This window comes from Scyliorhinus torazame, chromosome 2 (genome assembly GCF_047496885.1).
Source record: "Scyliorhinus torazame isolate Kashiwa2021f chromosome 2, sScyTor2.1, whole genome shotgun sequence".
NCBI classification, from domain to species: domain Eukaryota; kingdom Metazoa; phylum Chordata; class Chondrichthyes; order Carcharhiniformes; family Scyliorhinidae; genus Scyliorhinus; species Scyliorhinus torazame.
In genome coordinates, this window is record NC_092708.1 from 160,320,533 (window position 1) to 160,441,536 (window position 121,004).

The following is a 121,004-nucleotide window of genomic DNA, read 5'->3' on the forward strand; positions in this document are numbered from 1 at the left end:
CTATTTTTCAATATTCCATCCAACAACTGATGATGCACAACCAACAATTGCATGATTTTTCTTCACTACACAACAAACCGTGAGCTTCCTGTTTATGCTACTGCATGTTCTGCACAAGTGAACAGAAGTCACGGCCCTGAAATTCCCTACCCAAAATGGAACACTCACAAGCAAATAGGAATTCAAAAACTGGGTTCAAATCTGTATTTTTGATGAGAACTCAGTATAACAATTTTCCCACTTAAAATGAATTAGATACACCTGAAAAATTAATTTACTGGGGTTTTCTCAACATTCTCATACTGTTGGGTTATCTCAATTTTAAAGTTATCTACTACAGGGAGAACCACAAAAAAATCACAAGAACGATCCAATTGAAAATGGTACAAGTGGAGCCCACCCCCTCCCTCCATCAGTAAGCCAATGCGCTATGTACTTATTCATCTTCCTCAATTTAGACCTCCATGAAAATGTTGGTGGTAAAATGCTACAATTGGCTTTAATGTTCCAACCAAATGGGTTAAGACAAGTGTGTCAGGATTTTCATTCCAGGTGAAATTGTACATCAACAGCACCCATGATTCACTCAATTGTGCTGTCCTCCAATGTCACTCATGTTCATAAAAGCAAAACAGCCTCAATCATGAGAGACTTCGCAGATACTATATGTGAGGAAGATTAAAAGATTAGAATAAAAACGTGAGCAATTAGTTTTTGCCTATCTAGAATAACAGAGGAACTGACATGAGAAAATAAAAATGCATTAAATATTGATAAAATCTGTATTGATGTTTTTCAAAAAAATGTTTATTCCCATATTCTGACCGAAAACCTCTACAATATTTGTTCCAATAAAAAAAAAGCACCAGGAGGCACCAATACAGAGAGATGCATTTATTAAAACACCAAGTTTATCTGCACTAAATTATTTAAACGAAACAGAAGATACAAGCCGGATAGTTGTGGATATCATATGTGAACCTGACCACATAACTAACGAGTGACGAGTTAATCGTGTTGGCTGGATTCACAAATTGTCAAATTTAGATTTCAGTCAAATTTCGATATGCCAGAGTGGGATCACACCTTTAATCCTGAAGTTCATACTGTGATAGCTTTATGCTACTAGATGAAACCGAAGGATTTATAAATATTACACAGTACTGAATGTAAAGTATTTACAACATAAGCTCGAGCGATTTAACGGCAGTGAAACAGTACTTCATAAATTTATGTCCATATGCCTGGAGGAATTAGCCAACACTTAATGTCACTGCTAACAAGTTGTTACGAAAAATGCAGAGATGATCCTAAAATACCTGGACAAAAAATTTCAAACACATTTTTATCCTTCGTGCAGTTTTTTTATAGTTGGTAACCATTTGCTTTTCCACTTACTTTTTAACTGCATGGAGCAGGAACCACAGTGTAAGTCTCCTTATTGTTCATTAACAGTGACAGTTTTCACAGAAGGCTTTTCACAAGCTTTGGACACTAATGTTCCACTGGGGTAAATTGCCATTTTTTAAAGCTTGCAATGAGACGGATTTCAGAAATTGATTAGATCACTCTTCAATTTGATTGCAGAGGGTTTACTTTGGGGTAGGTATCTTTATTTGCCCCGATTAGGACTGTTCTTGCACAAGTAATAATCTTAGTATTTTCTCATAAGTTAGCTCTGAAGATCTTTGTCACAACTGCAGAAAAAGTTGTGCAAAGTGAAGCATTATACTTTAGCAAAAGTAGAAAAGATGCATTTGGTCATGTAAAGAAAGTGGGAAATGAAACCACCATACAAAAATTAATGAATATAATGTGATCCTTGTTTGAAAACCAGCTGATTTGAAACTTACTTAAAAAAACCTCAAAAATAACTTGAGAAATATAAACTGGACTTTAGACTTTTATGTTTATTGTTTTTGTTAGAAACAACCCCTTAACACAAGGAATTTAACCTAAATCTCAATAAAGACAAATTTAAATGAATTGTAAATTGAGTATTCGTCATCCTGTTGGTCACTGTAAGATTTAGTTACTTTAACATCAAGAACAAGTTACGAGACAAGAAGACCAAGTCCCATTTAAAATAAAATAGTGCTACTAGCCCTATCCACTTACTACTTTACAATCTGCACCAATAAGATGATAATGTTGTATTTCAAACTCTCATCACATCACATCCGAAGCACAGCATAAGATTGGGCAATAACAATGCAGCAAATAGCAGACAACAAAGACTATGCAGTGAATTTTAACCTCGTTTTATAAGATATAGTCAAGTTCATAACGGACATGTGTATTCTTCTCATCATTGAAGATCTTTGGATAATGTGCAATTAGGGCATCCTGCGAGCCTATGTAGATGGAGTTGTAGATCTTCCAGTACACATCCCGTACTTTCCTAGCTGGATGGAACAAGCCCTATCAAGAAAGGAGGAAAATATTAGAATTCTGCTGTTGGACTAGCAGAGATATCAGCTGTTATAATTATGAGGTTTATAAGATAATTATATTTTGGGACCACAGCGTTAAAATTATGGTTAATGAAGGAGTCATGTGACCCGTCCTGCAGTCTGCCTGACAGTAAGTCTGTGTAGTGTGATTGCTGGAAAGAAAAGGAAGGCATTGATTGTTTTACTGAGAAGGTGTAACATACTTATGCTTGGAGACAATGGCAGCAGTCTCTGAGTTTCCTATGAGTAACTCTAAGTCTCCCAAAGCCCCAGACAGATGTTGTTGGTTTCGGGTTTTAAACAGCTGTACTGTACACCACCCATTTACTTCTAAAATGAAAGGAAGTTGGGATTAAAGATTGCTAATCTGCACTTTTAGCTTGATGCAAGATTAATGTGTTTCACGTTGCCATGAGGAAGAGGGTAGAGGATCAGGTTACAGACTTCCTTACAAATCAATGCATATCTCAGACAGCAAAGATTCTGTGTGGTCAGTAGAGAGAAGAGTTTGCTTGGCTTTCCAAGCTACCAGAGCCGGATGCAGGAGGGGCAAAATCTCCGTTTGAAGAGACACATCCGACAGCATTTTACAGATTCTGAGAGATTTGGTCTAGTATGGTTGGTGGAAGAAGAATCATCAGAGCAGACTTTCTTGCTGATAGTGGATTTAAAACACGCTCAGAAAATGGAGGAAAGTGCCTGGAGATGGTAATTTGCAGTTACTACTCAGCAAAGTGGGGATACAGAACCCACTGTAAACTAGGAGCAACTGTGAACTGTTTGCTAAAAGGGCTGTAATTCTGGAGATAGCGATGAGTGTTAAGCATGAAGGGGAAATGTTCCTCTCTATGATTTAGAGTAGAAGTTGCCGACAAAAATAAGCGTTTAGTCAATTGGACTTGTCGTCATTTGTTACACTAAGTTTTAAAATATAAAACCTTGACCTGTCATTCTTTCGGCTATTAACTGGAAGTTCAAATTGATTTTTAAATGTTAGCTGTTTCTATGGAAATTGCAAGTTCCAGAAATTTTTTTCTGGGAGTATATTTCTATCTGCTCAATAATGCTAACAATGTTCATTCCAACAATAAAGTGGATTTATTGTTGTGTTTAAAAAGGGAAGCTAAGTGGATCAAATCAGATTGGGAGTGTGTGTGGCAGGACTTCAATTTTTCACACTTTGGTTCTCTAAAATAGTGGTGCTTCTCTCAGGAAGACACTACCCAACAGTTATAAAGGCAGGGTTAGTAAACCTGGACTACTTTTGTATAGAATTATAGAATCCCTGCAGATTAGGATGCCATTCGGCCCATCTGCACCAACCCTCTGAAAGAGCACCTTACCTCACCCCACGCCCCCACTCTGTCCCTGTAAACCAGTAAGCCCACCTAACATTCTGGACACTAAGGGGCAATTTAGCATGGTCAATCCACCTAACCTGCATATCTTTGGACAGTGGGCGGAAACCAGAGCACTTTGGAAGAAACCCACGCAGACACGGGGAGAACGTGCAAACTCCACACAGACAGTCACCCAAGGCCAGAACTGAACCCGGGTTCCTGGCGCTATGAGGGAGCAGTGCTAACCACAGTTTTCCAATTTACTCTGACATTAGTTTCAAAACAAATACATTTGTAACTTCGAGCCAGGATTGCAGTACTTTACAAAAAATTAGGATGTGGGCTTCATCCAAGAAAAACTGTTAATCTTAGCTTTGCTACTTTGAGAAGGCTGGGCAGCTCCCAAGAGAGTAAGGGCAAAATACAGCAATTTGGCCACTCATTGCATCTTTCTATTAAGTCATTCGCACAATGATTTTGAGACTACCTAGGAGAAAGCATGAACTCCCATGCTTTCAACAAGAGAAGCTGCAGATCATTACATCAAAGTCATGGGAAAACAGACTACAGGTATTTGTATGTAGAACTAATCCAATTCAAGTACAAGGTTAAAAGCAATGTGTTGAACTTGCCTGTAAACAATACTGTAGCATTCTGCAAGGACCTAATGCAACCCTTAAACCTTCCAATGCTCCCATAACTGCCTGGATAACATGTGGTGATGTCTCAAAAACATTGGGCCACACATAGTTTAACAAGTGATTCAGTGCATCTTCACAGCCAAATCCATATACGCCCAGGGACATGTGCTGCACAACTGCACTCGCTGTCTGTCTGTGAACCAGGTCTCTATAGCGAGAAAAACAACAAATTGGTTATTAAAATATTACCTGTTTTAAATTTCTTAGCTATGTATATTATAACAAAAACATTTAAAATTTATGCTTCAACATCTAAGATACCGTTAAAAAATCTTGCATTGAAACTGCTCGTTTGTTTGAAACCCTGTTTTCCATGAACAACTTTGGAAGGTGAAAGAGAATTAACAAAATGATTCAATGAGCTAATTAAAGAGCCAGTAAATCTTCTTCTAAACAAATAGTGAGGGGAGGAATTTGAAGTTAACAATGAAGATTTACAAGGGGAAGTTGGGGGCAGGGGAAATCAGCTAATAAAGGTCAGTAGATCTGGCTGATCTGTGAATGGGCAAGAAAATAAGTGGTGGAATTCTGCACGAGTTGGAGTTTAAGCAAGTTAGAGCTTGTGGAGCTTGCAAAGTTTCAGCTACAGCGGGACTGAGATGGATGATGCTTCAGAGATAGAGTAACATTCCTTTTAATGAATGGTGGATGTGGCTCAGGGCAGGACATGGAGGTGGTGTAAACGGTTAAACTTGAGTCGGAAGAGTGGTGAATAAGTAAGTAAGGAAATGAGTTACTGGCAACGGCCAAAAAAAGATGTTGGCAATCTTCCCAAAGTCAAACTCCGAGAAATAGTGGTTCATGCACAAGTTGATGGTTGGCAGACAGTCCGACAAGTACAGTAACTGTCATGACATCGATGGCGGTAGTGAGGTAAAACTGGACATTATTTGTGCATATATAAAATTTCTCCCCTTGCTGGATGATAACGTCACCAAGAAGCAACATATGGATGAAGAATAAAATAGGGCACCAAAGATGGAAATTTGTCACATCCAAGGCAGCCTTGCACAATTGAGGGGAAACGGATATACGTGCTATGTTGGGGCAGTGTGACTGAAATAATGAGATTGCAGTGTTAGAGGAAGGGAATGTTATGTATCTTTTTTTTAAATCTTAGGATGTGGGGATCAATGGCAAGGCTAATGTTAAGCATCCATCCCATGTTAATTATATCAAGGAGCATCAAGGGATCCTGCACCATGTGCACAGAATGCTGTTTCGCTTAAAAGCACATTGTCAATTCTAGTGCCCCAGTGCTGCCTTAGATAGAATCAGGTATCTCAGCAGAAACTTTTCAGTAATGCATTGACATTTTTGATAGACAAGGGATTCAAAGGTTATTGGGGCAGATGACAAAGTAAAGTTGAGCCCACAACCAGATCAGCCACGATGTAATTGAATGGCAGAGCAGGTTCAAAATGCTCAATGGTATTCTCCTACACCCAAATCCTATGTCTCAATAGACATGCACGATTTAAAAAAAATTATATCCATCCACTTAAAAAAAAAATCCAAACACAATATTTACTTGCATGTATACAGCTATATTTTGTGATCAAATGTTTCATTTAACTGCAGAGTAGGACACAGGTGGCTAATCAATGCCTATGCTTCCTCTTTTTATGCATATTACATAAGTAACTAGTCTGGCTCCAAAGCCAATAAAGTTAGCTCAGTGCACTACTGTTGGTTGTACTAAGTCAGAGATCAGCGAAGTTCAATTTTAGTCACATGCAGAGTTAGTCAGCTTTGGCTGGGTCAGTGGTATGAAACAACAACTAGTCTCAGTCCCTCCAGGCTAGGGAATAGAAGAATAAAACTGTCAGGCCTTTCACTCTAGTGCCCCCCGATGGAAGTATAAGTTAATGTCTAGCTCAAGTCAGGACAAAATTAGACTGTTGTCACTATCACTGAATAGTCCAACACTCCCTAGCCAGAATGACAAAGAATGGATAGTTGCCTGAAACATCAAAAAGCTGCTATCATCTGTGAAGTGACATCCTGGCATTTGTCCATCTCAAGGAGAATGGTGGTAAGGAGATTTTCTTTGAAATATTAGCGGTGGCAAATCAACAATTCACAAGAATTGCTCCTAGCCTGTTTGCTTTCAAATGAAATACAATAATTTACAGGATATCACAAAAGGCTTGGCAAAAATTCACTAACAGCTATTGAGACGACTTGTAGGTGTTCATGGATTAAACCGGAATATAATCCTTCCCCAGAATGTTAGTTATTTTAAAATAAAGATATTACATTAAAAAAATATTTACACATTTTGCATTCATTAACAAATTCAACTTCAAAATGAGAGATCTATATAGGTAACACAAACTTCCATTCTGAATTAAGAAGTTTACTCTTTCGGAGTAAGTGGTCACTGACCATACTTGGATGTCTGTTGTTATCAACATCCAAAACTGAACTCACCTGTCCATTAAAGCATCTTCAAGTAATGGCGTAACTGCATAGATGTAATCTTTTCCCATTTCTCCGATGTACTCAAATAAGAACGAAAGAGACTTAAGCACACCATTCTGGACATTCAGTTCAGGAACTCTGTACTCATTCATCAAGGCAGGTAACACAGTGAATGGAGAGCACGTTTCTGCCACAATAGCAATAGCTACTGTGGTACAGACTCTGTTCTGACGTTCTTGAACCTTCAGGTTATTTAGCAGTGTGGCCAATACATCATGTGGACTGAAAGAAAGTTAAACAGCAAGTTGAGAGATCCCACCTGAAAGTGCCACTTATATAGGTGGCAAATCATTGTCAAAACAATACCAGAAGTATCAATAATACCATTTCTGCACATCATTACAGAAATCAAACATTTTCCTTCAAATACCAACTAAATGTATTTCAGTTACTGAACAACGTAAGGCAAGAAAAACAAAATTAGGTCCTCTATAGTGAATCAGGTTTGCTAGATGCACTCATGTGCATAATGATCTTGTATCACTAATTTCAGCTTTTATACAATTGCATCTAGTAATCTTAGCTGATGTGAAACAGCTGATAACTATTGTTGCATAGAAAACACAACAAAAAAAGGATGAGAATAGAGACTTATGCTCCACTGTTTGGCATAACAAATTCAAACGTAACTTACCCAATAGCTTTTGCAATGTAGCCAAAAGTGTTTACTGTTGCCCTCCTGATGGCTTTTTTGTGTGCCTTCAAAAGTTCTAATAATTCAAAGCAGATCCTCATCCATTCACGAGCAGATACATACTCTGCACCGCTGAAGAAAAGACCAACTGATGTTTAGAAACAAGTGAAATGACATCACTACACAATTTCTGATCAGTATTAAAAAATTACAATCTCTAACCAGTTTGAATTCCATCTCAACTTTTCAAGGCATTGCAGACTCTAACTGGTTGGATTTTCTTTTAAGCCTACCTAGATATAAAATACATTCTTGTATGGTGGCATCTCATATTTGATCAGATAAGAACAGAAACAAGGTACAGTTTGGTACTTACACTATTCCTTGACAAGACAAAAAAGTAACAATGCAGTTTACTATTATTTAGACAAGTTGTAATAATGACAATTACCGATCTGCAATTCGTCCAACCAGGTCAATGCAATTCTCCTGAACTTTCTCATGCCTGTTCTTTAGGATTGGAGTGAGACGTGGAAGCAGATCCTTAATAGGTGGAGTCATCTTATGCATACCTGTATATTAAAATTGAGGAAAAAATATTTTGCAATGGACCTTTTTTTCCAATAAGAAGCTGAAACTATCTTCAGGAAAAATGTAATTTAAAAATATTAATAATGTTGAATATTTTCAATCTTCCTAAATATTATTTACTACATATAATGTATATTTACTAATGTAATATACATACCTATAACATTTACAATAGCTTTAAGTGCTCCCAAGATGCTACCCAGAACCTCAGGGTACTCTTCACCAAGGTATTCATACAGCACAACACCCAAGTGACCCATCAGTTTTTCCTACAAATAAAAAGACTGTATTAATTCACATGATTTGGATTTGAAAAAGGCAAAATATACCCGAAATTCAATTCATTGGAGTGGCCAGATAAGTCAAATATCACACTGAAAAGTTTACATACCTCTTGACACGTCTTCATCACAACTGCAATTCGAGAGATTAGATCGGCAGCTTGCTGTCGCACTTTGGCTGATTTGTTGTTTAGACGCCACAATACTGTACCACAAATCTGGGGTAAATAGGGCTTCACCCGCTTACCTAATGCATTTACCACTGTACCAAAGCCATTCAACATTACAGAATCCTAGAAAAACACAAGGGTCATGAATACTATGGCAAATGTATGAAAGAAAATAATACACAAAAAGATCTAAGAACATACATGTTAGGAGCAGGAATAGGCCACTCGACCCCTGGAGCCTGCTACACCGTTTAATAAGATCATGGCAGATCTTATTGAGCATGCACAATGGTTCACTGGAAGAAAGCTCAACCAAAATGAGACATTGTTGCAAAATTAAACTTGCAGCCAGCATAATTTTGGAATGCATGGCTGTCTGAAAGAAACAAATTTTCCATTCAATCAATCAAAATATGCAAAACGTTTCAATTTAATCTGATCATAGATACATACCTCAGTCGTCTGTTCCTGGAAGGCATAGAGGATACCATCAATAAGCTGTTCTTCCAGTTTGTGGTCAATATCGGCAGCTCCTAGGTTACCCATAATCTTTTCAATGGTTTCCATCACCATTTTTCTGTATTGCTCAGCTTCATCTTTTAAATCATCAACTATTCTGGAGATTATTTCAGCTGCTCCAACTTTGTTTGCAAGTTCCACTGTGGTGTCTACTAACTGTAAAGAAATATAAAAAAATGTTATTGCAACAAATATAATAATAATAATCTTTATTGTCACAAGTTGCAGCTGTACAGAACTCTGGTACAGCCGCATTTGGAGTATTGCGTACAGTTCTGGTCACCGCATTATAGGAAGGACGTGGAGGCTTTGGAGCGGGTGCAGAGGAAATTTACCAGGATGTTGCCTGGTATGGAGGGAAAATCTTATGAGGAAAGGCTGATGGACTTGAGGTTGTTTTCGTTGGAGAGAAGGTTAAGAGGAGACTTAATAGAGGCATACAAAATGATCAGGGGGTTGGATAGGGTGGACAGTGAGAGCCTTCTCCCGCGGATGGAAATGGCTGGCACGAGGGGACATAACTTTAAACTGAGGGGTAATAGATATAGGACAGAGGTCAGAGGTAGGTTCTTTACGCAAAGAGTAGTGAGGCCGTGGAATGCCCTACCTGCTACAGTAGTGAACTCGCCAACATTGAAGGCATTTAAAAGTTTATTGGATAAACATATGGATGATAATGGTATAGTGTAGGTTAGATGGCTTTTGTTTCGGTGCAACATCGTGGGCTGAAGGGCCTGTACTGCGCTGTATTGTTCTATGTTCTATGTAAGTAGGCTTATATTAATGCTGCAATGAAGTTACCGTGAAAAGCCCCCTCAGTCACCACATTCCAGCACTTGTTCGGGTACAGAGGGAGAATGCAAAATGTCCAAATTACTGAACAGCACGTCTTTCAGGACTTGTGGGAGGAAACCGGAGCACCCGGAGGAAACCCACGCAGACACGGGGAGAACGTGCAGACTCCGCACAGACAGTGACCCAAGCCAGGAATCGAACCTGGGACCCTGGAGCTGTGAAGCAACGGTGCTACCCACTGACCTAAAACATGACTGCTGTACTTACTCGAACCACTCAACAGATGATCTTAAACAGCTGATCACTGTTAGATCCTTTCAACAATATATAAACAAACAAGCTACCACCTGAAAGGTTAAATGTAGGTTACCAAAGATTTCCTCTCAACCTATATCTTCCCACAGCCTTCTGAAGCAATGAATCTTGCTCAGTTACAATTGCACTGGCAATATCATTACAAGGTCAGTCTTCACACATTAACACAAATAATAAGTGTTGACATACTCTCCAGCAGGAAAAGCATGAAAACACGTTCAATCCATGTCTCATCTGATATCCAAACATACACAATCCCCCATAGACAATCCCAGGAAGTCGTGAAAAAGCAATCCTGGCTGAATTTACTCTCCTTTTCACAGGCCTTTGAGGTCACCGAGCAATATTTCTGCAGTGACCAGTTGACTCACGGTAGCACAGTGGTTAGCACAGTTGCTTCACAGCTCCAGGGTCCCAGGTTCGATTCCCGACTTGGGTCACTGTCTGTGCAGAGTCTGCACGTTCTCCCCGTGTCTGCATGGGTTTCCTCCGGGTGCTCCGGATTCCTCCCACAGTCCAAAGATGTGCAGGTTAGGTGGATTGGCCACACTAAATTGCCCTTAGTGTCCAAAAAGGTTAGGTGGAGTTACTGGGGTAGGGTGGAGGTGTGCGGTGTTCTTTCCAAGGGTTGGTGCAGACTCGATGGGCTGAATGGCCTCCTTCTCCACTGTAAATTCTATGACTCAGTCTTTAAGTTCTACGATTGATTTTTTTCAGTCAAAATATTGCTGAATGCAAATTATAAATATTGCGAGCAATAGTATGCATACTTAATAATTTAATAACATGGTAATGGATAAGATAATGGGGTTTAAGGCAAACAAATTGTAGATCCTGGTGATTTCCATCCTAGAATATTAAAAGACACAGATGGGAAAATGGCAGCCGTAAACTTTTTGATGCTCTCAATTCAGGATGCGTGCCTTTGGAGTGATAAACTGAGTGTCACTTCATTATTTAAGAGTAGGAGAGAGAAACCAGGTTACTTCACGGTTGTCATACTTGAGGAAGTATGAACTAATCAAAGAGTAGCACGGATTTGTAAATAGTAGATCATATCTGACTAATCCTGTTGAATTTTCTACGTTCACAAACATGCTGGACAGAAAAACATTCGTGAATGTTGGTTATATGGACTGGCAGGTGTAATTGATGAGGTTCTGCAAAAGAGATTACAGGCACGATTCTCCGGAAAACTTTCTAAGTCTTCCAAGCGGGAATTGCCGCGAGCTTTCCGGCACTCGGCCCAGCGAGGCCGGCAACACAATTCAACATTAATTGGTCCACTTAATGAGGGCTCATTGACCTCTTGCCAAAAATAACGGCTCGCCAGTGCTTCGCCAGGACCGTGCTCACCAGCCCCCCGCTAACAAGGTCGAGCATCACTTAAGCTACACTTGGCTCAACCAACACAAGCCAGCTCGCAACAATGGTGCCAAGGAGACCAGCCCCAAGATTCGGGGACACTGACCTGGGGAGGGTCCTGTTCGCGATGGAGACCAGGGGGATGTCCTGTTCCCTCGAGGGTTCTCCCGGAGGGTGAGCCACAAGGCAACCAGTGCTGCCTGGGACAAGGTGGCGGCAGCAGTGTTTTTTTCCAATTAAGGGGCAATTGTATTGTGGCCAATCTACCTAACCTGCACATCTTTGGGTTGTGGGGGTGAAACCCACGCAGTCATGGGGGGATTGTGCAAACTCCACAGTGACCTGGGACCGAACCCGGGTCCTCAGCGCCGTAGGCAGCACTGCTAACCACTGTGCCCCCGTGTTACATTCAGCTCGGGGAGTGTTACTAAGAGGACTGGCCTCCAGTGCCGGTGGAAGGTCAACGACCTACACCAGATGGCACAAGTGAGCAGACACCAACCGCGCTCCCCCGTGCCACCGCCCCCCCCCCCGTGCCACCGCCACCCCCCCCCCCACCCCCGTGCCACCGCCCCCCCCCCCCCCCCCCCCCCCCCCCCCCATCCCCACACAGCTGTAAACCATGCATGTGGCTAACGATGCCCCCTGCTGTATCTTCAGGAAACGTTCTCCCATAATCGGCGGGAGAGGGCCCAGACTAGCAGTGGGATGCCGGACATCAGATTCCTCACCTCCTTCGAGGAGTGGGCCCTGGAATGACCGGGTGGCCAAGGACAGGGTGGTCACCAACATGGAGCTGGCAGGCGCCGCAGAGGTGAGGAACCACTGGGCTCCACCCGGAGGACCTGTCAAACATGAGTACTGATTACCTTACTGACTGACCCAACCCTCACTGACCACATGTCCATTCTCCTGCAGGTCCTCCAGCCGATGGCGAAGGGCCACCACGGGCAGCACCCTCTCCTGACTCCGAGAAGAACCGTGATAGTTGTGTCCCAGTTGTCTTCCCCACCCTCTACCAGAGCAGCTACACACACCTCGGTGGGAAATTTTAGTGGACAGGCTTCTGAGGCACAATCTGGTGAGCACCACACCGCTGCTGATACACATCAGGTGGAGGCAGGAACCCCAGGCGAGACAGCACTCAGAGGTCTGCTGGATCCCAGGACCCAGTTGGGTCCCAGCCTGATGTTGAGCCTCTGGAAGTGGGTTACCCAAAGCTGATGGAGATGATTGGGAGCTGTCAGGACATGAGAGGGGGATGTCAGCATCACTCCAGCAGATCCAGATCCATAGCCGTGGAGGAGTTTGAGGGGCTACGGACACAAGAGATGCCGCCGGCAAGGGGTGGCATCGAGGCCAACACCATTGAGAGAATGGGGGCCTGTACTGAACAATAAAACCCTTATGCACAACCAGCTTCACTTTTGTCCGCAATGCAAAAATGGGTGGGTAAGTTTGCGATGACTGCCGCGCTCGCTGGTCCCCATCGTCGGGGGGGGGGGGGTTTGGCTAACAAAACAGTGGAAATGGGAGGGGTGGACCCTTGGAGGTTTCTGCACACAAGGGAACGGGAGTACTCGTTTTTCTCAGCAGTCCATAAGGTATACTCACGGATCGACTTTTTTGTGGTGGGGAAGGCTTTGCTGGCTGGGGTTAAGGGGTCGGAATACTCGGCAATTGCGGTGTCAGATCATGCTCCGCACTGGGTGGATATGATACTGGAGAAGAGGGTAGCGCAGAAGCCGGGGTGGAAATTGGATGTGGGACTTTTGGGGAACCGAGTGTTCTGTGAGAAAATTGAAAAAGTAATTGAGGAATATGTAGGTTTCAATTGCACGGGTGAGGTGTCGAAGGCAGTTGTCTGGGAGGCTCTAAAGGCGGTGTGAGGGGTGAGATAATTTCATTTAAGACAAGGGTGGACAAAGAGGAGAGGTTGGAATGACAGAGGGTAATAGATGAGATGTTGGAGGTAGATAGGAGTTATGCAGAAGATATGCAGAAGATGGGGAGCCAGCGAAGCTGGAAAAGAGGAAGGAACTACAGGCGAGCTTCGACCGGCTGTCTATCAGGAAGGTGGTGCGCCAACTGAGACAAGCAAGGGGTGCAGTTTATGAACATGAAGATAAGGTATGTTAGCAGGTCAGCTCCAGAGGGAAGCAGTGGCAAGGGAAATTCTCAGGTGAGGGATAGGGCAGGGAAGTTGTTGGTGGCTCCGGATCTGATTAACAAGGTTTTTGAGGAGTTTTAGGAGAGGTTGTACAGGTCAGAGCCACCTGGTGGAGACCATGAGATGCAGGAATTTCTAGATGGGTTGGAGTACCCGAGGTTAGGGAGGGGGACAGGGCTACATTAGAAGGAGCAATAGTGGAGCAAGAGATAAAGGAAGCGATAGGGAGGATGCAGTCGGGGGAAGGTGGCAGGGCTGGATGGGTTTCCGGGGGCTATTATAAAAAATTCAAGGATAAGCTGTCGCCCCTGATGGTGGGGATGTTTGAAGAGGCGATAGGGAAGAGGGCGTTGCCACAAATCTTGGGGCAGGCATCGATTTCACTGTTGCTAAAAAAAGATAAGGATCCGACAGTGTGGGGGTCGTATAGGCCCATATCATTTCTGAATGTGGACGCAAAGGTATTGGCGAAGGTACTGGCGGGTAGGCTGGAAGATTGCCTCCCGAAGGTGATAGGTGAGGATCAGACGGGTTCGTGAGAGGAGGCAGCTCTTTTCGAACATTAGGAGGGTATGAACGTCGTTATGGCGCCGGCAGAGGGGAAGGAAACAGAGGTGGTTCTGGCATTGGACTCCGAGAAGGCGTTTGACCCGGGTAGAATGGGGGTACTTGATGGCAGATCTGGAGCGGTTTCGGATTGGACCAAGATTTGTGAACTGGGTAAAGCTACTATATAAGGAGCCGAGGGCGAGTGGCCGCACAAACAACATCAGCTCGAGATACTTTCTCTCCACCGTGGGATGAGGCAGGGATGTCCTATGTCCCCCCTGCTGTTTGCACTTGCAATTGAGCCGTTGGTCATCTCATTCAGAAGTTCGGGAGCATGGAAAGGAATAGTGCGGGGGGGGGGGGGGGGGGTGTAGAGCATAGGGTGTCCTTATATGCCGACGACTTGCTGTTGTGTGTCGGAACCGAGTGTGTCGATAGGGGAATATTGGAGCTACTTCGAGTATTTGGGTCTTTCTCGGGGTACAAGCTGAATCTAGACAAGAGTGAGTATTTTGTGGTGTCTCAGCCGGGGGTGGTGGGGGGTGGCGGGGGGGGGGGGGGGGGGGGGGGGGGGGTTGCCATTCCATAGGGCAGGGACTCACTTTAGGTATCTGGGGGTACAGGTTTCCCGGGAGTGGGGGGGCTTCGCAGGTACAACTTCTCTAGTTTGGTGGGAGAATGAAAGCTGATCTGGCAAGATGGGATGGTCTCCCTCTGGCGGGTCGGGTACAGGCGGTTAAATGAATGTGTTGCCGCGATTTCGGTTTATTTTTCAATGCCTGCCGATTTTCCTGCCAAAGGCTTTTTTCAGAGAGATTGAGGGAAGGAGGGAAGGTGGCCAGAGTGAGAAAAGTGCTGCTACAGAGGGGAAGGCAGGCAGGGGGTTGGGTCTTTCGAACCTGATGTACTACTACTGGGCGGCGAATGTGGAGAAGGTGCAGAGCTGGGTCAGAGGGGTTGATTCCCAGTGGGTCAGAATGGAGGAGAGTTTGTGCAGGGGGTCGGGACTGAAAGTACTAGCAACAGCGCCGCTCCCGATAGCACCGGGGAAGTACTCGGGGAGTCCGGTAATAATAGCTTCATTGAGAATTTGAGGCAGTTTCGCCAACACTTCGGGTTGGGGGCAGGGCCAAGGGAAATGCTGATTCGGGAGAACCACAGATTTGAGGCAGGGAGGTGGGATAGAAATGGGAGAAGGGGATTAAGACGCTAAAAGATTTGTTTTTTAGGGGTCGGTTTGCAGGACTGAAGGAGCTGGAAGCGAAGTATGGGCTGGAGCGGGGGGGGAAGTATTTAGATACAAGCAGGTTCGAGATTTTGCCAGAAAGGAGATATAGAGCTTCCAGGAGGAACCGGCCTCCACATTGCTGGAGGAGGTGCTGACAACAGGGGGACTGGAGAGGGGGGTAGTGTCAGCGGTTTACAGAGATATTTTGGAAGAGGATAAGGTGCCACTGGAAGGGATCAAAGCAAAGTGGGAGGAAGAGTTGTGAGAGGATATGGAGGGGTTCTGGTGTGAGGTGCTCCGGAGAGTGAACGCCTCCACCTTGTGCGCGAGGTTGGGGGTGGTATACAGAGCACACCTCACGAGGGCGAGGATGAGCCGATTCTTTGAAGGAGTAGAAGGTGTGTGTGAGCGTTGCGGGGGGAGGCCCCGCTAATCATGTTCATATGTTTTGGTCCTGTCCAAAGCTAGAGGATAACTGGAATGAGGTTTTTAGGGTAATTTCCAAGGTGATGCATACGAAACTGGACCCGGGTCCCCGGGAGGCCATATTCGGGGTGTCGGACCAGTCAGGGTTGGAAACGGGGGGCAGAGGCAGATATCGTAGCCTTCGCCTCGTTGATCGCCTGAAGGCAGATCCTGCTGGGATGGAGAGCAGCCTCTCCATCCTGTGCCCTGGCGTGGCGGGGGGGACGGACCTGTTGGAATTCTTGACTCTTGAGGTTAAGTTTGAATCGAGGGGAAGGACGGAGAGGTTCTACAATTCATGGGCATTATTCAATATGCACTTTCAAGAACTGGATAACATCGAACATTAGTTGGGGGGGGGGGGGGGGCCTGCATGTATTAAGGGTGACTATGGGTGATCCCTGATTCCTTTTTGTCACTTGTTTATGTAAACATGCGGGCTAATGTTTGGGGTTTGGTGGGAGGGTGGAATCATTGTTATTGTTCTGGGGATTGACATTTGTTGCTGATTATTTATTGTTGATGGGTGTAAATTTGGGAGAAAAGGTGAAAAAGGAGAACAAAAATATATATTTTTTAAAGTTTGCGATGACTGACCAGGCCACATCCCAAGTGAAACGGACGCGTATGAGGGCCTCCCTGGCCCTCCGGGCTTGTGGACCCTCACAGCTGCCACCTGTCCAGCAGCCTCCGGCTGGGTCTCAGGTTCCTCCCCGGCCTCGTCCTCCAGTCCCTGCTGGTCCGGCACCATCTCATCATCCTCATCCCCCTCCTCCTCAGAGGTGGACGCAAGTTCCTGGTCACCCCACTGCTGTGGTAAGTTGTGGAGGGCACAGCAGACCACAACTAAGCGCGCGACCCTCCGGGCAATGTACTGGAGTGCACGACTGGAGCGGTCGAGGCATTAGAACTGCATCTTGAGGAGTCCGATGCACCGCTCAATGACAGCCCAGGTGGCTGCATGGGCCTCGATATACCAGGTCTCCGCTTCGGTGTCCGGCCTCCGTACTGGCGTCATTAGCCAGGTCCTCAGTGGATACCCTTTATCCCCCAAGAGCCAGCCGCCCATCCTGGGATACCCCTCGAAGAGGGCAGGGATGGCCAACTTCCCCAGGATGTAGCTGTCGCGCACACTCCCCAGGAAGCGTATACACACATGCATTATCTTCATCTGGTGGTCGCATATGAGCTCTATGTTGAGGGAGTGGAACCCTTTTTTGTGAACATAGGGCATCCCCAGATGGCCCGGTGTGCAGGGCGACATGCGTGGCATCTATTACCCCCTGGACCTGGGGCATCCTGGTGATGACAGAGAAACCGGTTTCCCGGGCACCTTGCTGAGCCTGGTCCATGTCAAAAATGATGCAGTCTTCTGCCCGGGCATACAGGGGTTCCGTGACCTGACGGATATATCTGGGGGCTCTGGCCTGTGAGATACCACACAGGTCCCCACTCGAGCCCTAGAAATGATCCCAAGGTGTAAAAGTTCAGAGCTGCAGTGACCTTGACAGCCACCGGGAGCAGGTGTCCTGCTCCTCCACATGGTGCCAAGTCCACGATGACATGTCACAGGTGTGGTACCATCTCATTGTTGAGGTGGAACCTCCTGTGGCACGCGCTGTCCGTCATCTGTTTGAATGACCAGTGATGCCTATACACCCTGGGCCATTGCAGACCTTCCCCTCTGGGTCCCTCCCTCACTTGATATGCGGCCGGGTCCTCAGGATCAAATGTAATCTTTTTGAGGTCCCCAACTTATGAAGCACAGCAAAATGTGTAAATGGAAGCAAAGAGTTACAAATGGAGACAGACAAATTCTTTAAGTGGTCAATTGTGGCAGGTGGATTTCACTGCGGGGAAATATGAGGTTATCCACGCAGGATCCAAGAAAATCATAGTATTTTCTAAATTACAAGAGCAGGGGAGAAATAAATCGGTTTGAATGTCCATACATATCCATGTATTCAAAATAACCAAAGGTGCCAGGTGCCAAAGGGAATCAAAAATGCAAATGATATATTAGCCTTTATCTCAGAGGGACTGAAATACAAAGAAGAGGAGGTCATGCTCCAGTTGTACCCATCAGCACGGTAGCATCGTGGATAGCACAATTGCTTCACAGCTCCAGGGTCCCAGGTTCGATTCCGGCTTGGGTCACTGTCTGTGCGGAGTCTGCACATCCTCCCAGTGAGTGCGTGGGTTTCCTCCGGGTGCTCCGGTTTCCTCCCACAGTCCAAAGATGTGCAGGTTAGGTGGATTGGCCATGATAAATTGCCCTTAGTGTCCAAAATTGCCCTTAGTGTTGGGTGGGGTTACTGGGTTATGGGGATAGCGTGGAGGTGTTGACCTTGGGCAGGGTGCTCTTTCCAAGAGCTGGTGCAGACTCGATGGGCCGAATGGCCTCCTTCTGCACTGTAAATTCTATGAAATCCATCTGGAGTACCATGTTCACTTTTGGGCACTGCACCGTAGGGAGTTATCTTGGCCTTGGAGGGAGTACAGCATAGATGCATCAACACCACACCAGGCTTAAAGAGCCAAATTATGGAAAGAGGTTGCATAAACATGGCATGCATTTTCATATTTAGACAGTTGAGGGGAAATCTAATTGAGCTGTTTAAATTAATGAATGGATTCAAACGAGTAAATAAACTATTTCCTCCGATGGATGAAATCTAGAATATGGGGCCGCAAACTTAAAATTAAAGCGAGAGACATTTATCATATCTTACTGAATGGTAAAGCAGGCTCTCCTCCTGCTCCTAAGTCCTATGTTCATCTTTAGTCACGCAATCAGGAAGTATTTTCTTCAAATAAAAGGGTATGGAATCAAATTCCAAACCCCCAAAACAACTAAAATTTTCAAAATTGTGATCACTTTTTAAAAATTATGTCAGGGGATCATGGGATATGGATCAAATGTGGCTAAACTGATTACAGTTCAGCCATCTTCTAATTGAGTGTTCCTCTAGTCAAAGTCAACACAGAATTTGGTGGTTAGAAATAAAGGCCTGTTTTTAATTACCATTTATCCTCTTATTGTGTGTCACTATCCACACAGCTATCACCCAGGAAAGCATCCCAGGCAGCTGGAAACAAACCATGGCCCAGTTAGTGGGCCGAACCTTCTGAAATTTATGCACAGCTCCGCATTTCTGGCCCGGACTTCCGCACAAGGCCGTTTCAGAAATGCAAAGCATACCTGTTCTGGAAGTTCTCCTTCATAGTGCAGAATTGTCAAGGGAAGCCAAATCACGCCCCTTCTTACAGCACTAGATTTTGTATTTTGAAGATCTTCGTTCACGAACACAGAGAAGCTTTGGGACATTTAAATAACTTTTCAGTGTGTTAGTGAATGAGTGGTATTGAAGTGGGTGTGATGGGGAGTCCAAGCGTCGGAGTGGGATGGGAAGGCCAAATGTGGAGTTGGCAGGTTGGGCAGAGCCGGAGTGTCATGGGTGACTTCCACCACTTTTACTTCTTTCTCCTTTATGTTAATCCTCTCCCTCCCATCTGCTGAAGTACAGTTCCACTACCCTGTGGTACTTCACCAAAACAGCGATGATAGCAAGCTAATTAAATATAGGCAGCATCACAGCCAAATCAAATAAAATCTAAATTTATTTGCCCACAAGTATTTCAAGCAAGGCATCACAATAAGGAACAGGATCCCTCCTGCTATTCATTTTCCTCCAACCCTAACTCTTTTCAACACCCTGCTGTTGCCCAGGCTCGTCAGCAAAATCACCACACAGCAAGAGTTGAATTGGGACCTTATTCGTCCATGTGGTTCAACTCATCATGCCTGACTGAAATGATCTATCTGAAGGGATCTGCATCTGTGTTCCATTTAGAACAAGCGATGCGCGCTTTGATAGCTAGCAATTCTACCTACCTCCACTGGAAACACCTGGAATTACACAGAATATATTACACAATATATAGCACAGAATCAGGCTATTCAACCCAACCAGTTCATGCTAGCATTTAAGCCTCCTCCCATTTTCCTCATCTAACTCAAGGATAAACCTCCGTTCTGTTCTCCCTTGTTTATTTACATAGCTTCCCCTCAAATACATCTACTTTATTTGCTTCAACAATTGCGATCGAAGTTCGACGTCTATACCACTTTATGGGTTCCGTAATTTCTTCTGAATTCCCGATTTGATTTTGCTCTTCCACACAGGTGGGAACATACCATGTCTACTTTAGAAAAAGCGGTCATAATTTTGAAGAACTCGGTCTTTTTTCAAGGAGAGATCCAGCCTGTTCATCCCTTCCAGTTCTGATGTCATGTTTTTTTTCGCACTCTCTCTAGTGCCTCTAGGCACCAGGACTGCACACAGTTCTCCAAGTGTGGTCTAACCAAGGTTCAACACAAATTCCACTTAACCTCTCCACATTTCAATTCTATTCCTCTGGACAAACCCTGGTACTTGTTTTACTTTTGTTATTGTCTTATTGATCTGCATCATAACTCGTAACGATTTGTGTATTGTATTCTGAGAATTAAGATTTTTATTCTTCAAATAAACCAAAATATAATACTTCACACTTATTTATGTTGAAATTCATTTTCAAACTAAATACCTATTCTGTAAATGTTCTCAATACATTCTTGTAATTTGTTGTAGGACTCCTATTCACCCCCAATTTTGTGTCATCCACAAATTTAGAAATTGTTTTTGATTTCAAAGTCAAATATAAATCATGAAAAAGTGATCCCAGTGCTAATACTTGTGGGACCCAACTTTGCACTTTCTACCACTCTGAATAGAAACATGGAAATAGAAGCAGGAGGCCATTTGGCTCTTCGAGCCTGTTCCGCCATTTATTATGATTGTGGCTGATCATCAAGTTCAATACCCTGATCTCGCCTCCCCCATATCCTTTGATCCCTTTTACCCCAAGCGTTGTATCTAATTCCTTCTTGAAATTATACAACGTTTTGGCTTCAACTTACTTTCTGTGGTTGTGAATTCCACCAATTCACCACTCTCTGGGTGAAGAAATATCTCCTCACCTCAGCCTGAAAAGGTTGACCCCTTATCCTCAAATTATGACCCCCTAGTTCTGGACTCCACCATCGGGAACATTCTTTCTGAATCTACCCTGTCTAATCCTGTTAAAATTTTGTACGTTTCGATGAGATCCCCTCTCACACTTCTAAACTCCAATGAATGTAATCCTAACAATTTAGTCTCTCCTCATATAACAGTCCCGCCATCCCAGGAATTAGCCTGGTAAACCTTCACTACACTCCCTCTATAACAAGAACATCCTTCCTCAGATAAGGACACCAAAACTGCACACAATACATCAGGTGTGGCCTCACCAGTGCCCTGTACAATTGCAGTAAAACATCTCTATTCCTATACTCAAATCCTCTCACTATGTAGGCCAACATACCATTTGGCTTCTTTACTGCCTGAAGTACGTGTCTACTTTCAGCGACTGATGCACGAGGACACCAAGGTCTCGCACTCCCAATTTACACCCATTCAAATAATAATCTGCCTTCCTATTTTGCTATCGAAGTGGATAACCTCAAATTTATCCACATTATACTGCATCTGCCATGCATGTGCCCACTCATTCAGTCTGTCCAAATCCCACTGAAGCATCACTGCATCCTCCTCAGGGCTCACCCTCCCACCCAACTTTGTATCATCTGTAAATTTGGAGATCATACATTTAGTTCCCTCATCCAAATCATTAATGATAATAATAATTTTTATTAGTGTCAAAGTAGGCTTATATTAACACTGCAATGAAGTTCCTGTGAAAATTCCCTAGTCTCCACACTCCGGCGCCTGTTCGGGTACACTGAGAATTCAGAATGACCAATTCACCTAACAAGCACGTATTTCAGGACTTGTGGGAGGAAACTGGAGCACCCGGAGGAAACCTACGCAGATACGGGGAGAACGTGCAGATTCCGCAGACAGTGACCCAAGCCGGGAATCGAACCTGGGACCCTGGTACTGTGAAGCAATTGTGCCACCCACTGTGCTACTGTGCCGCCCTGTTCAATATTAATATATAATGTGAACAATTGGGGTCCGAGCACAGATCCCTGTGGTACCCCACTAGTCACTGACTGCAAATCTGAAAAAGACCCATTTATTCCAACTTTTTGCTTCCGGTCTGTTAACCAGTTTTCTATCCATTTTAAGACACTACCCATAATCCCATGACATATTAATCTGCTATGTGAGACTTTGTTGAAAGCCTTCTGAAAATCTAAATAAACCACATCCACTGGTTCTCCCTGGTCAACTCTACTAGTTACATCTCCAAAGAATTCTAGTAGATTGGTCAAGCATGATTTTCCTTTCGTAAATCCATGTTGACTTTGTCTGATTACATCACTGCTTTCCAAATGTTGTGCTATGAAATCCTCGATAATGGACTCCAGCAACTTCCCTACCAACGTTAAGCTACCCTTTAGCCCTACTGTCTGCTTTGTTTTGCTCTGACCTCATTTATTGGTCTATTATTTGACACTTTATCAAAGATCTTCCAGAAATCTGGATAAATTACATCCGTTTCCCCTAGTCTATTCTCTCTGTTATCTCTTCAAAGAAATTCAATGAGATTGGTCAAGCAACACTAACCCTTTTGAAATCTATGTCTTTGAAATTCATGCTGACTATTAATTATTTTATCTTTTGTTAATCTGCCAGTCCTCTGACACTACACCTTTTTCTAGTGAATTATTTAATGTGTAATAATGCTTCTGCTATCTCTTCACTAGAGTATTTTAAAATTTGTAGATACAATTCACCTGGACCTGGGATTATCTTCTCTTACTAACATTGCTCTTCTTTTCACCTTAAATGTGGTTATATAATTCTTAAATTTGGTTTCTGAAGCCATATCTAGGTGATCCATCTCCCTACTGAAGCAAAAATAATTTTCATATTTCTGTAATTTCACTATCACTACCTGCAATTTGACCCTATCCATACTTTTGTGACCGAATTTACTATTTATGTGCATGTATAATATTTTACTATTTGTATTAAATTCCTTGACGATTTAATTAATTAATTTAATTAATGGGCAGCAAGGTAGCATTGTGGATAGCACAATTACTTCACACTCCAGGGTCCCAGGTTCAATTCCGGCTTGGGTCACTGTCTGTGCGGAGTCTGCACATCCTCCCAGTGTGTGCATGGGTTTTCTCCGGGTGCTCCGGTTTCCTCCCACAGTCCAAAGATGTGCAGGTTAGGTGGATTGGCCATGATAAATTGCCCTTAGTGTCCAAAAGTGCCCTTAGTGTTGGGTGGGGTTACTGGGTTATGGGGATAGGGTGGAGGTGTGGACCTTGGGTAGGGTGCTCTTTCCAAGAGCCGGTGCAGACTCGATGGGCCGAATGGCCTCCTTCTGCACTGTAAATTCTATGAAATAATTTCACAGATTCTCATTGCCTTCCCACTATTGACTGGACTTCTCTCCCAATCTCTTTGTATCCTTTCTTGTCATGCTCTCCCCTACTGCCCTTGCATTCAATTTTTCCCTTCCTTCTTTATTCATCCATGTTGTTGTGTTCATTAGTTTGGTATGTTTTGTTTTTCGTTGAATATATTTTCCCGGAATCTGCTGAATATTTGAACCAAAACAAAAAGTTTGCTTACCTGTCTGTAGTTCCTTCTGTCCAAAGCCATTCGATGTTGCCAGAAGTGCTTGAAGAATGGAGGAAGGATTTCAGTTTTGATATAGTTGGCTTCCACGCCATCTGTGCCACAACATTGTTTCACCACCTACAAATAATATGTAAAAGTTATTACCAGAAATCAATACAGTTCTTGACAACAGATTCAACTAATCAGAGACTTAAACCCATTTTACAGAGCAATATCAAACTGATTAATCTTTGGATTGAAATAAACAATCTGAGGTTAGGTAATGAGCCAGTCTTCAGCCGAATCAAATTACTCCACATGATAAAAAAACAAAGCACACTGGGTGCAGCAAAGGCAGTAAGCCCTGATATAATCTTGGCTACAGTGCATGAAACATATGCTCCAGAACTAGCTGCAGCACCTGCAAAGCTGTTCCACTGGAGCTTCCATACTGGCATCTGCCCGATAATGTAGAAAATAGCCCAGATATTGTCCTGTCCACAAAAAGCAGGACAAATCCAATTCAGTCAATTAACGTCCCACCAATTCACTCTCAATCATCAGCAAAGTGATGAAAGGTGCACCAACAGTGCTACAATAACCTGCTCACTGACGCTCAGTTTGGGTTCTCAGAAATAGTTCCAGACCTCACCAGAGACTTGTTCCAAATGTGGACAAAAGAGATGGATTTCAGAGGTGAGAGTGTCTGCCCTTGACATTATGGCAGCAGCTGACCTATTGTGGCCTCAAAGAGTCCTCATAAAATTACATTTATTGGGCATTGGGGGAAACTCTCCACTGGCTAGTCATTTCTAGCACAAAAGGAAGAATTTTGTTTAAAAAAAATAAAAAAATTTAGAGTATCCAATTCATTTTTTCCAATTAAAAGGGGAATTTAGCGTGGCCAATCCACCATCTTTGGGTTGTGGGGGCGAAACCCACGCAAACACGGGAGAATGTGAAAACTCCACACGGTCAGTGACCTAGAGCCGGGATCAAACCTAGGACCTCGGTACCGTGAGACAGCAGTACTAACCACTGCGTCACCGTGCTGCCCAATTTTGTTATTGGTGCAGGTCAGTCATTTCGGCTCCATTCATCCTGCAGGATTTCCTCTGGGTATGTCCTCAGCTCATCAATTACTTTCCCTCCAATAGAAAGTCATACGTAGGGATAGCCCATACTGATTGCAATGTTCAGTTCAATTCGCAATCAATAAAGAAAACCTTGCATTTATAGAGCACATTTTATAACCATTGGATGTTTCAAGCACTTTAAAGTCAATTAAGTACTTTTGAAATGTAGTCACTGTAGGAGGAAACGCAGTAGCGAACTCCCAGAAACAGCAATGTGATAATCACCATATAATTTGTATTGATGATGCGATTGAGGGCTGAATATTGATCAGGACCAAAAGGGATAACAGTCCTGCTCCTCTACAAAATAGTGCAATCAGATATTTTACATCCACCTGAGCAGGCAGATGGTGCCTCGATCTAACATATCATCTGACAGTGTAGCAGACCCCAGTACTGCACTGGAGTAACAGCCAGGTCTTTTCTGCTCAATCCCTGGAGTGACTTGAACCCAGAACCTTAATACTCAGCAGCTGGAGTGTGACCAATGATCCACATCTGACAGCTTAGTTAAGAAAGTAGCCATTGCCACATGTAGCAAGATCTGGAAGCCATCCAGGCTTGGGTTGATAGTGGCAAGTAATATTTGCACCACACAAGTACTGGGCAACACAAGATAATCTAACCACCTCCCTGTGACATTCACCAGCATTATCACTGCTGAATATCCCACCATAACTTCTGGCGGGGTCGATATCACTGACCAGAAACCTACCTGGACCAGCCACATAAACACGGTGATTACAAGAAGCTGGGTATTCTGCAGTGAATCACCCACCTGCTGACTCCCCAAACCCTTTCCACAATCTACAAAATAGAAGTTGGGTGTGTGTGGTGGAATAAAATTGCCTCGATGAATGTAGCTCTACCTCAATCAAGAAGAGCGACATGGTCCAGGATGAAGCAGCCAGTTTGACTGGCAGTTCATTCATCATCTTAAACATTCACTCCCTTGACTACCAGTGCATCATGGCTACATTGTGTGCAATTTGCAAGATGCACTGCAGCAACTTGTCAAAGGTTTCTTTGCCAAATTTTCCAAACCTTGACCTCTATCACCTGGAAGGACAAGCATAGCAGGGGGAGATAGTGATGTAATGGTAACATCACTGGACCGTAATCCACAGGCCCAGGCTAATGCTCTGGGGACAAGGACTCAAATCCCACCACAGCAGCGGATGGAAATTGAATTCAATATAAAAATCTGGAATATAAAGCTAGTCTCAAAAATGGTGGCCAATAATTGTAAAACCCTATCTGGTTCACTAATTCCCTTCAGGGAATGAAATGTGTGTCCTTACCTGGTCTGGTCTACATGTGACTCCACACCCACAGCAATGTGGCTGACTCTTAAATGTCCTCTGCAATGACCCATCAAGCTACTCAGTTCAAGGGCAATAATGGACAGGCAACAAATATTGGCCTTTCCAGCGATGCCAAAATCCCATGAAAGCATAAACAAAAAAAGGGGACATGGGAACACCACCACCTTCAAGATGCACACCATTCTGACTTAGAAATATACTGCCTTTCCTCAGTGGCTCAGCTGGTAGCACTTTCGCCACTTAGCCAGAAAGTTGCTGGTTCAGATTCCCTCTCCAGGATTTGAGCACAAAAATCAAGGCTGACAGTCCCGTGCAATCCCAAGGCAGTTGAAGGTGCTGTCTTTCAGATGAGATGTTAAACTGAGGCTCCACCTGGCTTCTCAGGTGGATGTAAAAGATCCCACTGCACTATTTCGAAGCAGAGTAGGAGAGTTATCCATGGCTTTCTGGCCAATATTTATACTTCAATCTACATCACAAACTGATTATCTGGCTTTTTATGTGTGTACGTTAGCCGCCACACTTCCTACATTAGAAGTGACTACACTTTAAAAGTAATTAACTGGCTGTCAAGTGCCATGGGACATCTGGTTGTCATGAACAGTGCCATATAAATGCAGGCCTTTGCTTTTCTTCATTGGGTCAAAATTGCGGAACACCACAATTGACAGCATTGCGGCGAGCTGCTTTCTTTGACCCACTGCATTCACCAAATGGAATGCAGTGGGTCAAAGAAAGCAGCTCACCGCAATCTTCTCAAAAGCAACTGGGCTTGGACAGTAAATGCCGACCTTGTCAGAGCCACCCATATCCAAAAAATATTATATTCCATGGGACACTGAATTTCAAAAAATCACATCCGGGAGCTGAAAATTAAGAAACTAAACTACAGAAGGAAAGCCCAGCAGCGCATACCATTTCTTTTTGAGTATTTACCATCATGCTGAAAGTTGTTACCTTATAAAATATCCTCAATCTTATCATTATAAACTTGCCTTGAGCACAATCTTTTTCATTTCTTCATCGGGCGACTGAAACTCTCGGATAAGGATCAACATCACTTCACGAGTATAGTAATTAGCATATTCAGCATCCATGAGAGGTATAAGGTATCCAATAGCCTTTAAGAAGGCAGCCAGACCCTAAAACAGACAGTATTTATATTAAGTGTTTGGAAAATTATGTCGACGCATTGATACAAATCTCTTCTGATCAGAAAATTGTAAAATTCTGATTTCTACTTTGTAAGTTATGTAAAATGGCTTCACTATTGGGGAACGCACATTGCAACAGCCAAGTGGTTCACTATTTGGAGGGAAGAGTGTCTGATAAAGTTAACAAATTAATGGCTACATCAATCATGATATTTCTGGGCCATACTAATTTATTCAATTGTGGGGAAATCTCAATATATTCAAACTCAATGCTTAAATTTTGCATCCGCACATGTTGTTAAATACATCTTTTGTTTTGCATCACGTAAAAACAGCAAACACAGGTACTAAAAATATAAATCTTATCAAAAAAAGGTCAACTTCCTCAAGTTCTTCAGTGGCAGATATCCTTCACCTGTACATACTGTTATTCCATTGAATTTTGGTTATCATACAACAACATCTGGTCACTATCTGCAGTTAAAAGTACAGAAAGGTTTGTAAAATTATGCTCATGGTGATAATCTTACTTTGCCTCTGTGTTGACGAATACCCTTCCACAATGGTTTTAGAACAGAGTCAAATGATTCAATTCCATATGGGGTTGCAGCTTCAGCCAAGGCAGCAATAGCCAGAGCACTGATGGTTCGAACTTTCTGTTGTTCATCAACCAGACCTATGAGAAGGGAGCAATTTGTAAGATCAATTTAAACATCCATTTAACTTGTTAGGATATACTCAAATAAAGTCTCAATTTAAAACTCAAGAACTATAAATGGGTTTGCAAATAGAATCATAGAATCCCCACATTATAGAAGGAGGCTATTCAGCCTATCAATTCTACACCGACTCTCTGAAAGATCACCCCAAACAGGCCCACTCCCCCACCTTACCCCTGTAACCCCACCTAACCGTTGGACACTATGGGCAATTTAGTATGACCAATCCACCTAACCCGCACATTTTTGGACTGTGGGAAGAAACCGGAGCACCAGGAGGAAATCCACGCAGACACAGGGAGAACGTACCAACTCCACACAGTCATCAGAGGCCGGAATGGAACCCGGTTCCCTGCCGCTGTGAGGCAGCAGTGCTAATCACTGTGCCGCCCTGCAGTATCGGTTGTTTTATGTAGAAATGTAAAAATTTCAAATTAGACTATGCACTAAAAAGTCACACTACTAAATGGCTTCGCAAATGTTCTTAGTGCTAGTTTGGACAAATTTGTGCAATTTTTGCTACTTAATCAATACATACCATGTTCAATGATTTCAACCAAGCTCCTCAGATGAGGCAAGATGGCACAACCCATAAGGATGGCAATCTGCTGTACAATTTTGATTCCTGTATGCCGAGCCTGCCATGATTTCTTGCTCTTACACACAGCTTTAAGGAAAGGCAACAGTGATGGGATTCCCAGAGCAGAGGCGACAACAGCGAAGGCTCTAGCTGTTGTGTTACGTACATACTCATCCATGTTATCGATATCAGGACGCATTGTGGAAATCATTGTGGCAAGACCTGCAGCCTAAAAATACACACAACAAAACCCAAAACATGTCAAACCAATAGACAAGCAGATAAATTCCTTTGAGAATTTGATACTGGATTCAACAGAAATTCTAAGCGACTCCATACATACCTTTGCTAAATTAGAGATGATTTCTCTGCCTTCCACTCTGGCATAATAGTCCTCATCAATTAGCAATGGTTCAATAACCACAAGAATCTGTAAAAATGTGTCAACACATCTTTATTAATAAATAAAGCAATTATATTGGAGGAATGCATACTCTCCACTTGCACTTAATAGCAAATTAGAAAGAATCAAATGGAAACAGCCCAATCTGACTCAGTTTCTGATTCTCTCATCTTGAAGGAATGCATCTAACGTTTCTCACCACCTTCCAACAGCAGCACAGTTAAAACTAGGACCTCATGACTAATAATTTGACGAGACAGCACATGAAAGGATCCTATAATTACTTCTGACTGTTATGGTTGCTCCTCCCTTGCAGATCAAGAGAAAGTTTAATAACTACGAATTCAGGAAAAAAAGGCTGCACACCAGGTGTACCAAGATCATAAACAGCACATGTGCTTCTCTCACTTTCTAACAGAAATAGAGTCCTAGACTCCAACAGTTCATTTTTAAGTGTCACTCATCCCCTCCTCAACACCAATTTTCTTGCCTTGTCCAATGGCAGCATTGATTCGTGCTAACATGGGTTATACAAGGGCTTCCAGTGGTGTAATGTAGGGGGAAGATGCTCCCGCCAGGGTACTGCACTTTTTGCCTTTTTCTTTCAGTTCCACGGGGTATTTTCTTTTGAAAACCCACATAATTAATGGGCTAAGCATCCTGTATGACTGAAATGCCCAGAAATGTTAGGGGAAAGAAGGTGGTTAGCAGAAGTTTGTCGACGGAGTCGGACGTCTCTCAGAGTTCGTCAACAGAACTTCCGGTTGCGGCTATGCGGAGCTAAGTCGCACATTGGCAGCTCCCGCAAAAAACTGACTTTGGGGGTTTTTTTTCAGGGCCCCCGACGGCATTTTTTCGACGTTTCCCGCTGTGGGAAGGAGTACAATAGTTCCCCGACAGTGTATGGCTTTTACCAGGAGCGGGGCGACTAAAAAAGTGGTGGTGGACCCGAAGAAGGTGCGAGGGAAGAAGAACAAAATGGCGGCGGGCGGGGACAGGCAGCGTGGATGCAGTGGGCGCAGGAGCAACAGGAGGTTATCCAGCGCTGCTTCAGGGAGATTAAAGCGGACCTGCTTGAGCTGATGAAGGCTTCTATCGATAAGCTGCTGGAGACACAGACGGCCCAGGGAGTGGCGATCCGAGAGGCCCGACAAAAGATCTCCGACAACGAGAATGAGATCTTAGGCCTGGCGGTAAAGGTGGAGGCGCTCCACAAGAAATGGCAGGAGCGGTTCGAGGAGATGGAGAATCGGTCGAGGCGGAAGAATTTGCGGATTCTGGGCCTCCCGGAGGGGCCGGACGTGGGGGCCTATGTGGTCACCATGTTGAACTCGCTGATGGGAGCGGGGTCCTTCCATGGGCCCCTGGAGCTGGATGGGGCCCATAGAGTGCTGGCGAGGAGGCCCAAGGCTAACGAGCCTCTGCGGGCGGCGCTGGTGCGGTTTCATCGGTTCGCTGATCGGGAGTATGTGCTCAGGTGGGCCAAGAAGGAGAGGAGCAGCAGGTGGGAGAACGCGGACGTTCGAACATACCAGGACTGGAGTGCGGAGGTGGCGAAGAGGAGGGCTGGATACAATCGAGCGAAGGCGGTGCTGCACAGGAAGGGGGTGAAGTTTGGCATGTTGCAGCCGGCGCGGTTGTGGGTAACCTACAAGGACTGGCATCATTATTTTGAGTCTCCAGAGGAGGCGTGGGCCTTTGTTCAGGCCGAGAAGTTGGACACAGATTGAGGGTCGGGATGGCTGTTTGGAGATTGCGGTCGATATGTTACTTTTTGAGGGGGGGTCCTTTGCTCTTGTTTTTCTTCTTTCTGGTTCGGTGAGGGTGGTTAGGGCGGGTTGGGCACTGTTTTGGTAGGGTTGGTCGGGGTGGAACAGGGGTGGATGGCCGGCAGTGAGATGGGGCCCCGCGGGGGAGGGGGAGGCCCAAGTCGGGGGTGAGGGGACTGGGCCTGTAAAAGGAGCTGCGTCAGAGGTGGCGGGGCCGGGTAGGTTGAAAGCACGGGCTTTTTCCCGCGCAGAAGACTGGAGGGGGCGGGGAAACGAGGATTGTTTCCCGCGCTTGGGATGGAAGGGGGAGGTGGAGAGCCTGGGGATGGGGAAATGAAGAGGAGGGTGTGTCACACAATGGGATGAGTCGAAGGAGAGGTGGGAGTGGCCGGGGTCAGCAGGAGTCAGCTGACTTGCGGAAGTGCAATGGGGGGAGTAAACCAGCTAGGATGGGTCCTCGCCGGGGTGGGGGGAGGGGATCGAGTTGCTGCTGCTATGGTCAAGGGGGAGCTGGAGCGAGTGGTGGTGGTGGGGGTGGGGTGGGGGGGGGGTCGAGACGGGGGTCTGCCGCTGTGGGGAACGGGCCGGACGTGGGGTGCGGGCGCGTGGCTGGCCAAGGAGGGGTTCTGGCTAGTCGGCGGGGGAGAGGGGCGGGGAGCCCCCTGATCCGGCTGATAACCTGGAATGTAAGGGGACTGAATGCGCCGGTCAAGCGGGCCTGCGTGTTCGTGCACCTGAAGGGGCTGAAGGCGGATGTGGTCATGCTCCAGGAGACACACCTGAAGGTGGCAGACCAGGTAAGATTGAGGAAAGGGTGGGTAGGTCAGGTGTTTCATTCGGGGCTGGATGCCAAAAATCGAGGGGTGGCGATCTTGGTGGGAAAGAGGGTGTCGTTCGAGGCGTTGAGCATTGTGGCGGACAGTGGCGGTGTGTACGTAATGGTAAGTGGTAAGCTGCAAGGAGCGAGAGTGGTACTGGTCAATGTGTATGCCCCGAATTGGGACGATGCGGGTTTTATGCGGCGCATGTTGGGTCGGATCCCAGACTTGGAAGTGGGGGGCCTGATAATGGGGGGGGGAGACTTTAACATGGTGTTGGATCCGGCACTGGATCGCTCCAGGTCTAGGACGGGTAGGAAGCCGGCGGCGGCTAAGGTGCTGAGGGGGTTTATGGACCACATGGGAGGGGTGGACCCTTGGAGATTTGCAAGGCCGGGGGCTAGGGAATTTTCATTCTTCTCACATGTCCATAAGGCTTATTCCCGGATTGACTTTTTTAATATTGAGCAGGGCGCTGATAGCGAGAGTAGAGGGTACCGAGTATTCGGCGATAGCCATTTCAGATCACGCCCCGCATTGGGTGGACTTAGAGCTGGGGGAGGAGAGGGACCAGCGCTCATTGTGGGGCTTGGAGGTGGGGCTGTTGGCGGACGAGGTGGTGAGTGAGCGAGTCCGAGGAAGCATAGAGAGGTACCTGGAGGCCAACGATAACGGGGAGGTCAGAGTGGGGATGGTATGGGAGGCGCTGAATGCGGTGGTTAGGGGAGAGCTGATCTCCATTAGGGCCAACAAGGAGCAGAGGGAGAGGAAGAGGCTGGTGGGGGAAATGGTGAGGGTAGACAGGAGGTATACGGAGGTGCCTGAGGAAGGACTGTTGAGGAAGAGGCACAGCCTCCAGGCCAAATTCGACCTGGTAACCACCAGGAAGGCGGAGGTGCAGTGGAGGAAGGCTGAGGGGGCGATTTATGAGTATGGGGAGAAAGCAAGCTGGATGCTGGCGCATCAGCTTCGGAAGCGCGACGCAGCAAAGGAAATCGGGGGAGTTAAGGACAAGGGAGGGAGTGTGGTGCGGAGTGGGGTTGGCATCAACAGGGTCTTCAGGGACTTTTATGAGGAATTGTATCGGTCCGAGCCCCCACTGGAGGGGGGAGGGATGGGCCGCTTTCTGGACCAATTGAGGTTTCCGAAGGTGGAGGAGGGACTGGTGGCGGGTTTGGTGGCCCCGATTGGGCTGGAGGAGCTGACCAAAGGGATAGGGAGCATGCAGGTGGGGAAGGCACCGGGGCCGGACAGTTTCCCGGTCGAATTCTATAAAAAATATATGGACCTGTTGGGCCCGTTGCTAGTTAGGACCTTCAATGAGGCAAAGGGGGGGGTGGGGGGGTCGACGATGTCCCGGGCACTGATCTCCTTGATCCTGAAGCGGGACAAGGATCCCCTGCAGTGTGGGTCTTACAGGCCAATTTTGTTGCGAAACGTAGATGCCAAGGTGCTGGCGAAGGTCTTAGCCACGAGGATTGTGTGCCGCAGATCATCCACGAAGACCAGACGGGGTTCGTGAAGGGGAGGCAGTTGAACGCGAATGTGCGGAGGCTTCTGAACGTTATCAAGATGCCGGCAAGGGAGAGGGAGGCGGAGATAGTGGTGGCGATGGACACTGAGAAAGCCTTCGATACGGGAGAGTGGCGGTACCTGTGGGAGGTGCTGAAGAGGTTTGGGTTTGGGGAGGGGTTTGTCAGGTGGTTGTATGAGGTCCTGATGGCGAGTGTGGCCACGAACAGGAGTAGGTCTGAGTACTTTTGGTTGCATTGAGGGACGAGGCAGGGGTGTCCCCTGCCCCCCCTGCTCTTCGCACTGGCGATTGAACCCCTGGCTATGGCACTGAGGGAGTCGAGGAACTGGAGGGGGTTGGTGCAGGGTGGGGAGGAGCATAGGGTGTCGCTCTATGCAGACGACTTGCTGCTATATGTGGCAGACCCTGTGGGGGGGATGCCGGAGGTAATGAGGATCCTCAGGAAATTCGGGGATTTCTCGGGGTATAAGCTCAACATGGGGAAGAGCGAGCTGTTCGTGGTTCACCCAGGGGACCAGGAGAGGGGGATTGGCGAGCTCCCACTAAAAAGGGCGGAGAGGAGCTTCAGGTATTTGGGGGTCCAGATGACCAGGAGCTGGGGGGCCCTGCATAGGCTTAATTTCACAAGGCTGGTGGAGCAAATGGAGGAGGAGTTCAAGAGGTGGGACGCGTTGCCCTGTCCTTGGCGGGTAGGGTGCAGTCAGTCAAAATGACGGTGCTCCCAAGGTTTTTGTTCCTGTTCCAGTGCCGCCCCGTGTTTATCCCGAAGGCTTCTTTTAGGCAGATCAACAGGAGCATAATGGGGTTCGTGTGGGCATGAGGGACTCCGAGGGTGAGAAGGGCGTTCCTGGAGCGGAGTAGAGATAGAGGGGGGCTGGCGCTGCCCAACCTCTGTGGGTACTACTGGGCCGCCAATGCGACGATGGTGCGCAAGTGGGTGATGGAGGGGGAGGGGGCTGCATGGAAGAGGCTGGAGACGGCGTCTTGTGTAGATACGAGTCTGGGGGGCGCTGGCAACGGCGCCGCTGCTGCTCCCTCCAAGGAGATATACCATGAGCCTGGTAGTGGCAGCTGCCCTCAAAATCTGGGGGCAGTGGAGGCGGCACCGGGGGGGGGGGGGGGGGGGGGGTGGTAGTTGGGGCTTCGGTGTGGGCCCCAATACGGGGGAGCCACCGGTTTGTCCCAGGGAGAACAGATGGAGGGTGTTTGGCGTGGCACAGGGCAGGGATACGAAGGTTGGGAGACCTGTTTGTGGACGGGAAGTTCACGAGCCTGGGTGAGCTGGAGGAGAAGTATGGGCTCCCCCCGGGGAACATCTTCAGGTACTTACAGGTAAGGGCGTTTGCCAGGCGGCAGGTGGTGGAATTCCCGTGGCTGCTGCCACGCACAGTACAGGACAGGGCGCTCTCGGGGGGGGGGGGATCTTGGAAACGTACAAGGTGATGCAGGAGGAGGAGGAGGCCTCGGTGGTGGAGGTGAAAGGTAAGTGGGAGGAGGAGTTGGGAGAGGAGATCGAAGAAGGGACGTGGGCAGATGCCCTAGGGAGGGTGAACTCTTACTCTTCGTGCGCAAGGCGTTTAAGGTGCTGCACAGGGCACACATGACCGGGACAAGGATATGAGGCCGGCATTCTGGCCTTTGCATCCCTGGTAGCCCGGCAGAGGATTCTTCTTCTGCGGAAGGATGCAAGGCCCCAAGCGTGGAATCCTGGGTCAACGACATGGCGGGGTTTATTAAGTTGGAGAGGGTGAAATTCGCCTTGAGAGGGTACAAGGGTTCTTTAGGTGGTGGCAACCGTTCAGACTTCCTGGTAGAACGGTAGACATTGGTCAATGGCAGCAGCAACTCAGGGGGGGTTACGTTATTTTTTTTGTTTTTGTTATTTACACTGGAGGGTCTGAGGGGGTGTATATACTTGTTGTATTAAGTCGGGGTGTTAATGTTAATTTATTATTTATGTACAGGGGAAGGGGGGTATGGAGGGTTGCTTTTCTGGACTGTGTTTTGTACTTAACCCTGTTGGGTTCCTTTTTCATTTTGTTACTGATATTTTATGAAAACCTTCATAAAACTTTCTTCTTTTTTTTTTAAAAAAGAGTTCGTTAACAGGTAAAATGGTGGAGGCAGCCTCTGGGGCCACTCCACTAACAGCCGAAGTGCTTTTGAGTACCGTGCCGCAGGAATTTGACAAACACTGGCGGGTAGTGTTGGAGGGCCTCTGGAAATCAATGGAGTCGTCCTTGGCCCCGATCCAAGCGGTTCTGGAGCCCAATGAAACCACGGAAGCCCATGGAGCCAAAGATATGGAAGTGGCCCTTTCGAGACAGTGATCAGATTTCCTCACTGAAGTGATGTTGTTGGTGGCCAAAGTGAATAAATTATTGATGGTGAATGACCTAGAGAATTTACAGAGGGGATGGAAGGCCCAACGCTCAGGGAGAAATTTGCAGAGATGTTCGGCACGATGGTGGTGGAGGGTGGATTCACTTCCCCTGAGTTGGACTGAGTCCACGGTACACTATTACTGCACGAAGGGGATCCTCAGGATAAGGCATCTGCTGTAGTGAAGTTCCATAGCTTCCGAGAGAAAGAGCGGATTCTGAGATGGGCTAGGGAGCATTGAGACTTCAAATGAGAAGGCCATGCCATCAGGCAATCTACCCAATTTGCACATCTCTGGACTGAGGGGGTGAAACCCACGCAGACACGGAGAGAATGTGCAAACACCACACATACAGTGGCCCAGGGCCGGGATTCAAACCCAGGTCCTCAGCACTGGAGGGGTTTAGTTTTATGTGGGGTTCTCTTCTGTTATGAAAATATATAGCTCCCTGGCGGAGCTCAATGTTTATGGGTCAATAGTAACTTATTATTCATTTTTGAAACTGGACCCGGGCCCTCGGGAGGCCATATTCGGAGTGTCGGACCAGCCGGGGTTGGAAACGGGCGCGGAGGCAATGTTGTAGCCTTCGCCTCGTTGATCGCCTGAAGGTGGATCCTGTTCGGGTGGAGATCAACCTCTCCACCCTGTGTCCTGGCGGGGCGGAGGGACCTGCTGGAATTCTTAACGCTTGAAAAGGTCAAATTTGAACAGAGGGGAAGGATGGAGGGGTTCTACAATTCATGGGCGTTATTCATTATGCACTTTCGAGAATTGGATCATATCAAACATTAGGGAGGTTGGGGGCTGGAGGGAGGGGAACTGTATGTGTTAATGGTGACTATGGGTGATTCCTGATTCATTTTTGTCATTTGTTTATGTTAACATGCGAGCCAATGTCTGGGGTTTGGTGGGAGGATTTGATTGTTGTTATTGATAGGGGGATTGACATTGCATTCGTTACTGATTATTGTTCATTGTTGGGTGTAAATTTGGGAGAAAATGTGAAAAAGGAGAATTTTAAAAATATTTAAAATGTTATTCATAACCCTTTTTCCGAACTCTGCTTGGGATCCACCCTGCAAATCTAAGAGGTGGCTAAGGGGAGTGGCTTTGAAATGTTGGCTGCAGCTCATTATGGTAGCTTTTTAGATAATGAGCTTAGAATTCTTGTTTTGTTTAGGTTTGTTAGAAGTAAATATTAGTTGTTTGTGTTTGCCTTGCCTCTATTTATATATGTATTTGGGTGTGGTAGTATTTGAGGAAGATGATGGAGGAGGGTCAGTGTGCTGACAGCACCTGCAGATTTTTCTTTATTTAGTCTTGTGATTTGGTTTGGCAGCCATGCTGAGTGGGCCTAGTTGCTGTATCTTTCACAGTGTATCTTTTGGGTAATCTCTCTTGGTGTAAATGGCTGACTCTGGATTATTTTGGGGGGGGGGGGGGGGGGGGGGGGGAGAGAAGAGACCCCCAATTTGTTTGGTCACCTGGAACGTCAAGGGGTTGAACGGCCCAGTGAAAAGGTCGAGAATATTTGCTCACCGTAAGAGTTTAAAATCTTAAAGTGGTGTTTTTGCAAGAGAATCATTTGCGGGTCAGGGGACAGACAATGCTACGGAAGGGGTGGGTAGGACAAGTCTTTCATTCGGGTTTTGATGGTAGGACCAGGGGTGCGGCAATAATAATTAATAAAAGGGTTCCATTTTCTGTCTCTAAGATCTTGGCTGACCCCAATGGAAGACATGTTGTTGTCTGTGGCTCTCTGGTGGTTCTGGTAATATCTATGCCCCAAACAGAGACAATACAAATTTTATTAATAATCTGCTGGCCTCCCTCCCCAATTTAGATTTATATCAGCTTATTTTGGGCAGGGACCTAAAACTGTGTTCTGAACCCGAGTCTGGATCGTCCAAGCTCAAATCTCTGACTCCATGGTGGCCAGAGTTTTGTTCTTATGCATGGAGCAGATGGGGCGGGTAGATCCTTGGCACTTTTTGCACCCACGTGACAAAGATTTTTCCTTTTTCTCATATGTGCCTCAGGTATACTCACAAATCGATTTTTAAAAATGTTTTTATACAGTAGATAGGTCTGTCCTCCCTTCTATAGTGGCTGCCGAATACTCAGCGACTGTAATTTCAGACCATGCCCCACACTTGTCGATTTGGCATTAGAGTCAGGTCCCTCCTAATGCCAGCCATGAAGGTTAGACACAACATTATTGGCGGACAAGTAATTTTGTGAATGCATGTCCACTGCCATTGGGGACTATACAAATTTTAATAAAAGTGACTCAACCTCACCTTCCACGTTGGGAAGACCTTAAGGTGGTCAACAGGGGGGAGATTATCTCCAATAAAGTGTACAAAGTGAAGAGAGCGAAGGCAGAACAGCAGAGACTGGTGAACTCCAACCTGGAGGTGGACCACCAGTGCTCACTTGCCCGTTTCCCGGAGTTGTTGGCAAGTCGGAAAAAGCTGCAAATGCAATTCGAGATATTATGAACTGACAGAGCGGTGGGCCTGCTGCAAGGTTCAAGGAGTATGTTTTATTAATTAAGGGAGAAGGCCAGTTGCCTTTTAGCTCACCAGCTTAAGCGACAGGCAGCTTCCCAGGAGATCGTACAGGTACCCAATTAGAAACGGCAGCCTGGTTTCCACCCCATCTCGGGTTAATGCAGCCTTTAAATCGTTCTATTGAGGTCTCTAGATTGGAGCCTCCGGCGAAGGGCTCAAACACGATTGACTCTTTGGACAGCCTGCCCGCCCCCACGCTGGAGGTGAAGAGGAGCGATGAGTTGGAATCCCGTGGGGCCGGAGGAAGTCCAAAGATGTGCAGGTTAGGTGGATTGATCATTCTAAATTGCCCTTAGTGTCCAGAAAGGTTAGGTGGGGTTATGGGGATAGGGTGGACTTAAGTAGGGTGCTCTTTTCAAAGGCCGAGGAGGGGAAAAGGGGAAGGCAATGTACTCGATGAGCCGAGTGGCCTCCTTCAGCACTGTAAGTTCTATGAAATCTATGAAAATGCATTGGGTTGTTGCAGATTGGTAAAGCCCTTGGTCCGGAGGGTTTCCCCATTGAATTTTATAACATATTCATGGAGCAGTTGGTGTCATTAATTCTGGACATGTTTAATGATTCCTTATCCCGGGGTTCGTTACCCTCTTGCAGGCCTCTATCGCCGTGATTCTCAAGAAAGACAAAGACCCAATAGAGTGTGGGCCGTATTGACTTATCTCACTCTTAAATGTGGATGTTAAATTACTTGCCAAGGTGCTGGCGCTGTGGCTGGAGTCTTGCCCCCCAGAGGTGATCTCAGAGGATCAGACAGGCTTCATTGAAGGTCGACAACTATTGGCCAATATACATTGTCTTACCCTCCTCGGTTCCAGAACCGGATGGAGGGGATTGTTTACCTGGATGCCAAAAAGGCATTTGATAGATTGGAGTGGGAATATCTGTTTGCAATTCTTTGGAGGTTCAGCTTTGGCCACAAGTTTATTTCCTGGATTCGACTATTGTATAGGGCCCCAACTGCTAGTGTTCGTATTAATGCCCGAACGCTGGTTACTTCCCGTTGAATAGGGGCACCAGACAGAAGTGTCCGCTCACTATAGCGCTGAGGTCCTCTAGAGTGGGATAGAACATCGGGTGCCCTTTACGCGGATGGCCTACTTCTCTATATTATGGACGCAGAACCCTCTATGGACGAGATAATGAAGCTGCTTAGGATTTTTGGCTCCTTCTCTGGTTACAAGTTGAACTTGGTCAAGAGTGATTGTTTCCCGGTCAACCCCCTGGGGAGGTGGGCAGAACAGGGGACTCTATCTTTTCACCTTGCCAAGGCTAGCTTTCATTATCTGGGGGTCCGAGTGTCCCACAATTGGGCCATGCTTAATAAATTAAAATTACACTAATCTGGTTGATTTTTTAAAGTCAGACTTGCAGAGGTGGGATAATCTCCCCTAGCCTTAGCGGGTAAGGTGGAGACTATTGTGGGCCACCCGGACCCCCAGATAATGAAAGCTAGCCTTGGCAAGGCGAAAAGTTAGAGTCTCCTGTTGTGCCCTCCTACCCAGGGGGTTGACCGGGAAACATTCACTCTTGACCAAGTTCAATTTGTAACCAGAGAAGGAGCCAAAAATCCTTAGCAGCTTCATTATCTCGTCCATAGAGGGTTCTGCATCCATAATATAGAGAAGTAGGCCATCCGCGTAAAGGGCACCCGATGTTCTATCCCACTCTATCTAATAGAGGACCTCAGCGCTATAGTAAGCGGACACTTCTGTCTGGTGCCCCTATTCAACGTGCTCCCGAGATTTTTATTTCTTTTTCAATGTCTCCCCAAGTCCTTTTTTGTCAAAAGCCAACAAATTAATGTCTCCATTTATTTGGACGGGTAAGACTCCAAGGATCAGTGGGGCTTTGCTCCAAAGAGACAATCAGGGGGCTTGGCTCTTTCCAATTTATTTGTTTATCATTGGGCAGCCAACATTCAGAAGATATTGTTGTGGTTCAGCAATCCTCATTCCATTTGGGGACCAAATGGAAACAAGCTCCTGCACGGTTTCTAGTCTTCGTGCAATAGTTACTGCATCATTGCCTTTCCCTCCAGTGAGATTTTCCTTGAATCCAATAATGGTCTCCACCCTGAGAATTTGGAAGCAGTTCAGAGAGCATTTCAAGCTCTGATCCTGTCTTTGCTAGCCTCCATCAGCAACAGCCACCTTTTCTACCAGCGGGTTTGACTCAACGTGTAAGTCATAGGAGGGGAAGGGTCTGGTGAGGTTTGGAGACCGGCTTGTGGCAGGAGGTTTGCCAGTTTTAAGGCATTGGCAGAGAAATTCCAACTGCCTGGTTCCTATATTTTTGGATTTGTGATTTTCCGGGCCAGGCTTTCCTCCCCAAAGTAAGGAGCTTTCTGGTCCAGGTGACAGTTTAATATTTGGTAAATGCATTTGGTAAATCAACCACCACAAAAAATTTTAAATCTGCCAGAATTATCTTTAAGCATTTTTGAATACAGGGCAAAATCAATGCAAAGGTAAAAGCGCAGTCTTATTATGCAACGTAATCAAGTCAGGCGGCACAGTGGTAAGAACTGCTGCCTCACAGCGCCGAGGACGAAGGTTCGATCCTGGCCCTGGGTCATTGTCCACATGGAGTTTGCGCATTCTCCCATTGTCTGCGTGGGTCTCGTCCCCACAACCTAAAGATGTACAGGAAAGGTGGATTGGCCACACTAAATTGGCGCTTAATTGGAAAAACTTTTTAAAAACTTAATCAAGTTGGTTTCCTCCATCGCGCAAAGGTGATAAAATGGGAGAATTTGATTTTGAGATGCATGTCAATCCACCATTATCAAGTTCTCCAACAACAATCGGGAAGGGAGGAAGAACAAGAAAGCACGAGAGAGACTGACCATTAACCAGTGGTAACACAGCCACAACTACAAGAACAAGATAGTTATCATAGAATTTACAATGCAGAAGGAGGCCATTCGGCCCATCGAGTCTGCACCGGCTCTTGGAAAGAGCATCCTACCCAAGGTCAACACCTCCACCCTATCCCCATAACCCAGTAACCCCACCCAACACCAAGGGCAATTTTGGACACAAAGGGCAATTTATCATGGCCAATCCACCTAACCTTCACATCTTTGGACTGCGGGAGGAAACCGGAGCACCCGGAGGAAACCCACGCACACACGGGGAGGATGTGCAGACTCCGCACAGACAGTGACCCAAGCCGGAATCGAACCTGGGACCCTGAAGCTGTGAAGCAATTGTGCTATCCACAAGGCTACCGTGCTGCCCAGTTGCTTGGTACTCTACCATTTGGCTCACCTCCTGATCCCTCAAAGCCTCCCATGATTGAGTAAACAATAGGCAGGAGTAGGATGGAATACCTACTGCTTGCCAAATATAGTTGCAATAAACAATAAACACCGCAAAAATCTGCAATTCTCAGTACTAGGTACCTTACTTTTTGTATTGCATATTAAACATTTAAACTTGAATGCAAGGGGCATGATCAAGAAGTTTGCAGACAGTTCAAAGATTGGCCATGCACCTAATCATGAAACTGAAATTTGTAGACTGCAGGAAGATATCAATGGACTACTCAGGTAGGCGGAATAGTGGTAAATGGAATTCAATCCAGAAAAGTGAGGTAATGCATTTGGGGAAGGCCAACAAGGAAATGCAAAATAAATGCAGGATACCAAGATACTGTCCACAGGTCTCTGATGGCGACTGAACAAGTAGATAAGATGGTCATGGCAGCATTTGAAAATGAAATGAAAATCGCGTATTGTCACAAGTAGGCTTCAAATGAAGTTACTGTGAAAAGCCCCTAGTCACCACATTCCAGCGCCTGTTCGGGGAGGCTGGTACGAGATTTATTGTCCATAGGACATAACATCTGGGAGGTTTTGCTGGAACTGTGTTAAACACTGGTTAGGTCATAGGAGTCCTGCATTCAGTTCTAGTCACACAATAGCTAAGATGTGATTGCACTAGAAAGAAGACAGAGGAACTTTATGAGGATGCTGCCTAGATTGGAGAATTTTATTTATGATAGGATAGGCTACAGTTGCTTTCCTTGGAACAGAGGCTGCTACAGGGAGATTGAATTAAAGTGTATTAAATTGTGAGGTATCTGGATCGAATGGATAGGAAGGCCTTATTTCTCTTGGTCGCAGGACCCATAGCCAGCTGAGATTTAGAATAGCAGATTACAGGGAATTTGAGGGGAAATGTTTCCACCCAGGGGGAAGCAGAATTCACTGCCTGAAAAGATGATAGAGGCAGAAATCGTCATTACATTGGCAAAGGTACTTGGATATGCACCTGACGTGCTGTCACCAATAAGGCTACAGGCCAAGAGCTGGAATATGGAATTAGGATGGCCTGAGCAGACATAATAGCCCAAATGGCTTCCTTCTCTGATGTAAATTTTCATGATTTCACGACACCCAAGAAACGGCTTAGCCAGTGTCTCGTCACATTAGGTTCAGCTATCCACAGAATAGCTATCATCCACAAGATGCACTGCAGCAACTCACCAAACGTACATTGACAGCAGCTGCCAGGTTTGCAACTTCTACCACTGAAAAATACAACAGCAGTAATGTCGCTGGAACACAACCTCCCCCAATTTACTTACGAACATTAACTAGGATACAAAACGCTGCTACTTCACGAGTGGGTCAAATTCCAGATCTTCCTACCGAAAACCATTGAGGAAGCACCACCACAGAACTGCAGTGGCTCAGGGCAATGGTTTACTGGATCTTCTTGGGCAGTTAGGAAGTGGTAATAAATGTGCCTTGCCAAAGAGGTCTTTTTCAACATTTATCCTCTCATATTTTTAAACTGCTTATATTAAAAGTTTAATTCGGCAAACATAAACATACCTTATGCACATATGGTCGAACCAAATCATCCAATTTGTACAGGATTCGGTCAATAACTTTAACTAGCAAGTGACGCTCCTGGTCTTCAAGTGTTGGGGACATCAGCAGTGGAAGAATTTGATTGAACAAAGGACCAGCTCCAAATTCTCTGGCTTTATCGGTTATTTGACGCAAAGCAGCCTTGGAAGAAAGAGAGAAAGAAATATCACATTTGCATCAGGATAACACAGCTAGTTATAACACAATAAAATTATGCTTACCTTCCTCATTGGTGGAGTACCGTTCTTTATTTTCAGAAGCAATTTCATTATCTTTCTTTCCTTCTGCTCTTCTGGACTTAATGTCGATTCATCAACTTCAACCTTATGAGTGCAGATAACAAATATTTCTATGAGATGCTGCAACTTTTAAATCTAATTTCTCAAAACTTCCTTCAAGAAAAGCTACAAAACTTGTATTGAATCCTCATCTCAACATTTTTTTCAAAACAACTGCAAGTACAGCACTCCTAGATTGAAAGGTAAATGTATCCATACCAGCCTTGCGAAACATTACAAATAACCAACATTTCATAATACATTTTCTTGTGTATAGAAAAGCTTCGACTGGTCTCTTTTTTTGATCAATACTCAAGTTCTGAATGACCAAACGATTATAAAACTACAAATTGTTCAAATTATAGCATCCCAAACAATGCTGCACATCACTATTAGTTCCAGCGGACAAGATCCTAATCTTCAAATTCCTCGATAGTTTTGCCAACCTACATCGATAATTGCCTCCAACTGTATCTTCCTCCACACACCCTTCGCTGCTGACTCCAGCTTACTTTGTACTTCAACACTATTCCTTAAATACTATCATTTCTTTCAAAATCTCTCCACTTTATTCTCTGCTTCCAAGTCTTCCCTCTGACTGTGCTTTCACAAACATTCCCTAACTCGCTTTCCCCCTTCTGCTTGGGAACCAATACTCAAGGCAGAAGGTGTTGTCTATATCACAAATGCTGCAAATGCACAAAATTATTATGTTGATACTTTTCTCATCTCATGATGATGTATCCCATATTGCATCACTTGCATATTTAGTGCTCTGGGATGTAATAACAGAATCCTCCTGACAACACAAAGCATTTAACTGTTCAAAGTTTCACACTGTTATTTCCAAGTGTAAACTAATTCAGTTTGTGAATCTGCATTTTGATGTATAAATTATATACATCATGGGCAAGAGAATGGGAGGTTATTCCACTTACAAAAAGACAATAACACAACCTGTATAGTATCAATGTAATTTACAAGCTAATAAATTTTTATTTCACATTCACATGTATATAGCCAATTTTACTGGGGGAAATCAGGCAACTATAAAATTCTCAAACACACTTACCAGCAATTTGTCAAAGTATTGAATGTCATCAGGTTTCAGGAATGGAAGATTCCCAGAGGGCTGGTCATTCATGTTCTTTGCAGAGCGTTCTTCAGACTGCATGTGGAATCCAGTTAAGCCACCAAGCGGTGTTGGGGTTGCAGTCAGTTTACGAGCAGGTGTTCGGATTGGGACATAACCAGCTGGAGGTGGAAGTACCTGTGAGCATTTAAAATAAAGCTATTTTTACTCATTGAGTAAATGATAATAATTTAGATATAACAAAATAAGATTAACAATTTTTCCTCCACACACCCAGTTTCAATTTCAATATTTTTTGGGCAATTCTTTTCTTACTCAATAGGTCAGTGGAGTAACAGCACTCAGTGCTTGTGGCCAGAATTTTCCATCCGTTCACGTCGGCGGGATCTTCTGGTCCTGCCAATGGCACGCCTCCGCTGTTGGTTTCCCGGCGAGGGGTGCATTCAACGGAAAATACCATTGACAATGGCAGGACCAGAAGATCCCACCACTTGCCAATGGTGGGCCGAATCCGCCGCTGTGAACCACATGGCGGCTTGTGTGGAAAATCCAACCACATGCATTCAAATTTTGAAATCAGGGCAAATAACATTACAATTCAATTCTTCACTATTTTGTTGACAATTATTAAACTGAAAAGAAAATACTGAATACCTTTTGCAAAATACTGCTAACAATGCAACACTTTATTATTACTGGGCAGTGTGGAGAAGGTACAGAGCTGGATCAGAGGGGTTGACTCCCAATGGATCAGAATGGAGGAGAGTTTGTGTAGGGGGTCGGGATTGAAGGCGCTAGCAACAACCCCGGGGAGATACTCGGGGAGTTCGGTAGTAATAGCTTCATGGAGAATTTGGAGGCAGTTTAGCCAGCACTTCGGGTTGGGAGCAGGGTTAGGGGAAACGCCGATTCGGGGGAACCATAGATTTGAGCCAGTGAAGTGGGATGAAATTTTCAGAGATGGGAGGAGAAAGGAATTAGGACACTAAAAGATTTGAGTCTTGGGGGTCGGTTTGCAGGATTAAGGGAGCTGGGAGCGAAGTCTGGGTTGGAGCAGGTGGAAATATTTAGATACATACAGCTCGAGACTTTGCCAGAAAGGAGATACAGAGTTTCCCAGTAGAGCCGGCTTCCACATTGCTGGAGGACAGGTGGCCTAGAGAAGGGGGTAGTATCGGCGGTTTACGGGGCTATTTTGGAAGAGGAGAAGGCGCCGCTGGAAGGGATCAAGGCCAAGTGGGAGGAAGAGTTGGGAGAGGGGTTCTGGTGTGATGTGCTCCGGAGGGCGAATGCCTCCACCTCGTGTGCGAGGTTGGGACTGATACAGCTAAAGGTGGTGTATAGAGCACACCTTACCAGGGCGAGGATGAGACGTTCTTTATGGGTATAGACGATGTGTGTGAACGTTGAGGGGGGGGGGGGGGGGGGGGGCTCCAGTCCAAAGCTGGAGGATTACTAGGAGGTTTTTAGGGTAATCTCTAAAGTGGTGCACGTGAAACTGGCCCCGGGCTGTTGGGAGGCCACATTCGGGGTGTCGGACCAGCCGGGGTTGAAAACGGGTGCGCAGGAAGATGTAGCCTTCGCCTCATTGATCGCCCAAAAGCGGATCCTGTTAAGAGTGGAGATTGACCTCTCCACCCTGTGCTCTGGCGTGGCGTGGAACCTGCTGGTATTCTTGACGCTTGAAAAAGGTCAAATTTGAACTGAGGGGAAGAATGGAGGGGTTCTACTATTCATGGGTGTTATTCATTATGCACTTTAGAGAATTAGATTACATTGAACATGTATGTCTTAATGGTGACTATGGGTGATTCCTCATTCCTTTCTGTCATTTGTTTATGTTAGCAGGCGGGCCAATGTCTGGGACTTGGTGGGAGGATGGGATCGTTGCTGTTGATGGGGGGATTGACATTTCATTCGTTACTGATTATTGTTTATTGTTGGGTGTAAATTTGGGAGAAAATGTGAAAAAGGAGAATAAAAATATTTCTTTAAAAAACAATGCAGCACTTAAAATTCTGAAATATAACTCTTCTGCTGTGGGTGAAGACTATAAAGACAGCATTTGGTTAGGCTCGCATTTTAGTGGTTCACTTGCCATTCATTCTGCACTTTTCAATACCCAAACTCCCAGAGACATACCCCTAAATAGGACAATGTCCAGAAACAAACATAAATTATAGGAGCCTCATGGAGTAACTACTGTTGTAAGAAAATGCAGACCCCCCACCAAATCTCACAAGGTCACCGATTGCCATTTTCAAAAACTGCTCGTATCATTGATGCCACCACCATGCTCTAACTGTTGCACCCAACAAATGAACAACCAGTTTTAGAAAGTTGTGATTCAGATGGTGTCTACCTAGGACTGCGTACTGCTGCATTGGGTAAAAGTTAGCCAAGGTTAAGTTAATGGCCTACAGGCCAGAATGTGATACCTTGTTCGGACAGACCTCCAAAATACAGGAAGAAAAATCCTTTGATTGGAGTACAGTAATTTAAATGAAAAAATAGCCATCTGAATAACTAATCCACAATGTCAGCAATACGAGCTTCAATCTGCACAATTTCATTTTGTAGCTGCATTTTCAAATCAATGCTACTCAAACTGTGCATCAACAATAATACCAAGTGAACAACAGTCCTCAGCCTTAGTAAAGATACACCTTTATTTATGACAAATATATTCCTGTCATTGGCTCATGTAACTTAAATAGTATACTCTCTCCTCCATTGAATAAGCTCCAAGAGAACCTTGGTGTCTTCAATTCAGTACTAAATTAAAAATTAAACATCACTACAGAATGCAGATAGTGCACTAGCTTTACACTGCGTTACCTTATAGCCTTCAGGGAACATTGCATCCAGTTCCTCATCTGTAAGTGGGCGATTTCTTTCATCAATTTCACGCTCCCAACGCCACGCCTGTAGCTGTTCAGGTGTCATACTCATCAAGTGACCTACAAAGTTGAATTACTTAGATATTTAAGTCCTTTTCTTTAAAGTTTACTTGAACATGAAAGGTTTAACAGAATACAATTCCTTTGTAGAATTTGTCTTTTCCACAAGCTGTAACCTAGTTTAGCTCCCACCAAGTTTGATCTTATTTGTTAGGAAAAATAATTGCATAAATGCCCATAGTTTATAATTACTAACATTACTTTATTAGTTTGATTATTTTATTAATGCTTTAAATAACAGTATTGAAACAGGATTTATTATAAAGCATCCTACCTTACACCATATCTATTGCTGGTCCTAATTTTAATTTAAAAATAATTTGATTTGGTAGCTAACTAACTTGTTCCATACTCAACTGTTAAAAATGCAATTTTTAGAGCCAATATCACACCACTAGCTATGGTCCCCATTACAAGTGTGTGTGTGTGTGTGTGTGTGTGTGTGTGTGTGTGTGTGTGTGTGTGCGCGCGCGTGTATGTGTGCGCACGCGCGTACACGTGAACATGGATGAGAACAAGACCGACCTCAACAGTTGTCTCCCTCCCCTCCATCAACCAGACTAAGGCAAGGAAATTGGCCATGTGGGAAAGCCCAAAAGGGCCACTGATAGTTACTGAACTATGGTCTAAATATTTCATAAAATTTAAAATATAGCATTTTATATGAGAAGTATTCTAAAAATGTATACTCAATGAAAGTACAGATTTTACTTCATCACCACATACCTGGTGTAGGTGTCGCCATAGCCATTGCAGGTGTGCCTTTTGGTGTAATTCCACTAGGGGTAAGCAATGGGGTACTGCCACCCATTTGGCTAGCTGGTGTTTCATCCCAACGAGACTTTCTTTTGCTTGCACCAGGGGTTGGAGTTTCACCTATAGAATCACCTCCACGATCTGTCCGTGGTGTTTCAGCCCAGCCACTGCCATGCCCCGGCGTTTCTAAAATAGGAAATGAAATAGTGAACCAGAACCCAAGATCAACACTAAAAGTAGAAACCATTCAGGAAACTTTCTTGTTCTACGCCGCCTGAAAACAGTCACAATAACTGTTGAAGAAAATTATTCAATATTAACAGATGTTACCTACTCTATTTGTACAAGCTTCGACAAGTTCAAGAACCATTAATATTATCTCAATTAGTACCAATTAAACAATGAAGAGCTGAAAAATAACAAACACAATTTCAAGATACAATTGGATAGCTTCCTGAGCGATATGATAGACTGAGCAAAGTTGATATTTCTTCAATGTTGGAATTTGTCTGTAATGTCGGGTACATTTTTATTTTCTATGAAAAATATGAAAAACTGTTGCTTTCATCAATAGAAAAGAAATTGTGTCAAATAGAAACCTTCCTTTAGAACATCTAAGTTCTGATAAAGGAATTCCATACAAAACATTATTTATTGTTTCAGGTGCAGATGGATCTGTGTAGAATATTTTGAAGTATTTTCCTATAATTACTATTGTACCATCCATCAATCCTATCTCAGTTACCAATATATACCAATAAAAGCTTCAATCCTGCAGCTCCATTAAGTATTCAATAACTGTTAATGCTTAGTCGTGAAGTCTTAAATGGTTCCTTGAGTATGTCGCTGAAAGCCTCGAGTTCAAAGAACTGGGGCGGGATTCTCCGACCAGTCGAGAAAAACTCGTTCAAAGTAGCTTATCTGGCAGCAGCATTTATTTCAGAGAAAGATAGAGTTAACTGCAATTAGTGGTCATCATGGGTAAACCAAGTCTCCAAGCTTTTTTTAAAATTAGAGTACCCAATTCATTTGTTCCAATTAAGGAGCAATTTAGCGTGGCCAATCCACCTAGCCTGCACATCTTTGGGTTGTGGGGGCGAAACTCTCGCAAACACGGGGAGAATGTGCAAACTCCACACGGACAGTGACCCCGAGCCGGGATCGAACCTGGGACCTCGGCGCAGTGAGGCAGCAATGCTATCTACTGCGCCACCGTGCTGCCTTCCAAGTTTGTTTCGTTGTCTTAAGGAGGCAGAAAAAATTAAGGGGGTTTGTTTCCTGAAATTGGTCAGTTTTTAAAACTTTTTCCATTTCCACAAATATTAGCATCACTGGCAATTTATCAGGGGGCTGCAATATTACACTCACAATGGGATTATGTTGGGCCTTTGAATATATTCAGGTTTGTCTATTTTTGTGACATTTTAAAAACACTTGGCATAAATATTACTTTGATCAGATCAGAGACGCATAGTTCAAAACTGCAATGGGCTTTCCTCCATTTAAAAAAAAGGTATTGGGAGAAACAATTAAGAACAAACTTTAGCACACCACATTTTATTCCACAAGTTTTAGCATCTCCATGTTACCCAAAACAGGCTTACATATTTCACTTGTCATTTAAATCTTGGTGAAATAGAACTACCATCCACGAATAAAATTCCCTCATTACTAAGAACAACTCGGTCTACCCTCTTATCAGATTAATTTAACTGTTTCGACGGTAGTACAGTGGTTAGCATTGCTGCTTCACAGCACCCGGCTTAGGTCACTGTCTGTGTGGAGTCTGCACGTTCACCCAGTGTCTACGGGGGTTTCCTCCGGGTGTTCCGGTTTCCTCCCACAAGTCCCGAAAGGCGTGCTTTTTAGGTGATTGGTCATTCTGAATTCTCCAGCAGTTTACCCGAACAGACGCCGTGGTGTGGTGACTCGGGGATTTTCACAGTAACTTCATTTCAGTGTTAATGTCAGCCTACTTGTGACTCAAATAAAGATTATTACTACTGATTTAATTTTTCAAATATTATTGTGTTTCTGCTCTAGCCCTTTTAGATATTTAATATGGGCTGCGATAGTATACATATTATATTTATTTCTCACATGTATCACATGAAGTTACTGCCAGCAAAATGGTGGACAAAATTAACATTAACAAATGTAGAGCCAACTACATTTATTTGAAGAAAATCAATTTAACAAAATCCTGATAAACCACCAAACTTACTGGGATAATACAGTGTTGTGGTAAAGGCAACTTGTTTCCATGTAATAAAACCAGATAATGCTAGAAATACTCAGCTGGTCAGGCATTGGCTGTGGAAGAAAATACGGAGTTAACATTTCAGGTCAATGACCGTTCGTTACCCTGAAGTATATCCCTGAATCTCTGTTACTCTCCGCAGATGCCATCAGACCTGTTGGGTATTTACAGGATTTTGTTTTTATTTTATATTTCTGGCATCTGCAGTATTTTGCTTTTTATTTGGTTTCCATCTCTTTTGGTACAGAAAACCTAAAGATTAGAGTATTACAACATCCAAATCCACAAAACATTTAGAGATGTGCTTTTGAATGGTCAAATATGTTAGTTTCCAAGCACACATTTTTAAAAGAACCTTGTGATAGCTAGTAACTGACTGACTTCGGCAAAAAGGATCTGTTATGCTGCAGTCAGACACTTGGTCCTCTGATGGTTCAGCAAAGTTATCCAATGAGTAGATCAACCATTCGGAGTGAACAAAATCAGTCCCAGATTTGATACTTAGTCTACCATGAATTGGCTGTTGCAAATTGTAAAAAGAGTCATAATAATTGGCATAATTTCCATAATTGGGGAAAGGAAAATTAATTGCAGGTTCAGACAACTAATATCTATCCAGTGCCCTCTGTTTGACATGTATGGGTATCTACGACAGTAGTTGGTAAGATTAGGTATGTGGTGATGTCCAACAAGGAGACACGGCGATCGGAAGACAAGCATGTTGTTCAAATTGGAAAGATGGGAAAAAAATCCTTTGAATTAATTAACTCAATACATGTGACCTTCCCAATATGTTGACTTCTTGAAGGAATCCACTAGCTTGATAATTTTCCATCTCAGTAACTGACATTCAATGGCATTACCAGCATTGAATTCCCCACAATCAATATTCTGGGGGATGTTGATCAGAAACTGAACTGGACAAGCCACAATAATACTGTGGCTACCAGGGCAGGTCAAAAGCTAGGAATCCTACGGCGAGTAACTAACCTCTTCACCCCCCAAAGCCTGTCCACCATCTACAAGGCACAGGTCAGGAGTGTAATGGAATACTCTCCACTTGCCTGGATGAGTGCAGCGCCAACAACACTCAAGAAGCTCTACACAATCCATGACAAAGCAGCCGCTTGATTGCTCCCCTTCCACAAACCTTCTACCACTGATGAACAGTGGCAGCCTTGTGCACCATCTACAAGATGCACTGCAGTAACTCACCAAGATTCCTTAGACAACACCTTCTAAACACTCGACCACTACCATCTAGAAGGACAAGAGCAGCAGATACCTGGGAACCTCATCACCTGGAGGTTCCCCTACAACTCACTCACCACCCTGACTTTGAAATATATCGTCTTCCCCTGGGTCACTGTCCGTGTGGAGCTTGCACATTCTCCCCGTGTCTGCATGGGTTTCACCTTCACAACCCAAAGATGTGCGGGTTAGATGGATTGGCCTTGCTAAATTGCCCCATAATTGGAAAAAAATAATTGGGTACCCTAAATTTATAGAAATAAAAAAGATAAAAAGAAATATATCGTCATTCCTTCACTGTCGCTGGGGCAACATCCTGGAACTCCCTCCCTAATGGCACAGTGAGTGTATGTACCTACACCTCAAGGACAGCAGCGGTTCAAGGAGGAAACTCACCACCACCTGAAGGGCAACTACGGATGGGAAATAAATGCTGGCCTAACCAACGATGCCAAATCCCGTAAATGAATAAAAAATAAAAAAATAAAAAAACCCTTACTCTGTTCACAATAGAACATATTGTGGTATAACATCCATCATCTCCATTTTTAATAATTCATTCATAGGATGTGGGCATCACTGGCTCAGTCAGCATTTACTGTCCATCCATAATTGCCCCCGAGAAGGTGGTTGCTTTCTTGAACCGCTGCAGTCCATTTGGTGTAGGTACACCTAGTGCTGTTGTGGAGGGAGTTCCAGGATTTTGACCCAGTGATAGCAAAGGAACAGCAATATAGTTGCATGTCAGGATGGTGAGTGGGGACTTCCGGGTGCGGCGATGACCAGCTGAGTCGCACGTTTCGGCAGCTCCTGGTGAAACGGACTTTTGGGCTCTTCATAGGAGCCCCAACGGCAATTTTGACGGCTAAAAACACTGTGCGGTAAACCAGAAGGGAATCCCCCCTGGATACGGATGAAAAAAGGAGAAAGTGGCCGGATTGCAGTGGATCCTTTAGAACAGCGGCAAGGAAGGCAAGCAAAAACCAAGATGGCGTCGGAAGGTGGCAGTTTAACATGGGGCCCTGAACAACAAGAGTTCTTGAAATGCTGTGTGGAAGAGCTCAAAAAGGAAATGAAGAAAGAGCTGTTGGCCCCGATACTACAGGCGATCGAAGGGCTAAAGGAGGAACAAAAGACCCAGGAGCGGGAGCTTCGGGTCGTGAAGGCAAAGGCAGCCGAGAATGAGGACGACATACAGGGCCTGGTGGTGAAGACGGAGATGCATGAGGCACATCAGAAACGATGTGTGGAAAGGTTGGAGGCACTGGAGAACAATGCAAGGAGGAACAACCTGAGGATTCTTGGTCTTCCTGAAGGTGTGGAGGGAGCGGACGTCGGGGCATATGTGAGCACGATGCTGCACTCGTTAATGGGAGCGGAGGCCCCGGCGGGTCCGTTGGAGGTGGAGGGAGCATACCAAGTGATGGCGCGAGGACCGAGAGCAGGAGAAATTCCCAGAGCCATAGTGGTGAGATTCCTCCGTTTTAAGGATAAAGAAATGGTCCTTAGATGGGCAAAGAAAACTCGGAGCAGTAAATGGGAGAACGCGGTGATCCATGTTTATCAAGACTGGAATGCGGAGGTAGCGAGAAGGAGGGCGAGCTTTAATCGGGCCAAGGCGGTGCTTCATAAAAAGAAGATAAAATTTGGAATGCTGCAACCGGCAAGCCTGTGGGTCACATATCGAGGAAGGCACCACTACTTTGAGACGGCGGATGAAGCGTGGACTTTTATTGTGGAAGAAAAACTGGAATGAGCGGGTTATTAAAAAGAACACTTGAACAAAGTGGTGGGGCGAATGTGGGGGGCGAAGAGGGGGGTTAAAAAGGGGGGAAAGAGGAGTTTTATGTACTAATCCTGCGATGTGGTAACTTTTCTCTCTTCCACAGGTGGTGATGGGGGGAGGAGGGGAGGTGGAGGAGATGGGGCGTTGGCCATTGTGGGCGGGGCCAAGGGAGAAGCGCGGGCTTGGTTCCCGCGCTATGATAATCATGGCGGGAATAGAGAAGCAGGAAGGAGGGAGCGTCGCACGGTGCGAGCCGAGGTCACGGGGGGAAGCCGAGGTCGGCCAGAGTTTGCTGACTTCTGGGAGCAACATGGGGGGAGTAATTACGCTAGCGGGGGATCTAGCGGGGGGGGGGGGAATTACTGGGTTGCTGCTGCTGGGGAGAGGGGGGAGCTGGTGTGGGAGGGGATGGGCGGGGGGGCACCGCCTGGGGGAGATACAGCTGCGTGGGAACCGGGTGAGGAGCTGGAAAAAGGGGATGGCTAATCGACAGGGGGGGGGGGGGGGGGGTAGGAAGCCTCCAAACCCGGCTGATCACGTGGAACGTGAGAGGGCTGAACGGGCCGATAAAGAGGGCACGGGTACTCGCACACCTTAAGAAACTTAAGGCAGATGTGGTTATGTTACAGGAAACGCACCTGAAACTGATAGACCAGGTTAGGCTACGCAAAGGATGGGTGGGGCAGGTGTTCCATTCGGGGCTAGATGCGAAAAACAGGGGGGTGGCTATATTAGTGGGGAAGCGGGTAATGTTCGAGGCAAAAACTATAGTGGCGGATAACGGGGGCAGATACGTGACGGTGAGTGGCAAACTACAGGGGGAGACGGTGGTTTTGGTAAACGTATATGCCCCGAACTGGGATGATGCCAATTTTATGAGGCGAATGCTAGGACGCATTCCGGACCTAGAGATGGGAAAGCTGATAATGGGGGGAGATTTTAATACGGTGTTGGAACCAGGGCTGGATAGGTCGAAGTCCAGGACTGGAAGGAGGCCGGCAGCAGCCAAGGTACTTAAAGATTTTATGGAGCAGATGGGAGGTGTAGACCCGTGGAGATTTAGCAGACCTAGGAGTAAGGAGTTCTCGTTTTTCTCCTATGTCCATAAAGTCTACTCGCGAATAGACTTTTTTGTGCTGGGAAGGGCGTTGATCCCGAAGGTGAGGGGAACGGAGTATACGGCTATAGCCATTTCGGATCACGCTCCACACTGGGTAGACTTGGAGATAGGGGAGGAAACAGGAGGGCGCCCACGCTGGAGAATGGACATGGGACTAATGGCAGATGAGGGGGTGTGTCTAAGGGTGAGGGGGTGCATTGAAAAGTACTTGGAACTCAATGATAATGGGGAGGTCCAGGTGGGAGTGGTCTGGGAGGCGCTGAAGGCGGTGGTTAGAGGGGAGCTGATATCAATAAGGGCACATAAAGGGAAGCAGGAGAGTAAGGAACGGGAGCGGTTGCTGCAAGAACTTTTGAGGGTGGACAGACAATATGCGGAAGCACCGGAGGAGGGACTGTACAGGGAAAGGCAAAGGCTACATGTAGAATTTGACTTGCTGACTACGGGCACTGCAGAGGCACAATGGAGGAAGGCACAGGGTGTACAGTACGAATATGGGGAGAAGGCGAGCAGGTTGCTGGCACACCAATTGAGGAAAAGGGGAGCAGCGAGGGAAATAGGGGGAGTGAGGGATGAGGAAGGAGAGATGGAGCGGGGAGCGGAGAGAGTGAATGGAGTGTTCAAGACATTTTATAAAAAATTATATGAAGCTCAACCCCCGGATGGGAGGGAGAGAATGATGGGCTTTTTGGATCGGCTCGAATTTCCCAAGGTGGAAGAGCAGGAAAGGGTGGGACTGGGAGCACAGATCGAGGTAGAAGAAGTGGTGAAAGGAATTAGGAGCATGCAGGCGGGAAAGGCCCCGGGACCGGATGGATTCCCAGTCGAATTCTATAGAAAATATGTGGACTTGCTCGCCCCGGTATTGACGAGGACCTTTAATGAGGCAAAGGAAAGGGGACAACTGCCCCCGACGATGTCTGAAGCAACGATATCGCTTCTCTTAAAGAAGGAAAAGGACCCGCTACAATGCGAATCCTATAGACCTATTTCCCTCCTAAATGTAGATGCCAAGATCCTGGCCAAGGTAATGGCAATGAGAATAGAGGAATGTGTCCCGGGGGTGGTCCATGAGGACCAAACTGGGTTTGTGAAGGGGAGACAGCTGAACACGAATATACGGAGGCTGTTAGGGGTAATGATGATGCCCCCACCAGAGGGGGAAACGGAGATAGTAGTGGCGATGGATGCCGAGAAAGCATTTGATAGAGTGGAGTGGGATTATTTGTGGGAGGTGTTGAGGAGATTTGGTTTTGGAGAGGGGTATGTTAGACGGGTGCAGCTGTTGTATAGGGCCCCGATGGCGAGCGTGGTCACGAATGGACGGGGATCTGCATATTTTCGGTTCCATAGAGGGACAAGGCAGGGATGCCCTCTGTCCCCATTATTGTTTGCACTGGCGATTGAGCCCCTGGCGATAGCGTTGAGGGGTTCCAAGAAGTGGAGGGGAGTACTTAGAGGAGGAGAAGAACACCGGGTATCTTTGTATGCGGACGATTTGTTACTATATGTGGCAGACCCGGCGGAGGGGATGCCAGAAATAATGCGGATACTTGGGGAGTTTGGGGATTTTTCAGGGTATAAATTGAACATGGGGAAAAGTGAGTTGTTTGTGGTGCATCCAGGGGAGCAGAGTAGAGAAATAGAGGACCTACCGTTGAGGAAGGTAACAAGGGACTTTCGTTACCTGGGGATCCAGATAGCCAAGAATTGGGGCACATTGCATAGGTTAAATTTAATGCGGTTGGTGGAACAAATGGAGGAGGATTTCAAGAGATGGGATATGGTATCCCTGTCACTGGCAGGGAGGGTGCAGGCGGTTAAGATGGTGGTCCTCCCGAGATTCCTCTTTGTGTTTCAGTGCCTCCCGGTGGTGATCACGAAGGCTTTTTTTTTTTTAAAGGATCGAAAAGAGCATCATGGGTTTTGTGTGGGCCGGGAAGACCCCGAGAGTGAGGAAGGGATTCTTACAGCTTAGCAGGGATAGGGGGGGGGCTGGCACTACCGAGCCTAAGTGAGTATTATTGGGCCGCTAATATTTCAATGGTGAGTAAGTGGATGGGAGAGGAGGAGGGAGCGGCGTGGAAGAGATTAGAGAGGGCGTCCTGTAGGGGGACTAGCCTACAGGCTATGGTGACAGCCCCATTGCCGTTCTCACCGAGGAACTACACCACAAGCCCGGTGGTGGTGGCTACACTGAAGATTTGGGGACAGTGGAGACGGCATAGGGGAAAGACTGGAGCCTGGGGGGGGTCCCCGATAAGAAACAACCATAGGTTTGCCCCGAGGGGAATGGATGGGGGATATGGAATGTGGCAAAGAGCAGGAATAACGCAACTGAAAGATCTGTTTGTGGATGGGAAGTTCGCGAGTCTGGGAGCGCTGACCGAGAAATATGGGTTGCCACAAGGGAATGCATTCAGGTATATGCAACTGAGGGCTTTTGCGAGGCAACAGGTGAGGGAATTCCCGCAGCTCCCGACACAAGAGGTGCAGGACAGAGTGATCTCAAAGACATGGGTGGGGGATGGTAAGGTGTCAGATATATATAGGGAAATGAGGGACGAAGGGGAGACTATGGTAGATGAACTAAAAGGGAAATGGGAATAAGAGCTGGGGGAGGAGATCGAGGAGGGGCTGTGGGCAGATGCCCTAAGCAGGGTAAACTCGTTGTCCTCGTGTGCCAGGCTAAGCCTGATTCAGTTTAAGGTATTACACAGGGCGCATATGACTGGAGCACGGCTCAGTAAATTTTTTGGGGTGGAGGATAGGTGTGCGAGGTGCTCGAGAAGCCCAGCGAATCATACCCATATGTTTTGGTCATGCCCATCACTACAGGGGTTTTGGATGGGGGTGACAAAGGTGCTTTCAAAAGTAGTAGGGGTCCGGGTCGAACCAAGCTGGGGGTTGGCTATATTTGGGGTTGCACAAGAGCTGGGAGTGCAGGAGGCGAGAGAGGCCGATGTTTTGGCCTTTGCGTCCCTAGTAGCCCGGTGTAGGATATTGCTAATGTGGAAAGAAGCCAAGCCCCCGGGGGTGGAGACCTGGATAAATGACATGGCAGGGTTTATAAAGCTAGAGCGGATTAAGTTCGTCCTAAGGGGGTCGGCTCAAGGGTTCACCAGGCGGTGGCAACCGTTTGTCGAATACCTCGCAGATAGATGGAATGGAAAAAAGGCAGCAGCAGCAGCCCAGGATCGGGGGGGGGGGGGGGGGGAGAGAGAGAGAGAGAGGGGGGGGGGGGGGAAGAGGAGGAACCAGAAGGACTCTCAGGGTTGTTAATATATACTGTATAATATGTATAGGTCGTTGCTACAGATAATTATATATTGGACTGTTAAATTATATTTTTGGAGAGTGTTACTTGTGATAAGGCAGTTGCCAATTAGGGTTAGTTTTCATTTTTGTTATTTATTATTTATTCATTTTCTGTTTATAAAATAGGTCATTGTTATTTGTGTTGTTATAATATTGTGTAAAGGATGCACAATGTACTGTGTTGGTTGACCAAAAATTTTCAATAAAATATTTTTTTTAAAAGGATGGTGAGTGGCTTGGATGGGACCCAGGTGGTAGTGTTCCCATGTGTCTGTTGTCCTTGCCCTTCTAGATGGTAGCAGTCATGGGTTTGGAAGGCGCTGCCCAATATGCCTTGGTGAGTTCTTGCTATTGTAGATGCTACACACTGCTGCCACTGTGCATCAGTGGTGGAGGAAGTGAATGTTTGTGGACCTGGTGCCTGTCAATCGGGCTACTTTGTCCTGGATGGTGTCAAGCTTCTTGAATTTTATTGAAGAGTTGCACTCATCCAGGAAAGTGGAGAGAATTCCATCACACTCCCATGTAGATGGTGGACAGGTTTGGGGGGGTCAGGAAGCGAATTACTTTCCGCAGGACTTCTAGCCTCTGGCCTGCTCTTGTAGCCACAGTATTTATATGGCTTATCCAGTTCAGTTTCTGGTCAATAGTAACCTCCGGGATGCTGACAGTGGGGGAGTCAGCAATGGTAATGCCATTGAATGTCAAGGGGCAATGCTTAGATTCTCTTTTGCTGGAAATGATCATTGCCTGGCACCTGTGTGGTGTGATCGTTACTTGTCAGTTGTCAGACCAGGCTTAGATATTGGCACGGTCTTGTTGCATTGGGACATGGACTGCTTCTGCATTTCTATCAGTATTTGTTTGCACACTCTATTAAAGTAATTAAAGACTTTTGAAGTCTTTATGATCTCAACTAAATAAGTTCAAAAATATTCCACAGAAGCTTGAACAGTCATATTTTTCTTCGTCATTACTTTAACTTGAATGCAATTTTCTTTACAGAAGGAAAAGTTAATCTCACCCCTATCTGTTTTTGGAGTTTCATCCCATCTGTTTTTGCGCACACTGGAAGTCGCGCCTCCATGACCTGGTGTAGCATGCCCTGGCGTATCTCGTCCTGGTGTAGCAGCCCCTGCTGGTGTGTGACTAGGAGTGGGCTCCCACATTCTTGAGCTGGGGGTTGCACCAGGAGTCTCACTGCCCTTTGAACGACCAGGTGTTTCATCCCAGCGGCTCTGAGAAGGAGTGTTTCCAGGTGTGTGACCAGGGGTATGCCCTGGTGTGTGCCCAGGTGTATGTCCAGGTGTGTGCCCGGGAGTATGCCCTGGAGTCTACAAAAGAAAATTCACAAACAATTTAGGTCAAATTTATCAATGTAGACCTTATTAACTATTGCCAAATAAACATTCACTGGATAATGTGCAACAACACAGACTATAAAATAGGAACATCATAAATTGCTCACTTTTCAGTGTCAGAACTTGAATCTGCAGCTAACTACAGCATCCAAAGGTTGATTAGCAATGAATGTTATTGTTAAATTATCAACTGACCATAGCCTTAATTTACACAGCGATTTACACTGATATTTCCCAAGGTACCAAGTAATCTGGAAGGTTGCTGGGTGATGAAAAAGTGAAACTGCAAGTCACTCTCCTGGTTGGTTAACCAAGGAGGAACAGTGTTGTATCGATCCTGATCTCCTGATAAGAGCAGTGTAGTTCATGTAGGTAAAAATGAGCAACTAGCATAAAAAACTGCTGGAAGTGAGGGTAATGATGCCTAATTCTCTAGCAGTTTGCTGAGTCGCTGGCTCAAAGATGATAGAGCTTGACTTGGTTTGACAAATGAACACTAAAAGGAAACCAGCAAAGTCTTGTTGACATTTTTTAATTAATGCATTCAATTAAATAAGTATTTTAACGTTTTGCGTAAAATTGTCCAATTATCTGAGAAGATAGTCCACCAAGTTCAGCCTCAAACTGGTGAACTTTAACAGAAGAGAGAAATTAATCTATCCATATAAAAGGAATCTTTAAAAAGTGTATTATAAAAAAGGCATAAATAGATGGAATGACTACATTTCCATTCAAAGTAATGCGATCTGCGCCTATGAACCCCCACTCTCGTCACAATCCGGTCTAGATTTTATGAACCCCAATATTCAAATACCCACCAGCATACTCTGCCATGGTTCCGCATGGAAGAAATCTCGCACACATGAATGGGATGTATGAACACTTGTGGATCACTTACTTAAGAAACAAAATGTAAGGAGGGTGAGGGGGAAACTAAAACAGAAGGCGCTGGAAATACTCAGCCAGCAGATATGGCAGCATCTATGGAAAGAAAAAGAGTTAATATGTTTCAGGCCAGAATTTTGATGAAAGGTGATCAAACCAAAATGTTAACTTTGTCTCTCGCTCTCTTTCTGTCCACAGATGCTGCAGAATATTTTCGTCATTTTCTGCTTTATTTCCAATTTTCAGCACCTGCAGTATTTTGCTCCTGTGTTAGTGGAAAAATAGTTGGCCTTCCCTCTCACCTCTGCTTGATCCCAGCTAGATACTTTCTTGGGTGTGGAACTAGGAGTTTGATCTGCCGTCTGATCCCATCGACGCTTACGTTTGGCAGGCTGCTGAGCCGATCCATTGACTGCCTTAAGTTCTCCAGCTTTAGCTTTCTCAGCTAGCTGTTGCCTTATTTCCCTCTGAAATAAACAAATACCCAGATCAACCAAACTTTAATCTAAAATCAGGCTGCTATCATTTTACATGAAATGGATTTGAGATGTTGTTACATATATACAGAACAAACATTTCAACCCAAAAAGTGCATTACCTCTTCCTTTGTTAAATGCTGTTCTCGCATAACATCCATGTAGGTTCTGGCATGGACTTTAGGATCTGGTGTCTTTCCACCTGAGGGACAAAAATAGTGAGAATAGACCAGAAAACAATTAGTGCAAATATAAGAGAAAAGTCAACTTTATTTTATATAGTCATGATATTTTTGCATTAACAGTCTACATTTATTTTGGTTCAACTTTAAGTTTAAAATTGCTGACTTCTCAATTTTTATATTTGTTCAAATCACAGCAACTTACAGAGAAGCAACCTGATGGTCAATTTAACCTGCTTGAATACAAACAGTAATAATTACAACAATCTAAAAATAAATGCCTAAGTGCAGTTATAAGCAAATCATACGCAAGACATCAAAACACATTTAAGTGTCCATTATTGTTGGTTTTCCTTCGGTGATGTTCCGGAATACGTACACTGGCGGGCCTGTGTGTCCATCAGCAGTTCTGACTTCAAGCAGCAGAACAGAAGCCTAGAAAATTATCTCTTTACCATTAGTAACACTTTGGAAAGGGTTTTAAAATTCAAAACATCACACCTTGTGTTAGTTTTTAAAATCTCACTCAATATGTGTACTAACAAACTTCTTAGGAGAAAACAAATTTTACCTGTTTAATATTAACCATAATAAAAAAATAATTGTAAATGCAACTATTTAAGCATAAAAATTTACTTCAACAGGATACTTTTATTTGGGATTATGCTGTTTGGGTTTGTCTAAAACATGCTACACTGGCAGTGTCATACTGCCATTTTCATTGGACTTCCTTTTGGTTTACTTTTTCAGCATAACCTACACACGATCTGTTGCACTGCACCCTTAAGAATGCAGACAGGACTGTCATAGCAGTACTGCTGTAGGAAAGAAATTAAGGACAGTTAGTATGGGCCCGTGGAATTCCGGCAAACATATTTAGAGCAATTACAGTTACAAAAATGTCAGTTTCTATCCCTGATAAAACATACATACTGTAGGTCTGATACCCCTTTCAATTAAGCCTGCATGACTAGTTAAACTGAAAATGTACTACATAGAGCAAAACTTCCTCTCACTATTAAATGTAAACAGAATCACCTGAAAAAACAAAACTTCCATCTGGCCCACTATGCCTCCCAGCAGCAACCACATGTCTAGCATCTAACGGACTACTATTAAAATTGTTTCTAAAAGGCCATTCCAAATTAATTCAGTGGATGGCAAGCTCCAACCTAGATTTGTGATACAGACAGGAGCTTAAGGAAATCTGTCTTTATCACAGAACTGGAACAGCCAGATTCTTCCTTTTCCAAACATTTCTCACCCCCCACCCCCCCAGGACTCTTGGAGAAGTACAGTTCCACAGCCATAGCCTGTTGCATTACACTCGGGTGGCCATTCATTATGCGTATGTCTGCACAGTGGATACTGGCATGTTATTGATCTGGAGGAAGGACAGGTAGGAGGTGGCACAAAGGCCAATCCTGTTTATCATCCAATATTCACTCATGTGGACTTTTCAGTGAGGTCATTGAATAGCACTGAAGAGCAGGAGTCATGCTCAATTTCTCCATCTTCCCTATTCCAGGAGCACTGAGGTCAATGTCAAGTTTCCAACTCTGGCCCCAGCTAATGCGGCAAAGATCGGAAATTTATCTCCTGATGTTTATGTCTTATTTTGTGACGGTGCTACATCATTGGGGAAACTCAAGTGCTATTTTCATCAAGAGAGTATTACTCGGAAGCAATGGATTGAAATACTTCAAAAAGCCCTACAACAATCCATGCTGTGCCACATTTTCTCGAGAAAACAGCACTACTTAAAGTAAACAAAAGCCAAATCATTTTAGTTAACTTAAAGGAGAAATTAAAATTTTGAATAATTTGCCCAAGAGACACATTTTGCAGTTTTCAATTTAACAGTTTGTATTAAATTGAGATTTTTTTAATTGACAAGTTACTACTGCAATGGGTGAATGTGAAACCAATTTATATTTGATGCAGTGCATCAATTGAAAATTTCCTGAAAACTTCAACTTAATTAATTTAAAATTGCTTTTTGACCGATTAAGTTTTCAAACACACTTGCACACAATTAATTATTTTATGTATGGATTACACAGCTTACTAGCCGTAACTTGTGCTGCGTGATTCGTTATGTGCAAACTAACTTTCTTTGATAGCAATAAACATAAATCAGTGCAGAAGTTTCAAATTTGAGGTTTTTGTTATGTAGTTGGATTTGAGACAACTGTTCAGAATGATTGGCTGAATCATAGCTCACAAATAATTAAAACTGAAAAACTGATCAGAAGATGCGACAAGATTATGTCCATTTAAATGGAATACAAGAACCCACTTGAAATTGGTCCCATCTGTACTAGTGGACCAAATGAACAGGGCAGGGTAAAAGCAAATGAATACTTCCCACTTGCAAAGTGTTCTATGGGAGATGGTTTATTTGGTAGTCCTGCAAACCTCTGTATATATCTGGAAAGGCCTTTTGTTTTACAGTTAATCTTTCAGGTAATTATTTTTGTACATGTACCAAAGCCTTCCGCACAAGACCGGGCTGAAAGTACTGTTCTTGTATGGTTTGCAAATGCTATGTTCTTCCAAAAAATACTATCACAATTCCCCATGAGCAACCTTTCATTCCATAAAAGAACAAAAATTCAGCCAACATGTCTTGTTTAAAACAAAAGAATGTCTCACTAATTTACTATGGAAGGCAATGGGCATACACTCCTGAACGTATTTAAATACTGACTTTTCAATTATACTGTTACAACAGTCTGATGTGTAGACAACAAAACACAGATAAAAGTAACCCTTCACATGTTGCATACCCACATACATTTGTGCATACTGATATGCAAGATTGAAGTGCCTTTAACAATTTAATCTAATTTTAACAAATTCTCAAAACAAGATGCTTTAAATAGTTCAAACTGTGAAATAAGCACAGTAAAGAAAGTTCAAGGGCTGAACTGTTATACACCCTCATCAAAAAGCTGCACAATCTGAAAAAATTACCATCTGCAAACGGGTCATGGCGCTCGGGGGAAATAATCATCTGTCTCCTACGTGCTTTATACTCATCTTCCCGTTCCGCAATTCGCTGCGGTCGATGTTCAGCAAATGGATCATACTGTAAGCAAAAAGTACGAAAAGTTGTAAATAACAAAATTAAGCATTAAACTTACAAAATTCAGGAGGGCGGCATGTGGCGCAGTGGTTAGCTGGGACTACGGCGCTGAGGACCCGGGCTCGAACCCAGCCCTGGATCAATGTCCGTGTGGAGTTTGCACATTCTCCCCCTGTCTGCGTGGGTTTCACCCACACAACCCAAAAATGTGCAGGTCAGGTTTTTTGTCCATGCTAAATTGCCCTTTAATTGGAAAAACAAATAATTGGGTATTCTAAATTTATTTTTAAAACTTCCGAAATCCTAAATGCTATCTAATACGCTGGTTCAAATTGCCACGATAAAAGCAAATTACTGCAGATGCTGGAATCTGAAACAAAAACAGAAAATACTGGACAATCTCAGCGCGTCTGACAGCATCAGTGGAGAGAAGAGGACTAATGTATCGAGTCTGGATGACTCTTTGTCAATAGACTGAGATTGCCCAGTATTTTCTGTGTTTCTGCCATTTCTCAGAACCTTTTTACAGAAAAATACATCAAATTTAGGACAGAAATATTCTGCTAATGAAGAAACCAAGTACAAATGATCTCAACAGTTTTTGTAAAGGAGCACACATTTGTAAATTATTTGAGCAATCTTGCCTGAATTCAAAAAACAGGAGAATAAACTTTTATTTCTTTATGAGCATCGCTGATAAAGAATAATATCTACTAGCCATTCCATTTGCAGGTTTATGATGAACAGGTTTATACATCTGTCAAGCCACACAGAATTTAAATAATGAGAGGCATTTCCACCAAATAAGGAAGTCTATGGTTCTCAGCCCAGCGCTAAAAAAAATCAATAAACACAGAAAATTGATAGGAACAAAATGCTACCTGCTCATTTGACTGTGGTATATCATTGAGTAATGCCACTGGTGCATGATATCCAGGCTTCTTCTGACCAAGCAAACTTGGAGACGAATAGTCATCATCATCCTATGAAGGCAAACATATAATGCAGTAAAATAAAACACTCCTCTTCGGATTAATTTATTTTAATTTTATTTCAGCTTTTTAACAAATATGATCTTAGCTTTTGTTTTCTCCTATTTCTTCTTTAGAAACAGAATATTTTACACAATTATGTGTAAGGAACAGTTGATTACCACCTCTCCACAAAGAAAAATTTCATTGGAGAGGTATTGCAAATATTCAGAATTCAGCCATTGGATCCAAATACTTACAAAGTATGTTGCAAAAGATCTTAGGAAATTTAAATACTGCCAAAAAAGTGGTTATAAAAGGCTGTTCGAAAGAGAATAATAAAGTGGGCCTTATTTTGGATTGCTCGAGAAAACAGCTATGATAACTATTTAAAATTTGAGTTAAAACATGAGCTGAATAACATTACTATTCTTCATCGTTTCTTACTGTCAGATCTGAATACACCCACCTACACATCTGATCACGATCTATCATTCAGCAAAACAGACCATAAGACATAGGAGCGGAAGTAAGGCCATTCGGCCCATCGAGTCCACTCCACCATTCAATCAAGACTGATTTCAACTCCATTTACCCGCTCTCTCTCCATGGCCCTTAATTCCTCGAGAAATCAAGAATTTATCAACTTCTGTCTTAAAGACACTCAGCGGTGTCAAATCAAGGTGCCCAAATACTGGTTACTACTGCTGTCTACGGTGCTGAGGACCTGAGTTCAATCCCAGCCCTGGGTCACTGTCCATGTGGAGTTTGCACATTCTCCCCGTGTCTGCGTGGGTTTCACCCCACGACCCAAAGATGTGCAGGTCAGGTGGATTGACCACGCTTAATTGCCCTTTAATTGGAAAAAAGTAATTGGGTACTCTAAATTTATTTTAAAATAAAAGGCGCCAAAATACCTTTTGTCAAATTCCATTAAATATTAACCCATATGGTGTGTCCCAATTTGCGGATGGCAAAGGAGCTGTTAGGGTTTGTGGAAAGGATGGGCATGGTGGACCCATGGCGTTTTAAGAACCGGGGGGGGGTTGTGATACGATGCGGTCGGTGATTCAGGATTACGTGGAGTTGAACCAAAATGTGGAGGTGTCCACGGCCACATTCTGTGAGGCATTGAGGCAGTGGTTTGGGGGGAGATTATCTTGTTCATGGTGCATGAAGATAGAAAAGGAGAGAGGAGTATGAACAATTATTGGGCAAGATGGACAGGGCGCATTCGAGGGCTACCACCGCGGATGGATTGGCGAAAAGGAAAAAGCTACAGGGACAGTTCGATAGGTTGACAACGGGGAGGGTGGTGGGGCAGCTGCGGAAGGCAAGGGGGTGCAGTATGAGAATGGAGAGAAGGCAAACCGCATGTTGGCACATCAGTTACAGAGGCAGGCTGCTTCTGGGGAAATTGAGAGTACAGACAGGGATGGGGTCGGAGCCGGGGAAGATAAATGAGGTGTTTAGGGAATATTCCGAGGAACTGTACAGGGCGGACCCGGGGAGGCGAAGAGGGAGATATGGGGTTCTTAGACGGGCTGGAATTCCCGTGGCTGCATGAAGAGAAAAGGCAGGCACTAGAGGAGCTTTTAGGGCTGAGGGAGGCAATGGAAAGCATAAGGAGGTTGAAGTTGGGGAAGGCCTCGGGCCAAACGGTTACCTGGCAGAATTTTATTAGGTGTTTGCTGCGGAATCGGCACCACATCTACTGGTGGCATTTAGCGAGGCGCTGGAGAAGGGGGAGCTGCCGGAGACAATGACACGCACGACGATTACGCTTATACCAAAGAAGGGGAAAGGACTCATTAGAATGTGGGTCAAACAGGCCCATATCACTTTTAAACACAGACATAAAAGTACTGGCCAAGCTAGTGGTGGGGAGACTGGAAGGATGTGTCCTGGGAGTGGTTGCAGAGGATCAATCGGGCTTCTTAAAGGGCAGGCAACCCTCGAGTAATATAAGGCAATTGTTGAACATGTTTATGACGCGGTCGAGGACGGTACCGGAGGTGGTGGTATCCATGGACGCAGAGAAGGTATTCGATCGGGTGGAGTGGCAGTATCTGTTCGAGGTCCTGGGAAGGTTCGGGTTTGGGCCGAAATTTGTGGCATGGGTGCGTCTGTTGTACGTGGTCCCGATGGTTACCATTCAAAGTGGCCAGGGGTAGGTTTTGGTATGTGAGGATCCAAGTGACGGGTGAGCAGGCGACGCTACACAAGTGGAACCTACATAGAACATAGTTGGTGGAGGAGATAAGGGAGGACTTTAAGAGGTGGGATACGCTGCATCTGACACTGGCAGAGAGGGTTCAAGTGATGAAAATAAATGCCCTGCTAATGTTCCAATTATATTCCAGACGCTTCCAAATTTTGTTCCAAAGGCCTTTTTTCAGTAGTTGGATACTTATTTCAGAGTTCATATGGACGCGGAAGGTGCCATGGGTAAAGAGGGCCCTGCTGCAGAGGCAGAAGGAGGGGTTGGCGTTACAGAACCTGCTGCATTATCATTGGGCGGCGAATGTGGAGAAGGAGGGGGTAGAGTGGATTAGGATGGAGGAAGAGTCCTATAAGGGATCCAGCACGAGAGGGGAAAAACCTGTACAGACTGTAAAACTGTTCCCTGGACAGATGCAGCGTATTTTAACAGTTTGAATAAGTTTGGAATAAATTACTTTTTTTTTTTTTAAATGGTGTCCCCCAATTCAGATTTGACAGTAAACCAAAGAATGAAAAAGATCACTCCAAGTGATTCATCAGATCACCACACCTTTAGAAGACAGTTTTCTGGGTTTTTTTCGTGAGAAAAGTTAAGATCGCAGGATATCACTGAAGATGGCACACCTCACATTGCCTGTTACTAATTTTCATAAATAGCACTTCAACTAGTAAATGATTTAAGTTAATACAATTAAAAATGTGGTCTGGAAACAAATTGTGATTGAATAATAATGTTTATGTAATAGGCTGCAACTTAATGGAGACATTTTAAGCAAAATTATTTACCTCTTCTTGCTCATTTGCAGGAATTGATGTCATATATCCTGCAAATCTGCTGTCACTTCCGCCATAGATCTCCTGATCATAGTAACCAGTTGAATCAAGACCAACTCCATCAGCATCACCTTCTGCAACAAGAGCTGCTTTCTTGTTCTGGATTTCTCTGATCTGTGCCTCAATATCTTTGGAAAGGGAAAAAAAGTAAAAGTAGTTACAACTTGAGCGAATCAATTATTTGGTCCGTTGATACTTTTCTACTTGTCCACAGAAATTTTCCTTTGAGCTTTGAATCAATTTTGGGTCCTTCCCCACACATTTCAGATGTGTGTCTGATGGTCTAATTTTACAATTAAAAGGATGTCTCCAAGTTGCCACCTAATTAGCAATGATGGATGTGTTCCAAAGGTGAGAGCACATTAATTGCAGCTCTTTACAATGCAGGCTGGCATGGCTGAATTAATGGAGTGACAGGGAGGCATTGCAGCTGCCATTAGCAACATGCATATCAACATCAGAGACATCCGTTTCTGCTATTTAAAAGCTCAATGGTATGGCTGTAATATGGAAGACAGCATCCTTTCAAATTGCTGTCGCTGAGGCTCCAACCACCTGCCAAAATGTCCCCTCCTCTGCTCGCAAAATCTGCATGTTCAAAGTATAGAGCTCAACTGTCAACCTGCCACTGTCGGAGGAGCCCACCTCTGGAAAAAGTGCTCGCAAGTGGGTTAAGATGACGTGGAGTTGATCGAATGTGTGGCAACTCCAAAGCTGCCTCCACAGGGCTGAGTGTTTCAACCTACTGTCTCCACACAAACCATTCATAAAAATAATTACAACCTTCAAGTGTAAAACACTTGTCAAGTGAGTTTCGATAGTTCCAGTCAATCAAACTGACCATATAAGGGTGGTAGGAATTATAGCATAGTGGGTTTTTTTAAATTCATTGGATATGGGTGTCGACTGATCACCCATCCCTAACTGCCCTGCAACTGAGTGGCTTGCTGGAGGGCTTTAAGAGTTGACCACATTGCTGAGGGTTTGGAGTCATATGTAGGCTGGACCAGGTAAGGACGGCATATTTCCTGCCCTAAAGGGCATTAGTGAACCAGATGGTTTTTTAATTCCAGATTTTCATTGAATTCAAATTTGAACCCAGATCCTCACAGCATTACCCTGGGTCTCTGGATTACTTCCAATACCACTATATCACTAAGCCATCGCCTCCTCCACAGTGACTAGACTAACAATCCAGGCACCTGGATAAATGATCCACAAATGTGAGCTTAAATCCCACAATGACATGGGGAACTTCAATTGTCAAATGAATAAATATACAATATTTTTTTTTAAATTTAGAGTGCTCATTTTTTCCAATTAAGGGGCAATTTAGCGTGGCCAATCCACCTACCCTGCACATCTTTGGGATGTGGTGGCAAAACCCACGCAAACACGAGGAGTATGTGCAAACTCCACACGGACAGTGACCCAGAGCCGGGATCGAACCTGGGGCCTCAGTGCCGTGAGGCAGCAGTGATAAATATACAATAAAAAGCATCAGTGGAGGCAAGGATGAAATTTGCAGACATTTGTTAAAAACCCATCTAGTTCATTCCTTTAGGGAAGATAACCTACTGTACTGAAGTAAGCATTGGACCAGCCAGCATTGAACTAAGCAGTGGACATGTCAAACAGGGATGAGAATAGCCAAAGGCAAAAAGATCTGAAAGTTAGTTGAAGACAAAATGTCTGAAAATTGTAACAAGGAATTACAAGGGCAGCATGGCAGCATTGTGGATAGCACAATTGCTTCACAGCTCCAGGGTCCCAGGTTCGATTCCGGCTTGGGTCACTGTCTGTGCGGAGTCTGCACATCCTCCCAGTGTGTGCGTGGGTTTCCTCCGGGTGCTCCGGTTTCCTCCCACAGTCCAAATGTGTGCAGGTTAGGTGGATTGGCCATGATAAATTGCCCTTAGTGTCCAAAATTGCCCTTAGTGTTGGGTGGGGATACTGGGTTATGGGGATAGGGTGGAGGTGTTGACCTTGGGTCGGGTGCTCTTTCCAAGAGCCGGTGCAGACTTGATGGGCCGAATGGCCTCCTTCTGCACTGTAAATTCTATGATATAACTATCGCACTTTTTAATGATCTGCAGTGAAACGCAAGTACTTCTGGGCCATTTCAAATGGGCAGAATTATTAGATTTTAAATAGGTAGAAATATTAGTTTCCCCTTGTTGACTCTCTATGACTGTCAGACTCTGGACCTTTACATTTGTATAATTTAATGCAGTTTATACATGTAATCCAGATTGAAGTCCATACTAACATCAGAACATGACCTTGCTGGGTTATGTACGTATGAAGCAAAACAAAAGACTACAGTAATGTTTCATTGACTATTTTTCAACGTGACCCCATTTTTACTCAGCACCACCTTCTTAAGGGAAATTAGGGATAGGTAACAAATAATGGCCTAGCCGGTAAAAACCTACATCCTATGAACGAATATAAAAACTTCTGAAAATTACCGTTACCTCAGATGTCAGCAAAAACAATTCAGTAGTGTAACATTCAGCATATAAAGTTAGCATATTCAAAATCAAAATATAATACATCATGAATATGAATATCATTTCTTTTATGTACTTTGTAAAACCATCATTTAATTGTTATAGATTTCGGCAAAGCTCGTCATATTCCCTGGTGACAGAAGACTCAACGAAGCCCCTCTCCCCCTACCCAGCCCCATACACGTAGTGTAATCAGCACCTCTTTCCCCATCAGACACACGCAAACACGCCTCTCTTTCCAATAGCCTTCGCCGACATCAGCGCCTCTTTCCAAACCCCTCCCTAAACTAACTCAGCAACCACTCAACACTCCCATGCACACGGCAGCCCCTTTCCAACCCGCCTCCCCAACCACCACTTACTCAGCAATCTCTCTTCCTTGCTCCTCTCCTCCCCAAAAGTCAGCAAGCAGCCCTTCTTCCCAACTCTGTCACCCGCTCCCCTCCACTCATTCTACAGTCCCTCTTCACCAACGCCCCCTTTCTGGTCTTTCCATAGGTTTACAGCATCACCCAGCTACAGTGACTGAAAACCAGCTGCAATTTACTACAACAAGCAGAGTCTTGTGGTCTGCTGCTCCTTCCCCCTCAGCATGCCTGCCGCAGCCTGCAGCTCCACCAAGCAGCCAGCAGCAGAGCTCATCCTCCCAGTGGTATGAGTCTTGGCAGCTACATCCAGACAGGCATGAGGCTGAATGGCAACAGTTCGGGGTCAGGTCTGGTCATAAGCTAGAATGGGGTTCTTCACTCTGGAGTTCATGGATTGTATCAAGACAGCCCAGACTTGAGAGATCGGTTGAAAGCACAAGATCCAGGTCAAGCTCACTAACAACTACCAAAGACGGAAATTGGAAAATTATTTCCACGGACAGAATTCCATTCTTGAAAAGTTGGAAATCCACCAACTGGTAGAAATTTCTCATGTCCGGAACAAAGGCTTTCGCCAAAATTCAAAGAATTGTCCCAAAGGCTAGTCAAGCAACAGCCTAATGTAGCCATTCACAGAAACATACCTTTTAAACAATGTTCCAGATTCTTCCATCATCATTCCTGGGTAAAGCCTGTCCCACCAGCAGGACAGACCTGCCAGAGACAGTATCATAGTAGTACACAGTTATTGGACTGGAATATGTAGAAAAGGGAAAGAAGATGAAGGTGGGAGTAGTCTATATGCCCCCAAACAGAACCTATACTGTAGAACGGAGAATAAATCAGGAGATAATAAAGACATGTAAAAAGGTAATATTTTAATCATGGGTGACTTTAATCTTCATGCAAATTGGGAAAATCAAATTGGCAGAGGTAACCATGAGGAAGAATTCATAGATGTATCCAGCACAGTTTCGTAGAACAATATGCTGTGGATCCAATCAGTGATCAGGCTATTTTGGATCTGGTAATGTATAATGAGGCATGTTTAAAAAACAATCTCAGAGTAAAAGATCCCCGAGGAAGCAGTGACCAAAACATGGTAGAATTTAGCATTCAATTTGAGAGTGAGAAACTTGGGTCAGAAGCAGCTGTGCTGCATTTAAATAAGGGTAATTTTAAAGGAATAAGGGCAGAGTTGGTTGGAGTGAACTGAGAAAGGAGTTTAGCAGGAAAGATGGTCATCAGCAATGGCAGGTGTTTCTGAAAATAGTTCATGACTCATAGCAAAGGTTTATCCCAGTAAGAAAGAAAGATTCTGGAAAGGGGATAAATCAGCTATGGTCATAATGAATTGAAGGATACTATTAAATTGAAAGAAAAAAAACATATCATGTGTCAAAGATTAGTGGTAAGCCAGAGGATTGGGAATGTTTTAAAAACCAACAAAAGATGACCAAAAATAATAAAGACAGGGAAGATAAACTATGAAGGTAAACTAGCAAGTAAAACAAAAACAGACAGCAAGGTCTTCTATAAATGTACAAAAAGGGAGGGAGAGGCCAAAGTGAACGTAGGTCCTTAAAGAATGAGACTGCGTAAACAACAATGGGAAACCAGGAAATGGCAGAGGAGTTAAACAAATACTTTGTGACAGTCTTCAAGGTAGAAAACACTAAAAACATTGCAAAAATATTAAATAATCAAGGGGCAGAAGGAAATAAATACAATAATAATCTGTAGGGGAAAAGTACTATGAAAACAAATGGGGCTAAAGGCCGATAAATTCCCTGGACCTGATGGGTTGCATTCTGGCAGACAAGAAAGCAGCTACAGAGATAGTGGATGAACTGCTAGTAATCTTCCAACGAGAGTAGTAAGGGTGTGGAATGCCCTGCCTGCAACAGTAGTGGACTCGCCAACACTAAGGGTATTCAAATGGTCATTGGATAGACATATGGACGATAAGGGAAGTGTGTAGATGGGCTTTAGAGTGGTTTCACAGGTCGGCGCAACATCGAAGGCCAAAGGGCCTGTACTATGCTGTAATGTTCTATGTAATTGTTCAATTCTGGAAAAGTCCGAGAAGATTAGAAAACTTTATTCAAAAGGCCGGGGGGGGGGGGGGGGGGGGGGGGGGGGGGAGAAGAAGAAGAGAGAGAGAGAGAGAGAGAAAAGAGACAGAAACAAGTAACTATAGGCCAGTTAGCTTAACATCTGTAATTGGGGAAATGTTAAGCATCCATTTTAAAGGATGTAATAGCAAAGCATTTAGAAATGAATAATACAATCAGGTAGAGTCAGCATGGCTTCATGAAGGGGAAAACGTGTCTGACAAGCTTATTAGAATTAGTTGAGATGTTAACAAGCAGGGTAGATGAAGGGGAACCAGCAGGCCTAACATACTTGGATTTCCAAACAGCTTTCCCTAAGGCGCCACACAATAAGACAAAAGCCCATGGTGTTGAGGATAGAGAATTGGCTAACTAATAGAAGACAGAGTTGAGATAAGAGTGGCATTTTCAGGATGGCAACCTGTAACTAGTGGAGTGGCACAGGGATCCGTGCTGGGGCCAAGTTTGCAGATGACACAAAATTAGGTGGGAAGGCAAGTGATGAGGGTGACACAAAGAATCTAGAGGGATACAGACAGGTGGGTGGACAAAAACTTGGAATGTGGCGACTAGGGGCTTTTCACAGTAACTTCATTGAAGCCTACTTATGACAATACACAATTATTATTATTACTTAGGGATCCTCATGCATAAATCATAAAAAGCTTGCATGCAATTTCACAAGTAATTGGAAAGGTAAATGGAATGTTGGCCTTTATGTCAAAGGGAATGGAGTACAAAAATAGGGAAAGTCCTGCTAAAACTACACAAGGCACTTGTTAGACCACACACTGGAATACTGTGAACAGTTTTAGTCCCCTTATCTCAGGAAAGGTACACTGGCATTGGAGACAGTCCAGAGAAGGTTCACTAGGCTGATCCAGGGTATGGAGGGATTTTCTAATGAGGAGAGGTTAAGTAGGTTGGACCTGTACTCATTGGAGTTTAGAAGAATGAGAGGTGATCTTATTGAGACTTACAGGATTCTCAGGGGGCTTGATGGAGTAGATGCTGAGAGGATGTTTCCTCTTGTGGAAGAGTCAAGACTAGAGGGCATAACCAAAGAGTAAGTAAGGGGTCACCCATTTAAGACAGAGATGAGGAGGAATTTCTTCTCTCAAGAGTAGTGAATCTGTGTAATCAAGGGTAAGGCAGGAGAGGGGAGTTGAGGATTATATCAGATCAGCCATGATCTCATTGAATGATGGAGCAAACTCAATGGGCCGAACATGATTCCTGCATCTTATGGTCTTAGAAGGCCCTTGGAATCCTCCACACTGAGTCCAGACCTCAAGTCTCATGGCAATCAGACATAGGCAAGGAAACCTTCTGCTGATTACAATCTACTGCCCTTCTTCAGCTGATAAATCAGTACTCTCTAATGGTGAATACCACTTGGAAGATATATTGAAGGCAAAGGCACAGAATGCCTCTCCTCGACGAGGAGCATCAATATCCATCACCAAACATAGCTCGGTAGCACCACTACTGCCTGAGCAGGATGAGTCCTGAAGGACCATGGATGCCAGACTGGGCTTGCAGCAGGAGGTGAGAGAAGTAACACAAGGGAAATTCCAACTTGACCTCATCCTCGTCAATCTATTGGTTGCAGATTATCTTTATGATGGTAGTGGTAGATATCTTTCCATGATGGTAGTGGTAGAAGTGACCGCCGTAAAGTTCATTATTGTTGACGACTTCCCCTCCTTCCATACCACTGTCCTAAATGGGACTGACCATATATAGACTAGCTCAGCGATCTCACAGCCAACAAATCAAATCAAAGTGTTGCAGTTCCACTAAATTCATGAATGGTGGTACACAATGAAACAAAAGTAAAACACAAAATGTGACCTAACCATGGCTTACAAGGGAAATTAGGGGTAGTATTAGATCCAAGGAAGAGGCATACAAATTGGCTGGAAAAGAACAACAGACCGGAGTATTGGGAGGAGTTTAGAATGCAGCAAAGGAGGACCAAGGGATTGATTAAGAAAGGGAAAATATACAAGAGTAAGCGTGCAGGGAACATAAAAACTGACTGTAAAAACTTCTATAGGTATGTGAAGAGAAAAAGATTGGTGAAGACAAATGTAGGTCCCTTACAGTCAGAAACAGGGAAATTTATAATGGGGAACAAAGAAATGATTGACCAACTAACATATCCTTTGGTTCTGTCTTCACAAAGGAGGACACAAATAACATACCAGAAATGTTGGGAACACGGTTTAGTGAGAGGGAGGAACTGAAGAAAATCAGTATAGGCAGGGAAACGGTGTTGGGTAATTGATGGGATTGAAGGCCGATAAATCTCAGACACGTGATAATCTACATCCAAAGATGTGCAGGTTAGGTGGATTGGCCATGCAAAATTGCCCGTTAAATGTCTAAAGATGTGCGGGTTAGGTGGGGTTATGGAAAGAGGGTGGTGGAGTGGGCCTAGGTAGGGCGTTCTTTCAGAGTCAGTGGAGGTTAGATGGGCCGACTGGCCTCCTACTGCACTGCAGTAATTCTATGGTTCTCTGGAGGCAGCTGAGGGTCTTGATTTAAGGCCTCATCTGAAAGAAGACATCTCTAATAGTGCAACACTCCTTCAGGACAGCATTGTCAAACAGCGATTTTTGTTCTAAAGCTTTGGAGCGGGCACTTGAACCCAGAATCTGGTGACTCACAGGGCTCATTGGTGCACACGTGTCCCTTGATAGCACTGTCAATGTACCTTCCCTCAATTTGTCTATGGTTGAGAATAGATTGATGGGATGGTAATTGGTTGAATTGGATATGTCCTGCTTTTTGTGGACATAACATTCCTGGGCAATTTTCCATATTGGGTAGATGCCACTGTTGGAACTTGCCTGATACAGCTAGGCTTGGGGCATGGTTGGTTCTAGAGTGCAAGTCTTTAGCAATGCATTAATTGTCTCGTCCTGGTTCATAGCTTTTGTGATATTTAGGTGCAGCCCTTAGGCTCAGTTTTTAGCATACTCGCCTGTGAGTCAGAAAATTAGAGTTCAAGTCTCATCCCATGACTTAGTACAAAAATCATGGCCAACACTCCAGCACAAAACTGTGCAAGTGCAGAGTTGATGGAGATGCCGTTTTTCAGATGATGAATTAAACGGAGACCCTGCCTGCTCTCACAAACTGTTGTAAAATTACCCATGGAAATATTTCAAAGAACAGCATTAGAATTTTCCACAGTAAAGACGGCACGGTGGCGCACTGGTTAGCACCGCTACCTCACAACGCTGAGGACCCAGGTTCGATCCTGGCTCTGGGTCACTGTCTGTGTGGAGTTTGCACATTCTCCCAGTGTCTGCATGGGTCTCAGCCCTACAACCCAAAGATATGTAGGGTTGGTGGACTGACCACGCTAAAGTGCCGCTGAATTGGAAAAATTTAAATTAAACAAAAATAGTAATTATCCCTGGTATCCTGGCCAATGTTTATTAATCAACATCATGAAAACAGATTTTTGGATCATTAACACATTGCTGCTGATGGGAAGTTGCTGCAAAAATTGACTGCTGTGTTCCCTACACTATGCTGTTCGTGGGAGGTTGCTGTGTACAAATTGGCTGCCTCGTTCCTATGTTATGTTGCTTGTGGGAGGTCACTGTGCACAAATTGGCCACAGGTTCTTTATACTATGTTGCTTGTGAGAGGTTGCGGTGCTCAAATTGGCTGCTTATTCCCTACACCATGCTGCTTGTGAGAGGTCGCTGTGCACAAATTGGCTGCTTGTTTCCTATACTATGCTGCCTGTGGGAAGTCACTGTGCACAAATTGGTTGCTTGTTTCCTATACTACCTGTGAGAAGTCGCTGTGCACAAATTGGCTGCTTGTTTCCTATACTATGCTGCCTGTGGGAGGTCGCTGTGCATTAATTGGCTGCTTGTTTCCTACACTATGCTGCCTGTGAGAAGTCGCTGTGCATTAATTGGCTGCTTGTTTCCTATACTACCTGTGAGAAGTTACTGTGCACAAATTGGCTGCTTGTTTCCTATACTATGCTGCCTGTGGGAGGGCGCTGTGCATTAATTGGCTGGTTGTTTCCTACACTATGCTGCCTGTGAGAAGTCGCTGTGCACAAATTGGCTGCTTGTTTCCTATACTATGCTGCCTGTGGGAGGTCGCTGTGCATTAATTGGCTGCTTGTTTCCTACACTATGCTACCTGTGAGAAGTCGCTGTGCACAAATTGGCTGCTCGTTTCCTATACTGTGCTGCCTGTGGGAGGTCATTGTGCACAAATTGGCTGCTTGTTTCCTACACTATGCTGCCTGTGAGAAGTTGCTGTGCACAAATTGGCTGCTTGTTTCCTCAACAATGCTGCAAGTGGGAGGTTGCTGTTTACAAATTGGCTGCTTGTTTCCTAACTATGCTGCCTGTGGGAGGTCACTGTGCACAGATTGGCTGTGTGTTTCCTATACTGTGCTGCCTGTGGGAGGTCATTGTGCACAAATTGGCTGCTTGTTTCCTACACTATGCTGCCTGTGAGAAGTTGCTGTGCACAAATTGGCTGCTAATTTCCTAACTATGCTGCCTGTGGGAGGTTGCTGTGCACAAATTGGCTGTGTGTATCCTGTACTATGCTGCCTGTGGGAGGTTGGTGTGTACAAATTGGCTGCTTGTTTCCTACACTATGCTGCCTGTGAGAGGTTGCTGTGCACAAATTGGATGCTTGTTTCCTAACTATGCTGCCTGTGGGAGGTCACTGTGCACAAATTGGCTGCGTGTTTCCTGTACTATGCTGCCTGTGGGAGGTTGCTGTGCACAAATTGGCTGCGTGTTTCCTGTACTATGCTGCCTGTGGGAGGTTGGTGTGTACAAATTGGCTGCTTGTTTCCTACACTATGCTGCCTGTGAGAGGTTGCTGTGCACAAATTGGCTGCTTATTTCCTATACTATGCTGCCTGTGGGAGGTCACTGTGCACAAATTGGCTGAGTGTTTCCTGTACTATGCTGCCTGTGGGAGGTCGGTGTGTACAAATTGGCTGCTTGTTTCCTACATTATGCTGCCTGAGGGAGGTTGCTGTGCACAAATTGGCTGCTTGTTTCCTACACTATGCTGCCTGTGGGAATTCGCTGTGCACAAATTGGTTGCCGTGTTCCCGACACCAGTCTTTATCAAACTTTTTTGCCTGGGACCCATTTTTCCAACCGGCCATCCTTCAGGACCCACGCCGGCCGAACTTTGCGACCTACCATTTTCACTTAACTTTAATGTGACAGGTGCTTGGTCCTCACGATCTCACATGCTTTGTTATTCAATGTTACATTTCTGAGCACGACTTCAACTGATGATTTATGATCTCAGGGCACCGTTGCACCGTTGAGCAAAATAAAGAAGTTTGCCCTCAAACTCGCCATGTTTAGTCTTCAAATGTCTTTGAAGTATTTTTTTTACAAATTTAGAGTACCCAATTCATTTTTCCAATTAAGGGGTAATTTAGCATGGCCAATCCACCTAGCCTGCACTTCTTTCGGGTTGTGGGAGCTAAACCCACGCAAACATGGGGAGAATGTGCAAACTCCACGGACAGGGACCCAGAACCGGGATCGAACCTGGGACCTCAGTGCCATGAGGCAGCAGGGCAAACCCACTGCGCCACCGTGCTCCCTATGTCTTTGAAGCTTTGAGGGTTTAAACTCATTTTGCCATTGCTTCCCTGCAAATAACACACATGAACTTTGAATCCTGATTTGCAACGGCACAATTAATAACCCATATCTCTAGTAATCTCTGTATGCTGCTGTGTTCCTCTTTTCAGCTTCTTCTTCGTGGGTTTTGCCTACAGCTGCAAAATGGAGGAATCTCTCTCGCGCCCAGAACACATGACGTCAGCGTACAGGGAGCGTGACCTGCATTCTGCCGCTGTTTCCGGTGGGAGGACTCCATTGTTTCTGAAAAATCTGGCCCTGGACAGCGCGCTGACGTCAGGAGGGGGCGATTTGTGCACTGCTTGATCCGGCATGCAAGCAATCGCAAATGTCCACCACAGCCGGCATTTTTAAAAGCCAGCCGCCGCTGTCAGACATTCCTCCCGTGATCAGCAACGCAGCCACACCTGTCACATTAAAGGTAAGTGAAAAAGGTCGGCCGGCGTGGGGCGCCGCGGCCGGCCGGCGTGGGGCGCAGCGGCCGGCCGGCGTGGGGCGCAAAGGTCGGCCGGCGTGGGTCGCAAAGGTCGGCCGGCGTGGGTCGCAAAGGTCGGCCGGCGTGGGTCACAAAGGTCGGCCGGCGTGGGGCGCCGCGGCCGGCCGGCGTGGGGCGCAGCGGCCGGCCGGCGTGGGTCGCAAAGGTCGGCCGGCGTGGGTCGCAAAGGTCGGCCGGCGTGGGTCGCAAAGGTCGGCCGGCGTGGGTCACAAAGGTCGGCCGGCGTGGGGCGCCGCGGCCGGCCGGCGTGGGGCGCAGCGGCCGGCCGGCGTGGGTCGCAAAGGTCGGCCGGCGTGGGTCGCAAAGGTCGGCCGGCGTGGGTCGCAAAGGTCGGCCGGCGTGGGTCACAAAGGTCGGCCGGCGTGGGGCGCCGCGGCCGGCCGGCGTGGGTCGCAGCGGCCGGCCGGCGTGGGTCGCAGCGGCCGGCCGGCGTGGGTCGCAAAGGTCGGCCGGCGTGGGTCGCAAAGGTCGGCCGGCGTGGGTCGCAAAGGTCGGCCGGCGTGGGTCGCAAAGGTCGGCCGGCGTGGGTCGCAAAGGTCGGCCGGCGTGGGTCGCAAAGGTCGGCCGGCGTGGGTCGCAAAGGTCGGCCGGCGTGGGTCGCAAAGGTCGGCCGACTGGTAAAAATAGGTCTCGGGCAAAAAGGTTTGAAAAAGACTGGTCTAGAATCACACCCTGCATAAAGAAAATTGAGGGGCCTAGATACAATGGATACAAAGGACCTATTTTCGTTGGCAGAAAGGTCAATAACGAGGAGCCATACATTTAAAGTAATTGGTAGAAGAATTAGAGGGGAGTTGGGGTGGGGGTCCAGGACACACTGTCTGAAATGGTGGGAGAGACAGAAACCCGAATCACATTTAATGAACGCTTGAAGCGCTATCCAAGGTGGGATCCGGTTACATACTATTTTCAAATAACACGGACAAGACTAGAGGGATTTCCTCCTTGTGGCATGTAAACCTTTCCATATTTTTATGTTTGCATGCTTTGACAATTACATTGTTATGCTAACTGCCTTCATAGAATACTTACAGTGCAGAAAGAGGCCATTCAGCCCAACAGGTCTGCACCAACCCTCCAAAAGAGCACCCTACTCCCCTGCCCAAGCCCCATAAACCCACCTAACCTACACTCTTTGGACATGAAGATGCAATTAAGCATGGTCAATCCATCTAACCTGCACATCTTTGGACTATGAGAGGATGTTGTCTATATGGACTTCAGTAAGGCCTTTGACAAGGTCCATCATGGCAGACTGGTACAAAAGGTGAAGTCACACGGGATCAGGGGTGAGCTGGCAAGATGGATACAGAACTGGCTAGGTCATAGAAGAGAGTAGCAATGGGAGGGTGCTTTTCTGATTACTGACTAGTGGTGTTCCGCAGGGATCAGTGCTGGGACCGTTGCTGTTCGTAGTATAAGTATATATATATATATATATATATATAAATGATTTGGAGGAAAATGTAACTGGTGTTATGGGCGAGGCGTTTTCAGAACCCCAAAATGTGTCATGGAGTTCAACCAACCTCTCCCTTTAATGGATTGTTGCTTTGGAAGCACACGGCTTGTTCTCCAGGTGTGATATTACAATTATGGACACATGGGTTTTTAAACACAAAACAATGTTTATTCCATGAACTCAACTTAACCTCTTAAATAAATATTGGATCTCTTAACACCCCTAACTTCAAAGATAACCCTGAAAATATTACAACACTAAATAATCCTTCAGTTATCCCTTTCAACATCCATGAGACTTAACACAGAAACACATCAGGTTAAAGGCTTTACTTTAGGAGTTTAAATCACCCAAATGATCCAGAGATAGTCTTTCATGGTAGAGATCACAGCAGATCCAGCTCACTGCAAAACAGACACACACCCAAGCTCTTTTCCTCAAAACTGAAACTTCAAAATGGTTGAACTGAGCTCAGCTCCACCCACTCTCTGACATCACTGTTTTCTTAAAGGTACATTGCTTAAACATCCATTTCTTAAAGGTACTCTCATATGACACTGGTCTGATCAGTAAGTTTGCAGACGACACAAAGTTTGGTGGAATTGCGGATAGCGCTGAGGACTGTCAGAGGATACAGCAGGATTTAGATTGTTTGGAGACTTGGTCGGAGAGATGGCAGATGGAGTTTAATCCGTGAAATGTGAGGTCATGCATTTTGGAAGGTCTAATGCAGGTAGGAAATATACAGTGAATGGTAGAACCCTCAAGAGTATTGACATCCAGAGAGATCCAAGTGTACAGGTCCACAGGTCGCTGAAAGGGGCAACACAGTTTGAGAAGGTACTCAAGAAGGCGTACGGCATGCTTGCCTTCATTGGCTGGGGCATTGAGTATAAGAACTGGCAAGTCATGTTGCAGCTGTATAGAACCTTAGTTAGGCCACACTTGGAGTATAGTGTTCAATTATGGTCGCCACACTACCAGAAGGATGTGGAGGCTTTAGAGAGGGTGCAGAAGAGATTTACCAAGATGTTTCCTGGTGTGGAGGGCATTAGCTGTGAGGAGAGGTTGAATAAACTCCGTCTGTTCTCACTGGAACGACGAAGGTTGAGGGGCGACATGATAGAGGTCTACAAAATTACGAGGGGCATAGACAGAGTGGATAGTCAGAGGCTTTTTCCTAGGGTAGAGGGGTCAATTACTAGGGAGCATAGGTTTAAGGTGCGAGGGGCAAGGTTTAGAGGAGATGTACGAGGCAAGTTTTTTTTTTTAACAGAGGGTAGTGGGAACCTGGAACTCGCTGCCGGAGGAGGTGGTGGAAGCAGGGACGATAGTGCTGTTTAAGGGGCATCTTGACAAACACATGAATAGGATGGGAATAGAGGGATACGGACCCTGGAAGTGCAGAAGATTTTAGTTTGGACGGGCAGCATGGTCGGCACAGGCTTAGAGGGCCGAAGGGCCTGTTCCTGTGCTGTACTTTTCTTTGTTCTTTGTAGATCAGAGCACCCGGAGGAAACCCACATGGATACAGGGAGAAAGTGCAAACCTCACACAACTACCAAAGGCTGGAATTGAAACCGGGTCCTTGGTGCTGCGAGACAGCAATGCTTTTTTAAAAATAAATTTACAATGCCCAATTCTTTTTTACTAATTAAGGGCGGTCAATTCACCAATCCTGCACATCGTTTTGGGTTGTGGGGGTGACACCCATGCAGACATGGGGAGAATGAGCAAACTCCACACGGACAGTGCCCCAGGGCCGGGATCAAACCCGGGTCCTCAATGCGTGAGGCAGCAGTGTTAACCAGTGCACCACTGTGCCGCCCTACGAGGCAACAATGCTTTTTTAAAATAAATTTAGAGTATCCAATTAATTTTTTCCAATTAAGGGGCAATTTAGCATGGCCAATGCACCTACCCTGCACATCTTTGAGTTGTGGGGGCGAAACCCACCCAAACACTGGAGAATGTGCAAACTCCACACGGACAGTGACCCAGGGTCGGGATCAAACCTGGGACCTCCGCGCCGTGAGGCACAGTGTTAACCACTGCGCTACCGTGCTGGCCCCGAGACAACAATGCTAATCACTGTGCCACAGTGTCCCCCAATCTAGCTATAGAATCCCAACAGTGCAGAAGGAGGCCACTCAGCCCATTGAGTCTGCATCAACCATCCACCCGACCTCGGCCCTATCCCCGTAACCCCACCTAACCTGCACACCTTTGGACTCTGGGAGGAAACCGGCGTACCCGGAAGAAACTCATGCAGACACAGGGAGAATGTGCAAACTCCACAGTCACCCAAGGCAGGAATCGAACTCGGATTCCTGGCACGGTGAGGTAGCAGTGCTAACCACAGTGCCAACTGCCTCATTAAAGACAGGTGATGATTATTTGCTCAACCTCCAAAAGAGTATGAACGAACACAACAGTTGTGGTGAGGGAACTGTAAGGAGTTTATATCTCCTGGCCCCTGGAAGCACACCAGGGGTTCCTAAGGACAATGAGCCAGGGCCAACCATCTTAGCTACCTCCCCTCCATCACAGTCAGAAGTGGAGACATACAGTGCAAAAGGAGGCCATTCGGCCCATTGAGTCTGCACCAACCCACTTAAGCCCTCACATCCACCCTATCCCCATAACCCAATAACCCCTCCTCACCTTTTTTAACACTCAGGGCAATTTAGCATGGCCAATCTACCTAACCTGCACATCTTTGGACTGGGAGGAAACCGGAGCACCTGGAGGAAACATACGCAGACACGGGGAGAACATGCAGATCCGCAGAGACAGTGACCCAGCGGGGAATCGAATCTGGGACCCTGGCGCTCTGAAGCCACAGTGCTAGCCACGTGTACTACCGTGCTACCCATTAGCAGACGTGTGCTGATTATTTATAGTGTTCAGTACTACCTACAACGCAACATAAAGCAGATTATGTCCACATGCAGCAAGACTTGGAAAACATGAAGGCTTGAGCTGCTAAGCAGCAAGTAACATTCACACCTCAAGTACTGAGGAATGACCATCTCCAATAAGAGAGATTTTAATCATTGTCATTGACATTTAATAGCTTTACCAACTCTGAATCCATCACCATCCACATCTTGGACAATCATCATTGATTTAAAACTTAACTGGACCAGCACATAAATAATGCAGCTGCAACAGTAGGTGACTCGCTTTTACCTTCCAAAGAGTTAAGATCCACAAGACACAAATCAGAAGTGTAATGGGATATTCTTCATTTACCTGGATGAATGTAACACCCACAATTCTCAAGAAGTTTGACCCCATTAAGGACACAACAGCTCACTTCAATAGCATCCATCCACCACCGTAAAACTACCACCAGCACATCTTGGCTGTAAAGAACATCATGCACAAGGTGTGCTGCAGTAAGTTGCCAAAGCTCCTTCCACAGCCCCCTTCAAACCCATGAACAAGGGCAACAGGCACATGGTAACACCACCAGCTCCAAATCAAACACACCATCCTGACTTGGAAATATATCATCTTTGTTTTGCGAGTTAAAATCCTTGAACTCCTGAACTAATGACACTGTGGGTGTGCCTTTATCACACTGACTGCAGTGGTTAAAAAAGGTGGAACGCCACCACATTCTCATGGGCAATTTGAGATGGACAATGAATGTTGGTTTTGCCAGTGGCACCTTCATGCCCTGAATGAATAAAAATCCGAAACAGGAACATCACAAAAATCAGACTGTTACAAATTATACAAGATCATTTGATCCATTGGGTTTATTCCAATTAATTAGAATGATTAGGACGGATTCTCCTAAGGACTCAACTTCCAGCTCATACATGAACAACTGCCAGTTGGACAACATAACTAGACAGGCGAGGTCTCCCCTCTTGAAAAGGGAAGGCTGAGGGGTGACTAAATAGGTCTTTAAAATAATGGAAGGTTTTGACAGAGTGAATGTGGAGAGAATATTTCCTCTTGCAAGGAAGAGCATAACTAGAGGCCATCAATATAAGACAGATCCCAAGAAATCCAGTCTAGAATTCAGAAGACACTTCATTATCCAGGGAATGATGAGAATGTGGAACTTGACACCACGGGGAGTGGTTGAAGCAAATAGTATAGATGCATCTAAACAAGCATAAAAGGGACTTCCGGTTGCGGCTATGTGGAGCTAAGTCGCACATTCGGCGGCTCCCGCAACAACGGACTTTTGGGCTCTTTTCAGGACCCCCAACGGCACTTTTTCGACATTTCCCGGTGTGCGAAGGAGTCTACAACAGCTCCCCGTCAGTATATGGCTTCAACTAGGAGCGGGGCGACAAAAAAGGTGGTGGTGGACCCGAAGAAGGTGCGAGGGAAGAAGGACAAAATGGCGGCGGGCGGAGACCAGGCAGCATGGATGCAGTGGGCAGAAGAGCAGCAGGAGGGTATCCAGTGCTGCTTCAGAGAGATTAAAACGGACCTGCTAGAGCCGATGAAGGCGTCTATTGATAAGCTGCTGGAGACACAGACGGCCCAGGGAGTGGCGATCCGCGAGGCTCGACAAAAGATCTCTGACAATGAGGACGAGATCTTAGGCCTGGCGGTAAAGGTGGAGGCGCTCCACAAGAAATGGCAGGAGCGGTTCGAGGAGGTGGAGAATCGGTCGGGGCGGAAGAATCTGCGGATTCTGGGCCTCCCGGAGGGGCTGGATGGGCCGGATGTGGGGGCCTATGTGGTCACCATGTTAAACTCGCTGATGGGAGCGGGGTCCTTCCAGGGGCCCATAGAGTGCTGGCGAGGAGGCCCAAGGGTAACAAGCCTCCACGGGCGGTGCTGGTGAGGTTCCATCGGTTCGTCGATCGGGAGTGTGTGCTCAGATGGGCCAAGAAGGAGAGGATCAGCAGGTGGGAGAACACGGAGGTTCGGATATATCAGGAGTGGAGTGCGGAGGTGGCGAAGAGGGGGGCCGGGTACAATCGAGCGAAGGCGGTGCTGCACAGGAAGGGGGTGAAGTTTGGCATGTTGCAGCCGGCGCAATTGTGGGTTACCTACAAGGACCGGCACCATTACTTTGAGTCTCCGGAGGAGGCGTGGGTCTTTGTTCAGGCCGAGAAGTTGGACACAGATTGAGGGTCGAGAAGGGCGATTGGGGACTTTTTCTTTGTTTTTTCTCTTTTGGGTTGGTGAGGGTGGCTGGGGCGGGTTGGGCACTGTTTTAGTTGGGTTGGTCGGTGGGGGGCTCTTGGAGGTGAGATGGGGCCCCGCGGGGGAGGGAGAGGTTCGAGCCAGGGGTGAGGGGACCGGGCCTGTAAAAGGAGCTGCGTCAGAGGTGGCGGGGCCTGGTAGGTGGAAAGCGCGGGCTCTTTCCCGCGCTGAAGACTGGAGGGGGCGGGGCCGGGGAAGCGAGGGTTGTTTCCCGCGCTTAGAACGGAGGGGAGGAGGGGGAGAGCCTATGGATGGGGACGGGAGAGGAGGGTGTGCCACACAATGGGAGGAGTCGAAGGAGAGGGGGGAGTGGCCGGGGTCAGCAGGAGTCAGCTGACTTGCGGAAGTGCAATGGGGGGAGTAAATCAGCTAGGATGGGTCCTAGCCGGGGGGGCAGTTGCTGCTACTATGGTCAAGGAGGGGTCATGGCTAGTCAGCGGGGGAGGGGGGCGGGTAGCCCCCTGAGGCTCCTTCTTTAAACGTTTTTAAGAAAAAGATAGATGCCTTTCTAAAGAATAAAGGGATTCGGGGATATGGTGTACGGGCCGGAGAGTGGAGCTGAGTCCACAAAGATCAGCCATGATCTCATTAAATGGTGGAGCAGGCTCGAGGGGCCAGATGGCCTACTCCTGTTCCTAGCTCTTATGTTCTTATGGTATGGGAGGCACTGAAGGCAGTGGTGAGGGGAGTGCTGATCTCCATTAGGGCCCACAAGGAGCCGAGGGAGCGGGGGGGAGAGGGAGAGGCTGGTGGGGGAGATGGTGAGGGTAGACAGGAGGTATGCGGAGGAGCCCGAGGAAGGATTGGTGAGGAAGAGGCGTAGCCTCCAGGCCAAATTCGACCTGGTGACCACCAGGAAGGCGGAGGTGCAGTGGAGGAAGGCCTAGGGGGCGATTTACGAGTATGGGGAAAAGGCAAGCCAGATGCTGGCGCATCAGCTTCGGAAGCGGGACGCAGCTAGGGAGATCGGGGGAGTTAAGGACTGGGGAGGGAGTGTGGTGCGGAGTGGAGCTGGCATCAATGGGGTTTTCAGGGACTTCTACGAGGAATTGTACCAATCCGAGCCCCCAGGGGAGGAGGGAGGGATGGGCCGCTTCCTGGACCAATTGAGGTTTCCAAAGGTGGAAGAGGGACTGGTGGCGGGATTGGGGGCCCCGATTGGGTTGGAGGAGCTGATCAAGGGGATAGGAAGCATGCAGGCGGGGAACGCATTGGGGCCAGACGGTTTCCTGGTCGAATTCTATAAAAAAAATATATGGACCTGTTGGGCCCGCTGCTAGTTAGCACCTTCACTGAGGCAAGGGATGTGGGGGGGGGGGGGGGGGGGGGGGGGGGCGGCTTTGTCCCCGACGATGTCCCAGGCACTGATCTCCTTGATCCTGAAGCGGGACAAGGATCCCCTGCAGTGTGGGTCTTACAGGCCGATTTTGTTGCTAAACGTAGATGCCAAGGTGCTGGCGAAGGTCTTAGCCACGAGGATTGAGGATTGTGTGCCACAGATCATCCACGAAGACCAGACAGGATTTGTGAAAGGGAGGCAGTTGAACGCGAATGTGCGGAGGCTTTTGAACATTATCATGAGGCCAGCGAGGGACGGGGAGATAGTGGTGGCGATGGACGCTGAGAAAGCCTTCGATAGGGTAGAGTGGGGGTACCTGTGGGAGGTGCTGAAGAGGTTCGGGTTTGGGGAGGGATTTGTCAGGTGGGTTAGGCTGTTGTATGAGGTCCCGATGGCGAGTGTGGCCACAAACAGGAGGAAGTCCGAGTACTTTCGGTTGCACCGAGGGATGAGACAGGGGTGTCCATTATCCCTCCTGCTCTTCGCATTGGCAATTGAACCCCTGACTATGGCACTGAGGGAGTCAAGGAACTGGAGGGGGTTGGTGCGTGGTGGGGAGGAGCACAGGGTGTCATTTTATGCGGACGACCTGCTGCTGTATGTGGCGGACCCGGTGGGAGGAATGCCGGAGGTAATGAGGATTCTTAGGGAATTCGGGGACTTTTCGGGGTACAGGCTCAACATGGGGAAGAGCGAGCTGTTCGTAGTTCATCCAGGGGACCAGGAGAGTGGGATTGGCGAGCTCCCATTAAAAAAGGCAGAGAGGAGCTTCAGGTATCTGGAAGTCCAGGTGGCCAGGAGCTGGGGGGCCCTGCATCGGCTTAATTTTACAAGGCTGGTGGTGCAAATGGAGGAGTTCAAGAGGTGGGACGCGTTGCCGCTGTCCTTGGCGGGTAGGGTGCAGTCAATCAAAATGACGGTGCTCCCAAGGTTTTTGTTCCTGTTCCAGTGCCTCCCCGTGTTTATCCCAAAGGCTTTTTTCAGGCGGGTTAACAGGAGTATAATGGGGTTTGTGTGGGCGCAAGGGACTCCGAGGGTGAGAAGGGTGTTCCTGGAGCGGAGTCGAGATAGGGGGGGACTGGCGCTGCCCAACCTCTGTGGATAATACTAGGCCGCCAATGCGACGATGGTGCGCAAGTGGGTGATGGAGGGGGAGGGGGCTGCATGGAAGGGGCTGGAGACGGCGTCTTGTATAGATACGAGTCTGGGGGAGCTGGCAACGGCGCCGCTGCCACTCCCTCCAAGGAGGTATACCACGAGCCCGGTGGTGGTGGCTGCCTTCAAAATCTGGGGGCAGTGGAGGCGGCACAGGGGGGGGAAGTGGGGGCCTCGGCGGGGACCCCATTACGGGGGAACCACCGGTTCGCCCCAGGAAGAACAGGTGGAGGGTTTGTGGGGTGGCACAGGGCAGGGATACGAAAGTTGGGGGACCTGTTTGTGGACGGGAAGTTTGCGAGCCTGGGTGAGCTGGAGGAGAAGTACGGGCTCCCCCCAGGGAACACAGTACAGGACTGGGGGGGGGGGGGGGGTGTCTCGGAAACTTACCAGGTGATGCAGGAGGAAGAGTAGGCCTCGGTGGTGGAAGTAAAAGGTAAGTGGGAGGAGGAGTTGGGAGAGGAAATTGAGGAAGGGACGTGGGAAGATGCCCTGGGGAGGGTGAACTCTTCCTCATCGTGTGCAAAGCTCAGCCTCATACACAGTTTAAGGTGCTGCGCAGGGCACACATGATCGGGACAAGGATGAGCCGGTTTTTGGGGGGCGAGGACAGGAGTGTTAGGTGGTCAGGGAGCCCGGCAAATCACACCCATATTTTCTGAGCATGCCCAGCGCTGGAGGAATTTTGGAAGGGCGTTACGAGGACGGTGTCGAGAGTGGTAGGATCCAGGGTCAAACCGGGCTGGGGGCTCGCAATATTTGGGGTGGCAGAGGAGCCGGGAGTGCAGGAGGCGAAAGAGGCCGGAATTCTGGCCTTTGCGTCCCTGGTAGCCCGGCGAAGGATTCTTCTTCAGTGGAAGGATGCGAGGCCCCCAAGCGTGGAATCCTGGATCAACGATATGGCGGGTTTTATTAAGTTGGAGAGAGTGAAATTCACCTTGAGAGGATCGGTACAAGGGTTCTTTAGGCAGTGGCAACCGTTCTTAGACTTCCTGGCAGAGCGGTAGACGTTATTTTATTATTTATGTACAGGGAGGAGGAGAGTATGGAGGGTTGTTTTTCTGGACTGTGTTTTGTACTTAACCCTGTTGGGTTCCTTTTTTATTTTGTTATTGATATTTTATGAAAACCTTTAATAATTTTTTTATTTTTTTTAAAACAAGCATAAAAGGGAGAATGGAAAAGAGGGCTCAGATGATAGATTTAGATGTGGAAAGATGGGAGGAGTTTCTAGTGGTGCCTAAACATCAGCATGGACTGGTTGGGCTGGCCTGGCTTTTTATGCCGTATATCCTATGTAATCCTATATTCCAGCAGCACGCTTTGTCATCAAACAGAACAAAAGTATTAGTCCCAAGTCAAGCTTAGTTAAGAAGTGCTGCTACGTGACTGCTTGGAGACAGTGGACTGGTCCATATTCAAGAACTCAGCAGTCAACCTAAACGAGTATACCACCACTGTCACAGACGGTAAGTGTGTAGAAGATTGCGTGCCAAAGAAGGTAGTAGGTACGTTCCCCAACCGAAAACCATGGTTTAATCAAGAGATTCACTCCCTACTGAAGGCCAGGTCTGAGGCGTGCAAGACAGGCATCCCTGACCTATACAAGAAATCTAGGTACAACCTTGCAAAGCCATCAGGGATGCCAAGAGACAATACCAGATTAAGCTTGGTTCACAGACTAACGACACAGACTCTCGTCGGTTGTGGCAAGTCTTCAACACAAAACGGGCTACAAAGCAAAGCCGAGTAGATTCTCTGGCAGCAGCGCATCCCTCCCCGATGAACTCAATGCATTCTCTGCTCATTTCGAGCAGGAAACCAACAGATCATTGTCAAACTGCCCCAGCAGCCTCCAACACACCCATACCTACCACAGCTCCCGAAGTCAGATCGGCCTTCTTGAAAGTAAACCCTCAGAAAGCAATGGGTCCTGATGGGAGTCCCTGGTCGTGCACTTCAAATCATGCGCGGATGAACTGGCGGGTGTGTTCGAGGACATCCACAACCTCTGCCTACTCCATTCCGAGGTTCCCGTCTGCTTCAAGAACACCATCATCATACCAGTGTCAAAGAAGAACCAGGCAAGTGCCGAAGTAGAGATGGTTGACAGTTTCAAATTCCTAGGGGTGCACATCACCAACTATCTGTCTTGGTCCACCCACGTCGACACTAGAAGCACAACAAGCCTTTACTTCCTCAGGAAACTAAGAAAATTTGGCATGTCCACATTGACTCTTAGATGCACCATAGAAAGCATCCTATCTGGCTGCATCTGGTATGGCAACTGCTCAGCCAAAGACTGAAAGAAATTATAGAGTTGTGAACAAAACCCAGTCCATCACACAAAACCGTCTCCTATCCATTGACTTTGTCTACACCTCCTGTTGCCTTGGAAAAGCGGGCAGCATAATCAAGGACCCTTCCCATCCAGGTTATTCTTTCTACCAACCTCTTCCATCGGGCAGGAGATACACGCATTAATAGATTCAAAAACAGATTCTACCCTGTTGTTACCAGACTCCTAAATGACTCTCTTATGGAGTGAACTGATCTCCCCACACATCTTCTCTACCGAGTAGTACTACACTCCGTATGCTTCACCCGATGTCTGTGTCTATGTATTTACATTGTGTATCTATCGTATGTTTTTTTTTTCTTATATAGAATGATTGTCTGGACTTTACGCAGAACAATACTTTTCACTGTACCTCGGTACACATGACAATAAACCCAAATCGAGAGTAACAGAATGGAAAATTAAAAATCCTTTTCAAGATCAGAGATGAGGACAAATTTGAGGCAAGTTGCGGATGACTGAATTTGGGGGTAGTCAAGTGCAGTATGTGGGGAAGTCATCAAAGGAATTGACAAAACTGCAATATAATCTTCCTGCAAAGCAATTGGAATTAATATTTTGCATTTTAAATGATTAAGTCAAACCAGTGTATGTCATAATTCCAACTATATCTAAAGTTCCACTAAAAACACTGACCGCGTAAAAAAGGGAGAAAAGATAGAAGAGGTTAAAACAGCTTTCAATGGAATGCATCTTTGTAACACATTTTCTGCTCCTGAACATGCTGTTGAATCCAATCCACCCTACTTATTGAGGTTTTCTCCCTCCATTATAGGGTGAAGAGTCCCATATCAAATCCAGTATCAATTCAGTAGCAATTAGCATTCTTGGTCAGAAAAGTAGTTAGGGTAGCTGATGTAGAAATGGAAAAGGTAAATTCTAGTGTCAGTGCACCTGATTTAGATTTGACAGAAAAAGGACTAGAATAAGAAGTTGTATCTACATTTTAATACAGAATGAGAAGAAAGTACTAGTTTATTTTGGTAGTTATGCAGTAAAACATTTCTAACACTAGAGAATATTACTACTCTGGTATTATTTGTTCGTCAAGATTTGTGAACTGAAAGCTGCTCAGAAACCATCAGAACCCCTGCAGTGTAGGAGGAGGCCATTCGGCCACTGAGTCTCTGAAAAAGCACTCAACCAAGGTCCACTCCCCCGCCCTACCCGTGTAAACCCATGCATTGAAATATGGCCAGTTCGCCTAACCTGCACATCTATGGTTGAGAGGAAACCCATGCAGTCACAGGGGAAACATGCAAACTGCACACAGACTATGGCTGGAATCGAACCCGGGTCCCTGGCACTGAGGCAACTGCGCTAACCACTGTGCCACCATGCCACCCATAGTCAAGGCAGCAATTGAGCATTAAAACTATAACTATGGTGGTAAGGAGCAGCGCGGTGGCACAGTGGGTTAGCCCTGCTGCCTCACGGCGCCGAAGTCCCAGATTCGGCCCCAGCTCTGGGTCACTGTCCACGTGGAGTTTGCACATTCTTCCCTTGTTTGCATGGGTTTCCCCCCCACAACCCAAAGATGTGCAGGCTAGGTGGATTGGCCACACTAAATTGCCCCTTAATTGGAAAAATGAATTGGTTACTCTAAATTTATTTTAAAAAACTATGGTGTTATTATGGCTTTGTCAAAAAATAACACTGCTAAAGAATGATATCAGGTGCATGAAGATAACAGTTCCTCTGGACCCCGATTTATAACCATCAATTTGTACCGGGTAGGCTAGATAGTGGGTTCCGGAGATGGCAAAGGACAGGAATTAGGAGGATGGGGGATATATTTATAGATGGGAGCTTCCCCAGCTTGAAAGCCTTGGAGGATAAATTTGAATTGCCAGCAAGGAATGGGTTTAGGTATCTGCAGGTGCGAGACTTCTTGAGAAGGCAGGCTCCGGCCTTCCCGCTGCTGCCGCAATGGGGGATACAGGACAGAATAGTCTCCAGTACCTGGATGGGAGAGGGGAAGGTATCAAATATTTGCCAGGAACTTTTGGAATCTGAGGAAACTCCGGTGGAGGAGCTTAAAGGCAAGTGGGAAGACGAGCTAGGGGGAGAGATAGAGGCAGGTCTGTGGGCAGATGCCCTAAACAGGATTAACACATCCTCATCATGTGCCAGGCTTAGCCTGATATAATTCAAGGTAGTCCACCGGGCACACATGACGGTGGCCCGGATGAGCAAGTTTTTTGGGGTAGAGGACAGGTGTGCGAGGTGCGCGGGGAAGCCCAGCAAATCATGTCCACATGTTTTGGGCATGCCCGAAGCTTAGAGGGTTTTGGCAGGGTTTCGCTAAGGCAATGTCCACGATTCTCAAAACACAGGTGGTGCCGAGTCCGGAGGTGGCGATCTTTGGCATGTCGGAAGAGCCGGGAGTTCAGGGGGCAAAAGAGGCCGACATATTGGCCTTTACCTCCCTGGTAGCCCGGAGACAGATCTTATTAATGTGGAGGGACTCGAAGCCCCCGAGTGCAGACCTGGGTTAGTGACATGGCTGGGTTTCTTAGTCGCGAGAAAATAAAGTTCGCCTTAAGAGGTTCAATGGTCGGATTCACCCGGAGGTGGCAGCCGTTCGTCGACTTTCTCGGGGAAAATTTAAATGTCAGCAGAAGCAGAATTCGGGGGGGGGGGGGGGGGGGGGGGGGGGAAGAGAGATTTTGCAAGTAACTGGCATACGGAAAAGTTATATAAAATTAGTAAACCCCATTGCTGTCTCTATCTTACATAAACCCCATTAATCTGAACAATCCAATTCTAAAGAAGTCATATTTGACTCAAAACATTAACTCTTTCTTTTGCCACATGCTGCCAGACCTGCTGAGTACTTCCAGCACTTGTCGGTTATTACAAGGCAACAATTAGGCTCAACAGCATTCTGGAGTCATGCTGTGGAGACCAGTTGTCACTATAAGAAAAGTTTTGTTTCAATGTTTTGAATGCGTTGACACCACCCTTATGCTTTGAAAACCTTAATAAATTATCAAATAGGGACAGAACTCTGGGTACTTGTGCAAGCTCCATATTGCAGCAGGTGATGATGCAGGAAGAAAAAAAGCTGTCCACAGCAATCTAACCATTGAAACCCATTCACGAAGCTTTAGTAATGCAAATGCATGTTAAAACAGGCTGCTTGGTTATGTTTTGACTGCAAAGTTTTGCTATTTTGATTTTTACCTTTATAATGGCACTCGCATCCAGTATTAAAACACGTGAATTGCGATTTCAACAATTTGCTCCATAAATCGGGATAATTGTCGGAAAAGCAGGTCAGATTTCAACCCAATCTCAACATTAAATCGAGCAACTCTGCAGAGATGCAAAGAGCCGCTTACTTTTGATGCTGATGGCGCCGGGGGATAATTGTTATTGACAAGGCCGCAGGCCAACTGCGTATCCCCGCCTGGATCAAACCTCCACGATACCGAGCCCCCGCCAGCCCTTCAACTTCACGTGTGGGGAGGATTCTGGAGGATTCTATGCGCGCATCCTGAGAACTAGGGAATGTTGTACGAATATGGAGGAGCGTTCGGGGTCCAGGCCTCTCCGTCAACCCCATTTGCACTCAGAGCGACGCCATTTCCTGACCCATTTCAACCACACAGCGAACTGCGGCGGCCACATTCTTCCACCTAATCCCCGGCTCACCACATGAGAAACGGCCGATACGCTTGCAAAAACATTATTATAACCTTGGCTCGCCTCAAAAAAAAAAATCTGATCGGAAAGACCCCCTAAATTATCTCCTATTACCTTCATGCGTCTTGGCGATCTTCGCCATTTTGTACAACGGTGGCGAGCGGAACCGCGATGCTGTGGATTGGTGGGCGGGCCCTGGATTGATTGACAGCAGCTCCTCTGCAGCAGCGCAAATACTCCAAGTCTGAACTCGCAGTTGGCAGCACTGTTATTCTCCGGATAACGTCGGATCATTGCTGTGAACAAAATAAATTGCAAGTGCCTTCTTTTTGTGAATGCCTCACCTCTCCTGGGCTATCGTGTTCTTTGGTTGTTTTAGAAATGTCTGAAAAAGAGAGAGACAGGAAGAGTCTATTTTGCCACAACTGTGGAATTATGTTGTCCAAGTGAGGCCAGCAAGATGATGTCACTCGTATTGCCCGTGATTTCATAACACAAGTTTGAAGTGTGCTGATTTTCCTGTATACGGGCAGCTGAATGGTACATGAAATTTAATTTGCAGCCAAGTGCAAATCAATATATTGAACAGAAAAATAAGTGATGCACGCAGTCCATTAATGGGGGTAATTCACTCAGTGTTAAACATGTGCAACCAGAGTTTCCAAAAGGTATTTTGTCCTCAGCCTAAGGTTCCACTCCTTGGTTGACAGGGTCAACCATGTCCACAACATTTCCTGCACGTTTGTCCTCACCCCCCCCATTCATTCCCTTCCAAAACCATAATAGGTTCCCCCTTGTCCTCACCTTCCACCCTACCAGCCTGCACATTCAATGGATTTGCCATTTCTACAACCTCCACCACAACGTCTATTGTCTCCTCTTTCAGCATTCTGAAAGGATTGTTTGTTCCTCAGCAGCACCCATGACAATTCTATCTCCAATAACCCCTTCCGTTGCACAGCATAGGAGGTAAAACACTTGCTTTTTTCCTGCTGGCCAATGCTCAGACACTCTTATCAGGTGATTTACTTGTACTTTTTCCAACTTCGCATATCATACTCATTGCTCATAATATGATCTCCCCGGACCATCAGGGAGACCAAAACGATTGAGTGATCGTTTTGCTGAAAAGACAGGCTTGCATTTATAGAATGCCTTTCACAACTTCAGAACTCCCCAAAGTGATTTATAGCCATTGTACACCTTGGGCGCGATTCTCCGATTCCGCGCTGTTTGGGAGAATCGCCTGGGGCGCCATTTTTTCACGCGACACCGGTCCGACACCCTCCCACGATGCACCCAAGTTGCGAGATCGGCACAGTTCTGCGCGGCACAGTCCGGTGAATCGCCCGAGACACCCAAAATGGCGATTCTCTGCCACCCCCGCTATTCTCAGGCCCGGATGGGCCGAACGGCCTGCCCAAAACGACGGCTTCCTTCCGGCGCCATCCACACCTGGTCGCTGCTGGCGGGAACAGCGCGGGAACCCTGGGGGGCGGCCTGTGGGGAGGGGGGGGCGGGGGGGGTTCTTTCACCAGGGTAGGACTCAAAAGGGGTCTGGCCCACGATCGGTGGCCACCGATCGGCGGGCCGGCCTCTCTGAAGGAGGACCTCCATTCCTCCGTGCCCCGCAAGATCCTGCCGACATCTTCTTGCAGGGCGGCTTCGGGGAGGACGGCAATCACGCATGCGCGGGTGACGCCAGTTACAGGCGCCGGCCGCGTCATTTACGCAGCGCCGCTTTTACGCGGCGCCAATGCCCGGCGCGCGCTGACGACGCTGCTTTAGCGACACGCCCCCGAGTTTCTCGCGGCCCCGATCCTAGCCCATTTTCGGGCCCTGAATCAGTCGAGATCGAGGCCGTTTCGCGCCGTCGTGAACGTCGACGGCGTTCACAACAGCGTGGGCACTTAGTCGCGGGAGCAGAGAATCGCGCCCCTTAAGTCAGACCACAAATGTGACCCTCAGCTTCAGGTCACTTGCCACTTTAATACTCCAGCCCTCTCTGACTCTGACTTCTTTGTTCTTGGTCTCCCACATTGTTTCAGTGACGCTCAGCACAACAGTACCTCATGTTTCAATAACTAATTTTTGATCTACATGGGAGTCAAGTGATATTGGGTTGGCGGGGGGGGAAGGTCAGAAGAAAAGTGGAGTTAAGGCCACAATCAGATCAGCTATGATCTTACTGAATAGTGGAGCAAGTTCGAGGAACAAAATACTTACTCATGCTTTCATTTCTTCAAAGTCACGTTAGAGTCTTCTGCCCTTAACGTCAACTTTAACAACTTTACATCTTAACCACTGTGCTGGTAATGCACGGGAGTCTCTGGGAGTGGGGGAGTTTGGTGCTTGGGATGAGGACCTCTTTATTGTCCATGGTTGGTGGGTGGTCTCTACTCCTGCAGTGTATTCACCAATCTTCACCATGTTACTGGAGCAGGAGAATGTTCTCTTCTTTGCCCCATATTCCCTCACCTCTCTGCTATTTTGCTGTAACCATTTATTCCTCCTTTAGATCCATCTTTTATTTCTTTACTTGTCCCATTGCGATTATAAATTAATCACTAATACAAACAAATGTATTGTGGATGCTGGAAGTCTGAAATTAAAGGAAATGCTGGAAATACTCAGCAGGTCTGCCAGTATCTGCAGAGGCAGAAAAATAATTACATTTTCTGGTTGGTGATCCTTCATGAGTTCTGATTAAGGTACACTGACCTGTAATGTTAGAATGTTGATCTGGTCAAACAGTTGAATATATACAAAGGAAGATACGATCATACTTTACAGTCCTCGGGTCAGTCTACACTGTGAGTACTTTATCCTGTCTGGTTGCTGAGTCACAAGCACTTGAGATAAGGCCGATAAAGACCATGAGATGGATTCCTGTTATCAAGCAGCAAACAGATGCTTGAACGAAATGCATGAAAGGGAGACTGTAAAAGGCTGGATGCAAGGGATGAGGGTTACTTTTTGAGTGAAAACAGCACAAGCTGGTTGAACTGAATGGCCTGTTTCCAAATTGAATTTCTTTGTGATGCCATTCATAGGAAATATGCAAGTGGTGATCGTATAGAGGTATATAAGAAAGCAAATATAAGATAAATCGGAAATATTACTTCAAATTAAATTATAGGGTAAAACAAATGAACAGACAAAGGTTAAATCTCGTGATGTTAACTTTAGGACTTATATCAGTAAGTTCTTACACAAGGAATTATCAACATTCAAAATGAAGGAACTGATTAACTGTTTGACCTATGCATCCCTTGCCCAGGAACCCCAATCAAATATGAAGCTATTGCTAATGCTCATCATAATCCAGAATAACTGCATGAAATTGCTGTATCAAAATAATTTAACAATAAAAATTACTGTAAAATTACTGTGTTAATGAATCCGGAGCAGGGAATGTACTGCAGAGGATGCAAAGAAGCCCGGAATATTCTTTTGTGCCCAAGGATTCAAAAATTCTTCATCCAGTTCTGCCTGGAATGGACTTCTCGGTAGAGTACTGGTGATGAAAATCATGGATGCATTTAAGAAAAAAATTGAATACTGCAATTGAGTGATTGCAGGATTTTTCTGAATGGATCAATAAATTAAGATCGAATGGTCCTCCTCATCCATAACCTTTGTGCAATTACATCACCTTGAAACAAGTCAGGAGTTCAACTGAAACCTGATTTTGGAGACGGCAGAGGATATAGCAGTCTCATGTGTTCAAACAAAACTCTGCTACACTGTTTCTTAAGTTTCTTAAATTTTGCTATACTATATGTATCAAATCAAAGTAACATTTAAAAATTATGATACAAAGTCTGACTTTAAATTAAGTACTGAATTACATTTGTGCGCCTGGTCCAATTATCCCTAAACTTTTAAATCTAGTTCTCCTGAATGTGCAACTTTATGGGAGATGGGGATGCAGGAACAGAGAGATGGGCTATGTGCCCTGACAATATCCCAGCAATAGTACTAGAGACTTGTGCGCCAGAACTTGCCACACCCCGAGCCAAACTGTTCCAGTACAGCCACAACATTGTGTAGCGCACAATGACTTACACAAGTCGAGAAGTCATGAAGTCTATCGAGGCTTTATTAAGCAAGACTTGTTCCCCAGCAGCTCAGTTACAGAATGCGGCTGCTGGGAGAACTCGAGCTCTTATACTCCGCCTTCAGGGTGGAGCCAGAAGTCAGCAGATCCAACCAGGACCCGGGACCTGTCAGCCAATAGCCTCTCGGCTTCACAGGTACCACATTACCCCTAATACATACCACCGCATTCACCCCTTGTTAAAACAGAGCCCGGCGGGGTGGTGGTTCGCATGGTGGTAGGGGTTTACAAGGCTGGTCCTGGAACAATTTTCGAACAGTGGCTAATGCATTTAGCCCAACAGTTAACTATGTACAAGTCTGTGTCAGAATTATTTACAACAAAATTCTTGTTTTTGGTGTCACGCGGATTCCACGAGTCGAGCGAGTGCCCTGGTTGTCCTTGTCGATCGCCTCAGCCCCGGTGGTGGTGCAGGTGCTGGCTCGGGCACTGTCGTCTCTGTGAGCGATGCGCTGTTCGCTCCTGTTTCTTTACTCCTGGGCGGGCATGGGAGGAGGACCGATCCACCCGGGAATCGGGTCGTGGGGTGCGCCGGTGGCAGGGAGGGGGTGATTGGTGTTGGGAGTGTGTGTGTTTCCGGCGGGCGCCAGGTCCCGTAGAGAGACCGTGTCCTGTCGGCCGTCGGGGTACGCCACGTAGGCGTACTGAGGGTTTGCGTGGAGAAGGTGAACCCTCTCGACCAACGGGTCCGATTTGTGCGCCCGCACATGCTTTCAGAGCAAGATGGGTCCTGGGGCTGCCAGCCAGGTCGGCAGCGACGTTCCGGAGGAGGACTTCCTGGGGAAGACAAGGAGGCGCTCGTGAGGTGTTTGGTTAGTGGTGGTACACAGCAGCGACCGGATGGAGTGGAGGGCATCCGGGAGGACTTCCTGCCACCGGGACACTGGGAGATCTCTGGACCGTAGGCCCAATAGGACGGTCTTCCAGACCGTACCGTTCTCCCTCTCTACCTGACCATTCCCCCGGGGGTTGTAGCTGGTCGTCCTGCTCGAGGCAATGCCCTTGCTGAGCAGGAACTGATGCAGCTTGTCGCTCATGAAGGAGGACCCCCTGTCGCTATGGATGTACGCGGGGAAACCGAACAGTGTAAAGATGGTGCCAAGGGCTTTAATGACTGTGGCCGCTGTCATGTCAGGGCAGGGGATAGCGAAGGGGAAACGGGAGTACTCGTCCACCACGTTCAGGAGGGATGCGTTGCGGTCGGTGGAGGGGAGGGGGCCTTTGAAATCCGAACTGAGGCGTTCAAAGGGACGGGAAGCCTTTATCAGGTGCGCTTTATCTGGCCTGAAAAAGTGCGGCTTGCACTCTGCGCAGATCTGGCAGTTCCTGGTGACTATACGGACCTCCTCCACAGAGTAGGGGAGGTTGCGGGACTTTACAAAATGGTAGAATCGAGTGACCCCCGGGTGGCAGAGGTCCTCGTGGAGGGCTTGGAGGCGGTCTACTTGTGCGTTGGCACATGTGCCGCGGGATAGGGCATCGGACAGCTCGTTCAGCTTTCCGGAACGATACATGATCTCATAGTTATAGGTGGAGAGCTCAATCCTCCACCTCAAGAACTTGTCGTTCTTGATTTTGCCCCGCTGTGCATTATCAAACATAAAGGCTACCGACCGTTGGTCAGTGAGGAGAGTGAATCTCCTGCCGGCCAGATAATGCCTCCAATGTCGCACAGCTTCTACTATGGCTTGGGCTTCCTTTTCCACTGAAGAGTAGCGGATTTCTGAGGCGTGGAGGGTCTGGGAGAAAAAGACCACGGGTCTGCCCGCTTGGTTGAGAGTGGCCGCCAGAGCGACATCGGATGCGTCGCTCTCGACTTGGAAGGGGAGGGACTCGTCGATGGCGCGCATCGTTGCCTTTGCGATATCCGCTTTGATGCGGCTGAAGGCCTGGCGGGCCTCTGTCGACAGGGGGAAGGTAGTGGACTGGATTAACGGGAGGGCCTTGTCTGCGTACTCGGGAAGCCACTGGGCGTAATACAAAAAGAAGCCCAGGCAGCGTTTCAGGGCTTTGGAGCAGTGGGGGAGGGGAAATTCCATAAGGGGGCGCATGCGTTCGGGGTCGGGGCCTATCACTCCGTTGCGCACTACGTATCCCAGGATGGCCAGACAGTTGGTGCTAAAAACGCATTTTTCCTCGTTGTATGTGAGGTTCAGGGCGTTAGCGGCCTGGAGAAATTTTTGGAGGTTGGTGTCGTGGTCCTGCTGGTCATGGCCGCAGATGGTTACGTTGTCGAGGTATGGGAACGTGGCCCGCAACCCGTGCTGGTCAACCATTCGGTCCATCTCCCGTTGGAAGACCGAGACTCCGTTCGTGACGCCAAATGGGACCCTTAAAAAATGGTAAAGCCGCCCGTCTGCCTCGAAGGCCATGTACTTGCGGTCACTCGGGCGGATGGGGAGCTGGTGGTATGCGGACTTGAGGTCCACGGTGGAAAAGACCTTGTACTGTGCAATCCGATTGACCATGTCGGATATGCGGGGGAGAGGGTACGCATCTAGCTGCGTGTACCTATTGATGGTCTGACTATAGTCTACGACCATCCTCTGCTTCTCCCCGGTCTTCACAACTACCACCTGGGCTCTCCAGGGACTATTGCTGGCCTGGATTATGCCTTCCTTCAGCAGCCGCTGGACTTCAGACCGGATAAACGTCCGATCCTGGGCGCTGTATCGTCTGCTCCTAGTGGCGATGGGTTTGCAATCCGGGGTGAGGTTTGCAAACAAGGACGGCGGTTCAACCTTGAGAGTTGCGAGGCCACAGATAGTGAGTGGGGGTATCGGGCCGCCGAATTGGAATGTTAGGCTCTGCAGGTTACACTGGAAATCTAATCCCAGTCATGTGGGCGCGCAGAGTTGGGGAAGGACGTAGAGCCTATAGTTCTTAAACTCCCTCCCTTGCACCATTAGGTTCGCGATGCAGAACCCTTTGATCTCTACTGAATGGGATCCTGCAGCTAGGGAAATCTTTTGAGCGCTTGGATGAATGGAAAGAAAACAGCGTCTTACCGTATCCGGGTGAATAAAACTTTCCGTGCTCCCAGAGTCGATCAAGCATGGCGTCTCGTACCCGTTGACCAGCACCGTTGTTGTTGTCGTTTGGAGCGTCCGGGGCCGCGATTGGTCCAGGGTCACCGAAGCCAGTCGTGGTAGTAGTATCGCGGCGTTTTCTTCGGACCCCGTGGAGCCGTCTATGCTGGGGTCCTTGGCTGTCAGCCAAGATGGCGGCGTCCATGGAACGCACGCGGTCGGGGGTGGACAAAATGGCCACCCCATGAATCGCACGTGGCCGGGGGGGGGGGTCACAAGATGGCGGCGCCCATCCTCCCCTCGTGGTGTCCGGGACCCAAAATGGCGGCGCCCGCGGGTCGCGCATGGATCGTTGGGGGGGGGGGGGGATTGAATCTGCTGTCCTCGTTCTTCCCCGGGGATTGCGGCGACCCCCCGGGACCGGCACACTGCCGTGTAATGACCCTTTTTGCCGCAGCTTTTACAAATAGCTGCGCGGGCCGGGCAGCGCTGCCGGGGGTGTTTCGCCTGCCCACAAAAATAGCAGCGGGCACCACCGGGATGGTCTGATGCTCTAGCTGCGCAGGCTTGCGGGGGGGGTGCCGAGGAGTCGGTCGCAACGGGGGTCCACGGAGCCCAAGGGGCTGCCGCGCGGTCGGGGCCGTAGGCGCAGGTGTTTTGTGAGGCCACATCGAGGGAGGCCGCAAGGGCCCGTGCCTCTGAGAGTCCTAGCGAGTCTCTTTCTAAAAGTCTTTAACGAATTTGGGGAGATGTCATACCTGCCACGAATGCGACTCTGATTAGCAGGTCCGTGTGCTCGATCACGCTCACCGACGGGCAGTTGCAGTTTCGTCCCAAAATCAGCAGTGCACTGCAGAATTCGTCGAGCGATTCTCCGGGAATTTGCCGTCTCGTCGCGAGTTGGTGGCATGCGTAGACCTGGTTTATGGGCCGAATGTAGACGCCTTTCAGCATGGCGAGCGCCGTTGGGAAATCCTCCGCATCTTCAATGAGCGTGTAGATCTCCGGGCTCACCCTGGAATGCAGGACCTGCATTTTCTGATCTTCCGTGGTCCGGCTGGGGGCCATTCGAAGGTAGCCTTCGAAGCATGCTAGCCAGTGTTTAAACACGGCCGCCGAGTTTGCTGCATGGGGGCTGATCCGCAGACACTCCGGGGCGATCCGGAGCTCCATAGTCTTTTAAGCTTGCTTAATAAACTGTAGCGCACAATGACTTACACAAGTCGAGAAGTGATGAAGTCTATCGAGGCTTTATTAAGCAAGACCTGTTCTCCAGCAGCTCAGTTACAGAATGCGGCTGCTGGGAGAACTCGAGCTCTTATACTCTGCCTTCAGGGCAGAGCCAGAAGTCGGCAGATCCTACCAGGACCCGGGACCTGTCAGCCAATAGCCTCTCGGCTTCACAGGTACCATATTACCCCTAATACATACCACCACACACTGGCATCTACCCGGCAATGTGGAAAGTTGCCCAGGTGTGTCCTGTACACAGGAAACAGGACAAATCTAAGTAGACTTATATTAACACTGCAATGAAGTTACTGTGAAAACCCCATAGTCGCCACACTCCGATGCCTGTTCGGGTACACTGAGGGAGAATTCAGAATGTCCAATTCACCTAACAAGCATGTCTTTTGCGACTTGTGAGAGGAAACTGGAACCCCCAGAGGAAACCCACACAGACACGAGAAGAACGTGCAGACTCCACATAGACAGTGGCCCAAGCGGGAATCGAACACGGGTCCCTGGTGCTGTGAAGCAACAGTTCTTACCACCTTGCTACCGTGCCACCCAAGAGGATCTAACCACCATCCCTTGACATTCAGTGGCATTACCATTGCTGAATCCTGCACAATCAATATCCTGGGGGTTACCATTAATCAGAAACTGAACTGGACGAGCCACAATAATACTGTGGCTGCCAGGGCAGGTCAAAGACTAGGAATCCTATGGCGAGTAACTAACCTCCTCACCCCCCAAAGCATGTCCAACATCTACAAGGCACATGTCAGGAGTGTAATGGAATACTCTCCACTTGCCTGGATGAGTGCAGCTCCAAAAACACTCAAGAAGCTCGACACCATCCAAGACAAAGCAGCTCGCTTGATTTCTCCCCCTTCCACAAAGATTCAAACCCTCCACCACTGATAAACAGTGGCAGCCATGTGTACCATCTACATGATCCACTGCAGTACCTCACTAAAGTTCCTTGGACAACAACTTCCAAACCCACAACCACAACCTTCTAGAAGGACAAGTGCAGCAGAATCCCACACACCTGGAGGTTCCTCTCCAAGTCACTCAACTACCCTGACTTGGAAATATATTGCCACTCCTTCACTGTCGCTGGGGCAACATTCTGGAACTCCCTGCCTAACAGCACAGTGGGTGTACCTACCCTCAAGGACTGCAGCCGTTCAAGAAGACAACTCACCACCACCTTCGGAAGGGCAACTAGGGAGGGACAATAAATGCTGACCTAACCAGTGACGTCCAAATCCTGTAAATGAATTTAGAAAAAGTACAATCTTTGAAGTTAGCAAGAGAGATTAAAAAACATACAGGATCCTTGACTTTATAAATGGAGACCTAAAGTGCAAAAACAAGGAAGTTATGCTAAACTATAATGAACATTGGTTAGGCATCAGCGAGAAAATTGTGTTTAATTGTGGACACCATTTCACAAGGATGTCAATGTCTTAGCAAGGGTGTAGAATGGAAATTTACTCGAGTAGTACCAGAAATGTGGGATTTCAGTTACATGGACAGACTAGTGAAGCTGGGGTTGTTCTCCTTAAAACACAGAAATTTGGTAGGATTGTTGAAAATCATGAAGCATTTTGTGAAAATAAATGATAAGAAATAGTTTCCAGTGGCAGAAGGATTGGTAACAAGAGGACACATCAGAAGTAACTATCAAAGGAACTGGAGATAAGATTAGTAGAACATTTTTTTTTTACCTATTGCTGAGTGGAACAATTGCCAACATTTTTTAAAAATAAATTCAGAGAACCCAATTCATTTTTTCCAATTAAGGAGGAATTTTAGCATCGCCAATCTGTTGCTGATTTTCTTCTTGATTCAATTGCTCTGTTTTATTACCTTTGCTCTCGCGTCGCCAGGTATCTTTATGATACCACCACGAGGTTCAAGTCCGAGTAATGATCAATAACCCAATACACCGATTAGTAAGATTCAAATCAAAGCACATTTATTATACACAGTAATCGCTACTCATGCACAAATTCTACGTCTAAGCTACTTCTACAACTAACAGGCCGATACTTAACTTTGGACTGGCCCACCAGGTCAGGGGAACAAATGGCCTTTCGTTCCGGTTCTGAGCCTGCGGGATTCGAAGTTGGTACGGATTGGTAGCTAGGAGCGCCTATCTCGTAGCGAGCGTTGAATTAAGACTTACGATTGTCGGTCTTCACTGCACTGGTCACGGTCAATGTTGGTTCGTGTTGCTGGGTGACCCGGGCAGGAAGGAGAGGTGAAGAGAGAAGAGCGATTGCTAAAGAGAGCGATTTGAACTTGGGGCTTAACTCTTATAGTCCCCAGGGGCTTCCTGCCTTTAGGGGCTGACCCTGTACCTGGTCCCAAGTGATTGGACTTTGTCCCAATCGCTTGGTTCGATTTTCTCCAATACTGGAGCGGTTCCCTGATCGATGGGCGGTCTTGAGGTGCTCGTTCACCTCCTTTGTGTTGGCTCCTGCTGGCGCCGAGGAGTCTGGCTTTGCTTTGTGTGTCCAAAATGGTACTTATTGTCCCCGGGGATTGCTCATCAGTATGCAGATGGCTGCTACTTTGTTATGCTGATGGCCGCTGGTATCGATGTTGTCTGGTTTTTGCAGAGGTAAATACACAGCAAACCTGCAGCTGCTGGGTTCTGTCTTGTTGGCTGACTTTCCCATCAGCCTTTGCCGTTCACCATTTTAAATCGGGAGTTGGCCAATTTAGGTGGCTACAAATCCACCTACCCTACACTTCTTTAGGTTGTAGGGGGGAAACCAACGCAAACTTGATCAGACTTGAGTTTAAAGGCTCACTGCACGCACCCATTGGAGTGAACCTGGCTAAGTTTTCTCTAATTGGGTAGTATATCTTTGATTCAAGTCGTGAGTCTTGGAACTTAAGTAACTGTCTAAATGAACACATAGCTTTAATAACTTGTATTAATTCAACTGGTAGGAGTTCCCGCTGCTTCCAGCACTCAGGATCCAGGATAGGGTGCTCTCGGGGGTGTGGGTTGGAGAGGGCAGGGTCTCGGCGATCTACCAAGTGAAATGGGAGGAGGAGCTTGGGGAGGAGATAGACAAGGGTACGTGGGCGGACGCCCTGGGTAGGGTTAATTCTTCCTCCTCTTGAGCCAGGCTTAGCCTGATACAATTTAAGGTTCTTCACAGAGCTCATATGACAGGAGCGAGGCTGAGCAGGTTCTTTGGGGTGGAAGACAGGTGTGGGAGGTGCTCGGGGAGCCCAGCAAATCATACCCATATGTTCTGGGCATGCCCGGCGCTGGATGGGTTCTGGAGGGGTATTGCGAGGACGATGTCTAAGGTGGTGAACACCCAGGTTAAGCCGAGCTGGGGGTTAGCACTATTTGGGGTATCGGACGAGCCGTCGAGTGCAGGAGGCGAAAGAGGCCGGTATTCTGGCCTTTGCGTCCCTGGTAGCCCGGTGGAGGATTCTGCTACAGTGGAAGGATGCGAGGCCCCCGAGCGTGGAAGCCTGGATCAGCGACGTGGCAGGGTTCATTAAATTGGAGAGGGTAAAATTTGCCTTGTGAGGGTCTGTGCAAGGGTTCTTCAGGCGGTGGCAACCGTTCCTAGACTTTCTAGCGGGGCATTAGGAGGTGGTCAGCAGCAGCAGCAACCCAGAGTGTGGGGGGGGGGGGATGTACTTTGTGTTTTCTAGTATGTTTGATGTTTGTTATTGCCTAATGGGGGGTTTGTATATTGGGGGAATTTGTGATGTAGTTGTAAGATGTTTATTTATGTGTTCTTTGTTTTTCTTTTTCTATAAGGTGGGGGGTTTGTTGAAAATATGTAAAAATTTGAATTAAAATATTTCTTTAAAAAAATTCAACTGGTAGTGAGTATTCAATTCCGTCTGTATTTGCCAGTTGTGACCAGCAGAGGCACCAACACTATTGATCTGGAATGCACTGCCTGACAGGATGATGGAAACAGGTTCAATAACTCTCAAAAAGGTATTCGACAAATAATTGAAGGATAAACATTTACAGGGCTATGGGGAAAGGACAGATAATTTGAACAAATTGGGTGGTTCTTGCAAAATGCCATCACAGGCACAAAGGGTTCAATGTCCTTTTTCACCCTATTCTTTTTATTTGCAGATGTCCAGCCCATTATTCCACATGTTCTTCGTTCAACTGGACCACAAGAGTTGGAACCTCAGCCAGTAGACTCTTCTTTGCTCTGTTGAATGACAAGCATTTTTCCTTCTTATCATAGAATTTACAGTGCAGAAGAAGGCCATTCGGTCCATCGAGTCTGCACCGGCTCTTGGAAAGAGCACCCTACCCAAGGTCAACACCTCCACCCTATCCCCATAACCCAGTAACCCCACCCAACACTAAGGGCAATTTTGGACACTAAGGGCAATTTATCATGGCCAATCCACCTAACATGCACATCTTTGGACTGTGGGAGGAAACCGGAGCACCCGGAGGAAACCCACGCACACACGGGGAGGATGTGCAGACTCCGCACAGACAGTGACCCAAGCCGGAATCGAACCTGGGACCCTGGAGCTGTGAAGCAATTGTGCTATCCACAATGCTACCGTGCTGCCCCTAAATTTAATTCATATTTCACCCTCCGCTGTGACAGGATTTGAACACAGATCCCCAGATTATTACCTGGGTTTCTGATTTACTAGTCCAGTGACAATACTACTACGCCACCACCTCCCCATTAAAAGAGATCCAAGTGCAAACATTGGTTAATTCTGTAACCCAAATTAAGTAACCAAAAATGTAATGTATTTATTGGCTATATTATAACTGTGGCTCGAAGGCAGCACGGTGGCTCAAAGGTTAGCACTGTTGCCTCACAATGCTGAGGACCTGGGTTCGATCCTGGCCTCGGGTCACTGTCCATGTGGAGTTTGCACATTCTCCCCGTATTTGCATAGGTCTCAACCCCACAATCGAAAGTTAGGTGGATTGGCCACGCTAAATTGCCCCTTAATTGGAAAAAAAAGAATTGGCGACTCTAAATTTTTGTTTTTTAAATAACTGTGGCTCAAAAGTCCCAACAGCACAGCAACAATTGCATCTCAAACATATTTCATCAGCTGTAGCAAGCGTTTGGGCACTCAGAGATCATGAAAGGTGCTATCTAAATGCAAGTCTTTCACTCCTTGCTTGTACACAATTATTTCTATATAAATGACTTCCAGTGACGACCATGGAGTGAGTGATCGCACAATTGGTGGCTCCCGTGTGTGGTGGACTTTTTGGACCTTTTCCTCGGCTTACGGCAGAGCTGAGTGTTTGTAAAAGGTGCAGGAGGGGTGGAAGAAGAGAGTATCCCATCGTTGTATGGATTTGTGGACCAGACGTAGTCGAAAAAGGAGAGTACAGCGGTCAAAAGTTGGTGTGGAGCCTGCGACATAGGGGAAGATGGCGGAGGGTCAGGGTCCAAGCTTGCCGGCCCAGTGGTCGAAGGATCAGTTAGTGAGTTTCCTTCATGAGAAGTTTGCCCAGTAGAGGAAGGAGAACCTGGAGGACCTGGCCAGGGTGGTGGATCCAATAAAGGGAGGGATTGACCTCATGGAAATGAGGTTCGAAGCCCAGGGTCAGGCGATCCGGAAGGTGGAGGAGGCGGTGTGGGAGAACGAGGAGCAGCTTGCCACGATGGTTGTGGAGATGGGCTTGATGAGAGATCAACAAAGGAGGCTGCAGGACAAGGTGGAGGACTTGGAAAATAGATCGCACAGGCAGAACTTGAGGATTGTGGGTCTGCCGGACGGCAGCGAGGGAGCGGACACCGGGTCATATGTGGCACAGATGTTCAAAAAGCTGCTGGGTGAAGGAGCATTTGTTCGGCCCTTGGAGGTGGACCGGGCACACAAGGCGTTTATGAAGAAGTCGGAAGGAAATGAGTTGCCGAGGACGATGGTAGTGCGATTGCACCGGTTCCTGGATAAGGAACGGATTTTGAGGTGGACCAGGCAGACAAGGCGCTGTACTTGGGAAGGCAGCGAGCTGCATGGCTATCAGGACCTGGGTGCAGAGCTGGCCAAAGGAGGGCGAGCTTCAACTAGGTGAAGCAGACCTTCTTCAAGATGGGGGTGATGTTCGGCATGTTATACCCAATTCATCTCTGGGTAATATACAAAGACCGGGAACTCTACTTTGGGTCACCAGAGGAGGCGATGGAATTTATTCGAGACATTGGGTTGGCAGGAGAATGAGGACATTGAACTCTGGAGGAGATGTTCCTATTTTGTATTTTGGTTTTCCTCTGATTTGTAGGAATCACTTTTGCACTGTACTTGGGGCCGTTACTCTGTTTTGGGTTTGTTTTTTGATGGGGAATGGTGGGTTGCTCTTTTCTATATGTTGGGTGGAGATTATAAATTTTGCAGTAGGAGGATGGTTGAGCGGGGGAGGGGAATCAACGGTGGGTAGGATGCTAGGCGCCATGGGCGGGGACTACCAGGTTAGCTGGGCGGGCTAGGTCACCAAAGCGCAATGGGGGGTGAGCAGGTAGTAAGTGTGCGGATGGGGATTGGGATTGTTATTTTGTTATGGGTGGGGGGGGAAAGGTGCCTGCTGATAGGGGAGGGACTGTTGAAGGGTGACATGGTGAGGGTCGATGACAGTGGGCGCCCGAGGGCGGACCTGAGGAGGTACGGGATGCGGGCTGGAGGCTGGCCCAGGGAGGGCTATGGTTGATTGGCAGGAAGGGGGGTGGGGTGCGAGGGCCCGACCAGCTGATCACATGGAATGTGAGAGGGCTGAATGAGCCAGTCAAGAGGGCCCATGTGTTCGCACATCTGAAAAGCTTAAAGGCAGGCATGGCGATGATACAGGAGATACACCTGAAGGTGGTCGATCAGACTAGGCTGAGGAAGGAGTGGGTAGGGCAGGTATTCCATTCGGGGCTAGATTCCAATCAAGGGGAGTGGTCATTCTGATTAATAAGCAGTTGACATTCGAAGTGGGAAATATAATGGTGGACCCGGGGGGGTAGATATGTTATGGTGTGTGGGAAGTTGGATGGGATGCCAGGGGTGCTGGTGAACATTTATGCACCGAGCTGGGACGACGTAGAGTTCATGAGGCGGGTATTGGGGAAGATCCCTGATCTGGACTCGCATCAGCTGATTATGGGAGGGGGACTTTAATACGGTTATGGATCCAAGACTGGATCGGTTGAGTTTGAGGACAGGGAGGGTGATAGTGGCCGCAAAGGAACTAAAGGGGTTTATGGAACAGATGGAAGGGGTAGATCCTTGGAGGTTTGGGTGTCCAAGAACGAAAGAGTACTCATTTTGTCCTATGTACTCAACGTGTACTCCCAGATTGACATTTCCGTTATGGATAGGATATTGTTGGCGAGGGTGGTGGACGTTGAGTACAGCGATAGTAGTGTCGGATCATGCCCCACACTGGTGGACTTACGGGTGAGTAAGGAGGGGGGCTAGCACCCTCACTGGAGGTTAGATGTAGGACTATTAGCATAGGAGGAGGTGTGTGTGCGGGTGAGGGAAGCCATTCGGAGGTATGTGGAGATAAACGATACAGGGGAGGTCTCGGCAGCCAAGGTATGGGAGGCGTTGAAGGCATTGGTGAGAGGAGAGTTTATCTCGATACGGACACACAGGGAGAAGGTGGAGATGGATAGATTAGTGAGGGAGATCCTCCAGGTAGACAGGGGGTACTTGGAGGCCCCAGAGGTGGAGTTATTGAAGGAACGGCAGAAGATACAGATGGTGTTTGGGTTTCTATCAACAGGGAAGGCGGTGGGCAGTTGAGAAAGGCAAGGGGGTGGTGTACGAATTTGGGGAGAAGGCTAGAAGAATGCTAGCACACCAGCTAAGGAAACGGGAGGCGGCGAGGGAGATTGGGAAAACGAAGGACAGAGGGGGAATACGATCTTGGACCCGGTGGGGGTGAACGGGGTGTTTAGGGACTTTTACAGCATGTTATACGAGTCGGAACCCCCAGCCAGGGTGGACGGGATGAGATGATTTTTGGAGGGATTGGAGTTTCTGAGGGTGGAGGAAGAGCTGGTGGAGGGCCTAAAGGCTCCAATTGGGCTGTTTGAAGTGGTGGAGGGGCTGAAGGCAATGCAGTCAGGCAAGGCCCCAGGGCTGAATGGGTACCCAGTGGAGTTTTATAAAATGTTTTCAGGAGTACTGGGGCCCTTGCTGGTAAGGGTGTTTAATGAAGCTGGGGAGTGAGGGGTGCTCCCACCAGCGATGTCGCAGGCCTCAATCTCTTTCATCCTGAAGCGGGATTAGGACCTGGAACAATGCGGGTCGTACAGGCCAATCTCCCTTCTAAATGTAGAAGCCAAGCTGTTGGCCAAGATCTTGGCCTCGAGAATAGAGGATTGTGTGCCAGGGGTGACCAGACGGGGTTTGTGAAGGGGAGGCATTTAGCGGCGAACATTAAAAAGCTGCTAAATGTGATTATGTTGCCCCCCAGAGGGAAGGGAGGTGTAGTGGTGGTTGCCATGGATGCGGAAAGGCCTTTGATCAGGTGGAGTGGGAGTATTTGTGGGAGATCCTGAGGCAGTTTGGGTTTGGGCAGGGTTTTGTGGACTGGGTCCGGTTGCTGTACCAGGCACCGATGGCGAGCGTGTGGACGAATCGAGTGAGCCCGGATTATTTTAGGCTGCACCGGAGGATGAGGCAGGAATGCCCACTCTCCCCACTGCTGTTTGCCTTGGCTATAGAGCCACTGGAGGTGGCGCTGAGAGCGTCAAGGGACTGGCAGGGGATAGTACAGGCGGGATGGGGTGGAGTGAAGCACAGGGTCTCGCCATATGCGGAAGACCTACTTTTGTATATTTCTGACCAGCTGGGGTGTTTGGAGAGACTCTGGGGATCCTAGGGGAATCCGGCCGGTTTTCAGGGTACAAATTGAATATGGGCAAAAGCGAGATCTTTGCGATTCAGGTGAGGGGGCAGGAGAGGAGATTGGGTGGGATGCCGTTCAAGGTGATGGGAGGGAGCTTTCGGTATTTGGGTACCCAGGTGACACGGGAGTGGGAGCAGCTACACAAGCTGGATTTGGCTCAGATAGTGGAGCAGATGAAGCAGGACTTTAGAAGTTGGGATACGCTCCCGTTATCACTGGCAGGGAGGGTGCAGATGATAAAGATGATAGTTCTCCCGAGGATTTTGTTTGTATTTCAGTGACTGCCTATTTTTATCCTGAAGGCTTTTTTAAAAGAGGATGAACACGATGATCCCTGGGTTCATACGAGCAGGTAAAACCCCGCGTGTCAAGAAGGTGCTGCTGGAGCGGGGTCGAGGGGAGGGGGGCTGGACCTACTGAATTTCAGGAACTACTACTTTTTTAAAATATAAATTTAGAATACCCAATTATTTTCTTTTCCAATTAAGGGGCAATTTAGCATGGCCAATCCACAAAACGTGCACATCTTTGGGTTGTGGGGGCGAAACCCACGCAGACACGGGGAGAATGTGCAAACTCCACACGGACAGTGACCCAGGGCCGGGATTCGAACCCGGGTCCTCAGCGCTGCAGTCCCAGCGCTAACCACTGCGCCACGTGCAGCCCCCTCAGGAACTACTACTGGGCGGCGAACATAGCAATGGTCAGGAAGTGGGTAGTGGGGGAGGGGTCGATGTAGGAGTGGGTGGAGGCGGCCTCATGTAGGGGCACAAGTTTAGGGGCACTGGTAATGGCACCACTGCTGTTCTCGCCGGCTTGGTACTCCACAAGCCCGGTGATAGTGGCGGCTTTGAGAATATGGGGACAGTGGCAGAAGCACATGGGAGTGGAGAGGGTGTCGGTATGGACATCTATTTGTGGCAACCACTGGTTTGCACCGGGGGGGCTGGATGAGGGGGTTTCGAAGGTGGCAGAGAGCTGGGACCGAGTGGCTTGGGGACCTGTTTATTGACGGCAGCTTTCCATGCTTGGAGGACTTGGAGGAGGAGTTTGAGTTGCCCGAGGGGAATGGGTTCCGCTACCTGCAGGTGAGGGACTTTGCACGGAGGCACGTTTTTGACCTTTCTGCACCTATCACCCCAGGGGGTAGACTAAGTAGTGTCGATAATGCAAATGGGGGAAGGGAAGGTCTCAGAAATTTGTAAAGAACTCATGGAATGTGAGGGAACCCCGATAGGGGAGGTAAGGCGAAAATGGGAGGAAGAGTTGGGCAAGGAATTCTAGGCTGGATTGAGGGAGGATGCCCTGAGTAGAGTTAATGCATCCTCGTCGTGTGCCAGGCTTAGCCTGATACAATTCAAGGTGGTTCACAGGGCGCATATGACTGTGGCCAGTGTAGCAGGTTCTTTGAATGGGTAGAGGATAAGTGTGGGCGGTGTGCGGGAGGGCCCGCAAATCATGTCCACATGTTTTGGGCGTGCCCGAAGGTTCGGGGATTCTGGCAAGGATTTGCCGATGTCATGTCCATGGTATTGAAGGTACGGGTGGTTCCGAGTCCAGAGGTGGCGATATTTGGTGTGTCGGAAGACCCGGAAGTCCAGGGGACGAGAGAGGCTGATGTTTTGGCCTTTGCCTCCCTGGTCGACCCGTGACGGATCTTGTTGGCGTGGAGGGACTCGGAACCCCCAAAATCGAGGGTTTGGGTCAGTCACATGGCCGGGTTTCTCAGGCTTGAGAAGATTAAGTTCGGTCTGAGAGGATCGATGCTAGGGTTCGCCCGGACATGGCAGCCTTTTATTGACTTCTTTGAGGCAAATTAAGCTGTCAGCAGAAAAAAAAGGGGAGGGGGGGGGTTTGGTTGAGGTGGTAAATAGTTAGTGGGAAAGGGGATGGGGGAACTGTGTATGTAAGCCACGTTGGCTGGGTTTGGTTGTTCGTTGGGTGGGTGTTATTTGTTCTGTTGTTTTATTTTCCTCTTGAAAATTGTTGTTAAAAATTATATATGCCTCAATAAAATATTTTCCCCCAAAAAATTATTTCTATATAAATTGATACATTTTGTTTTGCTTTATAGTATTTAAAGTATATAGGTCATCATTCACAAAACACAATCCCGTACCAACCTCCCCGAACAGGCGCCGGAATGTGGTGACTGGGGCTTTTCGCAGTAACTTCATTTAAAGCCTATTTGTGACAATAAGCAATTTTCATTTCATTTCAATGGACCAATAATGCAACATTCATTCATCTTGGCTGGCAATAAAAATTTGATCAGATAACCTTTATTACCATGTGCTATGATTCTGATTATCCAAATAGCAATTGAGGGAATGATTCATGCACCAGATGCTCAGAGGGTTGAACAAATTAGAAATGAAGATGAAGTTGTGGGTAGCTAAAGTGAAATAGAATATTATCTTTGGTTAGCACTGTTGCTTCACAGTGCCAGAGACATGGGTTCGATTCCCGGCTTGGGTCACTGTCTGTGCGGAGTCTGCACGTTCTCCCCGTGTCTGCATGTGTTTCCTCCAGTGTGGTGAATGTATTGCATTAACCATTCACCATGCATGTAACTGTATCACGCTGTTGCCCATGAGGGCTCCACCTATGGACTATTGTAAGGTATTACCTGTGATGTATCATGTTGGTGCCTTTGTGGGCTTCGCCCCTGGCTCCTCCCCTTGAGGTGAGGTATAAAGAGCAGTAGCCCTGTAGGCAGCTCCCTGTAGCAGAGCAGTCGCAGGCAGGCACTGTCTAGTCGATTAAAGCCACAGTTTACTTCTACTCTTTGTCTCCCTCAGTGTATCCGAACAGGCGCTGGAGTGTGGCGACTCGGGGCTTTTCACAGTAACTTCATTGCAGTGTTAATGTAAGCCTACTTGTGACAATAAAGATAACTTTAATTATTGAGTAAAGACAAGTAAACTTTATGAATTGTTGAAGTGGAGGATGCCACGTGATGGTACAAGTTTTTGTTTGAAATCTCAACTTTCCCCATCCCTTTTGAGTTTCCAAACCTAAAAGAATAGAAATGTATAATTTCAACTGGATTTTTAAAAAACAACATTAAAACTGCCTTATGTTGCAAAAAAGTCAATATATAAGGGTTGTCAAATCTGGGGCGAGATTCTCCGACCCCCCACCGGGTCGGAGAATCGCCGGGGGCTGGCGTGAATCGCGCTCCCGCCGGTTGCCGAAGTCTCCGGCACCTGAGATTCGGCGGGGGCGGGAATCGCGCGGCGCCGGTTGGCGGGCCCCCCCCCGCTCGATTCTCCGGCCCGGATGGGCCAAAGTCCCGGCGCTAAAATGCCTGTCCCGCCGGCGTAAATTAAACCACCTGCCTTACCGGCGGGACAAGGCGGCGCGGGCAGGCTCCGGGGTCCTGGGAGGGGCGCGGGGCAATCTGGTCCCGAGGGGTGCCCCCACGGTGGCCTGGCCCGCGATCGGGGCCCACCGATCCGCAGGCGGGCCTGTGCCGTGGGGGCACTCTTTCCCTTCCGCCTCCGCCACGGTCTCCACCATGGCGGAGGCAGAAGAGACTCCCTCCACTGCGCATACATGGGAAGCTGTCAGCGGTCGCTGACGCTCCCGCGCATGCGCCGCCCGGAGATGTCATTTCCGCGCCAGCTGGCGGGGCACCAAAGGCCTTTTCCGCCAGCTGACGGGGCGGAAATTCGTCCGGCGCCGACCTAGCCCCTTAAGGTTGGGGCTCGGCCCCCAAAGATGCGGAGCATTCTGCACCTTTGGGGCGGCGCGATGCCCGTCTGATTTGCGCCGTTTTGGGCGCCAGTCGGCAGACATCGCGCCGTTTCCGGAGAATTTCGCCTCTGATGTAGTTGTAACTGGCCTGAGAGTGAATCATATCTGTTCTTCAGGCCATTACTTTTTTAAAAAATATTTTTATTAGGGTATTTGCAAGTTTTTATAATAATAACAATAAGTGACATAAACATGGTACAATAAGCATTTCCACCCCCATCCAAATCTTCACCCCCCCCCAACAATAAAATAACAGTTTGCCCCCCCCTCTCCCCCCACCACTTTTGAAATTCTGCTTCTGCTGACATTTAAATTTTCCCCGAGAAAGTCGACGAACGGCTGCCACCTCCGGGTGAATCCGACCATTGAACCTCTTAAGGCAAACTTTATTTTCTCGCGACTAAGAAACCCAGCCATGTCACTAACCCAGGTCTGCACTCGGGGGCTTCGAGTCCCTCCACATTAATAAGATCTGTCTCCGGGCTACCAGGGAGGCAAAGGCCAATATGTCGGCCTCTTTCGCCCCCTGAACTCCCGGCTCTTCCGACATGCCAAAGATCGCCACCTCCAGACTCGGCACCACCCGTGTTTTGAGAATCGTGGACATTGCCTAAGCGAAACCCTGCCAAAACCCTCTAAGCTTCGGGCATGCCCAAAACATGTGGACATGATTTGCTGGGCTTCCCACGCACCTCGCACACCTGTCCTCTACCCCAAAAAACTTGCTCATCCGGGCCACTGTCATGTATGCCCGGTGGACTACCTTGAATTATATCAGGCTAAGCCTGGCTCATGATGAGGATGTGTTAATCCTGCTTAGGGCATCTGCCCACAGACCCGCCTCTATCTCTCCCCCTAGCTCGTCTTCCCACTTGCCCTTAAGCTCCTCCACCGGAGTTTCCTCAGATTCCAAAAGTTCCTGGTAAATATTTGATACCTTCCCCTCTCCCATCCAGGTACTGGAGACTATTCTGTCCTGTATCCCCCGTGGCGGCAGCAGCCAGAAGGCCGGAGCCTGCCTTCTCAAGAAGTCTCGCACCTGCAGATACCTAAACCCGTTCCCTGCTGGCAATTCAAATTTTTCCTCCAAGGCTTTCAAGCTGGGGAAGCTCCCATCTATAAATATATCCCCCATCCTCCTAATTCCTGTCCTTATGCCATCTCTGGAACCCACCATTCAGCCTACCCGGTACAAACCAATGATTATTATAAATCGGGGTCAAAACCGATGCTCCCTCCACTCTCTTATATCTCCTCCACTGCCCCCAGATTCTCAGAGCCTCCATCACCACCGGACTTGTGGAGTATCGGGCCGGCGAGAACGGGAGAGGTGCTGTTATCAGTGCTCCCTAACGTGTGTCTTTACATGACGCTGCCTCCATCCGCTCCCACAACGACCCCTCCCCCACTATCCACTTCCTAATCATGGTTATATTCACCACCCAGTAGTAATTGCAAAAGTTCGGCAGCGCCAACCCACCCTCCCCCGACTGCGCTCCAGCAACACTTTCTTCATTCGCGGGGTTTTACCCACCCACACAAAGCCCGAAATAACCTTATTCACCAGCTTGAAAAAGGCCCTCGGGATGAAGATGGGGAGGCCCTGAAAGACAAACAGAAATTTGGGGAGGACTGTCATTTTCACGGTCTGTACCCTGCCCGTCAGTGATAGCGGGAGCATGTCCCATCTCTTAAAGTCCTGTTTCATTTGTTCTACGAGCGGGATAGATTTAACTTGCGCAATGCCTCCCATTCCCGGGCCACCTAGATTCCCAGATATCGAAAGCTTCTTCCTACCACTCTAAACGGCAGCTCTCCCAGTCTCTTCTCCTGCCCTCTTGCCTGGATCGCGAACATCTCACTTTTCCCCATTTTCAATTTATACCCCGAACATTTACCAAATTCCCCGAGGATCCGCATAACTTCTCCCATCCCCTCCAACAAGCCTGAAATATGCAAGAGCAGGTCATCAGCGTAAAGCGAGACCCTGTGCTCCACCCCCCCCAAACCAGCCCTTTCCAGTTCCTAGAGGCTCTTAACGCCGTGGCCAGTGGCTCCATGGCCCAAGCAAACAGAAGTGGGGAGAGGGGGCACCCTTGCCTCGTCCCTCGGTGTACTTTAAAATACCCAGACCTCAGCCGGTTCGTACGCACACTCGCTACTGGTGCTGGATAGAGCAACCCCACCCAGTCAATGAAGCCCTCACCAAACCCAAAACTTCCCAGCACCTCCCACAGGTAACCCCACTCCACCCGATCAAAAGCATTCTCCGCATCCATCGCTTCCACCACCTCCACCTCCTCTCCTTCTGAGGGCATCATAATAACATTTAAAAGCCTTCGAACATTGGCCGTGAGTTGCCTGCCCTTTACAAATCCCGTCTGATCTTCCCCTATCACCCCCGGGACATAATCCTCTATCCTTGCGGCCAGTATCTTAGCCAGCAGTTTGGCGTCAACATTAAGTAGAGAAATTGGCCTCAATGACCTGCATTGCTCCAGATCCTTCTGCCGTTTTAGGATCAATGAAATCGAGGCCTGTCATATTGTTGGGGGGAGGACTCCCTTCTCTCTTACTTCATTAAGTGTCCTCACCAGCAGTGGGCTCAACATCTCTGAAAACGCCTTGTAGAATTTCACCGGGTAGCCGTCTGGCCCCGGGGCCTCCAGCCCCTCAATGATTTCCTCAATTTCAATTGTGGCTCCCAGCCCTTCCACCAGATCCTCATCCATCCTCGGGAATTTCAACTGACCCAAAAACTGTCTCATCCCCTCCACCCTAGTTGGGGGTTCCGACTCATATAATTTGCTGTAAAAGTCCTTAAACACCTCAATCACCCCCATTGGGTCCAGGACTGTAGTCCCACCTCTACTATTTACCCTGCCTATCTCCCTGGCCTTTTTCTGAGCTGGTGTGCTAACATTCTGCTTGCCTTTTCCCCATACTCATAAATCGCCCCCCTTGCCTTCCTCAGCTGTTCTACCGCTTTCCCTGTAGTCAACAGCCCAAACTCCACCTGTAACCTCCGCCGCGTCCTCAGTAGCTCCTGTCCACCTGGAGTATCTCCTCAACTAACCTATCCCTCTCAGCCCGTTCCACCTTTTCTCTGTGGGCTCATATCAAGATTAATTCCCCTCTGATCACTGCCTTCAAAGCTTCCCAAATCGTCGCTGCAGAGACCTCCCCCATATCATTTGTTTCCAGGAAGTTCTGGATGGACTTGTTCACCCGCCCCACAGATCGCTTCGTCTGCTAACAACCCCACAGCCAGCCTCCATAGCGGGCGTTGTCCTCTCTCCAAACTAACCCGTAGATCCACCCAATGTGGGGCATGATCTGACCCTGCGATTGCCAAGTACTCAGTATCCACCACCTCAGGTATTAGAGCCCTGCTCAGAACAAAAATGTTGATGCGAGAGTATACCTTGTGAACATGGGAGATAAAAGAAAACTCCTTCATCCTTGGCCGTGCAAACCTCCATGGGTTTACTCCCTCCATTTGTTCCATAAACCCCTTCAATTCCTTTGCTGCGGCTGGCACCCTCCCTGTCCTGGATTTTGACCGTTCCAATTCCGGATTAATGACTGTGTTGAAATCTACCCCCATGATTAAGTTGTATGACTCGTAAGTCTGGGATCTTACCTAACACCCGCCTCATAAATTCCAAATCGTCCCAATTCGGAGCATATACGTTCACGGGTACCACCCGCACCCCCTCCAGCTTCCCACTCACCGTTATGTAACTACCCCCCGTGTCTGACGCGATTCCCCCTGCCTCGAATGCCACCAGTTTATTGATCAAAATCGCTACCCCCCTGGTCTTCCCGTACCAGCCTGCCCGAACAGGCGCCGGAATGTGGCGACTAGGGGCTTTTCACAGTAACTTCATTTGAAGCCTACTTGTGACAATAAGCGATTTTCATTTCATTTTCATTTCATTTTTCATTTCTTTGAGTCCAACCCGGAGTGGAATACTTGGCCAATGCAACCCTTTCTCAATCTAGTCTGGTCTACAGCCTTTAGGTGTGTCTCTTGTAACATTGCCACGTCCGCCTTTAGCCCCCTCAAATGCGCAAACACGCGAGAACTCTTGACCGGCCCATTCAACCCTCTAATGTTCCATGTAATCAGCCTGGTCGGGGAACTCTCTGCCCCGCCCCGGGTAACAGAAGCAGAAACCCAAACCCCCATATCAAGCTCAAGCTTAACACCTGCTTGCCCCCCACTGTGCTTCCGTGAGTCAGCTGACCTAGCTGACTTGATAGCTCCCACCCAACAGTCTATCTCCCCATTGTTCTCTCTCCTCCCCCCCCCCACTTGGACATGCATATTCAAAGCATCACATTCCCCAGTAAACAGACATCAGAAAAAAGTGGAAAAACAACCACAGAAAAAACAACCACAGAAGCCCCTCCACCCAGCTCCCAGTAATAAAAAGTTAACTTTAGCCATTGAAATAGCCCCTTATTGCACATAACACTACTTATTCAAACCAGCACAAAAGTGATTGTCAACAAATCACCACTGCAATACTCTCCCCAAGGATTCAATGTCTTTCGTTCACATCCAGTCTTTTTTCCCTGATGAAAGTCAATATATCGTCTGGTGTTTCGAAGTAAAAGTCCCGTTCCTCATATGTGACCCACAGACGGGCTGGATACAACATCCCGAGCTTCACCCCCTTCTTAAAGTGGGCCGCTTTTGCCCGATTAAACCCTCTTGGCCAACTCCACGCCCAGGTCTTGATAAATGCGCAGCTCACAATTCTCCCACCTGCTGCTCCGTTCTTTCTTGGCCCACTGCAGAACGTGTTCCTTGTCCAGGAACCGGTGCAAGTGTACCACCATCGCCCTCAGCGGCTCGCTCGCTTGGGGCTTCTTCGCGAGGGCTCTGTGCGCTCTCTCCACTTCCAGGGGCCGAGGGAACGCCTCAGCCCCCATCAACTTCTCCAGCATGTTCGTCACGTAGGCCCTCGCATCCGATCCCTCACTACCTTCAGGGAGGCCGATGATTCTCAGGTTCTGCCTCCTGGACCTGTTCTCCAGGTCCTCCAGCTTCTCCTGCATTCTTTTCTGGCGGTCATTCATCATCTCCACCTTGGTTTCGAGCACGGTTAGGTATTCCTCGTGTTCGGACACCTTTTTTTCCACCGTCTCCGCACGTCCATGGATATCTTGATTCTGCACTACCTGATCAATCGAAGCCTTGATCGGGTCCAGCATGTCCTTCTTAAGCTTGGCGAAGCAATCTTCAAAAAACTTCACCAGCTTCTCCGTCGACCACTGTGCTGTCTCCCCGCGGCCCTGCTTCCCGCCATGCTTTCCCGCGTTGCCAGCTCTGCTCGCGTCTTCCTGGTAGAACTTTGTCTTCTCACATGGCCACTTCTGGTCCAATTCTCCATACACTGGAAAGGAGTTTCTCCTCACCTTCTCACCCTACACCGATTTATCCAATAAAATCTGGGGAAAAACGGGAGAAAAAGGTCCAAATGTCCATCACAGGCGGGAGCTATCAAATGTGCGACCTACTCCTCCATGGCTGCCACCGGAAACTCTCTTCAGGCCATTACTTAATATCAATAATTATATGTCATGGATATCTCTGACAAAACTGTTGATCTGACTAATAATACGATCCCAAACCAGTCCCCAACAGTAGCTAAGATACTAGACCTAAACCCCAATATTTTATTTTAATTTTGTAAGGAGGAAAGGATTCTTCACTCCAGGAGTAATTGCATGAAGAAATAGGGATTTTGGTATATTAAAACAAACTTTATTAATGGCACAATATTAAAAATCTTTTTTTTTTAGTTTTTCCAATTGAGGGGCAATTTAGCGTGGCCAATCCACCTACCCTACACATCTTTGG

General features: G+C 46.9%; 1 protein-coding gene across 2 annotated transcripts; it reads right to left on the reverse strand.

The window, feature by feature from the left end:
• Window positions 1-879: 879 nt before the first annotated feature.
• sf3b1 (splicing factor 3b, subunit 1) lies at window positions 880-94,330 on the reverse strand. Of its 2 annotated transcripts, XM_072478841.1 has the most exons (25): window positions 94,216-94,330; window positions 67,756-67,931; window positions 64,657-64,758; window positions 63,664-63,778; window positions 60,628-60,707; window positions 60,332-60,496; window positions 58,808-59,117; window positions 48,019-48,234; window positions 47,171-47,292; window positions 44,312-44,509; window positions 43,183-43,284; window positions 42,923-43,102; window positions 28,946-29,032; window positions 28,561-28,831; window positions 27,834-27,979; window positions 27,145-27,291; window positions 23,701-23,826; window positions 9,108-9,329; window positions 8,595-8,777; window positions 8,361-8,472; window positions 8,064-8,184; window positions 7,613-7,744; window positions 6,928-7,200; window positions 4,426-4,642; window positions 880-2,421 (listed from the first exon to the last, which is right to left on the reverse strand). In XM_072478841.1, the coding sequence occupies exons 1-25, from the start codon at window positions 94,241-94,243 to the stop codon at window positions 2,263-2,265; spliced, it is 3,990 nt and encodes a 1,329-aa protein (XP_072334942.1). In that variant the 5' UTR covers window positions 94,244-94,330; the 3' UTR covers window positions 880-2,262. The 2 variants fall into 2 exon arrangements, with proteins under 2 accessions (XP_072334942.1, XP_072334954.1); XM_072478853.1 differs by lacking the exons at window positions 63,664-63,778; window positions 64,657-64,758; window positions 67,756-67,931; window positions 94,216-94,330 and adding an exon at window positions 61,067-63,524.
• Between the last annotated feature and the right edge of the window lie 26,674 nt (window positions 94,331-121,004).

Bases quoted from the DNA above. Each gene is read 5' to 3' on its own strand.
- sf3b1 (XM_072478841.1), bottom strand. From the start codon at position 94,243: ATGGCGAAGATCGCCAAGACGCATGAAG. The intron at 60,497-60,627 runs GTAATGCACTTT...TGTTTATTTCAG, and splicing joins AGCATTTAACAAAGGAAGAG to AGGGAAATAAGGCAACAGCT. The intron at 7,745-8,063 runs GTAATTGTCATT...TCTTTTCTTCAG, and splicing joins GTTGGACGAATTGCAGATCG to CGGTGCAGAGTATGTATCTG.